This window comes from Phyllobates terribilis, unplaced genomic scaffold, assembly GCF_046119375.1.
Source record: "Phyllobates terribilis strain yellow unplaced genomic scaffold, ASM4611937v1 Scaffold_5__5_contigs__length_657084704, whole genome shotgun sequence".
NCBI classification, from domain to species: domain Eukaryota; kingdom Metazoa; phylum Chordata; class Amphibia; order Anura; family Dendrobatidae; genus Phyllobates; species Phyllobates terribilis.
Window position 1 is genome coordinate 609,383,068 of NW_027362765.1, and position 144,179 is coordinate 609,527,246.

Here is a 144,179-nt window from a genome sequence, read left to right on the forward strand (position 1 = left end):
CAGGCCTCTCTCATCTTCTTAAGTGGAAGAACTTTCACAATTGGCGGCTGACTAAATACTTTTTTCCCCCAATGTATATACTGTATATGTTGTGGAATACCTATACTAACTATAAAGAAGCAAATCTCTTCCTGACGCAGCAGCACCTCTCCCTACTCTACCTGATTCCGGGGTAGACTGTGACGAGCATAGCGACGCCAGGTCTTATATAGACCTGATGACGCTGTGTGGCCAGCCAATCACTGTAATGCCACAACCAACATGGCTACCGAATTACAGTGCGTGGCAGGCAATCCCTGCATGTTCACTGGCTCTCTAAAGAGCGCCAAACATGCAGGGAGGGGACCAGAGTTCCCGCACGAGCAACTCAGAAATACTCGCCGAGCTTAGTGATGCTCGGGCGAGTACCGAGCAGTGGCGAGCACGTTCGCTCATCACTTTTAATAACCTGCCGAATTTTGAAAATTCGATCGAAATTGAGGTCATTCCAGGGTGGACACTGTGCATTATCGTTGTAATGCAAAAATTTGTGAATGGGTAAAAAGTGTGTCAAGGACATAGCCATGCGGACAACTGGAGTCATATATAAATATCAGCATTCCAGTATTGCCGAACTTCTAGCTTCTTCACTATCCACACATGAAGCAAAAGGCCCCAAAACTTCATAATTTTTAATGTGTCTATGGGGGTCCAATTAGTAAATGACTAAGTGAGGTTTTGGGCAAGGAATTGTTGGGCGTATACATTTGTCTGGCCACCATGAGATTTACAAAATCCTCAGAGAAAAAGGACTTTGAAAAAGTTGATTTCTGTGAGGCCAGCATTGTCAAGTTTAATTCCTCATTGAGTTACAAATTCATGAATCTGAGGCTCATAATCTTCGAGATGTGAGGTCCATAGGGGAGTCACTAATGGTGGGCGTTTGTTCATTTGTAGTCCTCGGGCGTCTACTTGGGGGTTCATTATCACTGGAAAAGGAAGGGGAGGAAAAAATAAAAGGTGGCATCCTCTCCCTCACTATCAGTGACAGAGGCAAGGAAGGCGTATGCCTCCTCAGCTGAGTAGTCTTTTTGGGAAGAGCGGGACATTTATTCTTCAAAGGGGTGGTGTGGGTGTAGGATAACCATATTTAATTCAGATGTGTGTGTTGGTGTAAAATTTCTTATTTAGTAATTTATTAGAGCAGAAGAAAGAGGGTAGAAAAAAATAATCTAGAAATAAAAGATACAAATAAAATGAAAATGACAATATAAAAAAATTGGTAAAAAACAACCCACGACCACCCCAATAAAGGGAAAACCAACTTACTAAATGGATGACAGTAAAAACAATAACTCAGCGACTGCAACTATATTACGCTAACAGTAATTCTAAGTAGTAGAAAAAACTGTAGTATCAGTAAAAAAAAATACTGAGTCCCCGAAACTATCTGATGCGAATTGTGATTATAATTTAGTAAAAAAAAAACACTGTAGTATAAGCTAATTACTACTTAAAAAAAAGAAACAACTGAATGCCGATCAATAGAAAAGGGGAAAAAAAAAAAAAGCCAAAAATATATCAAATACTGATCTGCAATTGGTGGCAGAATGGAGGAAAGGAGTGGGGGAGAGGGGTTGGGGTGGATTAGAAAAAAGCAGGCTACAGGAACAGGTCAGGAACGTCTTCAATCTTCTGTTCTTCAATCGGCAGCAGCATAAGTCTCAGCAGCAGAACAATCACAATGAACTCTCATTGAGAGGACGAACTGCCCTCTCGATTACTGATCAGTGCGATCGGACAATGACATCAGATTGTCCAATCAGCACTGAGGCTGTTACCGCTGTCGTATCCTAGCACCACTCTTTGATCGGTGCGATCATAGCTGGACAACAATGTTTCAGGCAATTTCATTCGCCGAAATACTGAAATTGCTGTGATTAGCTGTTCAGAATTGAATCCCACCATTTGCAAGTGGATGTCAGCTATTTATTAAATGTTTAATACATGCAGTAACTGATATGCATGGAGCAGACTCCAAAGCTTCATGCAACTTCTTCCAGCTTCTCCTGTACATGCAGTAGTGTTCAAAATAATAGCAGTGTGTTCAAAAACATGAGTTAAGCACTATTTCCACGCGTTGGGAACATTGCACAATGTTTTCTAATTCAAAACATGGAGAAATGTATTATTTTTAACTACTTTACAGAAAATAATAAATGAACATTGGGCTGTTAAAAAAAAATTAACTCGAAGCAAAGCCACAATAAGACTTAAAAATTTCCCCAAAATTCACGAAAAAAACACAGCAAAAAAGGCAAGAGTGTTTTCCTGCCAGATCTCAGAATTAATGCACTCAGGATGTGGCAAACCTATATAATAAGATGGCGGCAACACAGGTGCAAAATACTGATGAGACAAGCACTTGCACCTGTGTTGCCGCCATCTTATTATATAGGTTTGCCGCATCCTGAGTGCATTAATTCTGAGATCTGGCAGGAAAACACTCTTGCCTTTTTTGCTGTGTTTTTTTCTTGAATCTTGGGGGAATTTTTAATTCTTGTTATTGTGGCTTTGCTTTGAGTTTAGCATAGGTACTTGCAAGCAATGAGGACCCTTGACGCGGGTTGCGAGCTTGCGTATTTTTGCCAAAATATCAATTAATACCTCATATATTATATATATATATATATATATATATATGTATTTTTGCACTTTTATATTCCAGGGTGCAGCCAGGCCTATTAGTGCTGGCATTGTAAACTAGGGTCCCTATTGTCATGGGGTGCACTTAGATAGTACCAGGCAGCCCGCCTAATCTAATAGTATGGGCTTAACTAATAGGCTGTAAGCCGGATACTGTGCACTACCCAGGTGTGAACAGCGCCATATACAAGTCTTTTTGTGTGCAATTTTAATACTGAGCAATCACCCCCTCCATGAAATGGTAGGTTGTGAGTGATTGTCTCATCAGTATTTTGCACCTGTGTTGCCACCATCTTTATTATATGGATTTGCTGCATCCTGAGTGCATTAGTTCTCAGATCTCGCAGGTAAACACAGTTGCCTTTTTTGCCGTGTTTTGTTCTAAAAAATAGCAGTGTCTGCATTTGTCTTTACAAACTCACAATATGTACTTTTTTTTGAGGATTTAGCATTTCACATCTATGTTGCATAGAGTCAACCAACTTCTAGCACCTGTCAACTGTTATTCCAGCCCAGGATGCTTTGACTACAGCCCACAATTTTTTGGTATTTGTTTGCCTCAGAAATAGCATTTTTGATGTCACCCCACAAGTGTTCTATAGGATTGAGGTCTGGGGATTGGGCTGGCCACTCCATAACCTTCATTGTATTGGACTGGAACCAATATTTTGCTGGTTTACTGGTGTGTTTAGGGTCGTTGTCTTGTTGAAACACCCATTTCAAGGGCATCTCCTCTTCAGCGTAAGGAAACATGACCTCTTCAAGTATTTTAATGCAAACCGGTCCATGATCCCTGGTATGCGGTAAATAGGTCTGGCACCACAGTAAGAGAAACATGCCTGTATCATGATGCTAGCACCACCATGCTTCACTGTCTTCACAGTGTACTGTGGCAGAGTTTGGGGGTCGTCTGACGATCTGTCTGCAGCCTTTGGACCCAAAAAGAGCAATTTTTGCTTTCATCAGTCCACAAAATGTTTCTCTATTTCTCTTTAGGCCAGTTGATGAGTTCTTTTGCAAATTGTATCCGCTTCAGTACATGTCTTTTTTTTTTTTTTTCGTCTTCCAACTGTCACAGTATTCACAGGTAACTTGAGACTGTCTTTGATCATCCTGGAGCTGATCATTGGCTGAGTCTTTGCCATTCTGGCTATTCTTCGGTCCATTTGAATGGTAGTCTTCCATTTTCTTCCACGTCTCTCTGGTTTTGTTTTCCATTTTAAAGCACTGGAGATCATTTTAGCTGAACAGCCTATTATTGTCTGCACTTCTTTATAAGTTTTACCCTCTCCAATCAACTTTTTAATCAAAGTGTGCTGTTCTTCTGAACAATGTCTCGAACGACTCATATTTCTCAGGCTTTCAAGGAGAAATGCATGTACAACATGTGCTGGCTTCACCCTTAAATAAGGGCCACCTGGTTCATACCTGTTTCTTCACAGAATGATTGACCTCACTAATTGAACTCCACACTGCTGTTATTTTGAACACACCCCATTTCAATTAATTATTCAAATACACAGACTCAAAAACATGCAGATCATGAATGTTGACTGTTGGTTTTCTTAGAATGTACTGCATCAACTGGTAAATTGTTTGAAATGTGGTAACATAATTTATACCAAAAACAGTGATTAATCTGGTTAGTCATATTGGACTGCTATTATTTTGAACACTACTATATACAGTGCATGTCAGGAAGGAGAAAGTACTGAACCAATAGTGAAGCAGCATAATTTTTTCAGGATGCCTCTGGCTTTACTTTTTGTATATTAATTGCATAAAACAATTAATATACATAATAGTAATCAGGCTCAAAGGGAATCTGTCACCAGGTCTTTGCTACCTCATCTGAGAGCATAAGAACAAAAAGAAAAAATGAAGTCTTAAAGGTTTATACAAAGGTATACCAACTTTATTAGTACAAAATATACATATAAAATCTACAAATATAGAAATAGTGAATGGTATGTGTAAGAGGGTAGAGATAAAAATAGCAGCAAGGGCACAAAGAGACCAAGACCCAAATGGCAATAATTAGAGTAAATGGATATTGTAATGAGACAATAGGGAAAAAGAAGGGGAAATTATTACCAAACAGTGCTGTGAAGCTCTGTAATGCCCCATAACCTAGTGGTACAGCGCAAACATTAGGGCTACAAAACCACTCTTAATAGCATTATGCACAGTGTCTGTTCTGTGACCCAGAGACACATCCCAATAAGTCCCTAAAGAAAATTTTAATTGCCAAATGGTTTACTTCTAAAATGGAATTGCACCCGGACAGGTGGTGAGGAAGGCGAGTGCCACTTCCCTCCCGACGCGTGTTTCGTGGAGAACAAGTCCAGCTTTCTCAAGGGAAGGTCATCTGAGAGCAGCATCATGTAGGTAAAGAGACCTCGATTAAAATAATGTATAACTTAGTTTATTTGGTGCAGCAGTTGTGACAGAGGTTTTAGATGTAAAAGAAAGATAGAGGAAAGGGTGCTCTGGGTGAAACCTGGGGATCAAGGACAGGGATGGGGCGGGAAAACTGCTCACCTGACCGGGTTGTTTGCCCCTGTACAATCCCGGGAATAGCCTGGAGAGCGGAGGTCCACAGTGCCATGTTGCTGCTGCAGCTTGGGCGGTAACGTGACCGGCAGTAATGTCACGGCAGGTCCTCCTGAGGCGCAGGTCCTCAAGCAAACTTGACTCCCAAGGGAAAGGCAGCTCCTGCCGCGGACCCTCAGAGAGGGACAAATACAGAGCAGATGAAGGACAAAGCTGTGGTCTATGGAGCGCCAAGGAATGGATGGTGAAGAGGAAATAATAAATACCACCTTTATTAGGTCAATAAAACAACATATGTTTCTGCAGTGGAATACTGCCTTCTACAGGTCATGGGGTGAAATTACAAGGATGGTATTATATAGCCAACCCACATCTGTTGGTGGTTAACAATCAGGCACTGATAATTTTAACCCTATATGGTACAAAACAGATTAAGATCAGATAAAACAACAAAACAATTCATAACAGGTGAATGGCACACTCATAAATGGCAAAAACTAGTGTACCAAAAATTAATTTTAATCACTCAGGAGAAAGAGTCCCCAATTTATATATCCAGTAACTCTCCCTATTGATCAAACAATTCAATCCATCATTGACCGTGTCCCCAATCTGATCAATAATGATCAGTTTTAAAAATTTGGGATCTTTTTGAGGTTCAAATGAAAAATGTTTAGAAACGCTGTGGAAAACAAAACCATTATGAATATTTTGCCTATGCTTGTTCATCCTGGCATGCATGGTCTGTATAGTTCGGCCTACATATTGCAAGCCGCACGTACATTGAAGCAAATAGACAACATAAGAAGACTGACAGTTTACACTACACCTAATAGGGAAGCTCTTCCCTAGTACGGGAAACAAAGGACTTAATACCATTCACCAGAGTCTAACAACAGAGGCATTTAGATGCATTGCAACGATAACAACCAACCCTGGAGAGGGTCAATCCGTTATGCTGTTTGGATAAAATAGAGGCGTTACTGGGAGCAATGTAACTACGTAAATTACGACTACGTCTGTAAATAAATCTGGGTTGTTTGGATAGCTGATCAGAAAGGATGGGTTCATTGAGCAAAATGAACCAGTATTTTTTTTACAAATTTTTGTAAGGCCACACAGGACTGACCAAAAGTGGTTAAAAAATTACAGTTAGCCGGATTAGATGTACTAGAGTTGCGGACAAAGATGGAGGTGGATTCCATTTGGTTTAGACAAACATCCTGAGTCAGGGATCTAGTTCTAGGTTTTAAATGTAGCAGAGCGCAGCTCAAAAAGCTAATCCAGCAAACACCACAGTTTTTTGTGCACATTGTCTATTGCCAGTAAGCTGCTTATCAGAGGAGGGGGCGTGGTTGGATCAGTGCTCACACAAGCTGTAGTCCAGGCAGTGATAATCGCCTGGTGATAAAACATTCATTGTATTGAAACAACAGCACACAGCCTAATAAGCGACATTCCTGAAATCAGAGTCTCAGGCTCTACTTCATACTGCCCTCAGATTACATAATAAAAATCTGCTGATAGAGTCCCTTTAAGGCTACACTCCCACGGTGAGCTTTTGATGTTGCGGATTTTCTGCACAATTTCTTCACCTAGTAAGTAAAGTAGGTCACTTAGTTTTTTTTTACATGCGTTTTTGTCACTGTGTATGTGTCTTGTTGGTATGTCATGTATTAAACAAACCTTTGTTTTTGATATTTCGTGGTATTTGGCTTTGACAAAACTTTATTGAAATAGTCATGTGTGGATTACATACGTTTTTGATGTGTTTCTGCACTAAAAATGCATATGCGTCTTATACTTGTGGATTTTCCATATGTAATGCAAGTCTATGGGAAAAATCTGCACAGAAAACTCAGGGTACCCGCAAGAGAAAATGACATGTTGCAGACTGGAAACACGCACCACAGGTCAGTATAAGCGGAGGTAAAAAAGAAAAAAGTGCAGCATGAGATCTCTTTAAACCCCATCTACTTTGCTAGAACTGTTAGACACTGCGTTTTTGAGACACCGAAAATATGCAGTGTCAAAAGCTCCCCCAAAAAATGAATCGTGGGCATGCAGCCTAAATGGATGTCTTAGAAATAGGTATACGGATTAGGTCTGTCTATTGCTTATGGGCATCATAGAGTGGTCCCTTCTCTAAGACAAAACAGAGAGAAGTTCAGTAAGAATGGTTCCTACTTTGGTAGGACTGGCATGTTCATGAATGACATGGACAGTCATTTGCATAGTTGCCATTTAGGCTATGTGCCCACGATGCTGAAATGCTCAGGATTTTTTCCTGAGCGTTTCTGCATCTCCCTGGCAGAAGAAACACATGCGGATTGTACATGCGGATTGTACATGCGTTTTCCTGCCAGGGACATGCGGAAATGGAGCGTTATCACTGACATTTCCGCATGCGGATTGACAAGCGCTTTCCAAGCGATTAGCATCACTTGGAAAGTGCTTGTGACAACTAGGTCACACTATATAAATCCATGCAGCCGGCATGGATTTATATAGTGTGACCCGAGAGAGTGGTAAAAATAAAAAAATAAATGTATACTTACCCTCTGATGGCCCCCGGTGTCCTGCTTTACACTCTGTTCTCCCTTGCCGACAGCGGTGGATTGAAAGACCTGCGGCCAGCGTCGCGTGACCCGTCACATGACTCTAACGTCAGCGCAGGTCCTTCAATCCACTGCAAAGTGCCGGGAAGCAAGTAGGAGCGCAGCGCGGGCCGACAGAAGGTAAATATACATTTATTTTTTATTTTATTCTTTTTTTACAGATTTTTTAATGGTACCTGGGTGTGGAGGAGACCCTGTCCTCTCATCTACAACCGGGTACCATCCGCACATTAGAACGCTTGGATTACGCATCTACATATACAGTGATGGGTAATCCATGCGGTCTAATGCAAGTCGATGGCGGCGAAGACGCAGCACTTCCGCAAAATAATTGGTAGTGCTGCGTTTTTTTCCGCAATAATAATCCGCAGCGGAAATTTCCGCAGCATGTGCACAGCACATGCGGATTATCATTGGGGAACATTGCTGCCCTTCTACCATGCGTTTTTAATTCGTTTCCGCAGCTGCAAAATGCTGCAGAAACGCATTAAAAACGCATCGTGGGCACACAGCCTTAATGCTACTTAGGAGACCAAGTTAGGATCTTCAACGGTTCATAAATTCCTGGACCATGCATACAAATAAAAACCCTGAGAAAAAGTTGCTTTTTTTAATAAGCTGTAGGAACTTGAGCAGTTTGTGATCAGCATTTTAAAGTTCAGTGAGAAGCTAATTTCATTACAAAGACATTCTGAACTCTAGACATATACGATACACAGCTAAATTATTAACTCCTTTACTCCCCAAGTCTGTTTGCAACTTCATAACCAGACCAATTTTTACAATTCTGACCAGTGTCACTTCATGAGGTAATAACTCTGGAACGCTTCAACGGATCCCACTGATTCTGAGACAGTTTTTTCATGACATATTGTACTCCACGATAGTGGTAAAATTTGTTCAAAAGTGACACCATTCTAAAAAAAACTGCACCCTCAAGCTAATTTCCGCTTCATTTCTGCATGTCCTTGCCTGGAAAAACGCATGCGGAATTTCACACGCGTTTTTCGCGTGTTTTTGAAGCGTTTTGTAGATGAGGAATTGCCTTGCGTTTTTCTAATGCATTGAAGAAGGCAATTCCGTATGCGTAAACGCACAAATAATGGACATGCTGCGGATTTTTCCGCACATCAAAAACGCTGCGGAAAATTCCGCAGCATGGGAACTGAACTTGCGAAATGTCATTGGGGACCATGGGGGAAGGTTTACCAAGCGTTCTACAAGCGTTCACGATGTGCAAATTCCGCAGCAAAAACGCTTGAAAAACGCATCGTGGGCACGCATCCTAAAGGTGCTCGAAACTACACAAGAAGTTTATTAACCCTTCAGGTGCTTCACAGGAATTAATGGAATGTGGAAAGAAAAAATTAACATGTAACATTTTTTTTGAAAAAAAAGTTAATTTAGACCCAATTTTTTTTATTTTCACTAGGGTAACAAGAGAAAACAGACCCCAAAATTTGTTGTGCAATTTCTCCTGAGCACACAGATACCCACATATGTGGGGGAAAACCATTGTAGGGTGCACGGTAAGGCTTGGAAGGGAAAGAATTCCATTTGACTTTTTGAATGTAAAATTTGCTGAATTAGCGGACACGATGTCGCGTTTGAAGAGCCCCTAATGTGCCTACAGTGGAAACCCCCCACAATTGACACCATTCTGGAAACTAGATCCTTCAGGGAACTTACCTTGATTTGTTGACACCACCTTGAACCTCCAAGGTGCTTCACAGAAGTTTATAATGTTGAGCCGTGAAAAACAAAAACAAAAAAAAAAACAACACATTTTTCCCAAAAAATGTTTTTTAGCCCCAAGTTTTGCAATTTCACAAGGGTAACAAAAGAAATTTCACCATACAATTTGTTGTGCAATTTCTCCTGAGTATGTCAATACCGAATATTTGAAGAAAAACTACTGTTTGGGCACACGGCAGGGCTTGGAAGAGAAGGAGCGTGATTTGACTTTTTGAATGCAAAATTTGCTGGAATAATTAGACGCCATGTCGCATTTGGAGAGCTCATTATGTGCCTAAACAGTGGAAACTTCAGGGAACTTGTCTAGATGTGTGGTGAGCACCTTGAACCCTTTCACAGAAGTTTATAACGTAGAGCTGTGAAAAAAAAATAATCATTTTTCCCACAAATTTTTCATTTTCACAAGGGTAACAGGAGAAAATGGACCCCAAAATTTGTTGTGCAATTTTGCCTGAGTACGCAGATACCCCATATGTAGGACAAAACTACTGTTTTGGGCACATAGCAGGGCTTAGAAAGGAAGGAGTGACGTTTTGGAACGCAGACTTTGATGGAATGGTCTGCGGGTGTCATGTCGTGTTAGGAGAGCCCCTGTTGTGCCTATACAGTGGAAAACTCCCACAAGTGACCCCATTTTGGAAACTACACCCCTCAAGGAATTTATCTAGATGTGTGGTGAGCACCTTGAACCCACAAGTGCTTCACAGAATTTTATGTTGATCTGTGAAAATGAAAAAAATATATATATATATTTTTCCCACAAAAATGTTGTTTTAGTCTCAAATTTTTTCATTTTTCATAAGGATAGCAGGAGAAAAGGGACCCCAAAATTTGTTGTGCAATTTTTCCTGCGTGCGCCGATATCCCCATATGTGGTTGAAAACTACTTTTGAGGCACAGTGCAAACCTCAGAAGGGAAGAAGCGCCATATTCGAGTTCAGATTTTGCTGGACTGGTTTGATGGTGCCATGTCCCATTTGCAGAGCCTCTGTGGTGCCAGAACAGCAAAACACCCCATAATTACAAACTACACTGCTCAATGAATTCATCTAGGGGTGCAGCGATCATATTGACACCATAGGTGGGTCACAGAATTTTATACCACTGGGCAGTGAAGAAAAATATAATTACATTTTTACCACCAAAATTTTGTTTTAGTCCCAGATTTTACATTTTCACAATGGGAAATGGGTAAAAATGGCACCAAAATTTGTCCCACAATTTCTGCTGAATGTAGAAATACCCCATATGTGACTGTACTGTTTTTCCACATGGCGAGACTCAGGAGGGACAAAGCGCTATTTACCTCCCGGAGCGCAGATTTTTCTACAATAGTTTGCAGTATCCATATACAGAGCCCCTAAGTGCTAGAAGAGCAGAATTCCCCCCCCCTCATGTGACCCCATTTTGGAAACTATCCACCTTTGGGAATTTATCTACAGGTGTAGTGACTATTTTGACTCCATGGTGTTTTCCAGAAACAAGCAGCTGAGTGTAAATTGCAAACTGCTGTTGTAATGACCAGTACTTTGTAGTGCACAGCTCATGCTTCTGGAGACACGCACTTGTAAATTAGGTGGGCTTTCATTGCTAAAGAAATGCCAAACATGAAGACGCTAACTCCGGTCTAGGCACACTGGAGCTCAAAAGGGAGGGGGAATTTGGGAGCGCAAAATTTGTTGAATTTCTTTGGGGGGGGCGAGGAGCCATTTTGGTTTTCCAGAGCCTTTGTGCTACCATTAATGTGGATGCACTCTATATTTCCGGTAACAGATGCTGGATCTGAGTGGGGACTTTATTTTTTTTTATGGATTGAGTTGAAGCTTTTGTTAACAACATTTTACATAACATTTTGGATCACATCCTGTGCTCTACGTTGAGCACTTACATCAGGGTTTCCATCTAAATCTCCAAGTGACGTGATTCAGATGAAACCCCAAAGGATTCATTCACTATAATGAGCAGAATTTCTATGAACGCCGTATGGCCTCTGTTCAGCGGTGTACTTTTTTCCCCCCAGAAGTGCACAAAACTGTGGTCAACGGCACTTTTATGCACGCCTAAAGAGACGGACACACACCAGACAGCGTCCACAGTGCCTCCATCTGCCTCATTATAGAGAATCTTCTGCTGGGGGATCTGTCTGAATCACGTATTTCAGAGATTTACATGGAAACTATGGTGTAAGTGCTCAGCACAGGATAAATGTGTGCCGAGCCATACTGCGATCTTTGGGAGGCAGAATGAACAAAATCAACAGCAGGTGAAGAATTGGTTTTAATTTATTTTTTTTACACCATTCCTCGTGCAGTATAAATTATTAGACTACTTTATTCTTTGGGTCGCTGTGATTACAGCGATACGAATTTATATAGTTTTATGTTTCACACACTAAATGATGCTTTTTTTTGCAAAAACTAGTTTTTACATCGCCATATTTTACAGAGCCATGTGAGGGCTTGTTTTTTTGTGGGATAAGTTGACGTTTTTATTGGTATCGTTATCGGATACATGACATTCTCTTTATCATTTTTTTATTTTTGGGAGGCAGAATGAACAAAAACCAGCAATTCATCAAGAGAATGCCAAGAGTGTGCAAAGCAGTCATCAAAGCAAAAGGTGGCTACTTGAAGAACCTAGAATATAAGACTTATTTTCAGTTGTTTCACACTTTTTTGTTAAGTATATAATTCCACATGTGTTAATTCATAGTTTTGATGCCTTCAGTGTGAATGTACAATTTTCATATTCATGAAAATACAGAAAAATCTTTAAATGAGGTGTGTCCAAACTTTTGGTCTGTACTGTACATACACACAATTAAAAGTGTATATATACATTGCTCAAAAAAATAAAGGGAACACTCAAATAACACATCCTAGATCTGAATGAATGAAATATTCTCATTGAATACTTTGTTCTGTACAAAGTTGAATGTGCTGACAACGAAATCACACAAAAATCATCAATGGAAATCAAATTAATTAACCAATGGAGGCCTGGGTTTGGAGTCACCCCCAAAATTAAAGTGGAAAAACACACTACAGGCTGATCCAACTTTGATGTAATGTCCTTAAAACAAGTCAAAATGAGTCTCAGTATTGTGTGTGGCCTCCATGTGCCTGTATGACCTCCCTACAACGCCTGGGCATGCTCCTGATGAGGTTGCGGATAGTCTCCTGTGGTATCTCCTCCCAGACATGGACTAAAGCATCCGCCAACTCCTGGACAGTCTGTGGTGCAACGGGACATTGGTGGATGGAGCGAGACATGATGTCCCAGATGTACTCAAATCGGATTCAGGTCTGGGGAACGGGCGGGCCAATCCATAGCTTCAATGCCTTCATCTTGCAGGAATTACTGACACACTCCAGCCACATGAAGTCTGGCATTGTCCTGCATTAGGAGGAACCCAGGGCCAACCGCACCAGCATATGGTCTCACAAGGGGTCTGAGGATCTCATCTCAGTACCTAATGGCAGTCAGGCTACCTCTGGCGAGCACATGGAGGGCTGTGCGGCCCTCCAAAGAAATGCCACCCCACACCATTACTGACCCACTGCCAAACCGGTCATGCTGAAGGATGTTGCAGGCAGCAGATCGCTCTCCACGGCGTCTCCAGACTCTGTCACGTCTGTCACATGTGCTCAGTGTGAACCTGCTTTCATCTGTGAAGAGCACAGGGCGCCAGTGGCGACTTTGACAATCCTGGTGTTCTGTGGCAAATGCCATGATTCCTGCACGGTGTGGGGCTGTGAGCACAACCCCCATCTGTGGACATTGGGCCCTCATACCACCCTCATGAAGTCGGTTTCTAACCGTTTGTGCAGACACATGCACATTTGTGGCCTGCTGGAGGTCATTTTGCAGGGCTCTAGCAGTGCTCCTCCTGTTCCTCCTTGCACAAAGGCGGAGGTAGCGGTCCTGCTGCTGGGTTGTTGCCCTCGTACGGCCCTCTCCGCATCTCCTGGTGTACTGTCCTGTCTCTTGGTAGTGCCTCTGGACACTACGATGACAGACACAGCAAACCTTCTTGCCACAGCTCGCATTGATGTGCCATCCTGGATGAACTGCACTACCTGAGCAACTTCTGTGGGTTGTAGAGTCCGTCTCATGCTACCTCGAGTGTGAAAGCACAATCAACATTCTCTTTAAACAGTTCAAGCTGTACAGTATTGTATGATAAGTAAAATACGAAGACAAAATGATGTAGTCGGTCTCAGGTTTAATACTTTTCCACAGAAATGTAAACAATACACACATCCCATGTTGATTGCTAGGAAATGAATACAGTCCTGTGTTGTAGTCAGCAGTGACATTGTGAAATGAACAGGAACCTAAATCAAATACTGTCAGTAACAGGTTAATGCTATGCACGCGTAAACAATTCAAATCATTGTCATTAATCAGCAAATTGGCAGGCATGTTAATGGAATACACATCTGTTTACCCAAATTAAGGGGTTATCATCTGCCATGATAATGTGCACTCTGTTATATTCATGTCAGATCAAGTTTCATAACAAAAATAATCCATGCTCTTCTTCATATAGGTCGCTTCATGCACATCAGCATATTAGTATGATGCATTGTATGAAATCAAAATTCACAGTAATTAGAACTACTGTACTGAACAGAAGCCAAATAAAAATCCCTTATGATGACACGAGGTAGTACTTAGAGTAAATGTTATGATGAACCGCAATACAAAACAGTCTCCAAAATGTTTAGATCTTACTAAATACATAGGAGCTTTAAGTTTAGCTTTACAACAGTTACATGGTGATAGAGGGTACAATTATGCTTTTGTAATATTTCATAGAAAGTAATTGAAAAAAAAAATGGAATTTTAAGGACACTATTTCATGTAGCTTAAACACAGTTTTTCTTCTTTTTTTTGCAGGTGTCTTCACCAATATTCGCATTAGCAATTTATCCTAATTGTTGCGTTTTTGGTGCAGATTTGAAGCATTGTAGTATTTGTAAATGCATTTTTTTTAGTATACAAACACTGGGATTCTGAAATTAAAAACAACTGTGTTTTTACATGTGTTTTTTCAGCTGCTCGCAGAATTCTATGGAGAAAAAAGGCACAATTCAATAGCGTCCTTAAACGAACAGTGGGAATGAGTTTTCATAAAATCACATCCACTTTGTTTGAACTGTTGAACGACGAAGGTTTTCTGCACAAAAAAAACACAGTTGAAATAACGCAGCACTTATACTATGTAGGAACATGGCCTTTATCATATGTATATACTGTAGATATTTTCAGATGAGTGCTCCAAACATACGTTTAAAAACCCGCTGAATGCCCTCAAATCCGTGTAGATTTAGTTTGTGTGTGAGGATTTGTGAAACGACATTCACTTCCATTGTACCATACTTTTCTTACTGGTTTTCAGTACGGATTCTATACACACACAAAATCTGCACGCATTTGGCAGTATGTGCACATGCACTTCTGAAAACTGCTGGAAAAAAACTGTGATAAAAAGACAAATGACAGAGGCCACTTGTCACATCACTATTGTACACAAGTATTTTTAAGTCATAAATGGGAGTGTGTCTATACGGCGGAGAAGCTCATTTTTTCGTGGCAATTTCTCTGTGCATTTTTTACTCCTTGCTTTGGCTTAAAAATACTGATGCAAAATACTGACATGTCAAAAGAATATAGTAGAGATGGAAAAGGACAGCCTAGATAACAGAAAACAAATTGGAAAGCCATTGAATAAATATAACAAAATGTGTAATTGCAGTTAATATAGCAGCTACATAAATAAAAAAAAAACATTAAAACTAAATGTTAACCCACTGGTAATGTCCAATATTAAAACCTTATTTTGCATTAATGTAAAGAAATGATTTTAATATCAATCACTGCTCTAGAATAGATTAATTACCCCAACACCATCAACCACACAAAAGTAATTGGACTTTTCACTTTATTTATCTAATCTACAATGTTGGGGGGAAAAAAGTGAAAAATTAAGGCCAAGTGCAAGGGTTGTGTATATGGGGAGCATTTTACCTCAGTATTTGTAAGCCAAAACCAGGAGAGGAACAATCAGAGAAAAGGTAGAATAGAAACAAGTCACCACTTCAGAATTTATCACCCACTCCTGGTTTGGACTTGTACATACGGAGGTAAAATACTGACCAAATACTCAACGTGTGCACGTGTATCATTCTACAGATTTAGAGCATTTATTTTATAACTTATGGTTCTTTTTAAATCTATGAAATATATATAGTTTATGGGTAAGTCTTACAGGTAAGGTATTTTTTAACCAAAGCCAAGTTTACTTATATGGCTGTTCTGCTCCATGTGCACTGGTAAGTTTGCTGTTAAGAGACAGATGCTTTTACGAGAATGTGCAATCCTTCTACGAATAGTTAATGAAAAACATTCCCCTTCCTTAATGGTTATGCAGACAAAATGGGCGCTCCAGACTTTCGAGTATACACACACAAATAAATAAATTAACTGAATAAGTTCTTTAGAAATACAGGCCTAGAGAAAGGCCAGCAGTATTCATTAGGAACAGGTCCTTTCACATTGCATTCAAAGAAGGAGAACATGGGGAACCAGATTCGTGCCCGTCGGCTTTGTTGGTATGCACGTGTATTTGCCAAAGTGTGGTAATAGAGGAAAAGTCTTGTGGTAATATAAAATGCAATGAAGACGTCAATGGAATAATGTTCATGGGCAGCCAAGATGAAGAAAATGCCAAACAGGTTGAGGACCCAGGAAAGTGTATGTAAGAAGTTCCAGCTCCGAGGACTGTCTAAAATAAAGAAGATTGCTAATTATATAATGAAGAACATTCTCTCAACTCCACCATACATTTTGAGTCTGAGCTCATTAGTATATGCAACACTGCAGAATAAAAGCTCAACAATACAGCATTTAAACACGAGCAGATTAAAAAGGGGTTTTCTAAGCTGCAGTTTGTTAAAAAAAAAACACAAAACCTGTGTTTTACTTATTCCCTGGGTTCAGCACAGAGTCTCCGCTGCCGCTCCGGATGATGGTTATTATCTGCTTCACCGACACCAATTCAGTGAGCAGCTCATGCCATCCACTGGGGCAGAGCCACGGAGCTCACTAATTGTAGGCAGCACAGTTTTCATGACTTCAGCACTGCAGAGCGAGGCATAGACTCCATGCTAGACAAGGGGAGAGTGAGTAAAGCTATTTGATTATTTTTTGTAAAACAAACTGCAGCTGGTAGAGAGGGGTTTTCAAAACCCAAAAAAATCCTTTAAAAAGGAATCTGAACCCATACTGTTATAGTAGTGGTTGGGGACAGTCAGGGGACCATTTAAAGGGACTATCAGCACAGAATGACTATTCAAATTCAGTTCTTTTAAACAGAATGTCAGCAGGTTTTTGCTACCTCACCTGAGAGCAGCCTGATGTAGGCAGAGAGAAGCTGAATCCAAAGATGTGTCACTTAGTTTACTGGGTGCAGCCATTCTGACACAATCAGAGCTTTTAGATTTAGTATGAAGCAAAGCTAAGAAAGCGAGGCCCGCCCACACCAGTCTCACTGTGTATAAAGTCCATAGACAGTGAGCTGCCTATCACAGGAAGAGGTGTGTCGGATCAGGGCTCACGCAACCAGCTAGTCACAGCAATGATAAGCTACTGGTGCTAAAACAATCAATGTAAGCAAACAAAACCTCAGAGCTTGATAAGAGCAGCATAGCTCAAATCTGTGTTTTAACCCCTACCTCAAGTTGTCTTGAGATTACATAGCAAAAACCTGCTGACAGACTCCCTTTAAGCGCTGATAGTTGCCTAAATGAGGGTAGAAACAATGAAAACTTATCCCCTACACCATCCTGCAAAAAGCTCAGGCAAAAGGCACTGTATGTAACCAAAATGGACCAATGAAAACTGCAGCTGGCCCCGCAGATAAAACAAACCCGCACACAGATCTGTCTACAGAAACATGTGTCAGCGTGTTTGGAGAATTTTTTACGTTGCCATCTTATATGACTTGCTTATATTGTTTGCTTTCATACTTTTTAAATCTTTTCCGACAAGTAGTCACAGTTTTGGTACAAAAAGGAATGACTTTGTGGAAGGGGTGTAGCCAACATATGCCAAAAAATACACCTACATTTTTGTGTAAATTTCTGTCTTTAAAATAAGCCAACTAATAGGTGGGATAAACCAAGATTAGACCGTCATTAGGTGCCCCAAATGTATGAAACAGCTTGAACCACTGTGAAAAACTGATCAATTTCAAGACTCTAGTCTACAATTTAGCTAAGACAGCATTTCACAACTTTTTCGGCTTTGGGGCACTCAGAATGGGGAAGTGGGGGGTTGAGGAGTATCATTGGAAGAACACATTGAGGGCCCTTTGCAATCCAATAGCTAATCATAATGCACTCCATGTGCATTTGACAAAAGTTAAATGCTGTTTTTGTGGAAGCAGTGGGCCCCTGTATGGATGCACCAATGCTATAGTATGTTCCCCCCCCCCCTTTAGATATACCTCTACAGTGGCTTGTGAAAGTATTCACACCCCTTCGAATTTTCCATGTTTTGCCACCTCACAACCTGGAATTTCACAGTTTTTTTTGAGGGTTTGCATCAATTCATCTAAAAAACATGCCTACTACTGAGAGCATTAGTTTTCTTTTTATGGTAAAGCAAACAATAAACAGGACAAAATAACTAAAAACTTCAGTGAGCATAAATTATTCACCCCCTTAAAGTCAGTACTTTGTAAAGCCTCTTTTTGCGGCAATTACAGCTGCAAGTCCCTTTGGATAAGTCTCTATGAGCTTTCCATAACTTGCCACTGGGATTCTTGTCCATTCCTCTGGTCAAAACTGCTCCAGCTCCTTCAAGTTAAGATGGTTTTCTCTGGTGAACAGCAATCTTCAAGTCTGAACACAGATTTTCAATTGGATTAAGGTCTGGGCTTTGACTGGGCCACTCCAAAACATTTACATGTTTCCCCTTAAGCCCTTAGTGACCGAGCCAAGTTTTTGAAATCTGACCAGTGTCACTTTATGTAGTAATAGCTCAAACGCTTCAATGGATCCCAGTGATTGTGAGACTGTTTTTTCAGGACATATTCCACTTCATATGCCCTTAAACCATAGAGTTATGTCACACAAATTAGTTAATAAATAACATTTCCCATACGTCTACTTTACAGCTGCATCATTTTTGAAACATAATAATTTTTTTTATTAGGAAGTTAGAAGGGTTAAAAGATAATCAAACATTTCTCTTTTTTTTTTTTTAGGGACCATATAACATTTGAAGTGGCTTTGAGGGAACTATATGACTGAAAATACCCAAAAATGACAATTCTAAAAACTGCATCCCTGAAAGTCCTCAAAACCACATTTAGGCTATGTGCCCACAATGCAGAAATGAAGCAGAAAATTTCTGCAGCATTTCTACATCTCCCTGGCAGAAAAAACGCATGCAGATTGTACATGCGTTTTTCCTGCAGAATACATTCGGATTCACATGCGTACCCACACGCGTTAACGCATGTGTTTCCGCATGCTTACTGAAAAGCACTTTCCAGGCGATAGCATGAGGCATGGATTTATATAGTGTGACCGTAAAAATAAAAAAATAAAGCTATACTTACCCCCGATCCCCCGCCGCGTGTGCTGTCGCGCTCGTCCTGGCTTCTTCCGGGTTGCCGGCATCTCGCGAGACAGCCTGCGGTCACATGACCGCGACGTCATCTCAGGTCCTGGAAGGAGAAGCTCTGCAGGGGCCGCCGGACAGGTGAATATAAACTTTTTTATTATTTTATTCTTTTTTTTTTTTACAGGTACAATGGTACCCAGGTCTGGATGAGAGTCTTCTCTCCTCCAGAACTGGGTACCATCCGCACATAGAGACGCATAGAAGCCGCTTGTACAAATGTACAGACACGGATTCTATGCGTCTTAGTGCAAGTCAATGGCGGCGCTTCCGCAAAATTAATGAACATGCTGCGGATTTATTTGCGCTGCAGAAACGCTGAGGAAAAATCCGCAGCATGTGCATTGACATTGCGGAATGCCATTGGGGACCATAGGGTGCGGATTACCATGCGTTTTTGATGCGTTTCCGCTGCGGAAATTCCGCAGCATAAATACATGAAAAACGCATCGTGTGCACGCAGCCTTAAGAAGTTTATTAACCCTTCAAGAGCTTCACAAAAACTAAAGCAATGTGGAAGGAGAAAATAATATTTGACTTTTTTTTTTTTTCCACAAAAATTTTACTTTAGCCCCAAATTTTAAATTTTTACAAGGGTAACAGGAGAAATTGCACAACAAATTTTGGGGTCTATTTTCTCCTGAGTACGCAAAAAACCCATTTGTGGGGGAAAACTACTGCTTGGGCACATGGCAGGGCTCGGAAGGGAAGGAGCACAGTTTGACTTTTTGAATGCAAAAAATGGAATCGAGAGCGGATGCCATGTCGCGTTTGGAAAGCCCCTGATGTGTTTAAACAGTGGAAACCTCCCACAAGTAACCCCCATTTGGGAAACTAGAACCCTCAAGGAATGTATCTAGATGTGTGGTGAGCATCTTGAAACACCAGGTGCTTCACAGAAGTTTATAACGTAGAGCTGTGGAGAAAACTACTGTTTGGGTGCACGGCAGGGCTCGGAAAAAAACGAGTGATGTTTTGAGACGCAAACATTGATTGAATTATCTGAGGGTGTCATGTCGTGTTTGGAGAGCCCCTGATGTGCCTAAACAGTGGAAACCCCCCACAAGTTATCCCATTTTGGAAACTACACCTCTCAAGGATTTTATCTAAGGGTATAGTGAGCATTTTGAACTCACAAGTACTACACAGAATTTGATAACAATAGGTCGTCATATTGAAAATATTCATTTTTTTGACAGAAAAGTTTTAGACCCAAATTTGTAATTTTTATAATGCATAATGGAAGAAAACGGACCCCATAATTTGTTATGCAATTTCTCCTGGACATGATGTTACTCCATATGTGGTCAAAAACTTCTGTTTGGGCACATGGCAGGGCTAGGAAAGAAATGAGCGCTATTTGTCTGGAATAGATTGTGAATGCCATGTCGAATTCGGAGGGCCCCTAACATGCAAGAACAGCAGAACCCCCCCACCCCGCCCCCCAAGTTACCCCATGTTAAAAGCTAGACCCCACAAGAAATTCATTTGGGGGGGTGTGGAGCATTTTTAACCTACAGGTGATTGACAAAACTTTATAACTTTTAGATGTGAAACCAAAAATTTTATTTTTTCCACTAAAATACTGTTTTAGCCCCAAATTTATAATTTAGCACTACAGAATGCAGATTTTGTTTGAATAGATTGTGGGCTCCATTAGCTGAGCCTTTGAAGTGTCAGAACAGCAGAAACCCCCCAGGTGACCCAATGACTAAGGACTTCATCTAGAGGTGTAGTGAGCATTTTGAACCCATAAGTGCCTCACAGAAATTTATACCGTTGAGGCTTGGAAATACGACATTTTAGTGGTAAAAAATGTAATTTTTGTATTTGCTGAAAATTTCTCAGGTACACAAGGCTTAATAGGAGAAATTGGACCCTATAGTTTATTGCACAATTTTTCCCGAACGTGGTGATGCCCAAATGTCGTCAGAAATTACTGTTAGGCCACACATCAGGGCTGAGAAGGAAGGAGTGCTATTTGGATTTTGGAGCACAGATTTTGCTAGAATAGTTTACAGGCGTCATTTGCGGAGCCCCAAAGGTGCCAGGACACAAGAAAAACCACAAAAGTGACATTGAAGAAATTGCATCTCTCAATGAATTAATCTACGACTGCAGTGACTATTTTGTTACATCTACGCCATGCTTTTTTTCAGGAGAATTGCAAATATGCTAGTTTAGTGCCCATATATTGTGCCCCTATACAGTGAAGAACCCCCATACATTGTATCCAGCTTGTGCTTATGGCGATACACACCCCGGAAATTAAGTACTCTCTCTCCACTACAATAACGCCAAACATGTGGCTGCTTACTGCGGTTTAGGCATAGTGGGGCTCAGAAAGGGCATTTTTATTTGGGAGCGCAGATTTAACTGTATTTTATTTGAGGGTGCGGGAGCCATGTCTCTTTTCCAGAGTCTTTGTTCTACTAGTAACGTGGGAACCCCCTATAGTTCCAATGACAGATGACGGACCTGAGTGGGGGTTGGTTTTGTACAGGATAAATTAGGGATTTATTGGTAACATTTTTGGGTACATAATATTTTTTGATGCTTCCAGAATAAGGCTGGATCGCCTTCTTGTGTTATATGCTGAGCACTTAAGAGTAAATCCCACAAAAAACATGAATCAGACGAAACCCCCAACGGAACCAACCACCATGAGGCAGATGGAGACACTTTTGAATCCGTTTGATATCTGCTCAGGTGGTATTCATCTTTTTAGGCGTGCACAGATCTGTGGTTTTCCACTCGAGTGCTAAAAAGACGCCTAAAATGATAGCACACTGCCGGAACACAGGCCAGTCCAAAGTGACTCCATCTGCCTCACAAGTGAGTGGTTCTGTCGGGGGTTTTGTCTGAATCGCGGTTTTGGGGAATTTACACGAAAACCTAGACGTAAGTGCCCAGCAGGATAATTGTGAGCCGAGCCTTATTCAAATTTTTGGGAGGTAGAATGAACAAATCGACAGCAGTACAAGAATATTTCTTATTTTTGCGCAGTTCACCGTAAGATATAAGTGATAACGTGGATTTATTCTTCGCATTGGTACGATTACAGTGATTTATATAATTTTTTTTTTAGGTTTTGCTGCCATCATACAGTAAAAATACTTTTTTATAAAAAGTTTTTTTTTTTCATTGCCATATTCTGAGAGCTGTAATTTTTTTATTCTTTGGCGAACAGAGCTGTATGAGGGCTTATTTTTTTGTGGGATGAGTTTCAGAATTTTTTTTTTTATTCAGATTTTTCAAACAAAGAATGAACAAAAACTAGCAATTCAGTTATTGTTTTTATTTGTTTTTTTTTGCGCCATTCACTGTGCAGTAAAAGTGAAGACAGATTTGTTTGTCTGGTCGGTACGATTACAGCGATACCAGATTTATATAGGTGTTTTTTTTAATGCATTGCTATTTTTACACATTAAAAATATTTTACAAAAAAATGCTTTTGTTGTTGCAGGGTCATTTTCTAAGAGCTGTAACTTTTTTTTGCCTAATTAGGGCTTGTTTTTTGCGGAACGCTAGGCTTTTTCATTTACCATATTTTTCGGACTATAAGACGCACTTTTTTCCTCCAAAATTTTGGAGGAAAGTGGGGGGGTGCGTCTTCTAGTCCGAACTATACATGTCCATACTATATACTGTGGCTAAGGGTGGTGTGGGTGAGGAGCAGCAGCGGTGGATGAGCGGGGCACAGGAGGCAGCAGCCGCCTGCTGCAGCCTACACTGTGCCCGCTGCTAAAGAAAATGAATATTCACTGCTCCCCACGCCCATGGGCGTGGGGAGCAATGAATATTCGTTTTCCTAAATAGTGCGCACACTGTAGCCGCAGCCGGCGGTCTGTGTGCCCGCTAATAAAGACCATGAATATTCACTACAATCCACTCCCATGGGTTGTAGTGAATATTCATGGTCTTTAATAGCGGGTACACAGACCGCCTGCCGCAGCAGGAGCCACGCTGCAGCTACAGTATGCGCGCTATTGAAGAGAGTGAATGGTCACTGCTCCCCACGCACACAGTCCCGGCGTGGGGACAGCGAGTATTCCGGCACAGCATCTCACACTGTGTGAGGGTGCATGGCAGTGACGCCATGCACGGCTCACACAGTGAGAGTGTCGGCAGCAGAGTGGGACGAAGTGATGGAGGAGAGAGGAGGTGGGTATAATTGTTTATTTTTTTGTGGGCAGAGTGATGGAGATCAATGGGTGCCAAACATACCAGGATCAAGGGATCAGAGGGAGCCATGCATACCATAATGGAGGATCAAGGGGTGCCATGCATGCCAGGATGGGGGATCAAGGGGTACCATGCATACCAGGATGGGGATGAGAGCTACACATACCAGGATGGGGATGAGGGCCACATATACCAGGAAGTAGGGGCCAGTGTCAGCAGCAGACCCCCTCCCCTATAACAGGGCATCATGACCACATTTTTTGCTTACATTTTTTTTTCTATTTTCCTCCTCTAAAACCTAGGTGCGTCTTATAGTCTGAAGAATACGGTATACAATTTTTTTACATACGACTTTTTGATCGCTTTTTATTCACTTTTTTTGTGAGTATGATGAAAAAGTGACATTTTCGGCGTGTTTTTTATTATTATTTTTACGGAATTCGCCGTACGGAACAAATAACTTTTATAGATCAGGTCGTTCCAGACACAGCGATACCAATTGTATACTTTTTTTTGTTTAATTTTGTTATATCACAAAGGCTGTGTTTTGTGTGCGCTTTTTTAAAATTTTTACATATTTTATTTTACTTTGTTTCACTTTTTTACTTAGTCCCAGTGTGGGACATGTATAATTTTTATTTTGATCACTGGTCTCATACACTGCAGTATTCTTATACAGTGCATGAGACTGTCAGTGTCTCACAGACTTTGCCTGTGAGACCCAGCTGATAGCTTGGTCTCACAGGCCACCGTACCCTGAGGTCATAGCATGACCTCAGCGTACCATGGTAACCATTGGCACCCACGATTCTCATTGCGGCAGTCCGATGGTTACAAAGGGGGTCTTGAGACCCCCCTTGCAACCACTTAAATACCACTGTTGAGATTGACAGCGGTATTTAAGGGGTTAATCGGTCCCGATCAGCTTTAAATCGAGCCAGGGCCGTACTGCAGGGTGTCAGATATCATGTACAGCTGACACCCACGGGAATTTCAGCACTATGCGCTTATTCCTCAGCGCTGTTAAAAGGCAGCGCTAAGGAATAAGGCCTCTTAACGACCGCCGTTAAAAGGCATATTGATGGTCGTTAAGGGGTTAAATCACTCAAGTGTTGCCTTAGCAGTATGCTTTGGGTCATTATCTTGTTGGAAGGTGAACCTCTGTCACAGTTTCAAATCACTGACTGACTGAAACAGGTTTTGCTCAAGAATATCCCTGTATTTAGCACAATCCATCTTTTCCTCGACTCGGACCATTTTCCCTGTCCCTGGTGCCGAAAACATTCCCACATCATGATGCTGCCACCATCATGTTTCACTGTGGGAATGGTGTTTTTGGGGTGATGCGCTGTGTTAGATTGGCATCAGACATAACATTTACCTTTGTGGCTAAAAAGTTCAATTTTGGCTTCATCTGACCACAGCACCTTCCTCCATACATTTGGGAAGTCTCCCACATGTCTTTTTGCAAACTCAAAACGAGCCTTACAATTTTTGTGTGCAAGTAGAGGCTTTTTTCTGCCCACTCTTCCATAAAGACCACCTCTATGGAGTGTACGGCAAAATATGGTTGTATCGCCAGATATTCCAGTTTCTGCTTGGGAACTCTGCAGCTCCTCCAGAGTTACCTTTGGTCTCTGTGCTGTCTCTCTGATTAATGCCCTCCTTGCCCGGGCTGAGAGTTTTGGTCGGTGGACCTCACTTGCCAGGTGTGTTGTGGTAGCATGTTATTTTTATTTGATGATAATGGATTTAATGGTGCTCCGGGGAATCATCAGAGATTGGAATATTTTTTATTTTTAAACTCAACCCTAACTTGTACTTCTTAACAACTTTGTCCCTGACTTGTTTGGAGAGCTTCTTGGTCTTCATGGTGTTAGGTTAGTGTTGCCTCTTGCTTAATGGTGTTGCAGCCTCTATGGATTTTCAGAAACGGTGTGTTTATACTGACAGACCATGTGACACCTAGATTGCACACAGGTGGACTTTCTTTCACTAAGCATGACACTTATGAAGGTAATTGCTTACATCAGACATTTTTAAGGGCTTAATAGCAAAAGGGATGAATACACATGCACAAGCCAATTTTTAGTGATTTGATCCCATAAATTTAATTCATGCCTATATTTTTCTCACTTCACTAACAAACTATTTAGTGCTGGTGCATCACACACAAATCAGATTACAAAAATATTTAAACACGCTGTACTGTAACAAAATACGTAAAGAGCCAAGGGGGCGAAAACTTTCACAAGCCACTGTATATCTATACACACAGTTAGGTCCAGAAATATTTGAACAGTGACACACGTTTTAGCATTTTAGCTGCTTACCAAAACGTACTCAAGATACAGTTAAATAATCAATATGAGATTAAAGTGCAGACTCGCAGGTTTAATTTTACGAGCATTCACATCCTAATTGAAATAAGGGTTTAGGAATTACAGCTCTTTAACCACTTTGCACCAGAGCCTGTTTTTGCCTTCGTGACCGGGCCAATTTTTTCAATTCTGACCACTGTCACTTTATGAAGTAATTACTCTGGAACGCTTCAATGTATTCCCCTGATTCTGAGATTGTTTTTTCGTGACACATTGTACTTCATGACACTGGTAAAATTTCTTCGATATAACTTACGTTTATTTGTGAAAAAATCGGAAATTTGGCGAAAATTTTGAAAATTTTGCAATTTTCTAACTTTGAATTTTCATGCCCTTAAATCAGAGAGATGTGTCACACAAAAGAGTTAATAAATAACATTTCCCACATGTCTACTTTACATCAGCACAATTTTGGAACCAAAATTTTTTTTTGTTAGGGAGCTATAAGGGTTAAAAGTTGACAAGCGATTTCTCATTTTTCCAACAAAATTTACAAAAACATTTTTTTAGGGACCACATCATATTTGAAGTCACTTTGAGGGGTCTTTATGACAGAAAATACCAAAAAGTGACACCATTCTAAAAACTGCACCCCTCAAGGTGCTCAAAACCACATTCAAGAACTTTATTAACCCTTCAGGTGCTTCACAGGAATTTTTGGAATGTGGAAGAAAAAAATTAACATTTAACTTTTTTCACAAAAATGTTACTTTAGACCCAATTTTTTCTATTTTCACAGGGGTAACAGGAAAAAATGGACCCCAAATTTTTTTGTGCAATTTCTCTTGAGCGTGCTGATACCCCATATGTGAGGGAAAACCACTGTTTGGGCGCACTGCAGGGTTCGGAAGGGAAGGAGCGCCATTAGACTTTTTGAATATAAAATTTGTCTGAATAATTAGCAGACGCCATGTTGCGTTTGGAGAGCTCCTGATGTGCCTAAACAGTGGAAACCCCCCCACAAGTGACACCATTTTGGAAACTAGACCCCTTAGGGAACTTATCTAGATGTGTGGTGAGCACCTTGAACCCCAAGGTGCTTCACAGAAGTTTATAATATTGAGCTGTAAAAATAAAATTTTCACATTTTTCCCACAAAAACGTTTTTCATCCCTTAATTTTGCATTATCATAAGGGTAATAGGAAAAATTGCACCATGAAATTTGTTGTGCAATTTCTCCTGAACACGCTGATACCCCATATGTGGAGGCAAACCACTGTTTGGGCGCACGGCAGGGTTTGAAAGGGAAGGAGCGCCATTTGACTTTTTGAATGTAAAATTTGTCTGAATAATTAGCGGACGCCATGTTGCGTTTGGAGAGCTCCTGATGTGCCTAAACAGTGGAAACCCCCACAAGTGACACCATTTTGGAAACTAGACCCCTTAGGGAACTTATCTAGATGTGTGGTGAGCACCTTGAACCCCAAGGTGCTTCACAGAAGATTATAATATTGAGCTGTAAAAATAAAATTTTCTAATTTTTCCCACAAAACCATTTTTCATCCCTTAATTTTGCATTATCATAAGGGTAATAGGATAAATTGCACCATGAAATTTGTTGTGCAATTTCTCCTGAGTACGCTGATACCCCATATGTGGGGGAAAACCACTGCTTTGGTGGACGGCAGGGTTCGGAAGAGAAAGGAGCGCTATGTTGGCTGGGATAGGTGGCAGACACCATGTCACATTTGAAGAGTCGCTGAAATGCCGAAACAGCAGAAACCCCCACAAGTGACCCCATTTTGTAAACTACACCTCTCAAGGAATTCATCTAGGGAAGTAGTGAGTATTTTTCAATTTTTAAATTTATACCATTGGTCAGTGAAAAAAGCATAATTATATTTTTACCACAAAAAAATGTTTTACCCTCAGATTTTACATTTTCACACAGGGCAATGGGTAAAAATGGTGCCGAAATGTGTCACACAATTTCTTCTAAAAGTGGCAATACCCCATATGTGGCTGTATCGTACCGCTTAGCCATACGGCGAGATCTGGGAGGGACGGAGCGCTATTTGACAATTGGAGAACAAATTATTGTAGAATAGGCATTTGGATTTGGGAGCACAAAATTTTATGAATTTCTTTTGGGGGACAAGGGCCATTTCGCTTTTCCAGAGCCTTTCTGCTACCAGTAACTTGGAAGTCCCTTATATTTTTAACAGATGACAGACCTGAATGGGGACTAGCTTTTTTTGAGGACTGAGTTGAAGCTTTTATTGGGAACATTTTATGTAACATTTATCCGGCGCTCTAGGCTGAGCACTTACATCGGGGTTTCCATCTAAATTTCCAAGTGATGTAATTCAGATGAAACCCCTGCAGGATCCATTCATTGTAATGAGGCTGCAGAGTTACTTTGGACTCCGTCTGGCCTCTGTTTAGTGGTGTCCTTTTTTTCAGAAGTGCACAAAACTGGCCAACCGCACTTTTATGCACGCCTAAAACAAATGACACCGTGGGATCCCAGGCTAGACGGCGTCCACAGTGGCCTATATCTGCCTCATTACAGGGAATCTTCCATCATGGGTTCTGGCTGAATCACGTATTTCAGAGATTTACACGGATACTCTGGTGTAAGTGCTCAGCGCAGAGCGCAGGATAAATGTGAGCAGAGCCTTACTGCGATCTTTCGGAGACATAATAAACAAATCAGTAGCAGGTGAAGAATTGGTTTTATTTATTTTTTACGCCGTTCCTCGTGTGGTATAAGTGATGAGATTACTTTATTCTTCGGGTCGGTGCGATTACAGAGATACAAGATTTATATCGGGTTTTTATGACTGACAGCTCTCACACACTAAAAGACGCTTTTTTTTTGCAAAATCTAGTTTTTGCATCACCATATTTTGAGAGCTATAATTTTTCCATATTTCGGCCGGCTGACAGTCATATGATGGCTTGTTTTTTGCGGGACGAGTTGACATTTTTATTGGTACCATTTTCGGGTACGTGACATTTTTTGATCGCTTTCCATTCTGTTTTTTGGGAGGTAAAATTAACAAAAACCAATTCAGGAATTGTTCTTTGAGGTTTTTTTTTATGCCGTTCTGCGTGTGGTAAAAGTGATCAGGCAGCGTTATTCTTCGGGTCAGTACATTTACAGCGATACTACACTTACTGTATATTTTTTTATGTTTTGGCACTTTTACACAATAAAACAAATTTATAGAAAAAAATATTTATTTTGCATTGCTTTATTCTGAGCCCTATAACTTTTTTCTATTTTTCGACTGATGGAGCTGTATGGCGGCTTGTTTTTTGGGGAACAACATGACGTTTTCAGCGGTACCATTTTTATTTCTATTTTGCTTTTTGATCGCATTTTTTTCCACTTTTTGTTTGGCGATATGATGAGAAAGCATATTTTTTTGCTCCGTTTTTTATTTATTTTTTATTACGGTGAGAAGGAGTTAATTAGTGTGACAGTTTTATAGCTCGGGTTGTTTTGGACGCGGCGATACCAAATATGTGTTCTTTTTTTGGTTTTGTAAAAATATACGGATTTATTGGTTTAATATTTTATTTATTTATTTTTATTTATTTTGTGTTTTTTTTTTTTTTTAACAGTTTAAAAACTTTTTTTTTACTTTTTTTTTACATTTTTACTTAGTCCCTGTATTGGACATTAATTTTTATTTTTCTGATCACTGATCTCATGTAATGTAATAGACATATATTACATTACATTACATGAGATCTTCCCTGTTTCAGTCAGAGTCTCCTGTCTGGCTCAGCTTGCAGGCTGAGCCAGACAGGACACCATATATGGCAGAGCTGGAGGCAGTCATGTGACCTCCAGCTGCCATAGCAACCCCAGGTCCTGGAAGGAATCTGAGGTCTTCGGAGGCAAGTAAGACGACCCCCTCTCCTCCTGCTGTCTCCTATATGCCGCGATCACTATAGATCGCAGCATATAGAAGACAGCAAAGGGTTAACATCACTGGGACCTGATCCTGGTCCCGATGATGTTCCCTGTCAGAGCTAACGCTCTGCACCGGAATCGCAGCGCTTGCAGGACCCTGGGGGTCCTGAGCGCTGCGAGACCACCCACCGTTTTTAAACGTCCGCGCTGCACAGAGCCCAGGCAGCGCGGACGTTTATGTACAGTGGGCGGTCGGGAACCGGTTAATATGTACCTGCCTCTTGTTAAAGGGACCAAAAGTATTTGGATAATTATCTAAAAAGCACTTTAATGGGCTATTCCTTCATTAATCCATCATCAAGTAAACAGGTAAAAGGTCTGGAGCCGATTCAAGGTATAACATTTGCATTTGAAAGCAGTTGCTGTGAACCTACAACACGCGGTCAAAAAAAACTCTCAATGGAAGAGAAACAGACCATCATAAGGCTGAAAAAAAGAAGAATGCCATCAGAGGTATAGCAGAAATGTTAGGAGTGGCTAAATCAACAGTTTCGTATATTGCAAAAAAAACAAAAACGCATTGGTAAGCTTGGGAACTAAAAGAGGAATGGACGTCCATAGAAGACAACAGTGGTGGGTGATCGCAGAATCCTTTACATGGTGAAAAAAAATTACCTAACAACAGCCACCCAGGTGAACAACACTCTCCAGGCAGTATGTATTTCAGTAGCTAAGTCTACCATAAATTGAAGACTTCATGAGGTGCAAATCATTAATCACCCTTCTAAATAGAAAGACCAGATTAGACTTTGACAAAAAAAAATATCTGAAGAAGCCAGCCCAGTTCTGGAAAAGCATTCTTTGGAAAGATGAAACTAAGATCAACCTGTACCAGAATGATGGAAAGAAGAATGCATGGAGAAGGCTACAGGGCTATACCTTCTTCTCAGATTCAACCAAATGCAGGAAGGTTGATTGGAAGGTGCTTCACGGTACAGATGGACAATGACTCAAAACATACTGCGAGAGCAACCCTGGAGTTTTTTTTAACGGAAAGAAGGAATAGTCAATCACCAGATCTTAACCCCATGGAGCATGCATAGCCATGCTTACGACAAGACTTAAGGCAGAAAGACCCACAAATAAGCAACAACTGCAAACCCAGCGTTTGGCGACGGCCATGGCTTCCAGACTTCAGGTAGTCATTGCCTGCAAAGGATTCTCTATAAAAAGTATCAAAAATGAACATTTTAATTAATAGTAAAGTTAAAATTGTTCAATTTGCCCAATTACTTTTGAACCCCTGAAATGAGGAGGCTTAGTAGACAAATGGTTGTAACTCCTAAATATGTCACAGGATAGTTTGTTCAACCCATTTAATTAAACCTGAAAGCCTACCACTTCAATTTCATCATAGTTGTTTCATTTAAAATAAAAAAAATAGTGGCATGCAGTACCCAAATCACGAAGACCTGGTCACTGTCCAAATATTTCTGGCCCTAACTGTGTGATAATATATATTTACATTATGCCCCTGAATAAAAAATACACTGTGCCTGATGATTATATTAAAAAATATGCACAATGTCCTCTTAATATATAAACCTGTACTAAGAGGTACAGAGCCCGAGAATAAAACTAAGACTCACACACCTCACATCGATTTATCCAACTGAATCTATATTTTAGCAAGATAAAATTACAACCAAGTGCTGTAAAATTTCGCCGCTTGGTCCTAGAGTTTAACCTTGCAAAAATGTAAATTTACCACATAGGGGTAAAGCTCCTGCATTCTAGCAGGTTCAGTTCCCATCTGTCAAACATAACTGCACAGACTGCTCATTCAACGCTATTCAACAAACAGAATAGATTAACTAGCGCCCCTATGGATGCTGGATACCCCAGATATGTTGGAAAAATGAGTAAATAAATATATGTTCCCCATAACATTTGTGGGAAAAGCAAAAGGAATCAAAAAATAAAACAAAAACAAATACCATATTTTGGAGTATGACATACTTTTTTCCACCAAATTTTTGGAGGAAAGTAGGGGGTGCATCTTATAGTCCAATATATACAAATAAAAAAATTATATATATATCTATATATATATATAGATATATCTATCTATATCTATATCTATATCTATATATATATATACACAAAAAGTGAAACTCATTATATAGAGTGATTACAAACAGAGTGATCTATTTCTAGTGTTTACTTCAGTTAATATGGATGATTATGGCTTACAGCCAATGAAAACACAAAAGTCATTATCTCAGTAAATTAGAATACTATAACAGCAGCTTAAAAAATGTTTTTTTAAATCCGAAATGTTGGCCTACTGAAATGTAAGTTTAGTAAATGGACTCAATACTTGGTCGGGCTCCTTTTGCATCAATTACAGCATCAATGCGGCGTGGCATGGAGGCGATCAGCCTGTGGCACTGCTGAGGTGTTATGGAAGCCCAGGTTGCTTTGATAGCAGCCTTCAGCTCGTCTGCATTGTTGGGTCTGGTGTCTCTCATCTTCCTCTTGACAATACTCTATAGATTCTCTATGGGGTTAAGGTCAGGCGAGTTTGCTGGCCAATCAAGCACAGTGATACTGTTGTTTTTAAACCAGGTATTGGTACATTTGGCAGTGTGGACAGGTGCCAAGTCCTGTCATGAAGTTTCCATCTCCAAAAAGCTTGTCAGCAGAGGGAAGCATGAAGAGCTCTAAAATTTCCTGGTAGACGGCGGCACTGAGCGAGTATGTTCTGTTAACCCTTTCAGCTCGAGTGCTCGCCGAGTATCTTCAGCGCTGCCAAGAAACAGGCATTCCTCACATGTATTAAAGCTGTCAAACAGTCGCAAATCATGAGCACTGAGTGATGAAAACATAACACCGAGCACCGCTGAAGATACTCGGCGAGCACTCGAGCATGCTCGCCGAAAGGGTTAATAGAACATACTCGCTCATCACTAATCTTGATAAAACACAGTGGACCTACACCAGCAGATGACATGATTGTGGAAACTTCATACTAGACCTCCAGCAGCTTGGATTGAGGCCTCTCCACTCTTCCTCCAGACTCTGGGACCTTGATTTCCAAATGAAATGCAAAATTTACTTTGCTTTTACTTAGTGTAAATGACTGCCTTCTGGACATCTGTCAAGTCAGCAGTCTTCCCCATGATTGTGGAGCCTATTGAAACAGACTAAGGGACCTTTTTAAATGCTTAGGAAGCCTTTGCAGGTGTTTTTTGTTAATTATTATAATTTACTGAGATAATGACTTTTGTGTTTTCACTGGCTGTAAGCCACAATTATCAACATTTGCAGAAATAAACACTTGAAATAGATCACTGTAATAACTCTATACAATATAGGAGTTTCACTTTTTGCATTGAAGAATGAAATAAATTAACTTTTTGATGATATTCTAATTTAGTGAGATGCACCTGTACCATACGCCGAACATTAAACCAAGCAGAGCTTTATGGGCGAAGGCCAAGGAAGGAACCATTGCTGAAGAAAAGACATAACAAGGAACGACTGATCTTTGCCAAAGAGTACCTTGACAAATCACAATCTTTCTGGGAAAAATGTTCTATGGATGGATGAAACAAAAATAGAGCTTTTTGGAAATGCAAAGCAACAGTTTACAGACGGCGTAATGAAGCTTATAAGGAGAAGAACTCCTTACCAACAGTTAAGCATGGTGGAGAATCCATAATGCTGTGGGGGCTGCTTTGCCTGGTACTGGAGGCCTTGACCTTATCATGGGAATCATAAAATCAAATAATTATTAAGAGATTTTAGAGCGAAACGTCCTTCCTAGTGTAAGAAAACTTTGAGTCGAAGATCATGGGTCCTCCAGCAAGACAATGACCCAAAGCACACATCCAAAAGTACACAGGAATGGTTGAAAAAGAAAAAATGGACTGTTTTAAAATGACCAGCAATGAGTCTTGACCTCAATCCCATTGAAAATCTTTGGGATGAGCTGAAATCTCCCATTGGGAAAAAGGACCCTGCAAACATTCAAAAGCTTGAACAAACTGAAAAGGAAGAGTGGGAGAAAATTCCAGCTGAGAAGTGCAAGAAGCTTATGGATGACTACAAGAAAGGCTTGGAGGCTGGCAGCAATGCCAAAGGGTATGCAACCAAGTATTAATTAGGGGTGCCTTCTTTGTATTACTTTGGACCACTAATTAAAAAATCCTGAGGATATAATTTTGGTAAATTTCCATTTATTTCTGAAGATATTGTACAGTCTATGAAAAAATAAAGTGGTGCCAATAATGGTGAGCAGCACTGTAAGCCTCTTGAGCCTCAGAACAAACCGCTATAGACTTGCATTCTGAAAAAAAAGGTGCAGTGTGAAAAGCACGATAAAAAAAGAACTCAAAAGTGCAATGAAAAAAAAAAACGCAAGTAGCCAAAAACTAAACAGAAGCTCATTGTGGGAACTTAGCCTTTATATACACAGATGCTTGCAGAAGAAAGGGGGTTAGCATACGGTTTCATATGTTACAATGTGAATGTGTGCTACTACTTACATTCTGTGACAAAAAAGTTCAGCATGGTCAGGACCACAGTGTGACCACTGAACATGTAGTCTCCACAAGTATGTACTCCAGTAAGCGTCATACCAAACCCACTCCAGATTGCAAAGGCACGCTGAAGCTTGGCCCACATATTATCATACAGCTGAAATGACAAATCACAGTGTTAATTAAAAAACAGAGGACATTTATCAAGTGTTGCAGGTTTCATGCCTTAAGTGGATGACAGAGCAAATCTTTACTTAATTTGGTACAATTTATGATTGATTGGCCATTCCGGTTTTAGACACTTCACGCAAAATGGTTAATAAGGGCATGAAAAGTGTGTAAAACACATTAAACACGTTGTGCACTACATGAAACACTAAAATCACCCCCAAATCTATATATACACACATACATTATATATATATATATTGTATATATACATACATACATACACACAGTTGAAACCAGAAGTTTACATACACTATATAAAAAGACACATATGCATGTTTTTATCAAATCTGAATAAACCTTTCCCGTTTTTAGGTCAATTAGGATTACCATAATGTTTAATATTTGTCAAATGCCAGAATAATGAGAGAGAGAGAATGTTTTAAGGCATTTTTATTACTTACCGCAAAGTCAAAAGTTTACATGCACTAAGATTACTATGCCTCTAAACAATTCTGCACTGCCCATATGATGATGTCATGTGTTTGGAAGCTTCTGATAGGTTTTTTGGCAACATCTGAGTTAATTATACACACACCTGTGGATGTATTTGAATGCACACCTGAAACACACTGTTTCTTTGTGTAGCATCATGGGAAAGTCTAAAGAAATCAGCCAAGATATAAGGAAGAGACTTGTGGTCTTGCATAAGTCTGGCTCATCCTGTTTCAAGATACCTAAAGGGGCCTCGTTCTACTGTACAAACAATTATATGTAAGTACAAACAAGATGGGAAAGTCCAGCCATCATACCACTCAGGAAGGAGACAGGTTCTGTGTCCCGGAGATAAACGTGCTTTGGTCCAACACGTGCATATCAACCAAATGACAAAAGCAAAAGACCTTGTGAAGATAATGGCGAAAGCTGGTAAGATTGTGTTAATAACCACAGTGAAACAAGTACTGTATCAACATGGGCTGAAAGGCCACTCTGCCAGGAAGAAGCCATTACTCCAAAAGAAACATAAAAAAGCCTGATTAATGTTTGCAAAAATGCACACAGGAACAAAGGCTTTCATTTTTGGAGACAAATCATGTGGTCTGATGAAACTAAAATTGAACTTTTTGGGCATAATAACCATCGTTACGTTTGGAGGAAAAAGGGAGAAGCTTGGAAGCCCAAGAACACCATCCCAACAGTGAAACATGGGGGTGGCAGCATCATTTTGTGGGGTAGTTTTGCTGCAGGAGGGACTGGTGCACCTCATAAAATAGATGGCATCATGAGAAAAGAAGATTATGTGGCAATACTGAAGCAACATCTCAAGACATCAGCCAGGAAGTCAAAGCTTGGGCGCAAATGGGTCTTCCAAATGGACAATGACGCAAAGCATACTGCCAAAATGGTAACAAAGTGGCTTAAGGATAACAAAGTCAATGTTTTGGAGTGGTCATCACAAAGCAATATTGAAAATTTATGGGCAAAGCTGAAAACGCAGGTGCGCGCATAGCGACCTACAAACCTGGATCAGTTACACCAGTTTTGTCAGGAGGAATGGGCCCAAATTCCGACCAACTATTGTGAGAAGCTTGTGGAAGGATTTCCCAAATGTTTGACCCAAGTCATTCAGTTTAAGGGCAATGGAACCAAATACTAATAAAATGTATGTAAACTTTTGACTTTGCAGTAAGTAATAAAAATGCTATAAAACATTTTTCCTCTCATTATTCTGGCATTTGGCAAATATTAAAAATGATGGTAATCCTAATTGACCTAAAACAGGAAAGGTTTATTCTGATTTCATGTCAGATATTGAGAAAAACATGCATATGTGTTTTTTTATATAGTGTATGTAAACTTCTGGTTTCAACTGTACATGTACACATACATACATACATACACAATTCTATATAAATAGTAACTAATTAAATTGTTCAAACACTACCTCAATAACTTTCAGATATAAAGTTATGAAGCTAATTGAAGGGGTTGACCTAGGAACAAAGCACACTTTAATCGATAGTACACAGCAGGGGCACATTTGATCTATGTAATGGCCATGTCTGACCATGCTGGAACATGGTCTGATCATATCATATCTCCTGGGCAGGTGAAGAGTATACAGACAGGACAGCATGGGATCACAGCTGCTACTTTCTGTGAGGAAAAACATTTCCCTGCCCGTTTAAAATCATGTTTTACCTCACAGAAAGAATCAGCTATGATTACCTGCTGTAATATCTCTATACTCTCTTTTGCATCCGTCCCTGCCCAGGATCTGTGGTATGATCAGACCATGTTCATGCATGGCCATACACATCAATTAAAAGGGCACATTTATAAGATTGAAAAACATTTTTTATCACATCCAATTGTGGAACTTATTTTTATTCTAAGATCTATTAATTAAAATGTACTTTGTTCGTGGGACAACCTTTTAAGTAACCTTTCCTTTTTATTGTTGTTCACAACATAGACATTGGTGGGCAACAGATGGCGTGTATGCGTCCTCCCTGTGGGTTCTTCTGACAATTACTTCACACCACAAGCTTTAATAACTGTTTAGTAGGGACATAATTAATACAGCCAGATGGTGGCTGGATAAAACAGTGAAGCTTGCTGCTGCTTATATCACCAGTACATCCAGAGTGGAGGGCTGTGGCAGTGCCGTCCTAGAGTTAAAATGATCAAATAATTTATCAGAAAGTTGGTAAAAAGTAGTGGCAGGGAACGGACATTAAAAACATGATGCCAGCCCTCTACGTTGTTGGTAAAGTTATATTTATTAATGAAAATAAATAAATAATAGAAGATCATACAACACAGGTTAGAGAGGAGAAATATTCCAATATCTATCTAAATAGTCACTATTAAATTGCCAAATATTTCTAGAATAAAACACACAAATTGAACATGAATTCATTAAGGGGTAGATTCTAAAACTGAAGAAGTAGTTGCACATTAAATGTTTGAGCAGCTAATTGATAAATGAAGAATCAGTCCAAGTGGATAATCTACTTAGCCAGTGCGGGGCCCTCACGAGGCTATATTAACGGTGGGGTCCAATTGAATGTACCCCTTAGCACAACCTTCAGACTGACAAATATTAGCATTGGTGATAGAGCAGTGACATTGGGAGTTACTTTCAATCTGATCTCAGCACACACATGCGGAGTAGCACGGCCACTTGGTTAGTTCGATAGAAATTCAAATTAGGATCTGGGTATGGGTAGATGCCAGTAGTCTGTCTCCTTTAATGCACTAGCACACAGAGCACATATGTGGCTGTTCTGGATAATGTTATTGCTTCAATCTTGTTTGTAAAACAGTGTTTGTTGGCAGCACATAACGAATCCCCAAACACTTTTCGGAATGTTACTCAATGGCATATGGGAATTAACATTACAGAAATACAAGCAAAAGGCGACAGTGGTCCATGCAGAGGTTTCACTATGTATTTTACAGCAGGGTGAAAATTCCCCCAGTAGCATTTTTGAGGAGTATTTTTAGGTAGCAAGGTGTACAGTATGTCATTTGCAACAACTCACTTTTGCAACGCTCATGAATTGTATAGATTATACATTAAAATTATATATACACATAAACAGAGAACTGAGGCGATTCTAAGGCCATGTTCTCACAACATTTTTGCCTTACGTTTAGTGTGTACACAAGGAAAGCTCCAGATTTATACACAAAGTGTAATCAACAAATAAAGTAGCATTCTGTAGCGCTATAGTATGCAAACATGAAATATATGAAATTTGAATTGCATTACTGCTCTAGAAAATAGAAATAAATGAGAATTCTTAGCGCATATATTAGGCAATTTAGCAACGAGAGTCGCCTTACTGTGGCTGCCGGGTACACATGAATCGGCCAATTTATGCACTAACAATTCTCATTTACTTCTATTATTTTCTAGAGCAGTAATGCAATTCAAATTTCATATATTTCATGTTTGCATACTATAGCTCTACAGAGTGCCACTTTATTTGTTGGTTTTATATGGAGATGGCTACTCTTAGCAAGCACTTGTACACACCAGTTTTCTGTTTTGGAAGTGACGGTCAGTCTTGATATTTGTAAACTAAGGCCAGGGTCCCACTATCAGTATTTAGTCTGTATTCAGTCAGTATTTTTTCTCAGGAGTGGGAGCAAAAACCAGGTGAGGAACAATCAGAGAAAAGGTATAATAGAAACAAGTCACCAATTCTGCATTTATCACCCACTCCTGGTTTTGGCTCCCACTGCTGAGAAAAAATACTGACCAAATACTGATAGTGGGGCCGTGGCCTCAAAGTGTATATAGGTCTATTGCCAGAAGGAAGGCTGAAAAAATGCCTCTTTAGCTTCTGGCTGGCTAATAAACCTTACAACACATACACTAAAAACACACCAATTCATCACCCTTTCTACAACCAGGGTCTCATACACACAGATTCATTATCCACTGTACAAACGAGGTAATACTGCTAGTACTCTGGGGAGTATGGACACTTTTTTGGGTGGGACACATTGCTGACACCGCTTAAGATTTGTTAAATGAGCCGAGAGGCTGGTGTTATTCTGGTTAGATTTCAGAGTTTCTGGAGCACAGTGGCTATTGTAGTTTCATATGTGCACTGATAATTATAATTACAACTGAGAGGTAGTGATCGTGGGCAGCTACTTCACAGATCTGCAGCACAGACCAGGGCTCCTGATTATTAAAGAGAATCTGTCAGCAGGTTTTTGCTACTTCTTCTAAGAGCAGCCTGATGTAGGCAAAGAGACCCTGAATCCAACGATGCATCACTTAGATCAAGGAAGCCAAACTCAAAACACACACAGAGGCCAACATGAAAAACTTGGACAAAGTCACAGACCAACCAGTATACAGAATAATGGGCCCCACATAGTCCTGCATAGAGAGTATTGGGCCCCACAAAGTCCTTCATACAGGATAATGGGTCCCCCTAGTCCAGCATAGAGAGTAATGGGCCCCACAAAGTCCATCATATAGAATAATGGGCCCCACATGGTACTCCATACAGAATAATAGGCCCCACATAGGGGTGGTGGTTCTGGTGTCGCAGACCAAATAAAACCACCCTGTGGGCCAGATTTTGACATGTAGGACTTAGATTAAAGGATGCAGCCTGTAACATCCCTGGCGGCGTGCTGGCATGGCTTACCATCTCCCACCATGCAAGACCGCCAACTTACCTACCAGTCCAGGCTGTGCACTATGCTCTTCTACTTGCTGTGTGCATGTCTCTTGTCTGCTGGCTTAGGGCGGAGGTGCTGGAATTTCCTGATTCTTAAAGTTACAGTGTGCGCAGTTCTAATGCGTCCCCAGCCTATTGCTGTCACTGGATACTTAAACCTCCTCCACCCAGTGGGAGGTGCCTGAGCAACACTTTCTTACAGTGTGTTCTGTGCAACTGTGAGTTGCCAGGTCCTGTCCTGAAAATTGTCTGTTTCCGCCACCTTAGGGGCTGAGTACCTGTTTGTCTCTATGTCCGATCCTTCCCTTTTCCTGCAGTGTCTGAACCAGTACCTAACTCCTACTCGTTGTCTCTGTACTTCTGTTTGTGAGTTTTGTGCCACTCGCTACTTCATAGCAAGTACCTTGTGTGTATCTGGTTCTGCTTGTCCCGTTTCCCTGCCTCCTGTGTTCTAGCTATCTTCCGGTGTTTCCCTGTCTGTTCCATGTGAACAGAGCCGTGTCCTGTCTGCCCGCACCTGCGGCTCTGCTCTGCCCTGCTCCGCTAGTCCTCCGCACCTGCGGCTTTGCTCTGCCCTGCTCCGCTTGCCCTCCGCACCTGCAGCTCTGCTTGCCCTCCACACCTGCGGCTCGGCTCTGCTCTGCTCCGCTTGCCCTCCGCACCTGTGGCTCTGCTGTGCTCCGCCTGCCCTCCGCACATGCGGCTCTGCCCTGCTCCGCTTGTCTTTCGCACCTGCGGCTCTGCTCTGCCCCGCTCCGCTTGCCCTCCGCACCTGCAGCTCAGCTCCTGTATCCCAGTCTGTACTGGTCCCATTCCAGCCTGTTTACCTACCTGCCAGTATCCGCCTGTCTGTATACCAGCCGTGCCTGCCAGTACCCGCCCGTCTGCATACCAGCCGTGCCTGCCAGTACCCGCCCGTCTGCATACCAGCCGTGCCTGCCAGTACCCGCCAGTCTGCATACCAGCCAAACCTGCCCGTTCCTGCATTCCCCGGAGCGGGTCAACAGCTGTGTGACCGGGGTCTCACCTGGAGTAGCACCTGGGCCACCTCCCTCGTCCCTCCTCAGACCACGGAGTCGATTAAGCTGCCATGCGTCCATGGTCGGATCTGGCGAGGCCCCTAGTCACGCCCCTCCAGTCCCAGTGGGACCACTAACCACACTCACGCCAAACAGTCCGGCCGTGAGCTTAACACAGCCGTTCTCACACAATCAGAGCTTTTAGATTTAGCAATGCAGCAGAGCTGAGGAAGTGAACCCCGCCCACACCAGACTCTTCATGTACATGGTCTTTAGACCCTGAGCTACTTATCAAAGCAGGGGGCAAAATCGGACCACGACGCATGCGCTGCTGTGTCCCAGCAATAAGCTCCTGCTACTAAAACAATAACTGTAAACAAAACCTTGGAGCTTGATAAGAGAGGCATCTCAGAAATCTGTGCTTTAACCCCTATCTCATGCGGTCTTCAGATTACATAGCAAAAACCTGCTGACAGATTCTCTTTAATGCTGGGGGCCAGCATCCAGGGAGGCCCACTTGCATACGGTATATCTGCGCGTTAATATTTTACTCTCCTGTCATGGGTGTGTGGCTTAAATAGATTTTACAATCCTATATATAACGGTAGATGTGTCCTTCTGTCCGAAGCCGGGGTGGGAGGCAACTGCACAGTGTGGTGCCGGAGTCAGCGTGTGCGCATATCGCACTACGGCGCCATTTTATTGAAGACACTGTTTGCGAGGGACAGATAGCAGAATGAGGAACATATACAAGGATTGATGGGCCATATGGCAGGACGGAGGGACAGATACCAGGGTGAAAGGAACATATACCAGGATGAGGGGGAACATATAACCGGTGTTATAAAAAACTAGCTATTGAACCCGTTCTACGCCGGGGTGGCGAGCATTTTTATTGGTACATTTTTAAATTTTACACCATTTTTTTTAAGACACTGTGTCTGCAAATTCACATATACAGTGTGTCCAATAAGATGGCGCCGGAGATCGTGGTATACACCATTTTATTTAAGTAATGTACTGAAACAGTGATGGAGAACCTTTTAGAGACCAAGTGCCCAAACTGCAAACCAAAACCCAATTATTTATCGCGAAGTGCCAACACAGCAATTTAACCTGAATACTGAGGTTTTAGTTTAGAAAAAACAACTCATATAGCGAGCAGGTGGGGGCAGCAGAGAGCAGACGGGGGCAATGAAGTGCAGCCACAGACAGGAGCAGGAGTACCAGACTGCAGATCTAAAGGAATATGCTCCCCCCATCCTGATATATGCTGCCCCCATCCTGGTATATGTTCCCCCATCCAGTCATATGCACCCCATCCTTGTATATGTCCCTCACCCTGACTGCACTGCTGTATGTTCTTAAATAGAAAAAAAATAATTAAAAGCTCCTACTCATCTTTGCCCCCGCTCACCTCCAGCGACTCATCTTCTGAAGCCAGCAACTGACTTCAGCGTCCAAGCAATGGGATACATTATGTCACTACCATGCACCCAGTCACATACACGCCAACGTCAGCTGCTCGCCTCTGATAGGCTGGCTGCGTGTATTGCGGTGCACGGACCCGGCAAGTTTGTGCGCGGCAAGACACTATGGCGCCATTTTGTTGACACTGTCTGCGAATACGCGCACGCAGCATCTTCAATAAAATGCTGCCGTAGTGCGGTATGTGCACGTGCTGACTCTGGCGCCACACTGCGCAGGCGCCGCCCATCCCGTCTTCAGACAGAATGACACATCCACTGTTATATAAATAAGATTATCCCTATGCTGACTGTGGAACAGTTCATAGTTTGTCCAGACGGACACAGAAACCTAGCAGACTGAACAAATGGATGAATTCTATGGCCCCCTCAGTGGCTTGTCTAAATTCAGTTTTTTAGGGAGAATTCAGACAGAACAACAGAGAAGCACTGAAATGAACGGTGAACAGGGCTTAAGAGTTTGGAGGCACTTATCTATGTATAATTAATTCTATACCATTTTAAAAGAGTCTTACCTTTCCTGAGCACTGCAAATGTTCACCAGGAACAGACAAAGAGGTAACAAACATGGTTACGCATCTCAAAAGAAAAACCGTTCCCATCAAGCTGCAAAGTCGACGCAAAAGGATAGACCTGGAGAGGAAGAGGAAAACAAGACATACAGTCGGTTGCATTATATTTATCGTGTATTTTCTTCTTTTTATCCATAATTCCATGTGCAAAAATAAATATAGAGTAAGAGTGATTATTAAGAATCATTACTTGCACTTTAATGAGTAACTAAACATTAACAGCGGATTCTTTTTTTCATATTTGGCAGACACTTTAATTGCCTAATACAGGAGGTTTCCAGCTCTTCAAATAAAAAAAAACAAAACTTTTATTATATCTTATTTTAAAATATCCCAATAACAGCGTTTCAAGCGCAATGAAGGGTTGATCAAAAATGCTTCCCATCAACTCTATTACCATAGAGAACTAATCTGAGATAATGTTATAATCACATGTTGTACATGGGAAGGGTTAAAAATGAGTCAGTATAAACCAGTGTGGCATAAAGTGCCCTCAATCCAAGCGTCTGCCATACAAAAGGTTAATAGGTCTAAACATGGAGGGGCTCTGAAAAACCTCTACAGAAATTAGTTTCTCTGAGGGTCTGAGCATACATAGAGAAACCACGTGGCATTAATAAGAATATTTTTATAATTAGTATTAGTGTACTTTGTATACATACAAGAACCTATGCTACGCATTTTATCGATTCTCGTTGTTTTTAACCCTTCCCATTTACAACATGCGATTCTGACAATCTGGATTTGGTTCTCTATTGTATGTAGAGTTTATGGGAAGATTTTATAATCAAGCTTAGATAAAGCATTGAATTGCGCTTGAAATGTGTTCTTTTTTTCTCCATAAAATACTCTGTGATTGGAATATTTTAAAATAGGATACAAAAAATGTTGGAATTTTTTATCCGTAGAGCTGGGAACTTTCTTCACTTTTCTATAATGTATAATCTGCCAGATGGGCAGGATGGAATTCTGTGCACACTAGAAGATTCATTTTAATTTTGCGAGCTAGCGTTTTTTTGCTGAACTTTAATTTGTTGCAGATAGGTGAGGAATTGGGTCTTAAGACCCCACCAATCACTCAATAGACCCCCAAACAGGGCCAGCTCAGGAGACAGGCACGCATAGCTCCTAGCTGAGAGCACACACAGTGCAGGATACAGATTCAAAATAAAACCTAGTCTTCATAGACTGCAATTAAAGTGCCTACAGAATATGGAAAAGCGTTGTGAAAGTTTAGTTACTCTTTAACCCTTTCACCCTGAAGCCTGTTTTCACCTTCCTGACCAGGCTAATTTTTACAATTCTGACCAGTGTCACTTTAGGAGGTAATAACTGGAACGCTTCAACAGATCTCACGGATTTTGAGACCATTTTTCGTGACATATTTTACTTCATGGTAGTGGTAAAATTTGTTCAATACGACTTGCATTTATTCATGTAAATATCGGAAATTTGGCGAAAATTTTGCAATTTTCAAACTTTTCATTTTTATGCCCACACAAAATAGTTAATAAATAACATTTCCCACATGTCTACTTTATATCAGAACAATTTTTGAAACAATTTTTTTTTTGTTAGGAAGTTAGAAGGGTTAAAAGTTGACCGGCGATTTTTCATTTGTCCAGCGAAATTTACAAAACCATTTTTTTAGGGACCACATCACATTTGAAGTGTCTTTGAGGAATCTATATGACAGAAAATACCCAAAAGTGACAATTCCTAAAACTGCACCCCCTCAAGGTACTCAAAATTACAGCCAAGAAGTTTAATAACCCTTCAGGTTCTTCACAGGAATTAATGGACTGTGGAAGGAAAAAATGAACATTTAACTTTTTTTTCACCAAAATTTTACTTTAACCCCTTAAGCCCCGCGGGTGGTTTGCACGTTAATGACCGGGCCAATTTTTACAATTCTGACCACTGTCACTTTATGAGGTAATTACTCTGGAACGCTTCAACGGATCCCCCTGATTCTGAGATTGTTTTTTCGTGACATATTGTACTTCATGATTGTGGAAAAATTTCTTCGATATCACTTGCGTTTATTTGTGAAAAAAACGGAAATTTGGCGAAAATTTTGAAAATTTTGCAATTTTCAAAATTTGAATTTTTAAGCCCTGAAATCAGAGCGATATGTCACACAAAAGAGTTAATAAATAACATTTCCCACATGTCTACTTTACATCAGCACAATTTTGGAACCAAAATTTTTTTTTGTTAGGGAGCTATAAGGGTTAAAAGTTGACAAGCGATTTCTCATTTTTCCAACAAAATTTACAAAACCATTTTTTTAGGGACCACATCATATTTGAAGTCACTTTGAGAGGTCTTTATGACAGAAAATACCCAAAAGTGACACCACTCTAAAAACTGCACCCCTCAAGGTGCTCAAAACCACATTCAAGAACTTTATTAACCCTTCAGGTGCTTCATAGGAATTTTTTGAATGTGGAAGAAAAAATGAACATTTAACTTTTTTCACAAAAATGTTACTTTAGACCCAATTTTTTTTATTTTCACAGGGGTAACAAGAAAAAATGGACCCCAAAATTTGTTGTGCAATTTCCCCTGGGCACGCAGATACCCAATATTTGGGGAAAAAACACTGTTTGGGCGCACTGTAGGGCTCGGAAGGGAAGGAGCGCCATTTGACTTTTTGATTGTAAAATTTGCTTGAATAATTAGCGGACACCATGTTGCGTTTAGAGAGCCCCTGTGTGCCCAAACATTGGAGCTCCCCCACAAGTGACCCCATTTTGGAAACTAGACCCCCCAAGGCACCTATCTAGATGCATAGTGAGCAGTTGCAACCCCCAGGTGCTTCACAAATTGATTCGTAAAAATGAAAAAGTGAAAAAAAAAAACACTTTTTCATTTTTACGAATCAATTTGTGAAGCACCTAGGGGTTCCAACAGCTCACTATGCATTTAGATAGGTGCCTTGGGGGGTCTAGTTTCCAAAATGGGGTCACTTGTGGGGGAGCTCCAATGTTTGGGCACACAGGGACTCTCTAAATGCAACATGGTATCCGCTAACAAATTGAATGGAAAATCGGCTGAAATTGTTAGCGGACACCACATTGCGTTTGGAGAGCCCCTCTGTGCCCAAACTTTGGAGCTCCCCCACAAGTGACCCCATTTTGGAAACTAGACCCCCCAAGGCACCTTTCTAGATGCATAGTGATCACTTGGAACCCCCAGGTGCTTCACAAATTGATTCGTAATAATGAAAAAGTGAAAAAAAAAAACACTTTTTCATTTTTACGAATCAATTTGTGAAGCACCTAGGGGTTCCAAGTGCTCACTATGCATCTAGATAGGTGCCTTGGGGGGTCTAGTTTCCAAAATGGGGTCACTTGTGGGGGAGCTCCAATGTTTGGGCACACGGGGACTCTCTAAATGCAACATGGTATCCGCTAACAAATTGAGCCGATTTTCCATTCAATTTGTTAGCGGACACCATGTCGCGTTTGGAGAGCCCGTGATGTGCCTAAACAGTGGAGCTCCCCCACAAGTGACCCCATTTTGGAAAATATACCCCTCAAGGATTTTATTAAGGTGTATAGTGAACATTTTGAACCCAGAGGTACGGCACAGAATTTGTTTACATTAGGTCATCATATTGAATAAGTTGTCATTATTCTTGAGCGCAAGTGCTCGCTACTTGAGTTTGCATCGGGTACTCAGGTATGCACCATGTACAGCGTGTGCTCGAGTGACATGCTCGAGTCCCTGCTCCGCATGTTTCACGGTTATTAGACACCCAAAAAAAAACATGCGGGGATCGCTCGTGCATGGCAGGCAATCCCCGTAAAGTTTTCTGGCCGCGAAGCTTTTGGGGTAGAGACTCGAGCATGTCACTCAAACACCCACGATACTCAATGCATACCAGAGCACCCGATGCAAACTCAAGTAGCGAGCACTTGCTCTCAACACTAGTCGCCATATCGTCATCTTTTTTTCTTACTTTTGAAAAAAATCCCAACCCCAGCCCTAACCCTAGCACAACCCTAGCCCCAGCACAACCCTAGCCCCAAACCCAGCCCTAACCCTAGCCCAATCCTAACCCAAGAGTTTATTTTTGACGCCGTTCCTTGTGCGGTATAAGTGATTAGACGACTTTATTCTTCGGGTCGGTGTGATTACAGCAATGCCAGAATCATATGGGGTTTTTATGACTGACAGCTGTCACACACTAAAAGACGCATTTTTTGTAAAATCTAGTTTTTGCATCGCCATATTTTGAGAGCTATAATTTTTCCAGATTTTGGCAGACACTCATGTGACGGCTCGTTTTTTGCGGGATGACTTGACGTTGTTATTGGTGCCATTTTCAGGCACGTGACATTTTTTGATCGCTTTCTATTCCGATTTTTGGGAGGCAGAATAAACAAAAACCAACAATTCAGGAATTGTTTTTTTTTTTTTTTTTATTCTGTTCCACGTGTGGTAAAATTGATGAGGTAGCTTTATTCTTCGGGTCAGTACGTTTACAGCGGTACCACATTTGTATCATTTTTCTATGTTTTGGCGCTTATACACAATAAAAGCTATTTTATAGAAAAAAATATTTTTTAGTATCGCTTTATTCTGAGAGCTATAACTTTTTTATTTTTCGGCTGATGGAGCTGTATGGCGGCTTGTTTTTTGCGGGACGAGATGACGTTTTCAGCGGTACCATTTTTATTTATATGCGTCTTTTTGATCGCGTGTTATTCCACTTTTTGTTTGGCGGTAAGGTGATAAAGCATTGTTTTTTGCTTCGTTTTTTTTTTTTTTTTTTTTTTACCGTGTTCACTGAAGGGGTTAACTAGTGGGACAGTTTTATAGGTCAGGTTTTTCCGGACGCGGCGATACCAAATATGTGTACTTTTATTGTTTTTTTTTAATTTTTTTTATAATAATATTTATTGATGGGTACATTATATTTTTATTTTTGGTGTATTATTTTTTTTATTTTTTTATAATATTTTTGCACATTTTTTTTTTTTTTTTTTTCCACTTTCACACAGTTTATACACTTTATTACTTTGTCCCACTCTGGGACTTTCACTTTTTTTTTTCTGATCGCCTGCATGGCACAGGAATGGAGCACCATCCCTATGCCATGAAGGCTGTCAGAAATGCACAGTGTGAAGATTGCTTGGGGATGCACTGCGCATGTCCAAGCAATCTTCCTGCTCTCTGGTGACCCGGATGTTGTCATGACGACATCGGGTCGTCATGGCAACACCCGGGAAGCCTTTGCAGACTGCGCTGGAAGCCGGAAGAGGAGGTGAGTATCGCCGATCACCTCCCCTTGCCCCCGCAATGCCGCGATCGACTTCGATCGACTTCGATCGCAGCATCGCGGGGGTTAATGTGCTGGGAGCGGTGCAGGACCGCTCCCTGCACATAGTACCGGGTGTCAGCTGTAACAATCAGCTGACACCCGGCGGCGATCGCGCCCGCACAGCCTGTGTGCGCGCGCGATCGCGATGACGTACTAATACGGGTCTGGCTCTTAAGTCCCAGGGCACAGACGCGTATTAGTACGTCAGATGTTATTAAGGGGTTAAACAGCAATTTTTTTTAATTTTCACAAGGGTAAGAGGAGAAAAATGGACCTTAAAATTTGTTGATTTGTTGTTCAATTTCTCTTCAGTATGCAGATAGCCCATATGTGGGGGAAAACCACTGTTTGGGCGCACGGCAGGGCTTTCACTTTTTGAACGCAAAATTGGCTGTAATTGAGAACGGACATAATGTCGCGTTTGGAGAGCACCTAATGTGCCTAAACAGTGGAAACCTCCACAAGTGACCCAATTTTGGAAACTAGACCTCTCAAGGAACTTATCTAGATGTGTGGTGAGCACCTTGAACCCCCAGGTGCTTCACAGAAAATTATAAAGTTGAGCCGTAAAAAAACAAACAAACAAAAAAAACATTTTTTACACAAAAATGTTTTTTTTAGCCCAAAATTTTTATTTTCACAACGGTAAGATGGACCACATAAACTGTTATGCAATTTACCCTGAGTACGCCGATACCCCATATGTAGTGGAAAACTACTGTTTAGGCACATGGCAGGGAAGGAGTGGCTGTTTGGAGCGCAGATTTTGATGGACTGGTCTGCGAGCGCCATGTCACGTTTGGAGAACCCCTGATGAGCCTAAACAGTAGAAAACAGCCACAAGTGACCCTCTTTTGGAAACTACACCCCTCAAGGAATTATCTAGAGGCATAGTTTTATAGCAATGATTATAATGCTTTTGGTTTTCCTGGTGTATGAATTTATAATGTGGTGTTATGTGTAAGTTGTGTGGAGTACATCAGATTATAAAAGTGTGTTGTGTCAACAGGGTAAAAACAAATTTTATTGATTTATGGACGTGTGGTACACATTGAAGCAATTCTTAATGCAAAGGCCAGGTTTCTTAGGGCAGGTTTCACAATGGTAAATTGTGTCCTTTCGGATTCCCCTCTTGGAGCATACTCTGCACCGTTTTTCTGATCTTCCCTTCCTCGCAGTTTGGGGAACCTCTCCAAGAAAATGTTGACCTGGTATGATACGGGCACTATCAGTTTCAGAAGTACTCGGACCCTCACCTTCCTGATTTCCAAACATTAGGGCCTTGATGACTACCCCCTGAAACTGAAGGAAGGTCCCCGTATTGCCTGCAGATCGAAACAGCACAAAAGCATTGTACAGTGCCATCTGTACAATGTGCATGGCCAACTTTTTATACCATACTGTAGCTTTTCGCATGGCACTGTATGGTTAGAGCACCCGATCTGAGAGATCTACACCCCCCCATGTACTTATTATAATCCAAGATACAATCTGGCTTTGGGACTTGTGTTGTGGTACCTCAGACAGTGACATGGGAGCTGTTGTCACAGTGTATGGTGGTCAAGATAAGGACATCCCTCTTGTCCTTATACTTGACCATCATCATATTGTCGCTGCATTGGGCTTTGCTTTCGCCTTTTCTCAGCAATTGCCCAATTAGCGACTTAAGGAGGCCACTCTGATTTTTTCGCACGGTGCCGCATGGAACTGTACCTCTGACAGAGAGGGACTTGAAGAGCGGGATGCTGGTGTAAAAGTTATCAATGTAGAGGTGATAACCCTTATACAGCAGTGGATGCACCAATTCCCACACAATTTTCCCACTCACCCCCAGAACAGGGGGGCATTCAGGGGGTTGAATCTTGGTGTCCTTCCCTTCGTAGACCCTAAATCTGTGGGTGTACCCTGAGGTACTATGACACAGCTTGTACAGTTTTATTCCATACCTTGCCCTCTTACTGGCAGGTATTGTCAGAATTTTAGTCTCCCTTTAAAATGAATCAGAGATTCATCTATAGCGATGTCGTTCTGGGGGTTGTTCAACTATTGGCCGAATTTTGTATAGACGATCAAAGTTGGGATCGTCTCAGGGAGGACACTGCGCATTATCACTATAATGCAAAACAATTTGGATCGCTTTAAGTCGTGTCCTTGTCATGGTCATAGAGAATACCAGTGTGCTGTAGAGTATATCATACTCCAGTATTGCCAAAGCCCTGGTTTTCTGACTATGCCCATATGCAGCACAATGCCCCAAAATGTCATCTCTGCTGCATTTACAGGGGTCCATCTGGCGAATGAGGACGTTGGATTTTGGGTGAAAAATTGATGGGCAAACAAGTCTGTCTGGGCCACCATAAGATTTCTTATTTCCTCACTGAAAAAGAATTTGAAGAAGTCAATTTCAGTGAGGCCTGTAGTGTCAAATTGGATTCCTGAGCTGTCGATGAAATCTGGAATTACAGGCTGATAATTTTCGGGGGGTGCAGTCCATAAGGGATCGATTGCTGTAGGGGTTGCCTGGGTCCTTCGTCACTACATGAGGAGGAGGAAGAGGACTAGAGGATCATGGGATCTTTCTCACTGGCTGAATCCGTGTCGGAGGCAAGGAAACATATGCCTCCTGTGGTGAACAACGTCTTCTTGACAAATGGGACATTTTTATTTTATCTTTCAAAACACTGGGGATGTGTGTAAGTAATCCTTTTACACGTGTATTGTGTAAATGGTCCTATTTATTATAAAAAGTAGAGAAAAAAAAAGTAAAGAGGAAAAATTTAGAAGAGACACGTAGAAGAAATAATGAAAAGAAAAATCAGATGTAAAGAAAAAAAAAAAATTTTTATTTAACCCCTTAACAACTGCCGTAACACATTTTTATGCTGGCAGTTAAGGGTACGTATTCCTCAGCACCGTGAAAATGCGTTGCTGAGGAATAAGGCCCCCCAGACTCGGAAATTCTCCGGGGTCTCAGCTACCGGGGGTAGCTGAGACCCTGGAGAATATGATCAGGGCCGGTTTTACCGAGCCCCGATCACGTGAGAGCCACTACTCTGAGGTAAAGATGGCGTGCAGAGCGGTGATCGCTATTTTTGATTCACCCCTTTGGTGCTGATTGGTCAGAAACGTGTTCAGCCAAACAGCGCCAAATGGGTTAATCAGGAGAGGTGATGTCGCGATCACCCCACCCATTGTGACAGCTGTGATCGGTGCTGTCTGACACCGCACCTATCACAGCATGTCACTTTTTTTTTAAAAAAAAAACTTTGTCACATTGCTGTGATTGGCTGGTCAAAACTGATCAGCCAATCACAGTGATCGCCAAAGCGGGTGGAGGGGAGGGGGCACAGTGCAGACCCCTGGGGCGACATACAGGGATGGCCTGTTGTCAGATACAGCAGCCATCTTAACCCGGTCACCGGGCGATGACCGGAAATAGCGGTGCCGTATATATACTTCTCTTTGCAGTAAGGCAGCTCCTGACAGTGCTGGTCATCTCATGCTAGTGTCATTCTTAACTTTCTAATTTACCATGTTGCCTGCCTGTTAGATTATAAGGGAAAATTATATCCCTGGATATTATATTTATGCGGATAAGTGATACTATTGAACTATTATTTGGACATGTGAGTGTTTCCACCATGTGTATAAGTGTTTAACGTACCTGCTCTGAGGACAGCAGCCTCTGTCTTACCTTGTATATTGACTCTTAATTTTATCAATAAGAAGTATTTTAGTGGGCTAAATATACTCTTTTGTTCCTTTATTTGTATTTGGAACTGTAAGAGGTTGCGTTTTGATGGAGCGAAAATATATAGTGTCAAAAACTCATCATGGGCACGAAACCTTAAGTGCCATCAGTCAGGTATCAGTAATACATATTCCGTGTCAGTAGTTAAATATTTTAAAGGTGTATTCCCATCTCCAAGATCCTATCCCAATAAGTAGTAGGTGAAATAATAACAATATTAGCAAATACCTCCAAATAGAAATGTAGTATAGTTTTTCTGATTTGCTCTGTCTCTTTTCTCATGTGCAGGCATTGCAGGACCTTGGGTATCCATGGTTACGACCACTGATATAGTGATAGTAGCTAGTGGTTGTAACAATGGATACCTAAGGTCCTGCAATGGGAATACCCCTTTAAAACACAAACACAATATTACTGATCCCTAACCGATGGCAAAATTAACAAAAAAAATAAATAAAAACAGACCAGAGTGGTAAATTAAAAGTATCATCACATAAAGGACATATCACTCCCAAGATAAGTGATAAATGTATGAGAGCTGGGACACCCCATCGATTTTAGAAAGAAAATCCCAAACTCACTTCTGTTAATAAAGCAGTAGTGAGTATGTGCAGCCAATGCTTCACTCATCATCTGTGGTCACAGATGATCACCATCAGTCTGTTCACATGAGATCCATCATTTCCGCTCCAATGACGGAGCATAACAATGGACATGAGGAGTGGATGTGAACAGGTCAAGGAGCCCACAGTCTATCAGCCATGTGCCTGTCCCACTACTGCCTGGTATTCTTCCTGTCAAATTTAAAGGAACTGCCAAAAGGAGCTTCAAATGAAGCCTCTGACTTCAGTGAGAATGTAGCCATAATTTTAATTAGCATAATTTATTGCTATTGTAAACTAAAATATTATAATGTGCTTGGTAGGAACTTCTTATTGTTAAGGGATACTTGGACTGACAAAATTGAGAAACACTGCTTGAGAGCACTTGAATCCCTTCAGACTGAATCACTGAAATTCTGCAGTACCATTTAAGTCTAAGGCTATGTGCCCACAACGCAGAAATGCTGTAGATTTTTCTTGAGCGTTTCTGCATCTCCCTGGCAGAAAAAAAGCATGCGGATTGTACATGCGGATTGTACACGTGGATTGTACATGCGTTTTTCCTGCCAGGGACATGCGGATGTGAAGCGTTCTTCACTGGCATTTTCGCATGCGGGTTGTCAAGCGCTTTCCAAGCGATTTTAGCATCACTTGGAAAGTGCTTGACAACTTGGTCACACTATATAAATCCATGCAACCGGCATGGATTTATGTTGTGTGACCAAGTTACGATGCTGCAAATGCTGCATCAATAGTAAAAAAAAAAGAATAAAAAATGGTGAAAAAAAACCCAAAAAAAAACATTATACTCACCTTCCAATGGCCCCGGTCTCCTTCTCCGATGCGTCCGGTGTCTTCGGCAGCTCGCGGTGGTGTAAAAGGACCTTCCATGGAGTCATTTAGTCATGTGACAGGTCACGCGACCACCCATGTCAGCGGTCGTGTGACCTGTCACATGACTAAATGATGTCATGGAATGTCCTTTTACCACCAGGAGCAGCCAAAGAGCCAGCAGTGCCGCCGGGAGCAGACAGGGGGCCATTAGAAGGTAAGTATATGTTTATTTTTTATTTTAATTCTTTTTTAACTACAGGTACTATGGTACCCGGGTCGGGAGGAGAATCTCTTCTTCTCCAGACCCGGGTACCATCCGCGCATTGAATCGCATAATATCCGCATGTGTACGTGTAGTCATGCAGATGTTATGCATTCCAATGCAAGTCAATGGCGGCTAAAACGCCGCGATTCCGCAAAATTAATGGGTGTGCTGCGGATTTTTCTACCATTGTAGACCTATTACCAAGCGTTTTTTAAGCATTTCAGCGGCATAAATTACGCTGCGGAAATGCTTAAAAAAACGCATAGTGGGCACGCAGCCTAACAGAAATATAAACTTCTAACAACCTAGAAGGTTCTGCAACCCGTTTAGAAGCTCTAATCAACTCTTATCTGGACGTACCAAAGCTTAAATATAAGGAAAAACACATCAAAATCCTAATTTATTACCTGTGTCTGTGGAGAAGCAATACGAGCAGCCAAATATAACAAAGGACCACTCCACACATCTCCGTCATTGCAAAGGCCCATGGGATTCGAGGGACACTGCATGGAAAGGGTAAACATTAGCCACATTAATGTAAGGAATGTCACTACATGTGTTTGAGGTCTGATCAAAAAAAAATCAATTACTACATACAGTATATGGTAGCTCTATACACTGGACACTATACGGTTCTGTGCAATGTCATGTTCCTGTGCAACAAATATTATGTACTGACTGCTCAACAACGTTAAGGGCATGTGCACATGTTGAGTATTTGCAGCAGATTTTTCTACACCAAAAAACAGTGTTGACAGGAAAAAAGCTCTGTATAATATGCACTTTTTCGTGAATTTTTTTATGCGTTTTTTTTCCCATTCATTAAAATAGGTGACAAACAATGCAATAACACTGAAAATTTACATGCTGCAGATTTAAAAAAACAAAACGTTCTGATGGATTAAAGCTGCAAGGAAAAAATTAGCGGCATGTGTATGAGATTTCAGATGTTTCGTTCACATTGCTGGGACAGTGAAATTTTGCACAGAGAAAAAAAAAAAACTCAAAAACACAGCCTGCGAGTAAGCCTTTGCTTTCTATACAAAGTTGTATTTAAACCTAAGGCTGTAAAATAACTGTAGCTTTCATGAAGCAAAAGTGTATAGTGAACACCACAGATTATTATTTTTTTTTTTACTGGAATGAATAAGGAGTGGTCCAAAGAACTATGCAAGAATGCAAACTGAGCAAAAAGGAAGAAAAGCTGCACTGCACAGTAAATGGGAGCACACTCACATATACAATAGATGGATAAACGGGATTCTAGTGAGTCACAAAAGGAAGGATATAATAATCCTATAATAGAAATATTTTTACATATACATGCATATTATAGTGTCTCTCTCTGTCTGTGTATATATATATTATATACACACACACACACACACACACACACACACACAAACACACAACGGACCAAAAGTTTGGACACACCTTCTCATGTAAAGATTTTTCTGTATTCTCATGACTTTGAAAATTGTACATTCACACTGAAGGCATCAAAACTATGAATTAACACATGTGGAATTATATACTTAACAAAAAAGTGTGAAACAACTGAAAATATGTCTTATATTCTAGGTTCTTCAAAGTAGCCACCTTTTGCTTTGATGATTGCTTTGCACACTCTTGGCATTCTCTTGATGAGCTTCAAGAGGTAGTCACCGGAAATGGTTTACACTTCACAGGTGTGCCCTGTCAGGTTTAATAAGTGGGATTTCTTGCCTTATAAATGGGGTTGGGACCATCAGTTGTGTTGTGCAGAAGGTGGATACACAGCTGATAGTCCTACAGAATAGACTGTTAGAATTTGTATTATGGTAAGAAAAAAAACATTCCACATGTCAACGAGCGGAAAAATCGGGATTTTGTGCTTTGCATGTTTTTTTGCAAAGTAGAGCATGCCATTTATTTCAGCGTTTTTCACTCCCTGGAAGTAATGGGTAATAGAAAAACACTGAAAAAACGCCTAGTGTGGACATAGCTATCAGGTTTTGCTGCGTTTTTAGTGAAATTAAGCCAGTACAGCAGTATGTGAAACATTTATTTTTGGGATTTTACCATCTTGTCTTGGTCACCGAGATGGTTGTTTGTATTGGGAGAGTTTAATTAAATTAGTGATATGTACTGTGTAAACATTGGCTGAACTACCTGTGAGATTGAACAATATCTGTGGCCCAGGGAGGTGTGAAATTAAACAATGCCCTGAGCAACTGAATGGCAGACCATATTGTAAAAAGTAAAATAGTGTCATACAAATAATGCACTGCCAGAGTCTTTGGTAAACTATTTCTGAACAATTCACCTCACCCACTGTTGTGCCAAAACCAGAATGAGATTTTTTTTTTTTTTCACTGAACTTTATGCATAAAAGAGACAAAAGAACTGTGAAAAAAAACGCTGACCAAATAAGCAAGAAAAATCCTGAACAACCTCCTGGCAAGAGATCAGGTTTTGCTGCAGATAAAAACGCTGAAATAAACATGTGTGAACATAGCCTTAGAGTCACTGTCATTCAGGAATTGTAAGGGCCCAATCAAGAGGAAAGAATTAGTTATTGCTGGATTTTTTCTTTTGGGGCCATATTAAGTGTCGAGTATACTATAACAAAAGATCACAAATTCTTGATTCCATATATAAAGGGAATATCTTTTACCAACTAACACAAAAAGCCCTTTTATCTATTTATTATGAAAGATAATCTTTAATAGTCATATTTGACAAATATAACATACAAAAAGTGCCCATAAAGTGCCCATAAAAAGTGACCTAGTGCAGGCAGAAATATACATTCATCATGATTAATTTTTCCTATTTTCACACCACATCTGATTAAGGACTCCATATATAGGGTTGAGCCCTTGACATGTATGTGGTATATTGATGCAGTTTGGGAAATAATAGATATGTATTCATAAGTCCCACCTACAATAACCTTCTCCTGCTGTTTTTAAGATTAGTGACCTATTATGTATAGGCTGTTTTTTGTTCAAGTTCACACCTATATATTATATATCAAGTAGTGAAAGATTATCGTCTTCAGTAAGAAGGTGTGAAAATAGGAAAAATTAATCATGATGAATGTATATTTCTGCCTGCACTAGGTCACTTTTTATGGGCACTTTACGGGCACTTTTTGTATGTTATATTTGTCAAATATGACTATTAAAGATTATCTTTCATAATAAATAGATAAAAGGGCTTTTTATACTATAACAAGCCAAGTACATTACAGGCAGAGACCACATACAGCGAGAAATTCAGGCTAAGAGCTCAGACGTCATGCAGAATACATTCAACAATACGGAACAGCGCGTGCAGGTGTGCTTGGATGTGAACAGTGGACATTTTCAACATGTGCTTTAACCCCTTCACAATATTGCGATTTTACATTTTTGCGTTTTCGTTTTTTGCTCCCCTTCTTCCCAGAGCCATAACTTTTTATTTTTTCCATCAATATAGCAATATGAGAGCTTGTTTTTTTGTAGGACGAGTTGTACTTTTGAACGACACCATTAGATTTACCATATAGCGTACTGGAAAAACGAGAAAAAAATTCCAAGTGCAGTATAATTGCAAAAAAGTGCAATTCCACAATAGTTTTATTGGTGTTTTATTTACAATGTTCACTAAATGCTAAAACTGACCTTGCTATATTATTCCCCAGGTCAGTACAAGTATGCAGATAGCAAACATGTATAAGTTCTTTTTTATTGAAGTGGTGAAAAAAAAAAATCCAAAATTTGAAAGAAAGAAAAAAATTGCTTATGTCGCCATTTTCCGAGAACCTAGGCATCTCCCATTTTTCATGATCTGGGGCTAGGTAAGGGCTTGTTTTTTTGCAGCTTGATCTGATGTTTTTATTGATAGCATTTTGGGGTAGATGCGATGTTTTGATCGCCCGTTATTGCAATGTTCGGTTTTTTTTTTTTCTCGTTTCGCCGTTTACGGATTGGACATTTTTGAACGCAAAAATACCAAATGTGTATTTTTTATTTTTCTTTAATTGTTTTACTTTCAATGGGGAAAAAGAGGAGTGATATGAACTTTTTTAAAGTTTACATTTTTTTTTTTAACTGGCTTCAATAGTCCCTCTAGGAGATTTGCTATGTGTAGCAAAAAGCACAATCTCCTATGAATGCTGGTAACAGGCCAGCGTTCATAGAAGTTTCACAATGACAGGCACAGCTGTTATGACAACCCATCGGCGCCCCGCGATCATGTGACAGGGGCGCCTTTGGGCCGGACTCGTGACATGCTTCCGGCCGGGACATGTTAAATGCCGCTCTAAGTTATGGACAGCAGCATTTAATTGGTTCTCGAATCCATCCACGGCTGTTCGAGGCACATGACAGCTGATCAGATCAGCTGTCATGTGCGGGAAAAGATGCGGGCTCAGAGCCGGAGCCTGCATCAATGGCAGGGACACTACCTTTGACGAAACTATATATTAAAGGTTGTGAAGGGGTAAAACATAAATTTCTCATGAACCAAAGGAACCAGAAGTTAATGCAATTTTTGCCAGGTAAAGTAGAGAGTAAATCACCCTGTATAACTGTAGCTTTCATCATATCTTTAAAAAAAGAAAAAAAAAAAAAACAGGATTGTCACTACGAGGCCATGGGGTTGGAGGTGAAATGCTCAATAAATATACAGCAATATTTGCAACACTGCATGGAACTTTTACACAGTCTGGTGCAACCCGGAAACCTTTGTAGTCACAAATTTAGTAAAACGCTCAGCAACCTAATTTATTCCTATGGATAACAAATGTGATATGCAAAAAAGAGTTGAAGAATTTACCCTAGTTAGTCGTTTTCCAAGAAACAGGTTTAACCACTTCTGAGACAGAGGTACAGACATAATACATGACAGTGAATACAATTGAATTCAGACTGAGCAGTTCATTCTTCATGGTCAGTATTCTATACATAATTGGACACGTTTTCTGGTGATCACTTGACTTATGAGCCATGTGATAGGAATGTCAGAAGTCACTATAGTTCAATATTTCATTGCTGCATTGACAGTAGCTCTGGGACAAATGTTGCAATGTGTTACTTAATTTCACCTCCTGCAATTAAGCAACAGAAGGATGCAAAAACATTTTGGCTTAATAATAAAGAGTAAAATAAAAGAGAGGCTATGTGCCCACGATGCAGAAATGCTCTGGATTTTTTCCTGAGCGTTTCTGCATCTCCCTGGCAGAAAAAATGCATGCGGATTGTACATGTGGATTGTACATGCGGATTGTACATGCGTTTTTCCTGCCAGGGACATGCGGAAATGGAGCGTTATTCACTTGCATTTCCGCATGCGGGTTGTCAAGCGCTTTCCAGGCGATTTTAGCATCACTTGGAAAGTGCTTGTGACAACTAGGTCACACTATATAAATCCATGCAAACGGCATGGATTTATATAGTGTGACCCGAGAGAGTGGTAAAAATAAAAAAATAAATATATACTTAGCCTCCGATGGCCCGCGCTGTCTTGCTTCGCTCGGTGCCCGCAGCGGTGGATTGAAAGACCTGCCGACGTCAGCGTCGCGTGACCCGTCACATGACTCTGACGTCAGCGCAGGTCCTTCAATCCACTGCAAAGTGCCGGGAAGCAAGCAGGAGCGCAGCGCGGGCCGTCAGAAGGTAAATATACATTTATTTTTTATTTTATTCTTTTTTTACAGATTTTTTAATGGTACCTGGGTGTGGATGAGACTCTCCTCTCATCTACACTCGGGTACCATCCGCACATTAGAACGCGCCAATTACGCAAGTACAGATGCAGTCTTGCGGAATTGGTGCGTTCCAAGGCAAGTCAATGGCGGCGAAAACGCAGCGCTTCCGCAAAATAATTGGTAGTGCTGCGTTTTTTTCCGCAATGATAATCCGCAGCGGAAATTTCCGCAGCATGTGCACAGCACATGCGGATTATCATTGGGGAACATTGCTGCCCTTCTACCATGCGTTTTTAATGCGTTTCTGCAGCGTTTCCGCAGCTGCAAAAACGCATTAAAAACGCATCATGGGCACACAGCCTTATTAGTGGAGTAGGGGAGGAAAAAAAAAAGCTCAAAAATGAAAACTCTCCTGGTTCTTAAAGGAGTTATCTGATACTTAAATGTCCTTTCTAACTATTTATCTTTATATCATAACCACTTTTGTTATTCGCTTTATTATAAAATAACCGACTCTTCTCCCCATCTAATCTCTAAATGTTTTTTTTTTTACTTCACTTCCTGTGACGTTTCGTTAGAGAGGAGTCGCAAACAGGATGTCACAGAAGGCTGGGGCTTCACTCACTCCCCTGCAACGTCTATCGCCCCACCTGGAACAGGACGTCATCAGGGAGCTGCGCTGCAGTTACTTACCATAGTTTCTGTCACCACCACCCGGTGAAGATGTCTTGGATCCATGGTGATAAATGCTGTGGAAGTAGTGAGTGCAGCCCCAGCACTCTGCTTCTTTCTCTGCGGCCGCATCTTCTAACTGCGAAATAAGACTTCAACATGGGCAGCAATTGAAGCAACAAGTGACACCAGCGCCAACCCACAGCTTCTATCACTGCCCTTAAAAGAGTCGTTATCAGGGGGTGGTTCTGGTGTCACTCACCCTGTGTTATCACTGCACCTTGACGACAATTCGTTTGAGGGTGGTAACAGAAGCTATGGAGCAGCGCTGTTGTCATTCACTTAACAGAAGCAGAGAGCCAATGCTGCACTCACTTCTCCCACAGCTTCCATCACCATGGATCCAGGACATCTACAGAGGGTGGGCGATGACAGAAGCAGTGGAAGTGAAGTCTAGTTTCAGGAGGGGCGATAGACGCTGCAGGGAAGTGAGAGCAGCCCTAGTCTTCTGTGACATCCTGTGTGAGACTTTTCCAGCGAAACCTCACCAGAAGTTTAAAAAAAAAAAAACAAAAAAAACACACATTTAGGGGTTAGATAGATAGGGATAAGTGTAGAGTATTTTCTAACAAGGGCTAATAATAGGAGATTTTAAGTATCAGATCACCTCTATAGGACCAGGAGATTTTTCATTTTTGCGCTTTTGTTTTTTTCCTCCCATTCTTCCAATAGCTTTAACATTATTTTTCCATTCACATAGCTTTATAAGTACTTGCTTTTTGCAGTACAAGTTGTAGTTTTGAAGGACACCATCCATTTTACCATACAATATACTGAAGAATAAGGGGGCGAAAGAGAAAAAAAAAAACTAAAGTTTCCAAGCTTGGTTAAGAAAAAAAAAAATTCCAACTTTGCTTTTTTGGTTTTATTTATACGGTGCTCATTGTGTGCTAAAATGATCTAGTATCATGATTCAACACTCAAGTACAATTATGGCAATACCAAACTTGTTCAGTTTTATTATTACTTTTAGTGGTGAAAAAAAAAAAAAATGTAAAAACAATGTAGAAAAAAAAACTGTAAAGTAAACTTTTGTTAATGCCGCCATTTTAGGATACCTGTAACTTTTTATTTTTGGCGATAGAGCGGTGTAAGGGCTTGTTTTTTGCATGGCAATCCAATGTTTTTAATCAAAGTAATTTTGGGATAGATGCAACTTTTTCATGGCATGCAACTTTCATGGAGTTGCAGCAACTGAAAAACGAAATTCTAGAGATTCAATTTTTTTTTTCTGTCTACAGTTTTTCCAGACCGGATTAAAACATTTTATATTTTGATTCATCACAATGCTATAGACACAGCAAAACCAAATAGTCTTTTTTTTTCCTTTTTATTTCAAATGGGGGTGTGGATGATTTTTTTAGTCCCCTTATGGGACTTGAACCCCTACGATCATCTGGTCCCATATACTATTTATTGAAATACAATTGTATTGCACCAGAGAGTAAAATTCACAATCTCCTAGCAAGCGCAGCCACAGGCTGGACAATGGACAAGTTGAGTGGTGCGCCCTTGGTTGGTGCGCTTTTAATGCCTTTAACGAGGTTGACAACAGCGGGGTAGCTTGGATCCACCCACTGATGTTAAAGCTGTTAAAGACAGATGATGGCAGAATAACACATCATCTGCCGGCAATGGGGCAGACCAGGCCTCTGAGCCCGCTTTATACACGAACTCTCGACTTCCACCACTGTACATTTATGGCAGATGTTGGAAAGGGGTTAAAAGCAGTGTTCCCATCTCAGCTATTAAAGGGATTGTCCCTTTTCATAAAATTTCCCCTCACAGGCTCCCAGTCTGTGTTTGGCTGCAGCAATGACAGGTTACAGCACCGCTGACGTGATAATCAATGAACTCAGATTTTACATCACTGCTGCAGTCAAAAACACTGCAGCAGAAGAGACTGAGCACACTTTTTCTTTTTTTTTTTTTTTAAGTTAACTGAGCCCGTGGTTAAACATTTTCTGAAAGGGAATAACCTTTTTAATAGTGGAGATGAGAATACTTGTCTATGTGCAGCCACAAGTAGACCACGTTACAGAAACAATTTCTAATCAAATCTATGCTAGTCATGAAAACAGTGTAGGACAGCTGGTAAGTTATTCTGCCCACCTCTGGCTTCCAGACAAAGCAAGTATTCCCATCTTACCCATTAATGGCTGAGATGGGAATACACCTTTAAGGACCCACATCTATTACCCTTGCATATGTTAAAGGTCATTGAGAGTTTTGAAGCAGATAAGGAGGGGTTGCCCACTACTTTGTCTATTTAAAAAATAAACTATTCAGAACTGTGTGAAAACAATAAAATGTTTATGCTCACCTACGATCCCCCAGACGCTCCTCTGGTAGGGTGGCCCGGGTCTCCATCTGGGCCAATTGTGTCCACTACAAGCATGTGACTGCTGCGACTGGCGATTAAGTGCAGCGGATCCTCTTCTGTTTTTACAAGCATGTCACCACTGCAGCCAATTGCTGCCACTAGCAGCTATAACATTGCCATCTTCCGCCATAAGAGGAAGCAATGGCAACTGGGCAGCAATACCAGACAAGCGGAGGGGAAAATTAATCAACAAAGCAACACATTTCATGTCCCATGCCTTAAAGGTTTACTCACCTGTCTAGGAATATGTCTGGCAGAGGTGGGTATGTTTGCATGTCAGGAACTCGTTCATGCACAATAACCATGACGAAGGAGGTAAAGCCAAAAACTATAAAAACATAAATACAGCTAATGGCTGTCTTCCAGTATTCAGGGTCCAGTCTCTTTGGTGGATGTTTGTGTTTTCCATTGGAGTACTGGTGTGGTTCCACACTAGAATCTGTGCCATGTCCATCAAAGTCTCTTTTAAGCTCTCCATTACATAACCAGTCAGGACTTGGTGGTGAACTGACACTGAGAGTTCCTGAGGCTGGCTCGTTACCCAACCCCAATTCTTCTAAGACACTGGCATGCTGTTTTTGGAGTTTACGAATAGAAAGCATAAGGCGTTTGATATCCCCTAACACTTTTATTTCCAGAGGTGGAGAGCGCAAGTCATATTCTGTTAATGCTAACAATGCTGTGCCGTCTAGACGATGTTTGTTGCATAAAATATCCACATAGTCGCAAAATCCCTCTTCCCTCAGCCATTTGGCCACATGTTTCGTAGTCCAACGTCGAATGCATAACTGACTGTTGTTTGCCATTGTTTTAACAGATACCTGTAGAAAAAAAACAACAGGTTGTTAAACTTGGATTCTATAGATAACCAATTACTCCAATATTAAAAGGAACCGGTCACAAGAAAAAACGCTATTAACCTGCAGAGATGGGGTTAATCTGCAGGTTAATAGCATTCCTAGCCTGTCCAGTGCCTGAACGCAGCAGTGCACTGCGGGGAGAAAATTAACTTTATTCCTCCTCCAGGGCGGGAGGAGGAGTGTGGCGCCTGAGACAGCAGTATGCGAGTAAAATTAAAGCTCTGACCTCCGGGTCAGAGCGACGCCAGCAGCGTGATCAGGTCATGTGATGACACTGCTGACGTCACTCGCCAGAGCCCAGCTCGAAGAACAGGTGGAAAGTGCTCCAGACTGGAGCTGAAGACACCGAAGAATAAATGTAAATGTTAGGGGGGGTTTACTGTGTGTATAGGATATTTATGCTCGGTGGGGGTAAATACACTGTGCGGGGGGGTATTTTACTGCGTGTGTGTGTGTGGGGGGGTATTTCACTGCGCGTGTGTGTGTGTGGGGTATTTTACTGCGTGTGTGGGGGGGTATTTTACTGCGTGTGTGCGTGTGTGGGGGGGGTATTTTACTGCGTGTGTGTGGCGGGGGGTATTTTACTGCGTGTGTGTGGCGGGGTATTTTACTGCGCGTGTGTGTGGGGGGTATTTTACTGTGTGTGTGGGGGGGGTATTTTACTGCGTATGTGTGTGGGGGGGGTATTTTACTGCGTATGTGTGTGTGGGGGGGGTATTTTACTGCGTATGTGTGTGTGGGGGGGGGTATTTTACTGCGTATGTGTGTGTGGGGGGGGTATTTTACTGCGTGTGTGTGTGTGGGGGGGGGTATTTTACTGCGTGTGTGTGTGTGGGGGGGGGTATTTTACTGCGTGTGTGTGGGGGGGTATTTTACTGCGTGTGTGTGTGTGGGGGGGTATTTTACTGCGTGTGTGTGTGTGGGGGGGTATTTTACTGCGTGTGTGTGTGTGGGGGGGTATTTTACTGCGTGTGTGTGTGTGGGGGGGTATTTTACTGCGTGTGTGTGTGTGGGGGGGTATTTTACTGCGTGTGTGTGTGGGGGGGTATTTTACTGCGTGTGTGTGTGGGGGGGTATTTTACTGCGTGTGTGTGGGGGGGGTATTTTACTGCGCGTGTGTGGGGGGGGTATTTTACTGTGTGTGTGGGGGGGGTATTTTACTGCGTATGTGTGTGGGGGGGGTATTTTACTGCGTATGTGTGTGGGGGGGGTATTTTACTGCGTATGTGTGTGTGGGGGGGGTATTTTACTGCGTATGTGTGTGTGGGGGGGTATTTTACTGCGTATGTGTGTGTGGGGGGGGTATTTTACTGCGTATGTGTGTGTGGGGGGGGTATTTTACTGCGTGTGTGTGTGGGGGGGGTATTTTACTGCGTATGTGTGTGTGGGGGGGGTATTTTACTGCGTATGTGTGTGTGGGGGGGGTATTTTACTGCGTATGTGTGTGTGGGGGGGGTATTTTACTGCGTATGTGTGTGTGTGGGGGGTATTTTACTGCGTATGTGTGTGTGGGGGGGGTATTTTACTGCGTGTGTGTGTGTGTGTGGGGGGGGTATTTTACTGCGTGTGTGTGTGGGGGGGTATTTTACTGCGTGTGTGTGTGGCGGGGTATTTTACTGCGTGTGTGTGTGGCGGGGTATTTTACTGCGTGTGTGTGTGGCGGGGTATTTTACTGCGTATGTGTGGGGGGGTATTTTACTGCGTGTGTGTGTGGGTGGGGGGGGTATTTTACTGCGTATGTGTGGGGGGGTATTTTACTGCGTGTGTGTGTGGCGGGGTATTTTACTGCGTGTGTGTGTGGGGGGTATTTTACTGCGTGTGTGTGGGGGGTAGTTTACTGCGTGTGTGTGTGTGGGGGGGGTATTTTACTGCGTGTGTGTGTGTGGGGGGGTATTTTACTGCGTGTGTGTGTGGGGGGGGGTATTTTACTGCGTGTGTGTGTGTGTGGGGGGGGGTATTTTACTGCGTGTGTGTGTGTGGGGGGGGTGTTTTACTGCGTGTGTGTGGGGGGGTATTTTACTGCGTGTGTGTGTGGGGGGGTATTTTACTGCGTGTGTGGGGGGGTATTTTACTGCGTGTGTGGGGGGGTATTTTACTGCGTATGTGTGGGGGGGGTATTTTACTGCGTGTGTGTGTGTGGGGGGGTATTTTACTGCGTATGTGTGGGGGGGGTATTTTACTGCGTGTGTGTGTGTGGGGGGGTATTTTACTGCGTGTGTGTGTGTGGGGGGGGTATTTTACTGCGTGTGTGTGTGTGGGGGGGGTATTTTACTGCGTGTGTGTGTGTGGGGGGGGGTATTTTACTGCGTATGTGTGGGGGGGTATTTTACTGCGTGTGTGTGTGGGGGGTATTTTACTGCGTGTGTGTGGGGGGTAGTTTACTGCGTGTGTGTGTGTGGGGGGGTATTTTACTGCGTGTGTGTGTGTGGGGGGGGTATTTTACTGCGTGTGTGTGTGGGGGGGGGGTATTTTACTGCGTGTGTGTGTGTGTGGGGGGGTATTTTACTGCGTGTGTGTGGGGGGGGTATTTTACTGCGTGTGTGTGTGTGTGGGGGGGGTGTTTTACTGCGTGTGTGTGTGTGGGGGGGGTATTTTACTGCGTGTGTGTGTGGGGGGGGTATTTTACTGCGTGTGTGTGTGTGGGGGGGTGTTTTACTGCGTGTGTGTGTGTGGGGGGGGTATTTTACTGCGTGTGTGTGTGTGGGGGGTATTTTACTGCGTGTATGGGGGGGTATTTTACTGCGTATGTGTGGGGGGGGTATTTTACTGCGTGTGTGTGTGTGGGGGGGTATTTTACTGCGTATGTGTGGGGGGGGTATTTTACTGCGTGTGTGTGTGGGGGGGGGTATTTTACTGCGTGTGTGTGTGTGGGGGGGGTATTTTACTGCGTGTGTGTGTGTGGGGGGGTATTTTACTGCGTGTGTGTGTGGGGGGGGTATTTTACTGTGTGTGTGCGTGTGGGGGGGGTATTTTACTGCGTGTGTGCGTGTGGGGGGGTATTTTACTGCGTGTGTGCGTGTGTGGGAGGGTATTTTACTGCGTGTGTGTGTGGGGGGTATTTTACTGCGTGTGTGTGTGGGGGGTATTTTACTGCGTGTGTGGGGGGGTATTTTACTGCGTGTGTGTGTGGCGGGGTATTTTACTGCGTGTGTGTGTGGGGGGGTATTTTACTGCGTGTGTGTGGGGGGGTATTTTACTGCGCGTGTGTGTGTGTGGGGAGGGGGGTATTTTACTGCGTGTGGGAAGGGGGGTATTTTACTGCGTGTGTGTGGGGGAGGGGGGTATTTTACTGCGTGTGTGTGGGGGAGGGGGGTATTTTACTGTGTGTGTGGGGGGGAGGGGGTATTTTACTGTGTGTGTGGGGGGTATTTTACTGTGTGTATGGGAGGGGGGTATTTTACTGTGTGGGGGGGAGGGGGGTATTTTACTGTGTGGGGGGGAGGGGGGTATTTTACTGTGTGTGGGGGGAGGGGGGTATTTTACTGTGTGTGGGGGGAGGGGGGTATTTTACTGTGTGTGGGGGGAGGGGGGTATTTTACTGTGTGTGGGGGGAGGGGGGTATTTTACTGTGTGTGGGGGGAGGGGGGTATTTTACTGTGTGTGGGGGGAGGGGGGTATTTTACTGTGTGTGGGGGGAGGGGGGTATTTTACTGTGTGTGGGGGGAGGGGGGTATTTTACTGTGTGTGGGGGGAGGGGGGTATTTTACTGTGTGTGGGGGGAGGGGGGTATTTTACTGTGTGTGGGGGGAGGGGGGTATTTTACTGTGTGTGTGGGAGGGGGGTATTTTACTGTGTGTGTGGGAGGGGGGTATTTTACTGTGTGTGTGGGAGGGGGGTATTTTACTGTGTGTGTGGGAGGGGGGTATTTTACTGTGTGTGGGAAATTTAGTGCAACAGGGCTGGGGGAGATTTATGGTGTGGGGGAGATTTAGTCTAACGGCGTGGGGATGATTTGACACAAGAAAGCATGGAAGGGATCGGTGCAGACAATATGGGGAGCAGGAGAAATTTGAAGACACAATATGAGAAGCAAGGGGTGAGATGGGGGGCATGTATGGGGAGTTGGGGGGGGGGATGTGCGAGGAGGCAGTACGGAAAGTGGGAGAGGGAAAAGTGTGAGGAGACTATTGAGGGGAATAGTATGAGGAGACAGCATGGAGAGAGAAAAGTGTGAGTGGGCACAGAATAAAGACTGAATAGTGTTTGTGTGTGTGAGTAGCATGGTGGGGGGGGGTATAAGGGCACAGCCAGGAGAGGACAGTATGCAGAGGGGGGGGGGGGGGAGTGTAATGTGGGGGCACAGTACAGAGACTGGGCCCTATAGGGGGACACAGTGTGAGAGGACAGTGTGAAAAGGATGCCCAGTATGGAAAGGAGAGGGAAGTATTGAAGGCATGTACCATAAGAGGGACAGTGTGGGGGGTCATATTTTGTGCAGGGAATATAGTTAGTTATTCAGGGGTGTAGGGCAGATATTTTTATTTAGGAGCATTATAATGACACAGCTATCTTTAAGGGCATCGTGTGGGGATGTGCTGCAGAAGACCGGAGAAGATGGAATTATGCAGAGACTAGCTGTAGATGAGAAAAGTCATCATGGAGTCTGGACAAGATGAAGAAAAGAAAGAGAAGGACTCCAGAGACCACGTCAACTATCAGGTACCTGAATGTAAACATTTTTTGTGATACTGACTAATGCTCATATTTTTATTTATGTTATGAGTATGAAAGGGGTTGTCCAAATTTGTGATGAGCCTGCAGTCAAACTATGTGACTGCAGACTTCTGAATTCTCACAGTACGCACTGCACGCTGTCAGGATTGTCTTGTGCCGGCGATTTGCATACATGCAGTCACGTGCCATCTAGACATGCGTAGCCTCACTCAATAAAAATGAATTGAGCGAGGACGGACACGTCTATTTGGAATGTGGCCAGAAGTATACAAATCGCATACTTGTGCCAGGGAGAATCCTAAAAGTGTGCAGTGCATGCGCTGTGAGAATTCAGAAGCCTGCAGTCACATAGAATGACTGCAGACTTTCATCTCAAACCTGGACAAGCCCTTTAATTACAAAATGAAGCCCTGTAGCCAATTCTAACAGCATGTAATATACTCACTGTCAGGATTCAGCTCTGCTTGCTGGTTCCAGCAGTCATCACATGGCCACTACATTCATACTTACGGTCACGTGACAATAAGCTTCTCTTCCTGCTTCTCTCAGTTTTTCACTGAACATTGAGAGAATTAGGGAGAGCAGCTCATCGGCACATGACTAAGTGTGCAAATCTCATAGGTGCTGGGGAAGGGAGGGGCGAAGTTGATCTCTTTCCCTGGGTGCCAGAAAACCTCTCTAGGGAGATCTCAAGTGCGCAGTTCATGCTAGAGCCCAGGAATTTACAGGAACTGGAGGATTTTTGCCAAGAATGGGCAGCTTTACCTTCTGAGAAATTAAAAAACCTCATCCACAACTACCACAAAAGACTTCAAGCTGTCATTGATGTTAGAGGGGGTAATACACGGTATTAAGAACTGGGGTATGTGAACTTTTGATCAGGGTCATTTAAATGTTTTTGGTTGTCATTAAGACTTAAAAAGAGAAAACACAGTAGTTTGACAATAAATGGCTCCACCCAACCAATAACCATGAGTGGGGAAAAAGTTTTTTTGTGATCATTCATATTCTCTGAAACAAGGCCAAGATAGGAAAAATTCTGCCCGGGTATGTAAACTTTTTGAAATTAAAACCCGCCGTGAAAACTCATCAAAAACGCTTTGTGTCCACATAGCCTAAGACATAACGAGGATTCTTATGGCACATAAACATGTGCTTAAGAAAAATAAAAATGAATACGATATCAAAATGCATTGAATTTTTTTCTACACGAATAACAGGCCAGGGACAGGCTGCAAAACTGTGATAAATAGTTATTGTGTCGCATGGCAAAAGGTTGTTGTGAGAGATAGATATATATATATATATCTATCACATCAGCAGAGCCGGGAACCACTGGCAGTGGCAAAATAAAAAAAAAAAAAAAAGTAAAAACTAAATTAAAAATCCATATTCTTACCTGTCCGGCGCCCCCCGATGTCCTCCTGGTCGCTGTCCTCTTCTCGACGGCCAGCGGTATACTGCTGGGAGCGCGCTCATTCCCAGCAATGTACTGTGCTGCCAGGACCTGCATTCACGTGAGCGATCAGATGATGAGGGGCAATCGGTGGTAATCGTGGACTGCGTCATTGACGGCGGACAGGTGAGGAATATGGTTGTTTGTTATTTTACGTTTTTTTTCAGACAATCGATGGCTTCGCGGACCCAGTACAATAAAAACATACTTTATTATGGCTGTGTCTTTTATTGAAAAAGTGGTGACCATTTTACTACGCAGTTAGTAATGGGGGAGTCTTATGGACACCCTCCATTACTAACCTGGGCTTCACGTCAGCCGCCAATACAAGGCTGACGTGAACCCCAACCCCATTACCCCACTCGCCACCGCTACAGGGCAATGGGAAGAGCGGAGGCCAAGCACCAGATTATGGATCTTATGGATGCGCCATTTCTGGAACTGCTGAGGGGTGATATTATTAGCCGCAGAGGGGGCTAGTATGCATGGCCCCTTCCCTGGCTATTAATATCAGCCCGCAGCTGTCTGTTTAGCCTTTTCTGGTTAGATTTTATAGGGGGACCCCACGTAAATCTTTTTCCGGGGTCCCCCTGTAATCTAGCCAGTAAAGGCTAAACAGACAGCTGCGGGCTGATATTAATAGCTAGGGAACATTGTTAGCTAGTGGCCCTTTCCCTGACTACTAATATCAGCCCCCAGCGGTCGGCTTTCCCTCTATGGGTTATAAAAATGACACGGGAGTTAACGCCATTTTTAAGAAAAAAATTAGGCTCTGCGCCCATGATCTGGACGTAGCAGCGCTTTGGACGCATATTTTTTTCTGCGTTCAAAACGTTGCATTCTATTGAAAGCAGGTAAATCCATGTGTTCATTGAACCATGCGGATTTATCGCATTCAATATATTGTAGTGGTCAAATTTCTGTTGCGGAGACTAGCAACTCCGCAAGAGAATTTGACATGCTGCGGTCCTGAAAGACGAGCGGCATGTCAGTGTCCACGGGTGATCCGCAGCCTCTGATGCACGCATAGTGGACATGGGATTTCTAGAGATCCCATCCACTATGCTGTAACATTTGTACACTGCAGGTTTCACGCTGTATAAACATGCAGAGTCAAACCTGCAGCTGCTACTGATCGTAGGCATGTACCCAAATTCACCCGCAGCATGTCAATTTCTGTAGCGGACACGCTAGTCTCCGCTGCAGATTTTGACTGATTGAAGTGTCATTATATGCAGTGGAATTCACATGTACCGACAACAAAAGTGTGGCATTAGAACACTGCGTTTTAGACGCAGCAAAACACGTATATTACTTACCGGTAATGTGTTTTTTCGGAACCCATGACGGCACAACGAGAGAGGGGATCCGCCCTTCAAGGACAGGAAACCTTCAAGATAAAAAGGGCGGCGCCTCTCCCCGCTTCAGTGGATTACAGAGCATGAGAGGACTCTCCGGTTAGAGCACATAATTTTAATAACTATAACAAATTTCACCAATGTGAACACTCAACACCCACCCACCGGAAGATGTACACCACAGTGACAGGGAGGGAATATAAAAGGTGCCGTCATGGGTTCCGAAAAAACACATTACCGGTAAGTAATATACGTGTTTTTCTGTCACCCATGACGGCACAACGAGAGAATTACAGAGAACTAAGTATGTGAGGGAGGGACCACAGCCTGCAGAACCCTTCTCCCAAACGTGAGATCAGAGGAGGCAGAAAGGTCAAGTCTATAGTGGTTATAGAAAGTGGACGGAGATGACCATATGGCCGCCTTACACATTTGCTCAATGGGCACGCCCGCCCTTTCTACCCAGGAAGCAGCCATGCCCCGAGTAGAGTGGGCTTTCAAATTGTCAGGGGGATCTCTGCCTGACCCCGTGTAGGCCTTCGCAATGGCTTCCCGGATCCACCTTGACAGAGTGCCTTTTGAGGCCCTCAATCCCTTCCGGGAGCCCTGGAAGGAGATAAAGAGAGACATATCCTTCCTCCATGAGCTTGTGGATGCTAAATAATGTATAAGGCATCTCCTGACATCCAAGGTATGAAACCTTTCCTCCTTGCTATTTTTGGGTTCAGGACAGAAGGATGGTAGGGCCATCTCCTGACACACATGAAACCTAGAAACCACTTTAGGTAGGAAAGCAGGGTCTGGTCTCAAAACTACCCTATAGTCTAGCACTAGGGTAAAAGGTGGATCTGCCGACAAAGCCTGTAACTCACTAACCCTCCGTGCTGATGTTAAGGCCACCAGAATTACTGTTTTTAGGGTGAGTAGTTTTATGGACCCTGAGCTAAGGGGCTCAAAGGGAGAACCTGTTAATGCGTTTAGCACCAAGTTTAAATCCCAAGAAGGGACCCTAACTGTAGGGACTGGATTGGCTCTACTACATCCCCTCACGAACCTGGAAATCCACTTGTTACCGGCCAGATTATAACTGTATAAGGCTCCCAAAGGCAGAGATTTGGACCTTTAAGGTGCTCACTGCTAGACACTTTTCTAGCCCCTTTTGAAGAAATTCTAAAATGGCTGTAATGGGAACCCCCCCCCCCAGGGAAACTCCCTGAGATGACGACAAAAACTTCTTCCAGACTCTACTGTAAATCTTGGTAGTGACTGGCTTCCTACTCTTTAGAAGAGTAGTGACTAGATTTGATGAGAAACCCCGACCTTCTAGCAACGACCTCTCAAGTTCCAGGCCGCTAAGTGCAATCCTTTCACCTGAGGATGGAATATAGGCCCTTGAACAAGAAGGTCGGGAATCTCTGGAAGAATCCAGGGGTTCGTGATGGACATGTTTCTTAGCCAGAAAAACCACGGCCTCTTGGGCCAGAAGGGGGCTATGAGGACCACTCGAGCCTGATCCTCCCGAATTTTCCTCAACACCGCTGGAATTAGGCACGTTGGGGGAAAGGCATAGGCCAGACTGAAATCCCACCTGCACTGGAAGGCGTCTACTACTAGCGGGTTCTCTAAGGGATTCAGTGAGCAGAACTTCTTTGCCTTGCTGTTCTGACGGGTTGCAAACAGGTCGACCTCTGGAGACCCCACATGGTCACTAGCTGGCGGAAGATCAAGAGATTTAAAGCCCATTCTCCCTGAAATAATGGCCTGCGACTTAGAAAGTCTGCCTTCATGTTGTCCTCTCCTCTGATATGAAGGGCCCTTAACGAGAGAACTTTTCCCTCCACCAGCGAAAATATTCTCCCCGCAACCTGCATTAGTGACCTTGAACGGGTTCCCCCCTGGTGGTTCACATAAGCCACCGCAACCTGGTTGTCGGACAGAATCTTCACGTGATGACCTCCTAGTAGGGGCAAGAAGCAGATCAGTGCTTTCTCTACCGCCCGTAACTCCCACAAATTGGAGGACTCCAGACTCTCCTCCTGTGACCAAGTCCCCTGTATCGGGTGGTTGCCCAAGTGCGCCCCCCACCCCCTGGGGCTGGCGTCTGTAGTAATCACCCTGGTGAATTGGGGAACCCAAGAAAAGCCTGTCTGGATCGTGCTTGTCTCCAACCACCAATACAGAGACTGAATCACATTCTGGGGGAGAATTAGCCTACTTTCTAGATGTCCCCTCAGGATCACTTCGTTTCTTAGTACATCCCATTGGAACTCTCTTGAATGATATTGGGCCCAGGGTACTGCGGGGATGCAGGAGGTAAGGGATCCCAACAGAGAGTCATGACTGGGTCCGCTATTGCTGCTGAAACTAGATTATTTTCTCCCTCTTTTGGTCGGGGAGGCGGCATTCTTGCCGAATCGAATCCAGCGTAAGGCCCAAAAAGATCCGAGTAGTGAGAGGGATCAATTTGGATTTTTCTAGGTTTAAACACCATCCTAAGTCTTCTAAGATGGTGCATACCTGATCGACCTGGCCCAGACAGTGATCGTATGTTTTGCCCAATATCAGGAAGTCGTCCAGATACGGAATGACCAGTCTGTCTTCCTCCCTGAGATGGGCTGTAACCTCCGCTATCAGTTTTGTGAATATACGGGGCGCCACTGCCAGTCCGAAGGGAAGCGCTCTGTATTGGAAGTGCTTGATAATTCCCTGCATATTTACGGCTACCCTGAGGTATTTCTGAAAATTGCGATGAATAGGCACATGATAGTATGCGTCCTTTAGGTCCAATACTGCCATGTAGCAGCCGGGAAATAGAAGGGTTATAGATGATTTTATTGTCTCCATCTTGAATGACAGAATGTTCAGGAACGCATTTAGCCTTCTCAGATTGAGGATGACTCTGTATGAATTGTCTGGCTTTTTTATAAGGAATAAGGGGGAATAAAACCCCCTCTCTCTTCTTGTGGAGACACCTCTAGCAGGACATTCTTTTGTAGGAGAACGGATATTTCTTCCTCTAGTGCCCGTTGTTCTGGTAGAGAGGATCTTAGGGCAGTCAGAATAAACTTGTCTGGTGGATTCCTCCGAAACTCTAGCTTTTGCCCTGATTTCACTAAATTGAGGATCCACCTGCTGGAAGAGATCTTTTCCCAGGCTGGAAGGAAGAGAGAGAGCCTCCCCCCCACCTGGGATAGAGTGTCACTTCGGCGGCTTGCGACTATCCTGGGAGGGCCAGCCGAACAAAAGTCCTTTCCCTTTCTGGGAACGATCCTCCCATCTAGATTGTTCCCCGGACGCCCTCCTGCGGCCAAATTTCTTCCTCCGAAAGGACTGCTTGAAGGATGGGATGGAAGGCTTAGGGAACCCTTTCTTACTGTCCCCCGCTTTCTCTAGAATTGAGTCCAGAGAGGTACCAAACAGAAAATCCCCCTCACATGGAAGAGAGCATAGTTTTCCTTTTGCCTGTATGTCCCCTGGGCAACTCTTCAGCCAGACCGCTCTACGGCCGGCGTTAAGACAGGGCCGCAGATCTTGCCGCTAGTCTGGCGGAATCTGCCGAGGCGTCTGATAAGAAGGCCGCCGCTCCCTTCAATACCGGCAGAGAGGCCAGAATGGAGTCCTGTGACTCATTGCTTTTAATCTGGTCCTCTAACCTGTCCAACCATACCATAATGGACCTCGCTGTACAAGTTGCCTCTATGGCTGGCTTCAATGCCCCTGCGGACGACTCCCAAGTACCCTTAAGGAAGGTATCTACCTTCCGGTCCAGCGGGTCGCTCATCATCTCCGAGTCCTCAAAAGGGAGGGAAGATCTCCTAGAAGCTTTGGATACTGCCACATCCAGCTTCGGGGCCTTACTCCAGGAAGCGGTATCCTCCTCACTAAACGGATATTTCCTTTTGAAGGAGGATGGAAGGGGGCCCTTTTTATCCGGCCTATCCCACTCTTTCCTGATAAGACCCTGCACCTTATCATTAACAGGAAAAACTTGTTGTTTCTTGCGATCCAAGGTGCCAAACATAATATCCTGCACTGACTTCTTTGTTTTCTGGTCAACCAACCCCATTGTGGACCTGACGGCTTTTACTAAGCCATCCACACTTTCCAGGGGAAAGCAATGACCTGGCCCTGCTTCGCTATCCGAGGAGGAAGAGTCAGTGGAGTCATCCAACATTCCCTCGTCGGACTCAGAGCCTGAAAGTAGGGGTGGAGTTTTTGCTCTATGGGCCTGGGATGGTTGGGAAAGGGATTTTAACGATCTCTCTACCTCAGACCTAACCAGAGTCTTTAAATTTGAAGAAACAGTTGGGGCTTCCTCCGCAATGGTCTCTTCAATACAGGACTGGCATAATCTTTTGGGCCAATCATTCGTTAGGCCCCGTTCACACAGGGCACATACTCTATGCTTGGACTTCTCTTTACACTTCTTAGGGACATCCTGCCCATTACCGGAGGAAGGAGAGGGAGAGAGAGAGACAAAACAGAAAAAGTCTACATTAATATGTCGACTTTCACGTAGCTCACTCACCACCCAGTAAAACAAAGACAGGGTACCGGAACGGGAGGCAGGATGGTATCCGATACTTCTCCTCTGGAGACCGCGGAATCATCAACCCTGCTGGAGCTATGCCGGCTGGATCTGGAATCCTTGGCGCTGCGTGTCCCAGAACGTCCACTGCTCCTACTCTGCGCTGGACGCTGCTCCTGGGTACGCTTCTGGCGCCGAGGCTGCTGTGGCTGCTCCATCTCCCTGGGCTGCTGCAGCTGCAGCATGGACTGCTGCTCTTGCTGCTGATGCGGTGGGGAGGGCTGCTGTGAGGTCATTACTTCACTGCGCCGCTGCCTGGCCGGTGATCTACCCTTAAGTACCTCCATTGTGCTAGGGAGATCACCGCCGGCGTCCCCGCAGCTTCCGGTACCGTCAGGAGGCCCCGGCGCGCGTCATTGGGGCGCAACTTCCGGTTTCGTCATCTCCCGTCGCGCCCAGTGACGTCACATCCGGGACGCGGGGTTGCCGGCCACCATGCTGTGCAGGTGCCGCAAGACCACCGCCTGCACGCGGGGAGACCACATGTTGGCGCCCCCCGCGGCGCTTCCAGGATTCACGGGACCGGCCGCAGCAGAGACTGTGCCCTGCCAAACCCGACCGGCCCCGGCCCAGGTAAAACTACTGTCATTCTTGCGCCCGACGAGAAGGAAGGTCCCCCATCAAGGACAGGAAACCACTGAAGCGGGGAGAGGCGCCGCCCTTTTTATCTTGGAGGTTTCCTGTCCTTGAAGGGCGGATCCCCTCTCTGCCGTCATGGGTGACAAAAAAAATATGCTGCGTCCAAAGCGCTGCCGAGTGCTGATCGGAGGGACGTAGCAGCTAACGATACAGTTGTGAGCTGTTAATAATGGCCAGGGACCATGTTTGCAAATGGCACCTTCCCAGGCTAAAAATAGCAGCTCACAGCTGGCGCATAAATTACATGAATAGAAATGCTAATGAAGATTGGGTGAATGGGACTAGCTGACACCTAGCTCTCTTGTTTAGTGATGACAAATTGTCAATCAGACCTTTTCGTGACCAAACCTAATTAAAGCAAAGTAAAGAGTTAAATAAACACACAGACACAGAGCAAACACTTTATTTGAAATACAACAGACACATTCTTTAATAATTTAAATTAACCAATATACTCACCCCAGTTCTGACGGTAATCCAAGGGTTTAAGCAATGTCCCACCAAATAACTTTATTTAGCTCCAAAAGCATTCACTGATGTACAAAAACGCGGCAAAACCGCAAGGTTTTTCAGCAGCGTTTTTCCCGCCAAGGAGATGCAGAAACGCTCAGGAAATTTCTGCTTGAAATCTTGATCATGCGCACATAGCCTAAAGGCCCTTTTACACAGGCTGTTTGTGTGTAATCAATGGCTTGTGCAAACATCGATGTTACAATCCCACAAAATATGCAAAACGCTCATTCATCAGCAAATAACATTGATTATGCTCCCTAAAAGATCAACATTTTCCAGCAGCTCATCTCAGTGTAAATGTCAATAAATGTCAGTGTTGATGTCAATATGAAAACTGTATGAGGCGCTATTATGCATCATCCTATGTGAAAAGGCCTGAAATGCTGCAGATCATTTTATGTCGTCATCAATTGGCAGATAGGTTGTAGCATCAGATATAGATGACACTAGAATTTTTAAAATTGCATTTAATGGCATCACTATTTTTTGTGTAATCATACAAATAGAAGGTTAAAAGGGAATCGGTCAGCAGGTTTTTGACATGTATTCTGCGGATAGCATAAGGTAAGGGTTAAAACACAGATTTCAACCATGTGTCATGTCACGCTGTGTAGTGTTGTTTACTTACCCTAAAGCTTTTATTACCAGTTGATTATTATTGTCCAGACTACAGAAGTGCATGCATGATAGTCCGACTCCCCACGTCTCTATTCAATGTAAATACAGAGCCTGGTGTGGGCATGGTTAGCTTTCTCAGCTCTTCTTCATGCTAAATCTAAGAAATCTGATTGTGTCAGAACCGCTGCAGCCAGTAATCTAAGTGCTACAGTGGCTTGCAAAAGTATTCACCCCCCCTCCCCGGCTTTTTACATATTTTGTTACATTACAACCTATGTTTAAATATTTTTGTAATCCGATTTGTGTGTCATTACTAGTCTAAGTTGGTGAAGTGAGAAAAATATAGGCATAAATTAAATTTATGGGACCAAATAACGAAAAATTGGCATGTGCATATGTATTCACCCTTTTGCTATGAAGCCCCTAAAAATTTCTGGTGCTAGCAATTACCTTCATAAGTCACATGCTTAGTGAAAGGAAGTCCACCTGTGTGCAATCTAAGTGTCACATGGTTGTCAGTATATACACACCTTTTCTGAAAGGCCACAGAGGTTGCAACACCATTAAGCAAGAGGCACTACTAACCAAACAAGTCAGGGACAAAGTTGTTGAAAAGTACAAGTCAGGGTTGGCTTAAAAAAAAATATCCCAATCTCTGATGATTCCCCGAAGCACCATCACATCCATTAGCATCAAATGGAAAGAACATGGTACCACAGCAAACTTGCCAAAGGTAACCCTGAAGGAGATACAGAGTTCCCAAGCAGATATCTGTCCATACGATGACAATAAGCCATACACTACATATAGGTGGACTTTATGGAAGAGTGGGCAGAAAAAAGGCTTTACTTGGACACAAAAATTGTAAGGCTCGTTTGAGTTTGCCAAAAGACATGTGGGAAAATCCGCAAATGTATGGAGAAAGGTGCTGTGGTCAGATGAAGCCAAAATTATGTGCCATACCAACACAGCTCATCACCCCAAGAACACCATCCCCACAGTGAAATATGGTGGTAGTAGCATTATACTGTGGGAATGTTTTTCATCAGCAGGGATAGGGAAAATGGTCCGAGTCGAAGGGAAGATGGATGATGCAAAATAGAGGGATATTCTTGAAGGAAACCTGTTTCCGTCTGTCAGTGATTTAAGACTGGGACAGAGGTTCACCTTCCAACAAAACAATGACCGAAAGCATACTGCCAAAGCTACACTCAAATGGTTTAATGGGAAACATGTAAAGCCCAGACCTTAATCAAATTCAGAATCTGAGGTCAGACTTGAAGATTGGAGTTCACCAGAGGAAACCATCTAACTTGAAGGAACTGGAGCAGTTTTGCCTTGAGAAATGGGCAAATATCCCAGTGGCAAGATGTGGAAAGCTAATAGAGACTTATTCAAAATGATTTGCAGCTGTAATTGCTGCAAAAGGAGGCTCTGCAAAGTACTGACTTTAGGGGGTGAACAGTTATGCACACTGAAGTTTTCAGTTGTTTTGTCCTATTTGTTGTTTGCTTCCCAATAAAAAGAAAACCAAATATTCACAGTTGTAGGCATGTTCTTTACATGAACTGATGCAAACCCTCAAAAAAAAAAAAAAAGTCAGTGAAATTCCAGTTTGTGAGGTAGCAAAACACAGAAAACATGAAAAATGCCAAGGAAGGGGGTGGTGGAGGATGGAGGGGGGCGGGGAGAGGACACAATACTTTTGCAAGCCACTACATCGTTGGATTCAGGGTCTCTTTACTTACATGATGCTGCTCTCCGATGAGGCAGCAAAAACCTGCTGACAGATTCCATTTAAATAGGGCATATAAAAACATATCTAAACAAAAGTAATAAAAAAGAAATAACAATCTTCATAAGGCTGTGTGCCCACGATGCGTTTTTTAAGCGTTTCCACAGCGGCAAAAACGCTGCAGAAACGCTTAAAAAACGCATGGTAGAAGGCCTGCCATGTTCCCCAATGCTGTGCACATGCTGCGGAAATTTCCGCTGCGGGTTATCATTGTGGAAAAAAACGCAGCACTACCAATTATTTTGCGGAAGCGCTGCGTTTTCGTCGCCATTGACTTGCATTGAATCGCTTGGATTCCGCATCACTGGATCTGTAGATGCGGATTCCATGCGATTCAATGTGCGGATGGTACCCGGGTGTGGAGGAGAGGAGACTCTCCTCCGGACCCGGGTACCATAGAACCTGTAAAAAAAAAAGAATAAAATAAAAAATAAATATTATATTTACCTTCTGATGGCCCCCGGTCTCCTTGTCTTCGCTTGCTGGCAGCTCGCGGTGGACTGAAGGACTTGCGCTGACATCATAGTCATGTGACGGCAGGTCCGTCAGTGTACAGCGAGCTGCCGGCAAGGGAGAACGGAGCGGAGCAAGACTCCGGGGGCCATCGGAAGATAAGTATATATTTACTTTTTTTTTTTTTTTTTTTTTTTACCATTCTTTCGGTCACACTATATAATTCCATGCCGTTTGCATGGATTTATATAGTGTAACCAAGTTGTCAAGCACTTTCCAAGTGATGCTAAAATCGCTTGGAAAGCGCTTGTCAACCCGCATACGGAAATGCATGTGAAAACGCTTCACATCCGCATGTCCCTGGCAGGAAAAAAGCATGTACAATCCGCATGTACAATCCACATGCGTTTTTTCTGCCAGGGAGATGCAGAAATGCTCAGGAAAAAATCCAGAGCATTTCTGCATTGTGGGCACATAGTCTAAATTAGGTTTAAATATAAGGCTGCATTCCAATGATGATCTTTCGATGTTGCAGATTTTCTGCATCCATTAAGTAAAATAGGTTACTTGCATTTCTTCGAAAATAAGCAGAGTAAAAAACTCACCAACAACTCATTGAGGGTACACAGACTAACACAAATCAATGTGTTGCTGAAGTAGGTGCGATAAAAGACTAATTGATTTAATATACAGATATACATCTTCCAAACCAGCTGGACAACGAGTACTTACTTGCGGAGTCATCATTGCAGAGTTGATGCAGCATTAAGGATCTGGAACCAAAATTTTTCTCTAAAGCTTTTAAAAAAATATTAGCGGATTTGTGGAAGAATAGCTCTTATTTACACAACTTAACGGAGTTAATATTTAAAAAAAAAAAATTGGTGATGAGGAAATGAGTCAGGGTGTCCCTCTCTTTAGGATTTTCAGCTATATTTGAATACGGTCAGTACCGATACAGGCAAAAGTCCCCATGGATAAAAATCACTGGTGAAAACAGGGAAGCAAAAGCCCTGAAACCTGCATCTAACTCTGTGTTCGCTTCTACTTGGAAGGCAGTGCTGCAGAAGGCAGAATCTTGTAGGGCGTAACAGTGGGTGAATCACAGAGACTTTCTCCTGTGAGCTGGAACTTCACATCTTGAGCAACTGTGTCCACAGCACAGGGTGAAATGTGAGTACTGGAAATAGGAAGGGTGCAAATGTCACTCACACAAGATAGGGGAACTAACAAATCAAACTGCTTAAGTGCTAATGTAATGGAATTACTGCACTATCAGCACTTAATATGGTAAAGTTCAAGAAATAAGGAGACAGTAAGAAAACACCTGTTGTGCAGTTTACTTCCAACAGTTTACAGAAAGTTCAGGTATATGATAGCTAAAAGGCTAACGTTTTGGAGGAGGGATGGGCCGTCTTATATCATTTTTAGTTACATAGGGTCCATACTTATAAAAACAGATTGTGACCAGAAACAGTACGAAAGCACTGAGCAAGCAGTAAAAGGGGTTCTCCAGTCATTCGATATTGATGGTTTCAAAAAAGTCTATACATTCACGGTCTACATCACCAAATAAAAAAGGTTAAACCATAACTTGAAATAGCATGAAATATAAATCATGAAAAATCAGACTATGTGCCAGTGATTCTGGCTGAAAAATCCTTACTCAGCTATGCTATTAAGGGGAGTCTGTCAGCACAGAATGCCTGTTCAAAGTAGAGCCGCTCAGAGCACCATTAAATGGCCAATCACTTAAGGAGAACCTATCAGCACAATTTTGCATGTTAAAGTAAAGGCATGGCCATAATGATGCTGTTATACAGAATAAATCTGCATGGTGGCTGTTAGCAATTGAAGTCTGGTTCACTGGTTATAAAGATTTGGTGCATAGGGGCAGAACTGTGGGTAGGGTCTACGGCACCTGCCCCTTCGCTGACTCTGATATCTGTATCTGCCTCCTGTTTGAAAGTTTATGCCGGCGCCTTCTTTTTTGCAGCGCACAGACCCAGAAAGTTTGTGCGCTGCAATGCACATCCAGCTGAAGTAGGGGCTGGCATCAGCGGGCTCCTCACAGGCCAGGTCCATTGGTGCAGAACTGCGCTAGTGCTGAGGTGATGGAGTGTGTGCCTGCAGGGAGGGCTCTGCGTACCCCCTCTGGCATGCATACCATAGGTTCACCACCACTGTTCTATACTGTGGCTGCCTCAGCTGTGAACTGGGCATGTCCCTGGGCTGTCCAGGTCACAGCTGCTGGGGGAGCTAAGTGCCATTTTGTTGTAGTCCAGATATCTGTGTTCTGTGGTGAGCGGAGACAGGAAAGTGACATGAGCGGCGAGCAGTAATGGGCTGGAGGTAGCGAGTACAGGTCTGCAACAGCAGTCACAGACCTCCGGGGCAGCGGAGGAGAGTACGCATCAGTCAATTGTGAACAGGTGCAAGCTGCAAATGACTATTCACACAAAGCAAAGACTACAGCCACTGTAAGCACTAAGATGTATGCAAACACCGAATATGTGAAATTTAAAACTGCAATACTAAAAAATAGTACGTTTTGCAGCATGCACTACGGTGAGACTTAACCATTCAAGTCTACGGGTGTGAGTCTTGTAAATGATTAATAGTTGACGCTATAAAAACATGTACATGGACAGCACAGAGATGACGAGTGAGGAAAAAAAAAGTCCCATTTTTCTGGATGAAACTTTCAGGCTGTGTGCCCACGTAGCATTTTTCAAGCGTATATGCTGCGGAATTTCCGCAGCGTAAACGCTTGAAAAACGCATGTATATCCGCACCCCAAGGTCCCCAATGGGATTCCGCAAGTTCTATGCACATGCTGCGGATTTTTCCGCAGCGTTTATGCCGCGTTCAAAAATCCGCAGCATGTCATTTAATTTTGCGTTTCCGCAAGCGGAATTGCCTTTGTCCAATGCATAAAAAACGCAAGGCAATTTCGCATGTGGAAAACGCGTGATAAACGCGCGAAAAATGCGCGATAAACGTGTGCGGAATTCCGCATGCGTTTTTCCGGGAGAGGACTTGCATTTATGCAGCAGAAATTTTCTGCTTCATAAATGCAACGTGGGCACATAGCCTGAGGGTATGTGCACACGATCCGGACAAGCAGCGCTTTGGAAGCAGTATACAATATGTTGCATCCAAAGCGTTTATTGAACGCAGGTGAATCCGCATGGTTCAATGCATTGTCCTGATCAGATTTCTCTTGCTGAGACTAGCGACTCCGCAAGAGAAATTGACATGTGGCGGCACAGATGAACGCATAGTGGACATGGGATTTCTACAAATCCCATCCACTATGCTGTAACATCTGGACCCTGCGGGTTTGATGTGGCATAAGCACACAGTGTCAAAACCGCAGCAGCTCCTGATCGTGTGCACAACATACCCTGAATGATTTTTTTTTTTTTTTTTTTTTAAATAAAAATATAACATGATAGTAAAAACAACTGAATAAAAGGGCAATCATAGAAACACAATAGAAATGAAATAAGCTTAAAAAAAGAAACAAAATTACTGAAGGGTATAGTTCAAAGGTGGAGTAACACTTTACCACTGTTTACACACCTCTGCAGATGACTAAGAAGGTAGCTTGTAAAGCAGGGCATACCAAGAAGTGATATCTTAAAGATATGTTAATAATTAAGTAATAATTATTTAACCCTGTAGTAAACAGGCAGCTAATCCTTTTATAAAGGCTTTAGGCATATGCAATGCTAATAAACTGGCTGTATGATGTAATGTACAGCAGCCTGTCACTCACTGGACTTTCCCCTTGGAAAATATGCTGCTCTTACATAGGAAGCATGTTCAGACAACATCACGAAGCATGATACATAGCTGTTGATCATCATCATTACTGTGATCATACGCTTATATTACGCCAAGTATTATCTCCAAAATTAATCTGCAGTAATGCAACACCTGGAAGACATACAAAGTAATCTGTCACACAAGGTCGAAACATTTGCTGCTGGAAATGTTCTGCTGTTTTATGACCACTAAATGAAATGTTCAGAAAGTTGGATAGATGGCTACCAGAGGGTTATCTGGATGGGAGCCCAGGGTGGAGACTGGCTTTTGGACATAAATGAAATTGTATTACATCTGCAGTAATCTAAGCAGAGGTTCATTCTTGGTTCCTCTACACATAATTGCTAGGTGTACAAACTCCCAATAATGTTTGGAGTTCCATTTTATTGCTTCTTTATGGTATCAGAAGACAGAACTCCTGAAGAAAAAAAAAAAAAGATTTGTCCCACAACTGACACAAAATGCCAGACGGAGGTCACTGACTGTATGGGGTCTGTTTAGACTATTACGTTGCCAGTCATTTTAATGGGAAAAAAGAAAAATAGTGCTGCTAATGGAGCCATAGAACGGTTGCAAGCGTATAAAAAAAGAAATAAAACAATCGGACAATCTTCATCTGATTTTCATCCGTGTGCTCGTTATTTACATCCATGTGTCTGTATTTTTACGCCCATGTGCCATCCATATGTGATCCCTTTTCTAACATCTATATTAAAAAATGTACAAGATCAAATACAGTTTCCTATGTCTACAATAGAAATGTATCCGTAAAAATCACATGCCACTCTGAGGTTCTGTGTTGTATCATATTTTTTCATTTTCCTCTTTATGCACCCATAAACTTGAACGGGTGAGCCTCATCGGAGACTGGGAAGAGAAAAGTGTATAACTGCGATTTATCTCTCACGGATCGCTGGACCGAGAGAAAAAACATTCATCTTAACAGCCCTATTGAATAACATGGATCAGTGTGCTGCCATCTATTCAAACACCGGTCCGCACACGTCCGACTTACACACTCATCTGAATGAGCCCTAAAGGAGATAGAAGTTGCTAGAGGGTCAAATCATAAGCATACAAATGATTTTTCAAGCATTCCCAGAAGTATAGGGCCATATTCAGTACAAATTCCACACCAATCACATGTGGGAGAGATTTTGTGCCCCAGGTACCAAAAACAAATTAGCTATTACAATGCTCAAAATATCAGAAGAAGCCCCTGTTGGAAAGCAGAGGGAAGCTTAAAGGGAACCTGTCACCTCAAGAAATTCTATTTCATGCAGATAAAGTGGTCATCAGCAGGTAAAGTTTTATTCTCCCTGCAGCCGCTTTCAGTCAATGGGGTGGTACAAGGAGTGGTTATAGTACAGTGAGCATGGCTGTATTCGCTCCCCAACACAGCAACCTCTGAAGAGTCCATCTTTTTTGGCTAGTGTACGGCCTCAAACTGCAGTTGTGTTCTGGGCTTTTTGTCATACTGTACATGCTTATTCACACAGCAACGTGTTAAAGGAAAATTCAGAATATCAGCCTACATATTAGGTCTATAATTACTCCTGATAAAACACATGTACAGCATAGAGAAAGGCAGTCCAGAAGTTCCCACAATTCAAAACCAACTTGTCAGGACACAATGAAAGGTTCCCTGCGCACGTCTGCTGCTGTGTACATACTGTTAGGCCATGTTCTAACGTTCAAAATATGCAGCATTTAACTGTCCAAGATAAGATTTTTATGAAATTTCCGCCTACTGTGCGTCTGAAGACCCTACTGAACCGTGTTTTTTTCTCTGTAGGCTTCTATGTGAAAGTTGGGGGGAAAAAGCAGGTGCGTTTAGTTTAGTACAAAAAGGTTTCTTTAACCTCTTCATGACATCCGCCATACACGTACGGCGTCGTGTGAGGTGTGTTACCGCAAACCGCCATACATATACAGCGCAAAATCGCATTAGCACACTTGCAGAGCCGGCGCGATCTTCAGTGGTATATCATAGCTGACACCCTGCAGAAACGCCCAAAATCAGCCTAGTGCTGATCGCGGGCATTTAATCTCTCTGATACCGCTGTCAACAGTGACAGTTTCCTCTCTGCTCCGATCGGCACAATACAACTTAATATCGGCTCGATGACGAGCTGAGATCTAAATTCTCTGGCGGCCATTTTCATGAAGCCGAATGCCGGGAAATCAATCTACAGAGCGGGGGCTCTGCCTCACCGCAAACATTTTCTTGAAGCCCAGGGCCGACAGCCTCACACCGCTGGGACACCCCCTCCTCCCACCCACCGGCCTGCAACATCACCCCACTCCTGCCGGCGCCGGCTACCTGCAGCAGCGACTCCACTGCACCGCGGCCTGTTAAGCTACATTTGAACTAAGTCAAACCCCCATTTTCCTCCCAAATTTAGGGTTAAAAAAGTGCATCTTTTTAGGCTATGTGCGCACGTTCAGGAATTGTTTGCAGAAATTTCTGAAGAGTTTCTGCACCTCTTGGCAGCAAAAATGGAAAATCCGCAGCGTCTTCATGCGTTTTTTGTGCGTTTTTGCCTGCGGATTTGCCATGCGTTTTTTTCCAATGCATTGTATAGGCAAAAATGCACAAAGAATGGACATGCTGCGTTTATTTCCGCACATGAAATCCTGTCAGGAAAATTCCTGATCATGTGCACAGAACTTGCAAAATGTCATAGGAAGTTATGGGGTAAGGTATGCAATGCATTTTTGGTGCAATTTTGCGCAGAAAAAAAAAAACACACAAAAAACGCACTGTGTGCACATAACCTAAGTCCCCACTCAGGTCCGTCAACTGTCAATGGAAATATACGGGGCTTCCATATTACTGGTAACACAAAGGCTCTGGGAAAACTAAAAAGGTCCCACCCAAAAGAAATCCACATGTCCCCATCCTTCTAAGCAACATAATCTGCTTAAACCTCATTTAGGGTCCACATGTTTGTCAGTACTATAGCGATGAGAGTCCGATTAATTTTCGGGCTGTGCGTCTCCAGAAGCTCGGGGCTGGGCGCAATGTGGATGACGGATAGATGTCTTTTCTTTTTATTCTCCACATTCAAGAAAAACGGATCCGCACACAGATCAACCTGTGATCTGAGTAGTATAATCGGACTGTTTTTCTGGGATGGAGAACATAGGGTTGTGTGACCCTAGCCTTGGTCATCAATATGCGAGACTCCTCCATCACCAGAACATCACTTCGGCCTATACAGCTGTGTACGATGGCTTGTACATTGTCGGTGAACAGGGGGGCCATGGCGCTAAAGGAAGCCCGACAACAAAAGATTACAGTCTATACTAAAGAGAAAATATATGGCAGAAATACCTACCAATTTTGGACATTGAGATCTAATGTACAGACATAGCACTCTCCCCGCCGGCTGATGATGGTAAAGCCTATATTCACATGCTGCATAGACATCAGGATTTTTGTAATGATTATACAAAACAGTAAATCCAGTGTGACTGGTGCAGGGAAATGTGGACCTCGCTCCATAGCATTCATAGCATCCACTGGCCATTAATAGGAATAGTGTCCTGTTAGTCAAAAAATAGATTCAATTCTACTTATCTTTTTCATGTCACTATCTACATGGACAAAGCTTTCTCTATGCCGGATGTACATCATTCACACGAACTAAGTGACAGCCGCAGGAGGAGGGAGCAAACATCAGGCTTGTGGCCCAAACGCCAGCCCTCGGGACAATGCTAACAGCGTCTCACCTGTATGGAGCTGCGCTGTCCAGGGACCCTGCCTCCCTGACAGCCACCTGCAGGGTCCCCTCTCTGTGTCACCCTGGGGATTACTCGGAATCAGGCCTAGTAAGCGAGAGTAGGCCGCCCGCGTGTCCATAGAAACGGCAGGATGAGTCACCCGGCATGCTGCTCCCCTGCCCCGTCAGTGAGAGCTGGGGAGGAGCTGCATACCAGCAGTGCCGAGCAGGGCTGCTAATGACGGCCAGGCTGCTCCTCTCAGCGGAGTACTGATGACGGAACACGGGGCCACACAAGCCAGAGAGTACCTGCTCACTGGTCAGGAGGCTGCGGAGTCCCGCCTCATCCCCACAAGCACAGACAGCGTGCCTTTTCCATTGCTGGAGCTCCCCCTACTGGGGATAATGGCTCAGATGCTGATGTTATCCTGAGTGTGGGACAGTGGTGCTCGGGGCCTAGTAGAATGGACTATAGGGTCACGTTCACACGATCAGTATTTGTAAGTCAAAATCAGCAATGGGTGAAAAATGCAGAAGTGGGTCACCTTTGTCTAATATACTTTTTCTTTCATCATTCTAGTTCTAATTTTCGCTTATAAATACTGAACGTGTGAACATGGCCTTAGGTTAAGTGCACACGTAGAGTTTTTGATGCGTTTTCGCAGCGGTTTTTCTGCATGGAAATGCTTGGTAATTGGTCTGCCAGCTATTGCAATGGCAATCCTGATGTGCTGTGCACATGATGCGGAAAATTCTGCTTAGGATTGGCAATGCGTTTTAAAACGCAGAATGTCCTTTCTATGCAGCATTTCAGGCCCATTGACTTTTTTTGAACAGCAGCTAATCCGCAGGTATAATTTTACACCTGCGGATTTGCTGCAGTTCAATTAAAGTCAATGGGCCGCGGAAACGCTGCAAGTTGTACCCGTGTTGACTGGGGAGGACTACTACTCCCCTCATCCGACCGCCGCTCCCGCTGATAACAGCGAGAGCGGCACGGCTGAGGGGAGTAGTAGTTTCCTTAGCCAAGCCGGGACTGCGTGCTGTGGTAAATAAAAAAAAAACACTATGCTCACCTGTCTGGTGCCCTCAGGTGTCCTGGTCCTCGTGATGTGTTCAGGCCAGCGGTACACTGACGGGAGCGCGCTCGCTCCCAGTGTGACGCCCAGCTGCGCTTGGTATCACAGATCCTGGAAGAGTGCATTGATGGATTCCTCCACAAGAGGTCCCCATAACCATTCACACATCTCCACCTTCCACCTCAGACCAGCAGAGGGAGCCCGTTAGGGATATATAAATAGGGAAGGTGGAGCCAGGCAGCGGTCAATCTAGTCTAGTCTGGAGTCTAGTTCAGTCTAGTTTAGCAGTGAGTCCAGTGCAGTCTGAGAAGAGTTACCTCAGAGGACAAAAGCCTGTTCCAGCTCCTGCAATTGCTATCCTGCAGTGGAGCTTATCCTTATCAAGACTCAGTGTAGCTCAGAGAAGTGAGCTTAGGTGTGCCGGCGCCATAAGATCGGTGAAGCGCGGCAAGCTGCCGTTAGTGTGAGTAGCCTAGTGAGGGCCCGAGTAGGCCGAAGGCGAGTGGAGAGTTAGTACATAGGGGGCAGAGGAGCTTAACTTGCTCACCCCGAAGCAGTTACCGGACACCGGGTCCGAAGTTTACCGGGATCTCTATGACCCAGTAAGACATAACCGGAATCCCTGGAGAACTACAAGTCCCAGGATCGCTAAAGTGCTGATACGTAACAGAGCCGGAAGACACATAGGCCCCGCGAGCTGAGGTGCGTGTTCTCCAAGAAAAGGCCCTACCACAAGGTCAGCCAGCGCAGGACAGAGACAAAGTTAGGCCTAGCTCCAGGCAGGTCAGAAACTTACTACGCAGAGGCAAGAAACAGGAGGCCCTAAACCCGCTCATTGGGGAGGATCCTGACATGCACCCTTCACCCTACAGTGCTCCGGGATGTGCCTGAATTTCCATCAGTAAAAGGTACTGAAGTGACTATCGTGTCTGTCCCTGTTCTTGCTCTGACCCGGCTGGGTCTCGCCTGCCCTGCATCCCCTTTCCGTACGCTGCCCTGAGGCCTAGCTCCACCTGTGGGGAGCTATACTATCGAGCTGCCTTATAATCGGCCTCAGTGGACTGCGCAGCGCTGGTGATTCTCACCAGAAGCCACAGGTGGCGTCACAAACTTTTATAAACGTAACAAATTTTCCACCCTTTTTAAAGAGGGACCCCAGGGTACGGGCCCGGGAGTCGACCACCGCGACATCTTTAAAGGCCAGGCTAAAGGCCTGGGTACCGAGTCATCCCCATCCCCCTGGGCGAGTCATCTCTCTTCTGGCGTCACGAACAGGATTGCGTGTCCGCTGCAACACCGCAGTGTTATGCCCGTTGCCACCGGGTACTGTACTGTGCGCCTTTATTCTGAACTGTGTACGTACAGTTGTGGTGAAGACTGCCGCCATTGTTGGGCCGCAGTGAGAAGAAGGGCGTAACTGCGGGAAACTGAGGGGCGTACCTGCAAAAGAGCGTGAAGCCCCGGAAACGCCCCACGCCTCAACGTCAAGCCAGGAAGCGCCAGGTCCTGAAGGAAGCGTCGCTGAACGCTCTGACGTAGGACGCAAGCGACGCAAGGTCCTGAGGATGACCGTCACCTGCGGAGCTGCGGCCTACCGGAAGAAAAACTAGGAGGTAGGCCACGGTTAACTAGGGGGGCGCCAGAATGTCCGACGAGCAGCAGAATGCCGACATGCCGGCCAACGTCCCTGAGGTTCAACCCGCGCCCGATGATGAGCAGGCCGAAGCCGCCGCTCCACCAGCAGCGCCTGTAACACCTGTCATTCCTATGACTTTACCGTACATTCCTGGAGCAAAGTGGCTCCCCCAGTACAACGGCAAACCAGATACCCTGTCTGGATTCAAACGGAAGATATGTGGTATCTTAGACATGTACTCTATGACAGGCAAGTAAAGAGCCGCTGTCGTATTAGGACAACTGACCGGTGCTGCGGAACGGGAAGTGGAAACATGGTCGGCCGCAGACCAGGAGTCAGTGTCCACAATATTCCAAAAATTACAGACTGTCTTTGAGGACCTTACTGAGGTGGACCTCCGGATGAGGTTCTACAGCTGTTCCCAACAACAGGAGGACAACTTTCGGGACAATGCCTGGCGTCTACAGGGGGCCCTGCGGGCTCTTAAACAGGTCAGTCCAACCAGCATTGAAAATGAGAACAAAATGCTGAAAGACCAGTTTGTCCGGGGACTGAGGTCTCCAGAGGAGAGCAAGACTGTGCGTTGGTGGTCCCTGGATCATCCAGATGCCACCTTTGACAATCTTAAGGACATGGCTATAAAAAGGACTGCAGCCCCTGGAAACAAATGCCATCCAATGTTACTAGGGTGGGGCTACCCCAGTACCTGCTACACCCACCTTTTCCCCAGTGGCTGCTGAAGCCAAGGTTCCAGCGACGTCCCCTAGAGAGCTGGACAGTCTGTGCTCTGAAGTGCGTCAGTTGAGTAAAACCCTGACCACTGTCCTGAGTGCCCTGCAGCTGCGGACGGAGTCCGAGGAAGGAGGGAAGATCCTGCTAGCCGATAGCCCTGAGGATGTCCCCTGGATGCGAAGGAGGAGGAGGCCAACACCACCCTCTACGAGGACCAGTGACCAGCGCCGTCCACAGAAGAACCCTACCTGCTACCGCTGCCGCAAGACCGGACATATTGCCCAGAATTGTCCTTTAAACGAGAAAACCCTGGGTCCGAGGGCCGACACCCAGGAGTAAACTCACCAGGCCTATCAGACTGGTACAACAGGTTCGTCGGAGAAAGACCTTTCCTGTCCATTGTACTGGACGGGATCCCGACGCACGCCCTGCTGGACACAGGATCTCAGGTAACCATCATGCCTGACGTCCTCTACAAGAGGTTCTGGTCCATGGACAACCTACGTCCGCCAGCTCCAAATTTGACTGTATATGCCTCAAATGGACTCCCCCTTAACCTACTCGGGGTTAAGAATGTGACTGTAAAGGTGGGAAGAGTGGAGCTGAAGGACCAGGGACTAATTGTAGTAGAGACTAATCCTGATGACACCAATCCGTATATGGTACTTGGCACTAACATTGTTGGTAACTGTTTGGGAGAGGTTGTGTTCTTGCTCCAACAGATAGCTGACACTGCCAGACCAGGACAAAGAAGGGCGTTGCAGAAGGAGATCCGAGTCCTGATGTACCAACAGCAAGTAAGGTTAACAGACGGTGAAATTGGTAATGTGCGGGTAACAGACCCCATACCCATTGTCATCCCCCCAATGAGTGAAATGCTCATCTGGTGTAGAGCTGCTATAGGTCTTAGAGGACAGAGCTACCAGGCGGTAGTAGAACCCCTTTACTCCGAGCATAGACCCACGCTCTTAACTGCCAGGGGAGTGGTAGATGTACGTAATGGGAGGGTGCCCGTCCGTCTTCTCAATTTAGGGGAAAATGAGGTCAAACTGCCACGTTATGCCACTGTTCCCAAATTACATGCTGTCAATAACAGCTGCATTCACGAGGCGGAGTCCTTAACTTCACCAGACAAAGTGGAGGATAATGACCCTGCAACCCAGGTGGAGGATTGGTGTCAACAGCTCCATGTTGGGACAGACACCACTCCTACCCATCAAAAACAGGGTGTACACCGGGTGGTTCAAGAATACTCACAGGTGTTCAGTAAACATCCACTTGACTTCGGGAGGATTAAGGGGGCTCAACATCATATCCCCACAGGCGACAATCCCCCAATCAAAGAACGTTACAGGCCTATACCACCAGAACACTACCAGAAGGCTAAGGAAATGCTGCAGGACATGAGGAAGGCGGGAGTAATAAGGGATAGTTGTTGTCCCTGGGCAGCTCCCCTAGAGCTAGTTAGGAAAAAGGACGGGAGCATGAGAATGTGTGTAGGTTACCGTCAAGTAAATCGCATTACACATAAAGATGCATACCCTTTACCACGCATAGAGGAGTCCCTAGCTGCCTTAAAGTCTGCAAATTACTTTTCCACCCTTGACCTCACTAGTGGGTACTGGCAAGTAGCTGTGGCTGAGGAGGATCGGGAGAAGACGGCCTTCACCACCCTGATGGGACTCTGCGAGTTCAATAGTATGCCGTTTGGACTCTGCAATGCCCCCGGAACGTTCCAGAGATTGATGGAGTGCTGCCTGGGACACCGCAACTTCGAGACTGTGTTACTTTACCTGGATGACGTGATAGTGTACTCCAGAACGTACGAGGACCACTTGAAACACCTGGCAGAGGTATTTGAGTCACTGTCCCGGTATGGGATGAAGTTGAAGCCCTCAAAGTGCCACCTGCTCAAGAAAAAGGTACAGTACCTGGGGCACATTGTCAGTCCAGAAGGGGTAGCACCAGACCCGGAGAAAGTCACAGCCATCCAGAAGTGGCCGGAGCCGAAAAACCTCAAGGAGGTGCGTCAGTTCCTGGGACTAGTAGGATACTACCGGAGGTTTGTAAAGGACTACACTAAGAAAGCAGCTCCTCTGCAAGACATCCTGGTAGGGCAGTCCCCCAAAGGCAGAAATCCCCCATTCCACTGGGGCAAGGAGCAAGCCGAGTCGTTTCAGGAGATGAAGGAGATCCTGACAGGCGATGAGATCCTAGCCTACCCTGACTACAGCCAGCCGTTCCTGCTGTATACAGATGCCAGCAACGAAGGACTGGGAGCTGTCCTAAGTCAGAAGCAGAATGGCCAAGAGAAAGTGATCGCATACGCAAGCAGGAAGCTCCGCCCGACCGAGAGAAACCCAGAGTACTATAGCAGCTTCAAGTTGGAGTTCCTGGCCTTGGTCTGGGCCATCACTGAAAGGTTCAAGCACTACCTGGCCTCCAGTAAGTTCACTGCCTTTACTGATAACAACCCCTTGACCCATCTTGAAACAGCTAAGTTGGGAGCTCTGGAACAACGATGGATGACTCAGCTGTCAAACTACCAATTTACAATAAAATACCGGGGGGGCCGCAAGAACGCCAACGCCGATGCCCTGTCTAGGATGCCTCACCAGTCAGACACAGAAGAAGAAGTGGATGATCTGGAAGAGATAGAGCTACCTGCCTTTCACCGTAATGGGATAATAAACGAGCACCGAGTCTCTAGGAAGTAGAGATGAGCGTTGTTCGACTCGAACTGTTCGCCAATCTCAAATTCAAGCTGTTTTGGGCGGTGTTCGAGCCGTTCGGCGAACACGAACGATTTGAGAAAAATTCGGCTGTTCGAGGTTATGTTCGATAACTGTTCGTGCACCAAAATCATAACTGGATTTTTTCTCAGTAATGATGAAAATTAATGTTAATACGCAGTTTGAGTGTACAGCGGGGTGGGGGGAGAGGCAGGGGATGGATCTCTGCAGGAATAATGAAGATCTCCATTTTTTTTTCTCTTTCCCGCATTTACAGTGGGGAGGTGCAATCTGTCAGCCTATCAGCAGCGCACACACGGAGCGAAGTGCTTTTTTTCACACAAGCAAGGGCATGTGTCATTGGCAGTGTATGTCACATGTCCTTGCCCTATAAGACCAAGCCATTTTCCCCGTCGCCACCATTTTCTCACTGCTGCAGCTGTGTGTTAGACGGCACCGCTGTTGCTGTGTGCGCTATACCTTGTTAATTTCAAGCCAATTTTCGCACAAATCTACAGATAGCTTGGGAGTAGGGAATAGTTGTGATTGCAGTCCTTTTAAGGACTAGGTTACAGCATTTCCTACGACTTTTATCAGGCAGGTCTGTGCTCTTAAATAGATAGATTGTGGGAGTAAAGACTAATTGTAATTGCAGTCCTTTTCAGGACTAGGTTACATCAGTTCCTATCAGTTTTTGCCAGGCAGGTCTGTGCCAGTGCTGTGCAAGTTTTTTTCACAGCATTTGGCTGAATCTAGCAAAGCTAATCCTTTTTGGCCTATTGCAGAGTGTGTTAGTCAGTGGAGTAGCCTATCTGTGTTGCAAGATATACCACCTGTGTATAGAATACCAATTTTTTTACTGCACCTAGTGAAGTAAAATCTTTTGGGCATAGCATCATTCTATTAGTCCATCTATACTGACCTCCATCAGGTTGCAAATTGAATATAATTTTTTTCTGCATCTAGCTCTGAAAAAATATTTGGGCTTCTAGCAGTGTGTGGGACTTGTTCTATTAGTCCATCTATACTGACCTCCATCAGGTTGCAAACTGAATATAATTTTTTTCTGCATCTAGCTCTGAAAAAATATTTGGCCTTCTAGCTGTGTGTGGGACTTTCTCTATTAGTCCATCTATACTGACCTCCATCACGCTGCAAATTCAAAATAATTTTTTGTCTGCATCTAGCTCTGAAAAAATATTTGGCCTTCTATCAGTGTGTGGGACTTTCTCTATTAGTCCATCTATACTGACCTCCATCAGGTTGCAAATTAAAAATATTTTTTATCTGCATCTACCTCTGAAAAAATATTTGGGCTTCTAGCTGTGTGTGGGACTTGTTCTATTAGTCCATCTATACTGACCTCCATCAGGTTGCAAACTGAATATAATTTTTTTCTGCATCTAGCTCTGAAAAAATATTTGGCCTTCTAGCAGTGTGTGGGACTTTCTCTATTAGTCCATCTATACTGACCTCCATCAGGTTGCAAATTAAAAATAATTTTTTTGTCTGCATCTAGCTCTGAAAAAATATTTGGCCTTCTAGCAGTGTGTGGGACTTTCTCTATTAGTCCATCTATACTGACCTCCATCAGGTTGCAAATTCAAAATAATTTTTTGTCTGCATCTAGCTCTGAAAAAATATTTGGCCTTCTAGCAGTGTGTGGGACTTTCTCTATTAGTCCATCTATACTGAGCTCCATCAGGCTGCAAATTAAAAATAATTTTTATCTGCATCTACCTCTGAAAAAATATTTGGCCTTCTAGCTGTGTGTGGGACTTGTTCTATTAGTCCATCTATACTGACCTCCATCAGGTTGCAAACTGAATATAATTTTTTTCTGCATCTAGCTCTGAAAAAATATTTGGCCTTCTAGCAGTGTGTGGGACTTTCTCTATTAGTCCATCTATACTGACCTCCATCAGGTTGCAAATTAAAAATAATTTATATCTGCATCTAGCTCTGAAAAAATATTTGGCCTTCTAGCAGTGTGTGGGACTTTCTCTATTAGTCCATCTATACTGACCTCCATCAGGTTGCAAATTAAAAATAATTTTTTGTCTGCATCTAGCTCTGAAAAAATATTTGGCCTTCTAGCAGTGTGTGGGACTTTCTCTATTAGTCCATCTATACTGACCTCCATCAGGTTGCAAACTGAATATATTTTTTTTCTGCATCTACCTCTGAAAAAATATTGGGCTTCTAGCTGTGTGTGGGACTTGTTCTATTAATCCATCTATACAGACCTCCATCAGGTTGCAAACTGAATAAAAATTTTTTCTGCATCTACCTCTGAAAAAATATTTGGGCTTCTAGCTGTGTGTGGGACTTGTTCTATTAGTCCATCTATACTGACCTCCATCAGGTTGCAAATTGAATATAATTTTTTTCTGCATCTAACCCAGCCAATAGTTTTGGCCTAATACCACAGTTTGGCCACTCAGCTCTGCTCGGTTCCCATCCATTGTTTTTTTGTGCAAACAACTCCAGAGTTGTGAATTAGTTAACCACCAAAATGAGTGGAAAAAGGCCTGCTGCTGGTGGAAAGGGGAATAGGCGTGTTGGGAAGGGGAAAAAAGGTTGTGTCCATGGGGTAGGTGTTAAAGCAACGGTAACATCTGCAGAAGAAAGACCATCTTCCAGCCAAACTAAAATGTCTGCTTCTTTTAGCGGACAATGTGATAAGATCCCTTTCTTACGGCCACGCCAATCGCTACAAATTCCAGATGAGGCACAAAAACAGCAGGTGCTTCAACGGATATCAAGTGCTCCTTTAAGTGGGCTCTCCTCCACATCAACTTCAACATCACAAATACTCCAGTCCTCAAAGGTGTCACCCCAATCGCACTTGCTTCTTCACAGCTCCCAAATCTCCAGCTGCCCGTCTGAGTATGAGGTAGAACAGATGGTTGAGTCTGCAGAGCTGTTTACTCATACTATAGCCTGGGAATCAGAGGTCGACTCCAGCGCTTCTGTGAATCCAGACGAGGAAATGATCTGCACTGATGCCCAGAATCTTTATGAGTCGGATCCAGGACCAGACGCAGAAGGTTCTGACCATAATGTAAACCCTCATTCCCAAACTGTAACTCCTGTTGGTGGAGACAATAAGGAAGACGATGATGAGACTCAAATACCTGATTGGAGTGACAACTTTAGTTTTTTGTCAGGGCAGGAACAGGTTGGCTCTGAGGACGACGGGTGTGATAACGCACAGGGTGATGATGATGAGGTTGGAGATCCCACTTACTGTCAACCCACAGTCAGCCAAGAGATGAGGTCAGCAGAGGAGGTGGAGGAAGATGCTAGTGACGACGAGGTCAGGTTGCGCCTTCCTGGACAGAGACGTAGTACTGGAAGCACGTCAACAACTGCATCCTCAAACACAACTCTGCCTCTCACCACAAGTCGTGGTGGCTCTTCAGGTCGCATGGGTGCTAAGCCTTGCATAGCCTGGGCATTTTTTCAGATCGATAAAGATGACCCAACTCGTGTTATCTGTAACATTTGTCAGCAAAAGCTAAGTAGAGGCCAAATAATACATAGTTTGAGTACTTCATGCATGAACCGGCACATGGACATGAAGCATAAGTTGCAGTGGGAAGCTCAGTGTGCTACAATGCGGCCTAGCCGGCCGGGCCAACCACCGTCTGCCATATCTTGTGCATCCGCGGCCTCTTCATCCTCTGTGACTGGGGGGACAGCAGTCACACCTGTTTTGGGGCGCAGACCTGCCACCTCTTTACCCGCAACAGCCAGCGTGATTGGCAGGTCATCATTTTCTTTGGAGGTGGTAACACCAGCTGGTGTTGAGCGCTGTCCGACATCGATAGCACCACCTTTGGATCAAGGCAACCTAACATGTCCGCCTGCATCTTCCTCACAGACCGGCAGTTTGCCGGGGACACCCTTATCAACCCCGTCTAAGCACAATAGCCAGCCCTCGGTCCCTCAGATGTGGACAAGAAAAAGACCATTTGCTCCTAGCCATGAGAAAGCTAAGAGGTTGAATTTCACCATCTGCAAGCTCTTGGCTACAGAAATGCTGCCTTTCCGCCTGGTGGACACAGAGGATTTTCGAGACCTTATGTCCGTCGCAGTGCCCCAGTACCAGATGCCCAGTCGGCACTACTTCTCAAAGAAAGGTGTGCCTGCGCTCCACCAGCATGTCGCACACAACATCACCGCTTCTTTGAGAAACTCTGTGTGTGACAGGGTGCATTTCACCACAGACACTTGGACGAGTAGGCATGGACAGGGGCGTTACATGTCGCTGACTGGGCACTGGGTAACTATGGTGACAGCAGGACAAGGGGCTGCTGTCCAAGTCTTGCCGTCCCCACGAGTTGTGCGTCAATCCTCTTTATGTCAAAGTTCCTCCACTGCTTCTGCCTCCTCAACCTCCTCTCGGTCTTCCACCTGCACCCAAAGCCTGTCTGGTCATGCCACAAGCTTTCTAACTGCGCAGAAGGGATCCTGCACACCTCCTTACTATGCTGGCAGTAGGGCTCAACGTCATCAGGCGGTTTTTACTTTGAAATGTCTGGGAAATGTGAGTCACACAGCTGAGGAGTTGTGGTCAGCTCTGGAGAACCAATTTCATGAATGGTTGTCTCCACTGGACCTGAAACCAGGGAAGGCCGTGTGCGACAATGCTGCAAACCTGGGTGCGGCCCTTCGCCGGGACAATGTCACACACGTGCCTTGTATGGCTCACGTGTTGAACCTGGTTGTCCAGCAATTTTTAGCCCACTATCCCAGACTAGATGGCCTTCTGCAGAGGGCACGGTCGCTGTGTGCTCACTTCCGCCGTTCGCATCCCGCAGCTCAGCGACTTACATCTCTACAGAAGTCGTTGGGCCTGCCACTTCACCGGCTAAAATGCGATGTGCCTACCCGGTGGAATTCAACTCTGCACATGTTGCAGCGACTGTGGCAGCACCGACAAGCCCTGGTGCAATACGTTCTGACGTATAGCCTGGGCCAACGAGATCCAGAGGTGGGGCAAATCACGCTGGAGGAGTGGTCTCAGATCAGGGACCTATGCACCCTTCTGCACAGTTTTGAAATGGCGACGAAGATGTTTAGTGCTGACGATGCCATTATCAGCATGACTATTCCGGTGATTTACATGCTGGAGCACGTGTTAAACAGAATTCGGAGTCAGGTGGTGGCACAAGAGGAGGTGGAGGAAGTAGAGGAGGAGGAGTTGTATGCGGAAGGGCTAACATCTGCAAGGTCCAGACAGTCGGCAGCACCAAGGCGGCAGGCATGTGAGGGTGGGGGAGATGGTTTTACCAGGGCGCATGGTAGCAGCCAAACTAGTGAGGAAGGTGCAGGAGCCCAGGAAGAAGTGGAGGACGAACTGATGGAAGACTCATCAGATGAGGGAGACCTTGATCACATTTCTGTTGTGCGAGGTTGGGGGGAGAGGACAGAGGAAGGAAGCATGATTGTTACCTCGCCACCAACACAACAGGGACTTGGTGCTCCTGGATGCGCAACACACATGAGTGCCTTCTTGCTGCACTACCTGCAACATGACCCTCGAATTGTGAGAATTAGAAATAATCCTGACTACTGGGTTGCCACACTGTTAGATCCCCGGTACAAAAGTAAATTTGCAGAAATTATTCCTGCCATAGAAAGGGATGCACGCATGCAGGAGTATCAGCAGAGACTGTTGCAGAATCTTACATGTGCTTTTCCACAAAACACCAGTGGTGCACGTAGTGAATCTCACAGTTCCAACTTGCCAACCGTGGGACCGTCAAGTGTTCAGCACTCAAACCATAACAGAACCACAGTATCTGCTGGTAACATCAATTTTGCGCAATCATTTCACCACTTTTTTAGCCCATCCTTTGCAAGGCCACAGGAGACAAGAAGTCTGACACATAGTCAACGCCTAGAGACGATGGTGCAGGAGTATCTCCAAGTAAACATTGAAGCCATGACTGTGTCACTGGACCCTTGCTCTTTTTGGGCTTCCAATCTGGATAAATGGCCGGAGCTAGCCACTTACGCCTTGGAGATCTTGTCATGCCCCGCAGCCAGCGTTCTGTCTGAACGTGTGTTCAGCGCTGCTGGTGGTGTGCTGACAGATAAGCGCACGTGGCCCTCCACTGATAATGTAGACAGACTCACGTTCATAAAGATGAACAAATCATGCATCCGAAACGACTTTTCTACCCCTGTGTCATCCTGGGGAGAGTAAAAGCTTGATGATTGGTTAAAATCACCCTACCAACCGTTTTAAGCTTTCAAATTACTAATCATGTTTATCTGTATCTTGACTGGAAAATAATTTGGGCTTTGTAGCAGTGTGCAGCACTGATCCTATTAGGCCATCTATACTAAGCTCCACCAGATTTAAAATTAATAATAATTTTTAGCTGCATCTAGCCCGGAAAATAATTTTGGGGCTCCGAGATGCGCAAGACACATAAGTGCCTTCTTGCTGCACTACCTGCAACATGACCCTCATATTGTCAGAATTCGAAGTAATCATGACTACTGGGTTGCCACACTCTTAGATCCCCCAAACTTTTCGATCAACCTTTTAATTTTAATAAAGACCAAAAAAACGGTCATTTTTGAAATTATAAGCATTAGCAGGTTATTAGAAACTGAAATCAAACAGTTTTCAACTCAAAACTTTATTCTAGGTGATGTTACATTTTCACATAGGACCCCTTGTTCGAAAGGAGCTTCTGAACTCTCTCGTCCATTGAATTTGTCAGGTTTTGGATGGTTTCTGCTTCAATTGTTTTGCATGAGGACAGAATACCCTCCCAGAGCTGTTGCTTAGATGTGAACTGCCTCCCGCCATCATAGACACTCCTTTTGATGATGCTCCAGAGGTACTGAATGGGGTAGAGGTCAGGGGAGCATGGGGGTCACACCATAAGTTTGTCTCCTTTTATGCCCATATCAGCCAGAGATGCAGATGTTTTATGTGCAGCATGAGATGGTGCATTATCATGCAAAAAAATGATCTTGCTGTGAAATACACGGTTCTTCTTCTTGAACCATGGCAGGAAGTGCTGTTTGAGAAAATCCACATACATTATGGAGTTCATCTTTAGCGCCTTCAGGGATCCTAAAGGGGCCGACAATCTCTCTCCCCATGATTCCAGCCCAAAACATTACTCCACCTCCTCCTTGTTGGCGCTGTAGTCGTGTTTGCGTGGGGTGTCCATCAACCAGCCATCCTCCACTCCATCCATCTGGACCATCGAGCGCTGCACGGCACTCATCCGTGAACAAAACAGTTTTGAAATCAGTCTTCATGTAATGTTTGGCCCACTGGAGCCGTTTCTGCTTGTGTGAAGTGGATAGAGGAGGTCAACAGGATGGCGTATGCACAGCTGCAAACCTCTGAAGGACCCTGCATCTTGTTGTTCGGGGGACGTTGGAGGCACCAGCAGCTTCAAAAACTTGTCTGCTGCTATGACAAGGCTTTTTTGCCGCTGCTCTTTTAACCTGACGTAATTGCCTGTAGGAAAGAGTCCTCAATTTGCCCTTATCAGCACGCACACGTGTGTACTGTGAATCAGCTACATACTTCTTGATTGCTAAGACACTTCATCCTGATCATCGCACAATGTTGATTGTAGTCATGCCTTGACCTAAACACTCCACAATTTGTTGCTTCTCAGCAGCCGACACATCCTTTTTCTTTCCCATTTTGGCAGAAAATGTAGACTGCTTAATAATGTGAGACAGCCTTCTTAAGTAGTCTTGCCTTTCATTGGACACACCTGCCAAACTAATTAGCACAGGTGTCTGCAATTGCTTACAGTGATATAAAGAGCCCTGACACACATCACCATCAATGAGTTTAACTGACAAACAAACAAATTCTTCCCTTATCACTCCTAAACACTTTTTGCATAATAATTTGGAACACAGTGTACATGTGCTTTTCCACAAAACACCAGTGGTTCACGTAGTGAATCTTACAGTTCTAACTTGCCAACTGTGGTCTGTAAGGAGTTGTTCAATAAAGGGCCCAAAATTAAGATAACATAGATGGGAGAGGTCTCTATGAATAGGAATTCCTAAGTATTTGATACCCTGTGAGGGCCAGGCAAAGGGAAAGTTGGACTGGATGGAATCCTATATGGATTTGGGGAGGGAGACATCGAGGGCCTCAGACTTCGCTGCATTGATTTTAAAATTTGACCATGTAACAAAGTGATCTATTTCAGCCATAACAGCATGGATGGATATATGTGATTGAGTGATATATACTAGGACATCATCAGCAAATAGAGAGCACTTGTACTCGGTGCCTCCCACCTCAATCCACCTAATATTGGGGTTATGGCGAATTGATGAGAGCAGGTGCTCCGTCACTAGGATGTATAAGAGAGGGGACAGAGGACATCCCTGCCTTGTCCCATTGGTGATTGTGAAAGGTGATGAAAATGTTCTGATGCACCCCCTGGGCCTTGGGACACCCGGAGCCGGACCCTTTTTGGTGGATGCTGGTGGTTGTAGTCTTCGTGGCGGCGACCCGGTTCCGTGGCTCAGGGTGGTCAAACCAGTGGCGGAACTATTTATGTGGTTTTGATGTTTAAATGTCCGACTACGCCACCCGTGGATTGCGGTCAGAGTGAACCGCCGCTGCAGGGCAGACCGCTGAGGCTGGTGTTGTGGGTGCAGCAGAGCGTAGCATAACTCCCCACGGGAGGAGTATAGCCTCAGGGCAGTGTATGCGGAGGATGGGGGTGATGGTGCAGGGCAGCAGCAGTAACGACACGGAGTCAGTGATGCAGTCCAGGGCCTTTACTCACAGTTCTTATTATCCAGACCACGTCTGCAGATAACGGCTGCCCACGTCGTACTGTGCTCACCAGGTGAGGGGCTCAGACAACTCCCAGATAACTTTGGAGCGCTTCACAGGACCCCCTTTGTGTGTCCTTTGTCTGGCCTTTCTTACCAACCCTTCTGTCCGGCTGCCTCGGGCCTCCTCTTGGTAAACTTGGCGCCAGTTTCCCTGACCCTATGTGGTGCCTTCCTAGCGGGTGTAGCGAGGGGCTGCGCCACATAAAATGTCACAGCCTCCGGTTTCTAGTTGAGGGTCTTTTCCTGCCTCCACTAGTTTCGGGGACCGGTCTCCCCCTTTGGCCTGACCCCTCCACGCAGGTGGATTCGGGCGTGCGGTGGCGACTCGCCCGTCCGCACCCCTGGGATCCCTTCATTCCTCGTTCCTGGAGCCTTCTCCGCTCCTCTTCCTTCCTTCTCCCTCTTCCAGGCCTGGGCCTCTGTTACTAGGCCCGCCTCCGGAGCAGAGCTCATGCAGAGCCCCTGCTCCCTGTCACTTCTGCTCAGACTTCTCTGCACTGAACTAAGATGGTGCCCACCTTTTATACTCCCTTCTCAATGCACCCAGGAACTGCTTCCTCCCTGCTCCTGCACTACAGGGTTCCCCTTCCTCAGTGTTCCCTCCCCCCACTCCAGCCAGGGACAGGGACTGTCGTGCCCATCTCAGAGGCATATTGGTTGCCCTGCCCCACGGCAATGTGGTGTAATGCATGCAGGTGTCGGGTCCTGATCCACACTCCATCCTTACCTGAGAGTGAGATATCACACCTCTGGGTGAGGTGCAATACCTCTGTAGCAACCGAGCCCTCAGGGTGCTACAGTTCCATTTATCTTCAGCCTAGGTGACGTATTGTGATACAGGGCCGTGATTTTGGCTATAAAAGGGTCCCCTAGACCCCTACCCCAAGCTTTTTAAGAGAATCATATATGGCGTGCCAGGAGACTCTATGGAATGCTTTCTCAGCATCCAACGAGAGTATCTAATTACAAATTTTTAACTGCATCTAGCCCAGGAAATACTTTGTGCCTAGTAGCAGTGTCTGCTAGTCAGCGGATTATCCCGGCTGTTAAGCAAGCTACACCACCTGTAGTTTGGACACTTAATTTTTTCAAAGGAAATGCTTCGGGACCACGGGATACTCAGTGAAGAGCATCAGGAGGCACGCCAAGGCATAGGGGCTGGGACTGGCAGTAGGATGCCTTGCGGTGGACAGCCGAGCTCGATCCTTATAAAAGCTTTTTAACTGCAGCAGCTTTAGTGGACGCTACTGGAGCTGGAATTACGCGGCTGCTGGCATGAGACTTGCCCTCCAATAGATCCTTGTAAATGGATTTAAAGTGTATTCATTCAAATTAGAGAGACAATTTAAATTAAAAAGCTTAGAGCTGCCTCCACCACAGGGGGGCTCGCTTGACCCACCAGCGGACAGGCACCAGTATTGGGAGAGGGGGGCTGGCCATCAGGGTTCACCGCGGCTCTGGCACAAACCCAGCGACACGGAGGTCGCACGGGCAGGAGCGGACTGAACGTGTCGGCTTCTCACTTTTTGGATTTTAGAAGGGCATGACATGCCTATATCTGTGTCTCCCCCTCCTTTTACTCCTCCACCTCTTTTCTTTTCGCATGACTATATGTACTTGTTGTTATGCACACGCCCGGGCTAAGCGGCGTGTGCGGGTGATTGGTAGTGATTCCACTGGACCGTGCCGGAGAGTGAATGCCTGGAGGGGCGTGACTAAGTATTCACCCGATCCGACCAGGGTCGCACGACGGCATACGACGCCAGTGCACCAAGGAGGAACCGAGCAGAGGGACCAGGTGCTACTCCAGGACAGACCCCGGACACGGCTGTTGACCCACACAGGGAAATACAGGAACAGGCTGGTAGGCTGGCACACAGACTGGAGGGTATAGGCAGGCACGACTGGTATGCAGGCAGGCGGGTATGCAGGCAGGGGGGTAAAGACAAGCACAGCTAGAGTGCAGACAGGGAGGCACTAGCAGGTAGGAACACAGGCGGGATAGGACCCAGTACACACCGGGACTCAGGAACAATACAGGCAGAGGGTTACAGGCAAGCACAGCTAGAGTGCAGACAAGGCTGAGCAGGGAGGACAGGGCTCTGTTCACACGGAACAGACAGGAAGGGAAAGACAGAGCCAGATACTCACACAGTACTTGCAGAGACAACAAGCAGGAGTTAGGTACGAGTTCAGACTCTGCAGAAAAAGGAAGGGAACGGACATAGAGGCAAAACAGGTAAAGGACAGGAGAGAGTTCAGACTGGAACTGAGTGTACGGAGGAGACCGACACTGCAGAGGGATACAGGAGCGGGTCTGGGAATACGGCCCCCAGAGAGGCGGAACGAACAGGCAAGGAGCGTGTTCAGACAGGACAGACCAGACACAGGAGCGGGTCTAGGAAATCGGCCACTAGAAGGCGAGAGGAACAGGCTAGGAGCGTGTTCAGACAGGACAGACAAGAGAACACAGAAAGGAGTCAGTTCAGACACGGGAGCTGATACCGCAAAGCAGGAGACATACAGGACTCAGTTCAGACACGGGAGCTGATACCGCAAAGCAGGAGACATACAGGACTCAGTTCAGACACGGGAACTGATACAAAAAGCAGGAGACAAGAGACGGGACCTGGCACCTTCAGAGTGCAAGCACACACTGAAGGAAACACTATGCTCAGGCAGGGATAGAAGGGAGCTGCTGAGCTATATACCAAGTGTCAGACAGCAATAGGCTGAGGACGCACAAGGGGCGTGACCCACAGCAGGTACAAAAAGCAGGAAGTGATCGGGCGCCGCCCTTAAGCAGCAGAAACAGACACAAACAGACAGCATGGAGGGAAGCCAGAGAGACATTCTGGACAGGAGATCAAGTGCGCCCTCTTGCACAGTGGGAGATGGGCCACCATGCAAGGACGCCGCCAGGTATGTTACAGTACCTCCCCCCTTACGCCCCCTCTTCTTCAGGCCTGCCAGAATCTTCCGCAGGGAATTCGAGGACCAGTCGTTCACTGGGTTGGAGGGGGACAGAGACTTGAGGGTAATCTCTGCTTCGAGGTACATCTTGTCAAGCTCACAGGAAAAAATAGACGGGTTATCAGGTACATAATGAGGAAAAGTCACTGTCTCTTTGTTATCTGGTGGTACCCCGGAGGATTCAGGAAACAACTGGAGGTCCTCCGCCGGGTCAGAAGAGTGCAGAGGCTCAGAGAAAACAACTGCTTCAGAGTACACTAGGTCGGACTCACTGGAGGAAGCAGGCGAGGTATCGGGTACCGAGTATAGGAAAGTCTCTGTCCATTCACCACCAGGTGGCACCCCGAAGGGTTCTGAACACAACTGGAGGTCCTCCGCCTGGTCGGAGGGGTGTAGAGACTCGGGAGTAACCTCTGCTTCGGAGTACACTAGGTTGGACTCACTGGACGAAGCGAGCGAGGTATCAGGTACAGAGTATAGGAGAGTCTCTGTCCTTTCACCACCAGGTGGCACCCCAAAGGGTTCTGAACACAACTGGAGGTCCTCCGCCTGGTCGGAGGGGTGTAGAGACTCGGGAGTAACCTCTGCTTCGGAGTACACTAGGTTGGACTCACTGGACGAAGCGAGCGAGGTATCAGGTACAGAGTATAGGAGAGTCTCTGTCCTTTCGCTACCAGGTAGCACCCCGAAGGGTTCAGGAGACAACTGGAGATCCTCCGCCTGGTCGGAGGGGTGTAGAGACTCGGGGGTAACTACCACTTTGGGGTACCCATTGTCAGGCTCACAGGACGAAGCGGACAAAGTATTGAGTACCGGGTGTAGAGAAGTCTCTCTCCATTTGTCATCGAGTGGTATCCCGGAGGATTCTGGAGGCAACAGGGGATCCTCCGCCAGGTAGTAGAGGTGCACAGACTCTGAGGTAACCACAGCTTTGGAGCATCCTTGGACATGCACACCGGTTAAAGAGAGAGAAGCAACTGATGCCGGGTGCAGGAAGTTCTCCTGTGTGGAGTCTGGATGGGCAGAAGTCTCTTCGGGCAGGAGAACTGGTGCACTACCCACGCACATTACCCATTGGGGTTTCTCCGGGATACAGGGAGATGAAGCTTCAGTAGGGACTTCAAGGTTGGGGTCAGGAGGTCTCAGGGAGGACAGACCCTGGCGTGACGGCTTGCCTCTAAGTCTAGCACGTCTGGACTGCCTCTTGAGGTTGAGAGAAGTATTCCGGAAAGCGTAGTCACCCTGTGAGGATTCTGGGTGGGCAGTAGTCTCATTGGGCTGGAGGACTATTGCGCTACCCACACACATTACCCATCGGGGCTGCTCCGGGATATTGGGAGGTGAAGCTTCAGCAGGAGCCTCCGGGTTAGGATCATCGAAGACCATTAGAAAGGCCACCAGGAAGGCCATTAGGTCCAGGAGGATCGGATCCTGTGTTTCATATAGGGGGTTGATCCATTCCAAGGCATCACCCGCCAGGTAAGACATCATAAAGGCCACTTTAGCCCAATCGGAAGGAAAATAGAGAGGGTAGGCCTTAAAGTGTAGCATGCATTGCTCCACAAATGCACGACACTGTCTTGGATCCCCATAGTAACGTGGCGGATCCGCAGGAACGAGAGCTGATAGATCCATCTGGACGGTGCGTAATTTCGCCTGGAACTCAGCTAAGAGAAAAAAAATTTATTTATTTATTTTAATGCATATATTCGCTGGAAAACTTCTCAGAGAGCGAAGGCCGTGGGGCTCAATGGGAACCATGGCCTGAGCATGCTGTTATGCACACGCCCGGGCTAAGCGGCGTGTGCGGGTGATTGGTAGTGATTCCACTGGACCGTGCCGGAGAGTGAATGCCTGGAGGGGCGTGACTAAGTATTCACCCGATCCGACCAGGGTCGCACGACGGCATACGACGCCAGTGCACCAAGGAGGAACCGAGCAGAGGGACCAGGTGCTACTCCAGGACAGACCCCGGACACGGCTGTTGACCCACACAGGGAAATACAGGAACAGGCTGGTAGGCTGGCACACAGACTGGAGGGTATAGGCAGGCACGACTGGTATGCAGGCAGGCGGGTATGCAGGCAGGGGGGTAAAGACAAGCACAGCTAGAGTGCAGACAGGGAGGCACTAGCAGGTAGGAACACAGGCGGGATAGGACCCAGTACACACCGGGACTCAGGAACAATACAGGCAGAGGGTTACAGGCAAGCACAGCTAGAGTGCAGACAAGGCTGAGCAGGGAGGACAGGGCTCTGTTCACACGGAACAGACAGGAAGGGAAAGACAGAGCCAGATACTCACACAGTACTTGCAGAGACAACAAGCAGGAGTTAGGTACGAGTTCAGACTCTGCAGAAAAAGGAAGGGAACGGACATAGAGGCAAAACAGGTAAAGGACAGGAGAGAGTTCAGACTGGAACTGAGTGTACGGAGGAGACCGACACTGCAGAGGGATACAGGAGCGGGTCTGGGAATACGGCCCCCAGAGAGGCGGAACGAACAGGCAAGGAGCGTGTTCAGACAGGACAGACCAGACACAGGAGCGGGTCTAGGAAATCGGCCACTAGAAGGCGAGAGGAACAGGCTAGGAGCGTGTTCAGACAGGACAGACAAGAGAACACAGAAAGGAGTCAGTTCAGACACGGGAGCTGATACCGCAAAGCAGGAGACATACAGGACTCAGTTCAGACACGGGAGCTGATACCGCAAAGCAGGAGACATACAGGACTCAGTTCAGACACGGGAACTGATACAAAAAGCAGGAGACAAGAGACGGGACCTGGCACCTTCAGAGTGCAAGCACACACTGAAGGAAACACTATGCTCAGGCAGGGATAGAAGGGAGCTGCTGAGCTATATACCAAGTGTCAGACAGCAATAGGCTGAGGACGCACAAGGGGCGTGACCCACAGCAGGTACAAAAAGCAGGAAGTGATCGGGCGCCGCCCTTAAGCAGCAGAAACAGACACAAACAGACAGCATGGAGGGAAGCCAGAGAGACATTCTGGACAGGAGATCAAGTGCGCCCTCTTGCACAGTGGGAGATGGGCCACCATGCAAGGACGCCGCCAGGTATGTTACACTTGTCACTTTTCCATGTGTTAGTTGTGTCTTCTGAGCAGTTTGTCAGCTTTTGGACACCTTTGAAGGTGTTTTCTATGTGTTTCTATGTGTTTTTGTTTGCCTGCCATTGGTTTTAACGGTGTTCGAAGGTGTTCGACCAACAGTTCGGCGAACACACGGGTGTTCGACGAACCGAACCGAACTCGAACACTACGGGGGTGGCTCAACACTACTAGGAAGCAGCGTGGAAAGACGTTAAACCCCCTGCCTCACCACAGCTGGAAAGAGACCCAGGACAGTGACCCGGTTGTCAGCCGCATCAAATAGCTGATAACCCAAGAAGGTGCCTCCCTGGAGAAGGAAGCGTCTCTGCAAGCAAAGCAGCTGTGGAACGAAAGAAGCCTGCTGTTTATCTACCGTGAGAAGCTGTGCTGGAGGTACGTCAATCCAAAAACCCATGAGATGGTATGGCAGATAGTGGTCCCGAAGACAAACATCCAGATGGTATTAGAAAAAACCAAGCAATGTGAACTGAGGTCTAAGATGGTACACATGCAAGAAATAGGAGCATGTTCACACTAGCAAAAAGAAGCAAAACCTACAAAAGACAAAAAATATATCTCATACCCTACCATCATTATATATAAATGTAAAGCAAAGTTGCATATTAAATATAGGGTACTTAGTGAACTATTTTTGATCAAAAAAAGTATACAAGCCGTCCCACCAGCGGCAAGGTGACCCTAAATTGGGACGGTACCTACACTGTCTATATTAAAAACCTTACAGTATATCAAAGTTGAAGTGATGCATATAAAAGGGTAGACAAATAGGACCGGGTCCCAACTCCAGACCACCTAGGCCCGTGGTAAGCTACATATATACTAATCAGCTCAACAAAGGGGATGCCACACCCTTAATTTGCACAGAATGAAAACCAGACAAAAAACCAAGCAATGTGAACTGAGGTCTAAGATGTCTACCCTTGTATATGCATTACTTCAACTTTGATATACAGTAAGGTTTTTAATATAGACAGTGTAGGTACCGTCCCAATTTAGGGTCACCTTGCCGCTGGTGGGACGGCTTGTATACTTTTTTTGATCAAAAATAGTTCACTAAGTACCCTATATTTAATATGCAACTTTGCTTTACATTTATATATAATGATGGTAGGGTATGAGATATATTTTTTGTCTTTTGTAGGTTTTGCTTCTTTTTGCTAGTGTGAACATGCTCCTATTTCTTGCATGTGTACCATCTTAGACCTCAGTTCACATTGCTTGGTTTTTTGTCTTGTTTGCATTCTGTGCAAATTAAGGGTGTGGCATCCCCTTTGTTGAGCTGATTAGTATATATGTAGCTTACCACGGGCCTAGGAGGTCTGAAGTTGGGACCCGGTCCTATTTGTCTACCCTTTTATATGCATTACTTCAACTTTGATATACAGTAAGGTTTTTAATATAGACAGTGTAGGTACCGTCCCAATTTAGGGTCACCTTGTCGCTGGTGGGACGGCTTGTATACTTTTTTTGATCAAAAATAGTTCACTAAGTACCCTATATTTAATATGCAACTTTGCTTTACATTTATATATAATGATGGTAGGGTATGAGATATATTTTTTGTCTTTTGTAGGTTTTGATCCAGATGGTATTAGAAGCTTACCACGATCAGGCGGGACACTTTGGCTGGAAAAAGCTAGAGACCCTTCTGAAGTGTCGATTCTACTGGGTAGGAATGCGCAGCTCCATTGAGAGGTGGTGCCGAGACTGTGGACCCTGTGGCCTAAGAAGAAAAGACTTCAGCATCCAGAAGGCACCCCTGCAACCCATCAAGACGACTCGGCCCCTGGAGATCGTGGCCCTGGACCATGTCAAGTTGTCCCCCAGCTGGTCAGGGTACTCTTATGCTCTGACCATGGTGGATCACTACTCACGTTTCCTGGTGGTCGCCCCCGTCAAAGACCTGACGGCAGAGACAGCAGCAAACACGTTGCAAGCGTATTTCTGTAGACCCCATGGTTATCCTGAGCAGGTGCTGACGGACCAAGGCCCGGCCTTTGAGGCTGAGTTGTTCAAGGAGTTCTGCCATTTGTACAGTTGTAAAAAGATAAGAACTACACTGTATCACCCACAAACAAACGGTCTCTGCGAAAAGATGAACAACATCATCATCGACCTGCTAAAGACCATACCACCTGAGGAGAGAAACTAGTGGCCAGACCTACTACCTGACCTAGTGGATCTGTATAATCATATACCAGTAAGTTCCACCAATTGCACTCCGGCATATCTCATGCGGGCGAGGACAGGAAAGCTGCCCATGGATCTGGAGCTTGGTGTTGTTGAGCCTGAAGCTGATATGACCACTGAGGACTGGGACACGACCAGAAAAGAGCAGTACAGAAGGGTACAAGCCTGTGTCGAGGACAGTCTCACTCGGGTGAGAGAAAAGCAGGAGACTCAATACAACAAAAACGCACCTGCAGAACCTTTCACACCTGGTGAAACAGTATTGAAAAGGAAAAGACGCAACCACAAACTTGATGACCAGTGGGAAAAAGAACCCAACACTGTGTTACCGTCAAGGTCTGACAATAAGAAGACATGCTTAATCAGTCGAGATGGAGGAAGAACATCTGCTACAGTGTCCAGGGACCACCTAAAGTTGTGTCCAGATTTACTGAAACCCCAAGAAAATGAAGTGCCTCTCACAATCCCGGAAGAACCTGAAGAAGCAGTGATACACACTGACTTAGTGTAGCGTCGGCGTCCCTGCCTCCTGCTAGGCAGGGACGCCGTTCCCCTCACCTCACCTCTCCGCTCCGTGCCCGGCGTCTTCCTCCCGCTCTGCTGGCAGCGCGCGCTGCTTCCCGGTTACTGTGCTTAGGGCACGCGCGCTCCCTCTCTCTTAAAGGGGCCGCGCGCGCCGTCCTAAGGAGTCCCCGGCCAATGGCCAGAGGACCTCACCATATATAAGGCACCTCCTCCAAAATGGAGGTGCCCGAGCAATGTTGTTGCAAAGCCTATCAACTCTGCTTCAGCCCTCAGGTTCCGTCTCCAGATACCTGCCTGTTACCTGCCAGATTCCTGCTTGATACCTGCCTGATACCTGTCTATCTGCTTGCATTCCTGTGGTCCGACAGTCTGCCTACCAGCACCTGCCAGTCTGTCTATGGATCAGTCTGCCCGCTCACCTGGGAGCGCCCACCTGCTACCTGCCTGCTAGCCTACCTGGAGGCTCTGCCATCACTGGCTGTGACCACCTGCCTGTCCAGAGCCTCTTGCCCGCTCACCTGGGAGCGCCCACCTGCTACCTGCCTGCTAGCCTACCTGGAGGCTGTGCCGTCACTTGCTGTGACCACCTGCCTGTCCAGAGACTCTTGCCTGCTCACCTGGGAGCCTCACCTGCTACCCGCCTGCCAGCTTACCTGGAGGCTCTGCCGTCACTTGCTGTGACCACCTGCCTGTCCAGAGACTCTTGCCCGCTCACCTGGGAGCACTCACCTGCTACCCGCCTGCTAGCCTACCTGGAGGCTTAGCCATCACTTGCTGTGACCACCTGCCTGTCCAGAGACTCTTGCCCGTTCACCTGGGAGCGCCCACCTGCTACCTGCCTGCTAGCCTACCTGGAGGCTCTGCTGTCACTTGCCGTGACCTCCCGCCTGTCAAGAGACTGTTCCCGTCACTTGCCGTGTCCGTTCTGTCCTTCTACCCTGAGACTGTTCTTGCACCTGCCGTGTCTACCTTCCCGCCTTCCCTGGGAGCCACCTGCCTCCTTACAAAGACTGCGCCTTTGTATAATAGCTCAGAGGTTCCACCTCCCAGACCCGTTACAGTTTGCTCGGGCCATGGAACCCGGTGGCACCCAAACTCCCTCGCTCTCGGACCTATGCCATGAACTGTCCCGTCAGAGGTCCCAACAGGAGTCCATCCTGAGCCACCTGCGTAGTGTTAACTCCCGCCTGGACACACTGACTACCTCTTCGGGACCTGCTTCCAGTCGCACGACTCCTACCCCGGCAGCGTCGCTGCCCATCAATACCATGGCATCTCTTCCCGGTCCCCGCCTCTCCGCCCCCCTCGTTTTGGCGGAGATCCCGGTCAGGCACGGGGCTTCATTAACCAGTGCACTCTGCACTTCGAACTGTTGGCACACCAGTTTTCCACTGACCGAGCCAAAGTAGCCTTCATCATGTCTCATCTCACGGGGGAGGCGCTGGCTTGGCTAAATCCTCTATGGGAGAGAGGAGACCCCCTGGTGTCCAACCTGCCAGCCTTTCTCATGGCTTTCCGGAAAGTCTTCGACGAACCAGGACGGAAGACCTCATCCGCCTCATCTCTGCTACGCCTCGGCCAAGGAAGTCTCACCGTGGGCCAATATGCCATACGGTTCCGTACCCTTGCTTCGGAGCTTGCCTGGGATAACGACGCCCTGGTGTCCGTCTTCTGGGAGGGTCTGTCCGGCCGTATTAAAGATGAACTCGCCGGTCGGGACATTCCTACCACTCTCGACGACTTAATTACACTTGCCACCCGGATTGACATCCGGTTCCAGGAGCGCACCAAAGAGGCCACCCGTGAGGGGAGGTTTCCACGCCTTGCCCCTACCTTCCAGAGACCCCTCACTTCCTCCGTTACTCCCCAGGTGCACTCACCCGAGCCTATGCAGGTCGACCAGACCAAGATGGTCAAGACCCGTCAAGAATTACGCCGTGCCGAGGGGAGCTGCTTCTACTGTGGCAGTAAGGAGCACCAGATCCGTTCCTGCCCGGAGAGGTCGGGAAACGCCTGTGTCTAGGATCGCTCAGAGAGGTCGCCCTAGACAGAAGTAAACCCTCTCCATCTCTGATGCTGTCGGTCTCTATCATCTGCGGGGAGAACCGTTATTTTGAACTGGCTCAACTTGACTCTGGAGCTGCCGGAAATCTCATTTCTCAGTCCCTGGTAGAGAAATACCGCATTCCCACCAAACCTCTGGCTGTACCCTTATCTGTCGCCGCCGTGGATGGGGGCCTCTTACCACATCCCATCCAACTCATCACCGAATCCATAACTCTGCAGGTGGGAATGTTGCACTCTGAGAGCATCTTCTTCCATGTTCTGCCTGGACTCTCTCACGCCCTCTTGCTAGGCCTACCTTGGCTCCAGAGACATGCACCCGTGCTTGATTGGCAGACCGGAGAAGTTCTTCGCTGGGGACAGGACTGCCATAAGACTTGTTTAGTTCCCGTTCATCCTGCTCGTCCTTCTCCTACCCCAGCCAATCTACCCGGCCTACCGGTTCCCTATTGGTCTTTTGCGGACGTCTTTAATAAAAGAGAAGCAGAGACATTAGCTCCTCATAGACCATACGACTGCCCAATCAACCTGATGCCCGGCGCTACTCCTCCCCGTGGGCGTATTTACCCTTTGTCCGCTGCTGAGACCCGGTCCATGTCTGAATATATTGAGGAGAATCTGGCCCGGGGATTTATCCGGAAATCTACCTCCCCGGCGGGAGCAGGCTTCTTCTTCGTCAAAAAGAAGGACGGCTCACTCCGTCCCTGTATAGACTATAGAGGCCTTAACCAGATCACAGTGAAAAATAAATACCCCCTTCCGCTCATTCCTGAATTATTTGACCGTCTGAGGGGGGCTAGAATCTTCACCAAGCTGGACCTCCGGGGGGCATATAATCTGGTCCGTATCCGTCAGGGGGATGAATGGCAGACGGCATTCAACACCCGGGACGGCCACTATGAATACCTTGTAATGCCTTTCAGTCTCTGTAACGCTCCCGCCATCTTTCAAGAGTTGGTCAATGACATCTTCCGTGACCTTCTCTACTCCTGCGTGGTGGTGTACCTGGACGACATCTTGGTCTTCTCTCCGGATCTTCTCACTCACCGGAGGGACGTTCTTCAGGTCCTGCTCAGGCTCAGGCAGAACCACCTCTACGCTAAACATGAGAAGTGCCTCTTTGAGCAGACCTCGCTTCCATTTCTGGGCTACATAATCTCTCAGACCGGCCTACGAATGGATCCTGAGAAACTGTCTGCCATCCAGAAGTGGCCCCGACCAGAGGGGTTGAAGGCTATTCAGCGGTTCCTGGGCTTCGCCAACTACTACCGCCTCTTCATTCCGCACTTCTCTTCCCGGACTGCCCCTATCTCTGCGCTCACCCGTAAGGGTGCTAATCCCAGAGAATGGCCGCCCGAAGCAGAGGAGGCCTTCCTTTCCTTAAAACAAGCTTTCTCCTCCGCTTCTGTGCTGCATCGTCCGGACGACAACAAACAATTCTTCCTAGAGGTTGACGCTTCCTCCTCCGGAGCCGGAGCGGTACTTACCCAAAAGTCGTCTTCCGGAAGAATGGTAACCTGCGGCTTCTTCTCCAAACTCTTCTCCTCTTCTGAGCGCAATTATTCTATAGGAGACCGAGAATTATTGGCCATTAAGCTGGCACTGGAGGAGTGCCGTTACCTGCTCGAGGGGGCTCTTCACCCGGTAATAATTTACACGGACCACAAGAACTTGGCTTACCTCCAGAGCGCCCAGAGACTTAACCAGCGCCAAGCCCGGTGGTCCTTGTTCTTCGCCCGCTTTGATTTGATTCTTCATTTTCGCCCGGCAGACAAAAACATCAAAGCTGATGCCTTGTCCCGATCCATTTTGGTCTCTGATCTTGAGGAGGAGCCTAAGCACATCATCGACCCCTGCCAGAGTAATGCAGGTGGCCCCCGTGAATCTAAATCGTCTTCCACCCGGAAAGACGTTCGTAACAGTACCTGATCATGAGAAGGTCCTACACTGGGGACACTCGTCTAATCTAGCTGGCCACGCTGGTCAGAAGAAGACCTCCAGCTTATTACCCGGCATTACTGGTGGCCTACCCTGCACAAGGACGTAATAGACTTTGTTTCTGCCTGTGTGTCCTGCGCCCGCAACAAAGTCCGAGACACCTGCCAGCCGGCCGCCTCCTCCCTCTTCCTGTACCTGCTGCCCCGTGGCAGCATATAGCTATGGACTTTATAACGGACCTCCCTGTCTTTGCCGGTTGTACTGTCATTTGGGTGGTCGCTGACTGCTTTTCTAAGATGGCTCACTTCGTTCCCCTGCCGGGCCTCCCGTCTGCATCCGAGTTGGCTAAAGACTTTATACATCATATTTTACGTCTTCATGGTCTTCCTCTCCACATTGTATCCGACCGAGGGGTTCAGTTCACCTCTCGCTTTTGGCGAGCCATGTGTAAATTGCTGGGAGGCACCTTGGACTATTCTTCTGCTTATCACCCACAGTCCAACGGTCAAGTAGAACGGATCGACCAAAATTTAACCAGTTACCTCCGGCACTTTATTAATGCTCACCATTCCGACTGGGTGGATCTTTTACCGTGGGCCGAATTTTCCTACAATAATCACGAGAGCGAATCTTCCTCCAAATCCCCGTTTTTTGTAGTCTACGGTCAGCATCCTCGGATCCCGTTTCCCGTCTCCACCTCGGTGGACAACCCGGCTGCGGAATCTTTTGTTAGCGAATTTTCCTCCATTTGGGAGAGTACCAGATCCGCACTTCTTCAGTCTTCCGAGCGGATGAAAAGACAGGCTGACAAAAGACGTCTGGATCCACCGCAATTCCGTCCTGGAGATAAAGTCTGGCTCTCGTCCAAATATGTCCGGCTCAAGATTGCTTCTTACAAGTTAGGGCCTCGGTTCATCGGCCCACTGGAAGTTATCAAGTAAATCAACCCGGTGGCCTATAAATTGAAACTCCCGGCCAACTTGCGGATCCCTAACTCCTTCCATGTATCTCTACTCAAACCCGTGGTACTTAACTCTTTTTCCAGGTCTACAGGTACGCCTCCTGCTCTGGTTTCCGCTGAAGACGAGTTTGAGGTAGAGAACATTCTAGCCACCAAAAGGGTAAGAGGAAAGACCTTTTTTCTAGTGGATTGGAAAGGGTTTGGTCCTGAGGAGAGAACATGGGAGCCCCGGGAGAACATCCATGCCCCTCTCATCCTTGATAAATTTCTCTCTGGCCTAAAAAAGGGGGGCCTAAAGGGGGGGGTACTGTAGCGTCGGCGTCCCTGCCTCCTGCTAGGCAGGGACGCCGTTCCCTTCACCTCTCCGCTCCGTGCCCGGCGTCTTCCTCCCGCTCTGCTGGCAGCGCGCGCTGCTTCCCGGTCACTGTGCTCAGGGCGCGCGCGCGCTCCCTCTCTCTTAAAGGGGCCACGCACGCCGTCCTAAGGAGTCCCCGGCCAATGGCCGGAGGACCTCACCATATATAAGGCACCTCCTCCAAAATGGAGGTGCCCGAGTAATGTTGTTGCAAAGCCTATCAACTCTGCTTCAGCCCTCAGGTTCCGTCTCCAGATACCTGCCAGTTACCTGCCAGATTCCTGCTTGATACCTGCCTGATACCTGTCTATCTGCTTGCATTCCTGTGGTCCGACAGTCTGCCTACCAGCACCTGCCAGTCTGTCTATGGATCAGTCTGCCCGCTCACCTGGGAGCTCCCACCTGCTACCTGCCTGCTAGCCTACCTGGAGGCTCTGCCGTCACTGGCTGTGACCACCTGCCTGTCCAGAGACTCTTGCCCGCTCACCTGGGAGCGCCCACCTGCTACCTGCCTGCTAGCCTACCTGGAGGCTCTGCCGTCACTTGCTGTGACCACCTGCCTGTCCAGAGACTCTTGCCCGCCCACCTGGGAGCGCTCACCTGCTACCCGCCTGCCAGCCTACCTGGAGGCTCTGTCGTCACTTGCTGTGACCACCTGCCTGTCCAGAGACTCTTGCCCGCCCACCTGGGAGCGCTCACCTGCTACCCGCCTGCTAGCCTACCTGGAGGCTTAGCCATCACTTGCTGTGACCACCTGCCTGTCCAGAGACTCTTGCCCGTTCACCTGGGAGCGCCCACCTGCTACCTGCCTGCTAGCCTACCTGGAGGCTCTGCTGTCACTTGCCGTGACCTCCCGCCTGTCAAGAGACTGTTCCCGTCACTTGCCGTGTCCGTTCTGTCCTTCTACCCTGAGACTGTTCTTGTCACCTGCCGTGTCTACCTTCCCGCCTTCCCTGGGAGCCACCTGCCTCCTTACAAAGACTGCGCCTTTGTATAATAGCTCAGAGGTTCCACCTCCCAGACCCGTTACACTTAGGAGACTTCCCAGCAGATTGGCCTCAAATAGGAGGTGCAATAATCATCCCAGTACTCCCATTCTATGAACAGCCAGAAAACCCTCCACAGCAAGTTGAACCTGTAAGCGCTGCAGAAAAGCCAGCTCAAGAAGAATCCCCGGATGAAGGATCCCCGGTAGGAGCAGAGCAAGAGGGCCCAGCCAATGGTAGACTTGCCAGCCCAAGAGAGAGGTTAAGGCAGTTTTACAACTTGGTCACACGTAGAACTGGTAGGGTAACTGACAATACGGACTCTGATACCCCACAGACCACTGCACTACGCAGATCAACACGTAGCATGAGAGGTAAACCCCCTGTTAGGTACACTCAGTAAATAGTCAAATTTCTGAGAATGTAGATAGTTACCCCTGGGGTATTGTGTATTAAAATTGTATTGTACTGTATAATTGTGTATTTTCATGCATATGTCTTTATTAATTTGTGCTTAAACTCATTAATTCCTTTATTGCATACCTAAGAACTGCGTGGCTGAGGACTATGTGCAGCCCAAAAACTGCTTGTTGTATATAATTGCGCTCCCTGGAGTGCCCTTTTAGGTGACCTCAGAAGGAAAACCTGTCGGGAGTGGCTCTATTGGAGGTCCAATTCGGGATCTTCATGCCCTGCAGCCACCCCAGGGCCTACGTTGAGGGTTTAGGACAGGTTCCTCAAAACCGCCAAGTACTCTACCCTGTGAGATGGACATCCTTCTTGGGAAACTCACCATAGGAGACTTGAATTCTGAGGACACTCTGTATTTGCTATTGTTATGCAACGTTTAAGATTGGTGCCTCCCATAAAGGGAAGATTGTTCATGTTTCATATTGTTATTGTTTTATAAAAATGTACTTCAGCCCGGGAGTGCTGAGCTTAACTAGGGGGGAATGTGACGCACAGCTGCGCTTGGTATCACAGATCCTGGAAAAGTGCATTGATGGATTCCTCCACAAGAGGCCCCCATAACCATTTACACATCTCCACCTTCCACCTCAGACCAGCAGAGGGAGCCCGTTAGGGATAGATAAATAGGGAAGGTGGAGCCGGGCAGCGGTCAGTCTAGTCTAGTCTGGAGTCTAGTTCAGTCTGGTTTAGCAGTGAGTCCAGTGCAGTCTGAGAAGAGTTACCTCAGAGGACAAAAGCCTGTTCCAGCTCCTGCAATTGCTATCCTGCAGTGGAGCTTATCCTTATCAAGACTCAGTGTAGCTCAGAGAAGTGAGCTTAGGAGTGCCGGCGCCATAAGATCAGTGAAACGCGGCAAGCTGCCGTTAGTGTGAGTAGCCTAGTGAGGGCCCGAGTAGGCCGAAGGCAAGTGGAGAGTCAGTACATAGGGGCAGAGGAGCTTAACTTGCTCACCCCGAAGCAGTTACCGAACACCGGGTCCGAAGTTTACCGGGATCTCTATGACCCAGTAAGACATAACCGGAATCCCTGGAGAACTACAAGTCCCAGGATCGCTAAAGTGCTGATACGTAACAGAGCCGGGAGACACATAGGCCCCCGCGAGCTGAGGTGCGTGTACTCCAAGAAAAGGCCCTACCACAAGGTCAGCCAGCGCAGGACAGAGACAAAGTTAGGCCTAGCTCCAGGCAGGTCAGAAACTTACTACGCAGAGGCAAGAAAAAGGAGGCCCTAAACCCGCTCATTGGGGAGGATCCTGACATGCACCCTTCACCCTACAGTGCTCCGGGATGTGCCTGAATTTCCATCAGTAAAAGGTACTGAAGTGACTATCGTGTCTGTCCCTGTTCTTGCTCTGACCCGGCTGGGTCTCGCCTACCCTGCATCCCCTTTCCGTACGCTGCCTTGAGGCCTAGCTCCACCTGTGGGGAGCTATACCATCGAGCTGCCTTATCATCGGCCTCAGTGGACTGCGCAGCGCTGGTGATTCTCACCAGAAGCCACAGGTGGCGTCACAAACTTTTATAAACGCAACAAATTTTCCACTCTTTTTAAAGAGGGACCCCAGGGTACGGGCCCGGGAGTCAACCACCGCGACATCCTTAAAGGCCAGGCTAAAGGCCCGGGTACCGAGTCATCCCCATCCCCCTGGACGAGTCACCAGCAGTGTACATCGCCGCACTGCCAGGACCGGATGTCACGTGAGCTCTCAGCTGAAGATCAGCTGAGAGCTCACGTGACCTCACTTTACGGCATTCCTGAGAATGTTCCCACGTATCACTGATACAGTACGAGGTCAAGATGGCTGATCAGCTGATGAACCCAAGTGACCTCACTCCTCCAGCAGCAATGTACACTGACAGGACTGATTTTACACTCCTGTCAGTGTACATTGCTGTCTTCTACAGCAGTGACATCAGTGATTGCTGAGGGACAATCTAATGGACTATGTCGTGACAGCGGACAGGTGAGGGATATGGTTGTTGTTTTTTTTTTCAGGACACGAGGGATTCGGGGACTGAGCATATAATAAAACAATTATTAAAACCGTGTGTATTTTTATTTCATTAAAATACTTTATTCTGGCCGTGTCTTTTATTGAAAAAGCGTCATAAACTTTACTACGCGGTTAGTAATGGGGGCGTCTTACTGACGCCCCCATTACTAACCTGGGCTTCACGTCAGCCGCCAATACAAGGCTGACATGAACACCATTACCCCACGCGCCACCGCTACAGGGCAGTGAGAAGAGCCGAGGCCAAGCGCCAGATTTGGTGCATCTTATGGATGCACCATTTCTGGGACTGCTGAGGGGTGATATTATTAGCTACAGAGGGGGCTAGTATCCATGGCCCCTTCCCTGGCTATTAATATCAGCTTGCAGCTGTCTGTTTAGCCTTTTCTGATTATATTTTATAGGGGGACCCTACGTTAATTTTTTTCTGGAGTCCCCCTGTAATATAGCCAGTAAAGGCTAAGCAAACAGCTGTGGGCTGATGTTAACAGCCAGGGAACACTTTTGGCTAATGGCCCCTTCCCTGGTTACTAATATCAGCTCCCAGAGTTCGGCTTTCCCTCTGCTGGTTATAAAAATGGCGCAGGAGACGACACCATTTTTTCTTTTAAATTTTAGGCTCTGTGCCCACGATCTGGGCGTAGTAGCGCTTTGGACGCATATTTTTGCGACCAAAACGTTGCATTCTATGGAACGCAGGTAAATCCACACGTGTTCACTGAACCATGCGGATTTATCGCATTCAATACTTTCTAGTGTTCAAATTTCTGTTGTGGAGACTAGCAACTCCGCAAGAGAATTTGACATGCTGCTGTCCTGAAAGACGCACCGCATGTCAATGTCCGCGGGTGATTCGCAGCCTCTGATGCACGCATAGTGGACATGGGATTTCTAGAGATCCCATCCACTATGCTGTAACATCTGGATGCTGCGGGTTTGATGCTGTATAAACACAGAGTGTAAAACCTGCAGCGGCTCCTGATCATGGCCACGTACCCAAACTCAGCATGTCAATTTCTTTAGCGGACATGTTAGTCTCCACTGCAGATTTTGACAGATTGAAGTGTCATTATATGCGGTGGATTCACATGTACCGACAACAAAAGTGCAGCATTAGAACACCGTGTTTTGGACGCAGCAAAAATACGCTGCGTCCAAAGCTCTGCTTATTGCTGTTTGTGGGGACGTAGCAGCTAACGAAACAGCCGTGAGCTGTTAATAATAACCAGGGACCATGTTTTCCTAATGGCACCTTCCTAGGCTAAAAATAGCAGCTCACTGCTGCCCCAGAAATTGCATGAATGGGAATGCTAATGAAGATTGGGTATATGGGATTTGTTGACACCTAGCTCTTTTGTTTGGTGATGACAAGGTGTCAATCAGACCCTTTCATTTCCAAACCTAATTAAAGTAAAGAGTTAAATAAACACACAGACACAGAGCAAACTCTTTATTTGAAATACTACAGACACATTTTTAAATTAACCAATATACTCACCCCAGTTCTGACGGTAATACAAGGGTTAAAGCAATGTTCCTTTTGAAATAACTTTATTTAGCTCCAAAATGCATTCAGTGATGTACAAAAAGAAAAAAACGCGTCAAGAACACATCAAAAAACACGTCAAATATGCGGCAAATCGCGCAATTTTTCCGTAGCGTTTTTCCTGCCAAGGAGATGCATAAACGCTGCAGAAATTTATTCTTCAAATCCTGAACGTGGGCACATACCCTTGGGCTGCATGCCCACAATCAGGATTACTAGCGTTCTGGACGCAGAGTTTTTTCGCGCATCTAAAACTCTGATTTGTACAGTACAAGCACAGTGGATGAGATTAATAGAAATCTCATGTTCACTGTGCTTTTTTACGCTGCATAAACTCACCAACGTTGTGTGTTTCCGAGCTACAGCATGTCAATTTCTCTTGCAGGAACGCTCAGTCTTCTGTGTGGAATTTCCCCATAGACTTGCATTAGATGCAGTAAATCCGCAGTTAAAAACAAAAAGCACATGCGTTGTAAGTGTGATTACACAGGTGTTTTTAGCCTGGTTTAACCTAATAAATCATTTTAAAAAATGACGTGGGGTCAACACTATTTTTGATAACCAGCCAAAGTAAAGCAGGCAGTTGTGGGCTTATATTATCAGGCTAGGAAAGACCATGGTTATTGAGCTCTTCCCAGCCCAAAAACACCGGCCCGTAGCTGCCCCAGAAATGTCGCATCACATGAGACGCGCCAATCCTGGTGCTTTGTCTCACTCTTCCCGATTGCCCTGGTGCGGTGGTAATCGGGGTAATGGTAGTTGGGGTTGATGAGAGCTGTGATTTGTCGATAATCACAGGTGCCATCAAGCCCTGTGGTTAGTAATGGAGAGTTATCTATCAGACAACCCCACTACTAACCTGGTAATAAAATGTAAAAATACACACACAGAAAAAAATACTTGGTTAAATGTGTCCTGGGGTTTTTGCCTTCTTCTGGATCAACAGATTTAGGCATAGGGATTTTAGTAATACCATTATTAGAATCACAAGAGTAATACAAAATATAAAACTAATTAAAAAAATTATAAACGAGTTCATTTGTAATTGTGGTAGTGCAGCAATAATAAAAATAGTAATAATAATACATTTGTGAGGCCTAGTTTTAGTAACTTAGAGTAGAGTTAGTGTAGGGAGTACAATTGGGGGAGAAAGGTTGAACTTGATGGACCTAGGTCTTTATTCAACCTATATTACTATGTTATGTTACTTTATTTGAATAAAGACTCCCCCCACACTATCCCTCATTCACCAATTTGTTGCAAAAAATCCCATGCAGGTCCGATGTAATTCAACAGCCAGCGACGATGAAGAGCGTTGTCATCACTACCCAGCGTCTGTGAATAGTGGTCACTTTACTGCTATTTACAGATGCCACAGACAGATTCGGGGAACATGGACTACGGCGGAGCTTCGTGGGAACATTATGGGCAATAAATTAGTGAACGAGGGACAGTCTCTTGATTTTATTTCTGTCTTTTTATGTTTTTCAGGTATCCATTTCTGGATTACGTTGGATTCGATGGACTACTTTAGACCTGCATGGGATTTTTTTTATTTTTTACAATAAATTGGTGAATGAGGGATAGTGTGTGGGAGTGGTTATTCAAATAAAGTATTTTTTTCTGTGGGTTTGTTTTTATGTTTTACCCTGATTGCCAGCACTAGGGCATTCGGGAAAATCCGGGCAAAGCGCCAGATTTGGCACATCTAATTTGATGCGCCAATTCTGAGGTGGCTGCGGGCTTGTATTTTTCGGCTGGGAATGGCCCAATAACCATGGACTTTTCCAGACTTAATATCAGCCCCCAGCTCTCTGCTTTACCTTGGCTGGTTATCAAAAATAGGGGGGACTTCACATAATTTTTTTCATTTATTTATTAGGTTAATACATGTACAGTAAACTACACATGCACTGCACTAATTATATATCTCAGATATCTATCCATCTATCTCTCACAATAGCTCACACTAGTGTTAGAAAAAAAAATAAATCGATACAGGAGAGTGGGATGATTTTTTTCTCACATATTATCCATGTGTTGTCAACATACAATCCAATTTTTTACTCAGCAGATATTAATCTTTTACAGGACCATTTATCGTTTCCTATGCTACAGAATTGTAATGTATCAGATGAGATACTGATGGTCCGTACGGAATGCGATTTTTTTTTTCTCACTGCACCAATTTCAGAGTGAAATCGCAGCATGCTGCGATTTTTTTCTCATCCCGAATACAGCTGAGAAAAAATACACAGATCTGTATTTCCTCATTGAATAAAATTGGTCGTAATGGTCCCTTTATCGGATTGCATTCATCTGATTTATATGCTCCTGTGAGCGAACCGTTAGGCCACGGCCCCACTATCAGTATTTGGTCAGTATTCGGTCAGTATTTTTTCTCAAGAGTGGGAGCCAAAACCAGGAGTGGATGATAAATGTAGAATACTGCATACTTGGCGTCACGAACAGGATATATAAAAACTTTATTACCCTTCTACCTTTCCCTTTAATTGACCGCCCTGGGTCACGGACCATGTCACTGCCACTGTGACATCCCCAGCACTGACCGGCCCGGCTGCCGAGTACCCCACGGCCCAGGGGGCGCGTCATTTTTGGCGTCACGAACAGGATATGAACCAATCTGTTATAGCCGGGTACTGTGCGCCTAGAGACTGTGTTTGATAGTGAATGTGGCGCCATTATGTGCGTGATAAAAGACAGCAAGGAACCTCCCATCGTGGGCCGGGTCCCAGAATGGTTGCAAAAGCGCAGCCCACCCCATGCGCCTGTGGCCATATACCTAGACTTGTCCATCAGTCTGGGGAAGCCGCCCTCAGGTATGGCCGACAGCAAGCAGCCATGGGACCACCCCAGAAAGGGGAGAAGAGAAGAGAAACCTTGGAGACAGGGCGGGGTCTCCAGCAATGCAGACAGACCGCACCTGGCAGGCATGATGGAGGGAGACCAGCCTGAAACTCCAGCTCGTGGCCTGCAGCCTGAAGCAGCATCCCTCAACCTGGAGGGAGTTCTTTCAAAACTCTCCCTGCAGGATACAGGCTTCCTCCCTGATGAGGTACAGGAGCTGGGCCGGCGGATGGAGGAGGCCCAGAAGGCTGCCGTCGCCGTCTGGAAAGATGAGCTGCCAAGGAAGCTGATGACCCGGCAGCAGTCCGCGCTGCGCCCCACCAGCAGCGCCCCAGCCCCGGCGGAGCCCTTCCTGGACGAGGTGGTAACAAGCGGTGTTCAAGCGGCCGCAGGAGCAGGTAATGACGACGCCCCTGCCCCGGGCTCTGGCAGCGCTGACCTGCTCTTGGGCCCATTACCGGAACCTCCTTCCCCGGGCGCTTACCACGCCAACTGGCTCCTGGGCCCTTTTCCGGAACCTCCTTCCCCGGGCGCCTACCACACCAACTTGCTCCTGTTCCCTGCACAGGAACCCCCTGCCCTGGGCGCCCGCAGCGACAGCCTGCTCCTGGGCCCTCTACACGAACATCCTTTCCCTGCACCCGCATGGGTGTATGGGCGCCCTGCGTGGGACTGGTCAGCCAAGTACGAGGACCAGCAGAGAGCCCCTCTAGTACTCACACCCGCGCCCCCGGTTGCCTGCCAGGGAGGAGAAGCGTACCTGTGGGACAACCCAGAGGGTAACCTCATGGGGTTCCCGAGGGAAATGGAGACAGAGGCCCTCAGGAGGGAAGAGCAGTGTGAACGGAAGCTCCGGAAGCTGATGGCAGAGCGCCGGGAGCGGCAAGAAAGGTGGGAGAGGATGGAGGCCCGCAACATGGCAGCCAAAACCCAGGCCCGCCGGACCAAGACGGCCACACCCAGTCTCCGTGCAGAAGGGACTGTCGTGAAGTTCGACCTGGAAGCTGGGTGGGGCTTCATCAAAGAACCACAATTGGCAAAGGATCTCTTTGTTAACAGGAGGGACGTGGAGTCCCACCTCCAGCAAGGACATCCCGGCCGAGACCTGTACCCTGGTGACGGCCGTGTCACCTATACCCGGCATAAGGGAGAACGCGGGTGGTATGCCCTCCATGTGCACAGGCTAGTGGAGGAGGAAGAGGACATGCCCCTGCAGTCCGAGGATGACGACCCGCCTGGGCCAGCCTATGCAGGACAGGTGTCTCCCAGGAGGGAGCACCACTATTGAACTCTCAGTTTACAAACTGAACTGTATATAGTTACCCGGAAGGGTACATCATTGTTAAGTAGGTTTGAAAAGTTTGTGTGCTTACATAGTTACCCAGTAAGGGTATAAAAACTGTTAGGCTGAGGACAGTGAGCAGCCAAAAACTTTTAACGGTAAATAGTTTGCACTTCTTGAAGTGTTTCTTATTGGTTTTATACAGACCGCAGAACAAAAACTCGTTTGGCGTGGCCAAAGATGTGGTCCAACAGCTGGATCACCTATACCCTGCAGCCACGCCCAGGGCCTACGTTGAGAATTTTCGGACGGGTCCCTCAAATTGCACCTTCTTCAGTGAGATGGACACCCGGTTATGGATCTCACTGTATCGAGCTGAAAATTGTTTTATATGAAAAATATTTTATTGATGTGAAGAAAATTTTATTGGAGAAAGTATTTTAATGTTTTGATAAAGAAACCTGTAACGTTTAAGAAAAGAGCCTCCCATAAAGGGAAGAAAAGTTGTGACTATTTTTCTAAGTGAATGCATTCTAAAAATGTTGTACAGTATGTCTAAAATACCTTCTTTTACTCTGTTCCAGCCCGCGGACATGCTGTGTTTTACCAGGGGGGTATGTGACGCCCCTGCGGATTCAATCGCCACAGAGGTACTGCATCTCACCCAGAGGTATGGTACCCCACTCTCAGGTAAGGAGGGAGTACTGCCCGGCATCCACCCACCTGCATCCAACACTACACCATTCCAGACCAGCAGGCGGGGCAAGATGCACTGGCTTATGCTGAGCCCTGTCCCTGGTTGGAAGTGGGGGGGAACCAAGAGAGGGGGAACCATGTAGCGGGTGTGGGTGGCGGAAGCAGACAGGGGAGCACTTTGAGTACGAGTATAAAAAGGGGAACCATCTTGGGAGGGAGAGTTCAGTCAGTGAGTTCAGTCAGACAGAGGAGTCCAGTCTGAGAGGAGAAGGAGTGGGAGCAGAAGCTCTGTAGGAGCTCTGCTCAGAAAGAGAGGAGAGAGGAGTGGGCCTAGACTGAGAGGCCCAGGAGGGCAGGCTGGAAGAGGACGAGAGCAGAGGGAAGGCTCCAGGAACAATGGGATCCCAGGGGCAAGGTGAGTGTGGAAGCCACCCATGCGTCCGAATCTACCAGGACGTGGAGGGATCAGGCCGCAAAGGGGACCGGCCCTAACTAGTGGAGAACTACAAGGCTCAGCTAGGAACTGGAGGCCACAGTACTTTCAGGCTGCAGCTGCTCACTACAGCAACTATATAGTCAAAATGGTGGCTGCACAGGATTCAGGGGACTGCAGGTTGCCCGCCAAAATCCGAGCCTACCGGCTTGGGACACTGGTTGCGAGGAGCGGGGCAGGAGGGTGATAGCCAGCGCAGTAAGACGACCGAGGAAGGCTCACAGAATGGGGTCCCGTTAAGTACTCCTGAAATACCTGGAAGATTGCTGAACCCCTCCCTTGGTGAACGCAGGACGACGTGGGAGGTTACACACTGGCGCTGGTAACCTGGAGTCTGACAACTGTGAGTAAATCTGAAAGACTGCACCCCACTGTGTCTTAGAATTATTATCTGCGCCATCACCAGCTCTGCACTACACAGCACCAACCACATCTACCTTATAACACCACTATATCCTGCCCCTGGAGCTTAGCTCTGCCTGTGGAGAGCTGAACCAACTCTGCTGCGTCACCATCAGCTCCAGAGGATCTGCACCGCAGCGGCGGCCCCATATAGCCGCATACCACAGGTGGCGTCATGAACATTGTATATAAAAACTTTATTCCTTTTATTGACCGCCCTGGGTCACGGACCGGGTCACTGCCACAGTGACATCCCCCAGCACTGACCGGCCCGGCTACCGAGTATTCCATGGCCCAGGGGGCGCGTCATACTTGGCATCATGAACAGGATATATAAAAACTTTATTCCCCTTCTACCTTTCCCTTTAATTGACCGCCCTGGGTCACGGACCGGGTCACTGCCACTATGACATCCCCAGCACCGACCGGCCCGGCTGCCGAGTACCCCATGGCCCAGGGGGTGCGTCACATAGAGTTGGCAAAAAATGGGGGTGTTCACCGTGTGGTGGATGCATGGCTTGCCCTTATATTGAGCGAGCGAGCATTTCCACTCGTCTGATGGTTCTAGAGAGTATAGAATTACCCAGTCGATCACCTGCTTAACACAGGCAGTGGTGTACTGTGCTACCTGCCCCTGCCCCAAGATGTACGTGGGTTTAACCACACAGGCCCTCAAAGTGAGGGTCCGAGAGCACATACGGGATATCTTGGGAGCAAGAGAGGCAGAAGATATAGAAAAATTGCGGACTATACCACGACACTTTATTAAGTGTCATAATTGTGATCCGAGAGGCCTTAAAATTAAAATCGTGAACCATTGACCCGGATGCTTACTCAGTTGGAGACCAAGTGGATATGGACGCTTCAGTCCATGTGTCCTGAGTGTGACTGGAGCATAAGTGCGAACGGAAGTAAGTGTGTGACTTGTGATTCAATGACTTTGATGTGATTCAGGGAGTTTGGAAGGGAGGAATTTGGACTGAATTGCTGTCTGTATTTTATTAATTCTTTACATTTCTTTTTACTTAGCATTTCTGTCTAGTGCAATCCCCATTAGGAAATGAGCTCCATAATTGACAATGCTATCCAGTGTACATCTTGCCACATGCATACAATCCTTGAACAGCCGGTCGTGGGTGCATACGGCTGTGCGAGATGTGAGCACGTTGTGCGTTTGGAAGCCCAGGTACTGGATCTAAATGAGCAGCTGGCAACACTGAGATCCATAGACAATATGGAAAGGAGTCTGCTGCTCACTGAGCAGCTGCTCACTGGGGTAGATGTGGGGGAGGATGGTAGTTTGGAGCTGCAGGACAGTGAGGTAGCTAGCTGGGTGACAGTTAGAAGGGGGGTAGAGGGAAGAGTGCCAGGCAGGCTAGTCCCGATCTGGCACTCCCCAATAAGTTTGCAAAGTTGGCAGATGAGGGAGGTGTCAGTACAGGGGTAGCACTGCTGCAGCAAGACATGTCCTCTGAAAGCCAGAGGAATGTCAGCTCCAGTAAGGGGGGAAATAGGAGAGCAGCTGCCAGTCAGGTGCTGGTAGTGGGGGACTCAATTATTAGGGGAACAGATAGGGCAATCTGTCACAAAGACAGGGATTGTCAAACAGTGTGCTGCCTACCTGGTGCTTGAGTCCGGCACATCGCTGATTGGTTTGACAGATTACTGGGAGGGGATGGTGAGGACCCAGCGGTCATGGTGCATATTGGCACAAATGACAAAGTTAGAGGTAGTTGAAAGGTACTTAAAGATGATTTCAGGGAATTAGGCTGCAAGCTTAAAGCAAGGACCTCAAAGGTGGTATTCAGTTGGCTACAGGTTCTACGCTAGGGACGGGCTGCACCTCAATGGGGAGGGTGCTGCTGTGCTGGGGGAGAAAATGGCTAGAAGGTTGGAGGAGTGTTTAAACTAGGGATTGGGGGGAGGGTATTCATTTTATAGGTGGGAAATATAGTGCAGATAGTGACCTGGGCACAAATAAAGAAATTGGGGATGAGGTTAGAACAGTCAATATAGTAAGAAGGAATAGAGGTACAGAGAGATACATAAAATGTATGTACACTAATGCCAGAAGCCTCACCAACAAAAGGGAGGAATTAGAATTAGTTTTGTTGGAAAATAATTATGACATGGTGGGGATATCTGAGACATGGCTGGACAAGAGCCATGACTGGGAAGTTAATTTACAGGGCTATAGTCTGTTCAGAAATGACCGCACAAACAAGCGAGGGGGGGGTTGTGTTTATATGTAAAATCATCCTTAAAACCCATCTTGTGGGAGAATATATGTGAATCTAATGAAAATGTAGAGTCCCTGTGGGTGGAGATAAGGGGAGGGGGAAAAATAATAAATTACTGATAGAGGTTTGTTATAAGTCTCCAAAAATAATGGAAGCAACGGAGAATATCCTCAAAAAGCAAACAGATGAAGCAGCGATTCAAGGAGAAGTCATTATTATGGGGGACTTCAACTACCCTGAAATACATTGGGGAACAGAAACCTGTAGTTCCAGCAAAGGTAATAGGTTTTTGACTACTATGAGAGACAATTACCTTTCACAACTGATTCAGGACCCAACAAGAAGGGGGGCACTGCTAGACCTAATATTAACCAACAGCCAGATAGCAAATCAAATATACCAGTTGGGGATCACTTGGGTAATAGTGATCACAAAATAATACGTTTTCATGTATCCTTTAATAAGATGTGTAGTAGAGGGGTTACAAGGACACTAAACTTCAGGAAGGCAAATTTCCAACGGTTGAGAGATGATCTTAGTGCAATAAACTGGGACGATATCCTGAGACATAAAACTACACAAAGCAAATGGGAGACATTTATTAGCATCCTGAATAGGACCGGTGCACCATTATGGCTAAATAGAGCTGTAAGGGATGCAATAAGTGACAAAAAGAAAGCATTTAGAGAACTAAAGCAAGTAGGTAGTGATGAGGCATTAAATTAATACAGAAAATTAAATAAATTCTGTAAAAACCCAATCAAGGCAGCAAAGATTGAGACAGAGAGATTCATTGCCAGAGAAAGTAAAAATAATCCCAAAATATTCTTTAGCTACAATAATAGTCTGGGTGAAATGGTGGATGAGGATGAGAAAAAAGCCAATATGCAAAATGATTTTTTTTCAACAGTATCTACACAAGAAAATCACATGACAGAAAACATGATCAGTGATAACAAAAATTCTTCATTAAATGTCACTTGCTTAACCCAGCAGGAAGTACGGCGGCGTCTAAAAATCACTAAAGTTGACAAATCCCCGGGCCCGGATGGGATACACCCACGAGAACTGCAGGAATTAAGTAAAGTCATAGATAGACCATTATTTTTAATCTTTAAAGATTCCATAATAACAGGGTCTGTACCACAGGACTGGCGTATAGCAAATGTGGTGCCAATATTCAAAAAGGGGACAAAAACTGAACTTGGAAATTATAGGCCAGTAAGATTAACCTCTACTATGGGTAAAATCCTGGAGGGTTTCCTAAGAGATGCTATACTAGAGTATCTGAAGAGGAATAACCTCATGACCCAATATCAACATGGGTTTACGAGGGACCGTTCCTGTCAAACTAATCTGATCAGCTTTTATGAAGAGGTAAGTTCCGGACTAAGTTCCGGACTGGACCAAGGAAATGCAGTGGATGTTGTGTATATGGACTTTTCAAAAGATTTTGATACGGTTCCACACAAAAGGTTGATCCATAAAATGAGAACAATGGGGATAGGGGAAAATATATCTAAGTGGGTTAAGAACTGGCTCAGTGATAGGAAATAAAGAGTGGTTATTAATGGAAGACACTCAGAATGGGTTACAGTTAACAGTGGGGTACCACAGGGGTCAGTATTGGGCCCGCTTCTTTTCAACATATTTATTAATGACCTTGTAGGGGGCATACAGAGTAGTATTTCAAAATTTGCAGATGACACTAAAATCTGCAGGGTAATCAATACAGAGGAGGACAATTTTATATTTCAGGAGGATCTATGTAAACTAGAATCTTGGGCTGATAAATGGCAAATGAGCTTTAATGGGGATAAATGTAAGGTAATGCACTTGGGCAGAGGAAATAAAATGTGTAATTATATGCTTAATTGTAAAACACTGGGCAAAACTGTCACTGAAAAAGACCTGGGTGTATTGGCGGACGACAAGCTCACGTTTAGTGGCCAGTGTCAGGCAGCTGCTGCAAAGGCAAATAAAATAATGGGATGCATTAAAAGAGGCATAGATGCTCATGAGGAGAACATAATTTTACCTCTATATAAGTCACTAGTGCGACCACACTTAGAATACTGTGCACAGTTCTGGTCTCCGGTGTATAAGAAAGACATAGCTGAACTAGAGCGGGTACAGAGAAGAGCGACCAAGGTTATTAGGGGACTGGGGGGTCTGCAATACCAAGACAGGTTATTACACTTGGGGTTATTTAGTTTGTAAAAACGAAGGCTTAGGGGTGATCTTATTACTATGTACAAATATATGAGGGGACAGTACAAAGACCTTTCTACTAGGGAGTTGATCCAGGGAACTAGTCTGATTGCCATATGTTGAGTGAAGAAGGAATTTTTTTCCCCAATGTGGAGCTTAGTGTTTGCCACATGGTTTTTTTTGCCTTCCTCTGGATCAACATGTTAGGCTATGGGCTGAACTAGATGGACTTAGTCTTCCTTCAACCTTAAAAACTATGTTACTATGTTAAAAGTTTGAACTTGGTCAAGCTATTTGGCTAAGGTGGATTTAAGAAAACCCGGCATGGGCTTTTATTTTGTGAGCGAACTACAGGATGGCAGTGGGGCGTTTCACTCCCTCCAGCCGGGTCTTACAAGTGGCTCATGGCCACAGATTCCATTTAGAAACCTGCAGCAAGGGTTTGGGTGTGTCAGTGGTTTGTCTGCAAGCTGCAGAGCAAGTGGCTCTGCAACACAGGCCTGTGTGAAGCAAACACAGAGCCAAGGAAAGCAAAACTCCTGGTGCACCTCAGCACGACACGGCGGTGCAGTCGCTCACGGTAACAGGTTTGGAGACGGACTGTCTTTCGACCCGGCTGCGATCCAGAGGATACCGTTTACCTTTACTTCGTGAGTTTTTTGGAAAATAAAGACATTTAAGTTGAACTTTACTGGTTCACTGCCTCATTACCGCACAGTGTGAACACCGGCGCACTACATATCATACACCTCAGCTGCTATAGAATTGGATAATACACACCTCAGCTGTTGTAGAATTTTATAATATATACCACAGCTGCAGCAGAGCCTCATAATACACACCTCAGCTGCTGGAGAACCTGATATACCTCAGCTGCTGCAGAACCTCATAATAAGCATCTCAGCTGCTGCAGAACCTCTAAATACACACCTCAGCACTGCAGAACCTCATAATACACCCATAAGCTGCTGCAGAACCTCATAATACCCATCTCCGCTGCTGCAGAACCTCCTAATACACACATCAGCTGCTGCAGAACCTCATATTACACACCTTAGGTGCTTCAGAACCTCATAATACACCTCAGCTACTGCAGAACCTCATATTAGACACCTCAGCTGTTACAGAACCATATAATCCACAACTCAGCTGCTGCAGAACCTCATAATATACACCTCAGCCTTTGCAGAACGTCATAGTACATACCTTACCGACCGCAGACCCTCATACTCATATTATACACCTCAGCTGCTGTAGAATGTCATAATACTGACCTCTGCTGCTGCAAAACTGCATAATACTCACCTCAGCTGCTGTAAAACCTGATAATACATACCTCTGACGCGTCCCCTGGGCCGTGGGGTACTCGGCAGCCGGGCCTCTGGTTGCTGGGGGATATCAAGGTAGCTGGCCCGGTCCGTGACCCAGGGCGGTCAGTAAAAAGGGGGGTTTTCTATTTATATGGGGTTTTTTGGAATAGTATTTGTGACGCCACCGGTGGATTACGGCTAAAGGGTGCCGCCGGTGCAGAGCAGTCCTCTGGAGCTGGTGTTACGTCAGCAGGGATGGTGTGGCTCTCCACAGGTAGAGCTAGCTCCAGGGCAGTGTAGGAAGTGTGGGTTGCGCTGGGCGTTGTGGTGCCGGGAGGGAGAGATGGCGCAGATGAAAGAAGGGACGGAGACAGTGCAGTGCAGTCATCCGAGTTTTTACTCACAGTTCATATGACAGTTCCACTGGTGCACTGTACAGGTGTCAGCCTCCCACGTCGCGCTGCGTTCACCAGGCAGGGGTTCAGCACTTCCTCAGGCAGATTAGGAGTACCTGACAGAACCCCACTTTCTTGTGTTCCTAGCTAGACCGTCTTCACGCTGGGTCTTTCTCCCTCCCGCTTCCCACTCTCAATCCCGCTCGGGTGCTCTGAAGTCCCTCCTGTCTCGTCGGAGTTTCCGGACCTGCTTGACCCTCACGGGGATTAGAATGAGGCTTCGGCAACTGACTATAGAAGCCAGAAGCCTCCGGTTTTCCCAGCCGAGACTTGGAGTAACACGGCTGGACCAGGGGCCGGTCCCCTTCTTGCGGCCTACGATCCCTCTGTCTTCTGACAGATTCTGGGCGTATGGGTGCCGTCCTGCACTCGCCGTACCCCCTGGGATCCCTTCTTGACTAGATCGGAGCCTACTCCTCTGTTCCCCTCCTGGGCCTCTAGCACTGGGCACTACTTGTGGAGCAGAGCTCCTAAGGAGACTCTGCTCCCAGACTGACTGTCCTCACTCACTGATCTTACTGTTCTGCCACCCTAAGATGGCCTCCCTTTATATACCTCACCCTATAGTGCTCCCCTAAACTGCTTCCTCCACCCACACCCACTACTGGTTCCCCCTACCTTTGGTTCCCCCCACTCCAGCCAGGGACAGGGCTCAGTAGGAAAACACATTGCATCTTGCCCTTCCAGCCAGCCTGGAGCAGTGTAGTGTTGGATGCAGGTGTTGGGGTTCTGGGCAGTACTCCCTCCTTACCTGAGAGAAGGAGACACCACACCTCTGGGTGAGGTGCAGTACCTCTGTGGCGACTGAACCCTCATGGGCGCCACACTCTCCCCTGGTAAAACACAGCACGTCCGCGGGCTGGAACTGAGCAAAACACGGTAAATTAGACATGCAATTTTTTTGAATGCATTCACATATAAGATTATAACAAAAACATTTCTTCCCTTTATGGGAGGCACTTCTCTTTAAACGTTACAGGTCATTATTACACTATAAACACTTTTAATAACATTCTGTAACAGGTTACAGCACATTCTGTGTCCATTTTCTTTTTCAAACAGGTGCAAAAAGTAGCAGCATGAGGGACCCGTCCACAAACCCTCAACGTAGGCCCTGGGCGTGGCTGCAGGGCATAAGTGATCCTGGTGCTGGACCACGTCTTTCGCCACGCCAAACGGGTTTTTCTTCTGAGGTCATGGTTACTAATATAAAACCAATAGGGTGCACTTTAAGAAGAGCAGAACTATTTACACAATCAGTTTTTGGCTGTTCACAGTCCCCAGCCTGGAGTCTATATACCCTGATGGGTAATTATGAAAACCTTACTAGAAAAAAACATTATTTCAAACTTCGACTGCTGCACCTTTACGGGTGACTATTTACATTTTCAGTCCCACTGGCTGGACTAATACTGGGGTCCCCGCCTGGGGTACTGCTGGTTCTTACCAGACCCAGCCGGGTCATAAGGTATGTCCTGCGGGGGTGTGTCCTCGATGACGCGGTACACTTGCAGGGTGTACCACCCACGCTCCCCGTGGTAGCGTGTATAGATGACTCAGTCACCGGGGTATAGATTCCGGTCGGGATGGCCCTGTTCCAGCTTGGGCTCAACATCCCGCATGTTCACGAAGATGTCCCTCACGAAGTCGGGATCCCGTATGAAGCTCCACCCAGCCTTCAGGTCGAACTTCACTACGAGTCCTTATTCGCGGGGGCTGGGGTGGGCTGACTCCGCCTGACGCACTTGAACCTTTGCGGCCTTGTTCCGGGCCTCCAGACGCTCGCAACATGCCCACTGAGCACGCCGCTCCTTCTCCAGCTGCTGGAGCTCCCGCCTGCAGAATTCCTTCCTCTGCAGGGCTTCGGCCTGGGTCTCCTGCGGGAACACCATCAGGTCCCCCTCCCGGTTGTCCCAGCAAAACTCCTCTCCGCTGGAGTAGGCAACCGGGGGCGCTGGTGTCGGGAGTAGCGGGCACGGCTGCTGGTCCTCGAACCGGGCGGACCAGTCGAAGGCCGGCACGCTGTACACCCACTCGGGTGCCGGAGGTGGAGGCTCCGCCGGGGCTGGGGTGCCGCTGCCGTCATCCGGTGCTGCTCTCCGCCGTGCTGCCAACTTCTCTAGCAGCTTGCTCCTCCTTTTGGTGACCGCTGCTTGCTGGGCCCATTTCACTTGTTGGCTCAGCTCCAGGACTTCACTCTGGAGGAACTCCGCGTCCTCTGGGGATAGTTTTCCTGCTTCTCCCTCCATGGTGAGGGGGGTCGCTTGCCACTCAGCAGGCCAGAGGCGGAGGCTTGGTCTTGGCGTCCGTCCATGCTGGCTGCCGGGTGCGGTCTGTCTAGACTGGTTAAGACCACACCCTGTCTCCACTCCTTCTCTCCTCCTCCTCTCCTCTTTCGGGGGTGGTCCCATGGCAATCTGCTGTCGGTCACTCCTTGCGACGTCCTCCCTGCCTTGACGGACACATCTATGCGGACAGTCACAGTTGCAAGGGGCAGGGTATGCTTTTGGCTCCATTCTGGGACCCGGCCCACGATGGGAGGTTTCATATTGTTGTCTTTGATCACGCACATAATTGCGCCCGTTCTTCTGGGGCGGGCGCCACATTCAGTACCATAACACAGTTCCTTAGGCACACAATACCCGTGGTTAAAGGGTTGGTCACGTATCCTGTTCGTGACCCCAGAGCTGACGCGCCCCCTGGGCCGTGGGGTACTCGGCAGCCGGGCCTCTGGTTGCTGGGGGATATCATGGTAGCTGGCCCAGGGCGGTCAGTAAAAAGGGTTTTTTTCTATTTATATGGGGTTTTTTGGAATAGTATTCGTGACGTCACCTGTGGATTACGGCTAAAGAGTGCCGCCGCTGCGGAGCAGTCCTGTGGAGCTGGTATGTGATGCTCACAGCCCTACCCTGAGCGATGGGGGGTTCTCGGAGCCGGGTCAGATGTTTGGTGGGTTGTAGCCGTGGCTTGGACCCGTTCCCTGCCCAGGGCCATCACATTCAAAAGGGTGTAATGGGCTTTCAGAGTTGGTGTTAATCGAGTGGTTGTATTAACTACGCCACCTGTGGTGTCTGGTGATTCACCCACCAGCGCTGCGTTCAGTCCTCTGAGGCAGGATGCAGTGGCAGCCGGAGATGATACTATTCCCCACAGGCGGAGCAGGGCCTCAGGGCAGAGAGAACGGGAGGATGGGAGTCGTACTGGGTGATGTGGTGCGATGTGGTGCTGTGCTGCGTTGCAATAAGAAACCGGAGGCCATAGGGGTAGTCTTCCAAGCTTTACTCACGGTAGAAGGCACAGCTGCAAGGCTTCTCCCTGCTCCTCACGGCACGCTGCGGCCACCAGGACCGGGGGTCGACCACCTCCGAGTAATTCAGATGCTTTGATCAGAGCCCCGCACCAGAGTGTCCTAGACTTTCCCAATAGGTCCTCTCCTGTCCGTATGTGGTACGTGTACTAAGGCCGGGTCTCCCTCTGGACTATGCACAGAACAAGGTAGATATCGGGGGCCGGTACCCCTTTGGCAGCAGGAATCCTTCTGACTAGGCCAGAATAGTGAGGACAGGTGGCATATACCGCTCCGTCTGCATCCCCCTGGGATCCTTTTGCATGCGGAGCTCTACTCCTAAGCTACCGTCCAGGCCTTCTTGGGTAGGCACCTTGACCGGGTAGAGACAGCCGTTAACTCTTGCCCGTTCCTCGACTCAAGGCCAGAGTACGAGGACCGTGTCCCCATCAACTGCAGGTTCACAGAGAAAGCCACGTTCAGTGATGAAGATCACAATGAAAAGACCATGAGCCCAAGATGGCTGTTTATTAAATATGAATTATTAAGTGTAACCTAAATGTGCATCCTCCACCCTCACCCACTACATGGTTCCCCCTATCTTTTGGTTCCCCCATCTCCACTTATCCCGGCTGGGGCAGCACCCTGGTGCATATAAGCCCCCTTCAGGTGGGAGAGGTGTAGTGTTGGATGCAGAGGTGCGGGCCAGTTAGCCGCATCATCCTTACCTCAAAGGGGAGATACCACACCTCATCAAAGAGGTGCAGTACCCCTGTGGCGGTCGAAACCTCAGGGGCGCCACATTCCCCCCTGGTGAAACACAGCACATCCGCGGGCTGCAAAGAGAGCAAAACCTGGTACAGACTTTTTATATTTTGTATAACATTATAACGATCTTCCCTTTATGGGAGGCACCTTTTCTTAAACGTTACAAATTTTAAATAGTGCAAAAGTATAAAAACATCTAAAAACATCACAGAGACATTATGCATGTAGACAGACTGATTAAAGTGCTATATGAAGGAGTCGGTTCAGAAGCAAGAGGGACCTGTCCCAAACCCTCAACGTAGGCCCCGCGGTGGCTGCAGGGCATGAAGATCCCGAGTTGGACCTCCAGGAGAGCCACGCCAGACAGGTTTTTCTTCCGAGGTCTGAGGTAGACGTATACGCGGTTTTACATAAAACCAATAGAAGGCACCTAAAGAGATGCAAACTATTTACAAGAAGTAGAAGAGTCTGTCTACTGCAAGTCCGCAGGGGCAAATGTCTCTATAATCCGGGAGGGAAACATGGGGTTAACTGGAAGCATAATAACTGCAAAAAGGTTACAGCCGCCGGGGCCGCTTAATCCATAGGTGCCCACCGGGGGAAAGGCTCATTTCTCCCAACGGAGGCTGACCGGTCCTCCACTGTCGAGCGCGAGGGGGCATCACTCCTGGACACCTTGTGAACATCCAGGGTGTACCACCCCCGCACCCTATGGTGGCGGGTGTACGATACAAAGTCACCCGGGAAGAGGTTCCAGCCAGGGTGTCCCTTCTTCAGCCGCGGCTCGACTTCTCGTCGGCTGACAAACACGTCTTGCTTGAACTGGGGACTCCTGATGAATCCCCATCCCGCCTCGTGGTGGAAGCGGACAACTTGCCCTTCCTCACGGGGGCTTGGACGGGCTGTCTCCTCCTGGCGGGCCCTGGATTTTGCGGCCTTGGCGCGCACTTCGAGGTGCTCGCAGCGGACCTCCCTCTGCCGTTGCTCCCGGTCGAGCTGGAGGATTTGCTGCCGACACAGCCCGCTCCTCCTCCGCGCTTCAGCCCGGGTCTCCAGGGGGAAGCCCATCAGGTCCCCCCCCTGGTTGTCCCAGACCAACTCTTCAGCTGCCGGCCAGGTAACTGGAGGTGCGGGCAGCGGTGATAGCAGGGGCTGCTGCAGGTCCTCAGGGAGTGCGGACCAGTCCGGGTTGGGGTCGGTGGCTTCCCCAGCAGACACAGGTTCCTCCGAGACGGGAGGCAGGAGGCAATGCAGGCCTCCGGCGATGGCAGAAGCTTCTAGCTTCGGGGCAAAGACCTGCTCCCAGGTTACCACGCCAGGTGGTAGGTACTCCGTCATCAGATCCAGGAGGGGCACGGTGGGCTCAGCAGCTGGGACGGGGGTATCACACTCACCCGATCCTGGGCTGCACGCGACCTCTGTTGCTTCTTCCTCCCGAGTTGCTGCTCCTTGGCGGCGGGCCCGGATCCGCTGCAGCATTTCTTCCCACCATGCGGCAGAACGCTGCATGCTGGGCCTCAGCTACCCTTAGAGCAAGGTCCGTGGTTTCCTTGTGGAGAAACTCAATATCTCCCGGGGTCAGGGACTTGCCACCCTCCTCGCCGACGGGAGAAGGACCTGGGCTGGATTCGGAAGGCTCCGGTAGACTTCCCTCAGCATCGTCCATGTCTGCTCCTGAGGATGGTAAGTCTCGGACTGTTATGGCCGCACCTAGTAGTTTTCCTCGTTCCCTCCTCTTTTCGGGGTGGCTCCAAGGCGGTGAGCTGACAGGCCCTCCCCGGACATCCCATCCGTCTTGACAGGCACTACCCCGCGGACAGTCTCTAATGGAAGGGGCAGTCTGCTCTTTTGGCGCCATGGGGGAGACAGGCCCATGATAGGAGGTGCTTGAACGCTGTCCTTTCTACACATTATGGCATCCGTTCTTCTCGGGCGGGCGCCATTTTAAGTGGAAAATGACAGTCTGAGGTAAAAGGCGCACAGTACCCGGTAGCAATGGGCAACCTTCTTCCGCTGCTGCGGGCACGCGATCCTGCCGACTACGCCAAGTATGTGACGCTCACAGCCCTACCCTGAGCGATGGGTGGTACTCCGAGCCGGGTCAGATGTTTGGTGGGTTGTAGGCGTGGCCTGGACCCGTTCCGTGCCCAGGGCCGTCACATTCAAAAGGGTGTAATAGGCTCTCAGAGTTGGGGTTAATCGAGTGGTTGTATTAACTACGCCACCTGTGGTGTCTGGTGATTCAACCACCAGCGCTGCGTTCAGTCCTCTGAGGTGGGATGTAGTGGCAGCCGGAGATGATACTACTCCCCACAGGAGGAGCAGGGCCTCAGGGCTGTGGTGTCTGGTGATTCACCCACCAGCGCTGCGTTCAGTCCTCTGAGGCGGGATGTAGTGGCAGCCGGAGATGATACTACTCCCCACAGGCGGAGCAGGGTCTCAGGGCAGAGAGAACGGAGGATGGGAGTCGTACTGGGTGATGTGGTGCGATGTGGTGCGGTGCCGCGTTGCAATAAGAAACCGGAGGCCATAGGGGTAGTCTTCCAAGCTTTACTCACGGTAGAAGGCACAGCTGCAAGGCTTCTCCCTGCTCCTCACGGCGCGCTGCGGCCACCAGGACCGGGGCTTGACCACCTCCGAGTAATTCAGATGTTTTGATCAGGGCCCCGCACCAGAGTGTTCCTAGACTTTCCCACTAGGTCCTCTCCTGTCCGTATGTGGTACGTGTACTAAGGCCGGGTCTCCCTCTGGACTATGCACAGAACAAGGTAGATATCGGGGGCTGGTACCCCTTTGGCAGCAGGAATCCCTCTGACTAGGCCAGAATAGTTAGGACAGGTGGCGTATACCGCTCCGTCTGCATCCCCCTGGGATCCTTTTGCGTGCGGAGCTCTACTCCTAAGCTCCCCTCCAGGCCTTCTTGGGTAGGGACCTTGACCGGGTAGTGACAGCCGTTAACTCTTGCCCACTCCTCGACTCAAGGCCAGAGTACGAGGACCGTGTCCCCATCAACTGCAGGTTCACAGAGAAAGCCACGTTCAGTGATGAAGATCACAATCAAAAGACCATGAGCCCAAGATGGCTGTTTATTAAATATGAATTATTAAGTGTAACCTAAATGTGCGTCCTCCACCCTCACCCACTACATGGTTCCCCCTATCTTTTGGTTCCCCCATCTCCACTTATCCTGGCTGTGGCAGCACCCTGGTGCATATAAGCCCCCTTCAGGTGGGAAAGGTGTAGTGTTGGATGCAGAGGTGGGGCCCAGTTAGCCGCACCATCCTTACCTCGAAGGGGAGATACCACACCTCATCAAAGAGGTGCAGTACCCCTGTGGCGGTCGAAACCTCAGGGGCGCCACATTCCCCCCTGGTGAAACACAGCACGTCCGCGGGCTGCAAAGAGAGCAAAACCTGGTACAGACTTTTTATATTTTGTATAACATTATAACGATCTTCCCTTTATGGGAGGCACCTTTTCTTAAACGTTACAAAATTTAAATAGTGCAAAAGTATAAAAACATATAAAAACATCACAGAGACATTATGCATGTAGACAGACTGATTAAAGTGCGGTATGAAGGAGTCCGATCAGAAGCAAGAGGGACCTGTCCCAAACCCTCAACGTAGGCCCCGGGGTGGCTGACCGGTCCTCCACTGTCGAGTGCGAGGGGGCATCACTCCTGGACACCTTGTGAACATCCGGGGCGTACCACCCCCGCACCCCATGGTGGCGGGTGTACGATACAAAGTCACCCGGGAAGAGGTTCCGGCCAGGGTGTCCCTTCTTCAGCCGCGGCTCGACGTCCCGCCGGCTGACAAACACGTCTTGCTCGAACTGGGGACTCCTGATGAATCCCCATCCCACCTCGTGGTGGAAGCGGACAACTTGCCCTTCCTCACGGGGGCTTGGACGGGCTGCCTCCTCCTGGCGAGCCCTGGAATTTGCAGCCTTGGCGCGCACTTCGAGGCGCTCGCAGTGGACCTCCCTGTGCCGTTGCTCCTGGTCGAGCTGGAGGATTTGCTGCCGACACAGCTCACTCCTCTTCCGCGCTTCAGCCCGGGTCTCCAGGGGGAAGCCCATCAGGTCCCCCCCCTGGTTGTCCCAGGCCAACTCTTCAGCTGCCGGCCAGGTAACTGGAGGTGCGGGCAGTGGTGACAGCAGGGGCTGCTGCAGGTCCTCAGGGAGTGCGGACCAGTCCGGGTTGGGGTCGGTCGATTCCCCAGCAGACACAGGTTCCTCCGAGACGGGAGGCAGGAGGCAATGCAGGCCTCCGGCGATGGCCGAAGCTTCTAGCTCCGGGGCAAAGACCTGCTCCCAGGTTACTGCGCCAGGTAGCAGGTACTCCGTCATCAGATCCAGGAGGGGCACGGTGGGCTCAGCAGCCGAGACAGGGGTATCACACTCACCCGATCCTGGGCTGCACGCGACCTCTGTTGCTTCTTCCTCCCGAGTTGCTGCTCCTTGGCGACAGGCCCGGATCCGCTGCAGCATTTCTTCCCGTCACGCGGCGGAACGCTGCATGCTGGGCCTCAGCTACCCTTCGGGCAAGGTCCGCGGTTTCCTTGTGGAGAAACTCAATATCTCCTGGGGTCAGGGACATACCACCCTCCTCGCCGACGGGAGAAGGACCTGGGCCGGGTTCGGAAGGCTCCGGTAGACTTTCCTCAGCAGCGTCCATGTCTGCTCCTGAGGATGGTAATGTCACGCTGTCTCTGTATACTGGAGGTAGGGGGCCTAAGCTGACCCTAAGCTGGGGCCCTGACTAATCCCTCAACCTGGAGGTACTGTTAAAGGTACAGAGGTCCAGGCCACCAGCGTAACCCCTACCTCCTGAGGATCCCTGCACCTAAGTAATCTAGTCCTGAGAAGGACCCCGATCACAACAAAAGGGGACAAGTAATAATATGCCCACACACAGTACTTAGACGAACGAGACAGTACAAGGGAAAAACCAAAACCACCTTGCATACAAAAACTACACAACTACAACAGAGGGAACACCAACGGGAAAGGAGATAAATGATAAAGCGAGGAAGGGAAAAAACTCTCCGAATACACTTATCTCTGAAACTCCAAATACCACGATCCGCTCTGTTAGTCTGCATGAAATGCTTTCACCGACACTTCCCTAACAGACCAGCAGGCATTTGAAGGAGTCTCACTACAGCAGCATTGATTGCAGCTGGGCGAGGCTGGACCTCGTCTAGCACAGAGAGAGAGAGAGAATTAACTCCCTCACTGCCGAAAAACACAAAGCACCAAAAAGTCAGCTGCGAGAAGTCAGGCTGTGTAATCGTGACGATCTTCGTGGCGACACACCCATGACAGTACCCCCCCTTCTACGAGGGGCCTCCGGACCCTCAGGGCCAGGTTTATCCGGGTGAGTCGTGTGGAAGGCCCGAACTAATCGGTCTGCGTTAATATCCGACGCAGGAACCCACATCCTCTCCTCAGGACCATACCCTTTCCAATGAACCAGGTACTGAAGGGACCGGCGATTAAAGCGTGAATCGATGACCCTCGATACCTGGAACTCCAAGTTACCCTTGACCACCACTGGAGGGGGAGGTAAAGGTGACGGTACCACCGGCGCCACATACCTCTTAAGCAACGATCTGTGGAACACGTTGTGAATTTTAAACGTAGGGGGGAGGTCAAGACGGAATGCCACCGGATTAATAATAGAACTGATTCTGTACGGCCCGATGAACCTGGGACCCAGTTTCCAGGAGGGAACCTTAAGTTTTATATTCCTGGTAGACAACCATACCCGATCGTTCACACTTAGGTCCGGACCAGACACTCTCCTCCTATCAGCCATACGTTTGTATCGGTTCCCCATAGTATTCAGATTCTTCAGCACCCCTCTCCATACTGAAGCGAGTGATGAGGAAAATCGTTCCTCCTCAGGAACCCCCGAAGAGCCCCCCCTACTGAAAGTACAAAACTGGGGGTGAAAACCATATGCCCCAAAAAACGGGGACTTACCAGTGGACTCGCTCCGCCTATTATTAAGAGCAAACTCTGCCAGAGGTAAGAAAGAAGCCCAGTCCTCCTGGTTCTCTGACACAAAACACCGGAGATATGTCTCCAAGCTCTGGTTCATACGTTCCGTCTGACCATTGGTCTGAGGATGAAAAGCCGATGAGAACGACAAATGCATACCCCGCCGTGCACAAAACGCCTTCCAGAACTTGGACACAAACTGAGACCCCCGATCAGACACCACCTCGGAGGGTACCCCGTGAAGCCTCACAATCTCCCCAATGAACACCTGCGCAAGAGTTTTAGCATTAGGGAGAGCCGGAAGAGCGATAAAATGTGCCATCTTGCTGAACCTGTCCACTACAACGAGTATGACCGTTTTACCCGAAGACGGAGGGAGGTCCGTAATAAAGTCCATAGACAGATGAGTCCAAGGACGCTCCGGGATCTTCAAAGGTAAGAGGGCCCCAGACGGACGGGTATGTGAGGTCTTAGAGCGCGCACAAACCCCACAGGACGCGACAAAAGTTACCACCTCCTTATGTAAGTTAGGCCACCAAAACCGACGCGAGAGGAGATCCACAGTTGCTCTACTCCCCGGGTGTCCTGCAAAAACTGAGTTATGGTGTGCCTCGATCACCTTTTGTCGCAACTGATCTGGAACAAACAGTCTCCCCGGAGGTCCAACAGGGGCGTCCCCCTGAGCCTCCAATACCTCCTCCTCCAGCTCAGAGCATACTGCCGAAACCACCACCCCCTCCTGAAGGATAGGAATCGGGTCGTCCGTATTCCCGGCCCCAGGGAAACTACGAGATAAGGCATCCGCCTTTACATTTTTTGACCCAGGACGATATGTAACGACAAAATTAAACCTGGTAAAAAACAATGACCACCTAGCTTGTCTGGGATTCAGACGTTTCACGGACTCCAGATATAGCAGGTTCTTGTGATCGGTGATGACGGTGACCGGATGGACTGCCCCCTCCAAAAAATGGCGCCACTCCTCAAAAGCTAACTTAATGGCCAAGAGTTCCCTATTGTCGACATCGTAATTCCTCTCAGCGGACGACAATTTTTTAGAGAAAAAGGCGCACGGATGCCACTTACCAGGGGACGAACCTTGTGACAATACTGCTCCCACCCCTACCTCGGAAGCGTCTACCTCTACAATGAATGGC

General features: G+C 45.8%; 1 protein-coding gene across 3 annotated transcripts; it reads right to left on the reverse strand.

Annotated features, from left to right (window-relative positions):
• Positions 1-13,819: 13,819 nt before the first annotated feature.
• SAMD8 (sterile alpha motif domain containing 8) lies at positions 13,820-87,197 on the reverse strand. Of its 3 annotated transcripts, XM_073686069.1 has the most exons (7): positions 79,996-80,461; positions 62,544-63,130; positions 53,928-54,023; positions 42,680-42,797; positions 34,287-34,437; positions 33,431-33,500; positions 16,274-16,401 (listed from the first exon to the last, which is right to left on the reverse strand). In XM_073686069.1, coding segments are annotated over exons 1-7 (1,038 nt in total). In that variant the 5' UTR covers positions 80,011-80,461; the 3' UTR covers positions 16,274-16,400. The 3 variants fall into 3 exon arrangements, with proteins under 3 accessions (XP_073542169.1, XP_073542167.1, XP_073542170.1); XM_073686068.1 differs by lacking the exons at positions 33,431-33,500; positions 79,996-80,461 and adding an exon at positions 86,830-87,197 and having other exon boundaries at positions 13,820-16,401; XM_073686066.1 differs by lacking the exon at positions 33,431-33,500 and having other exon boundaries at positions 13,820-16,401; positions 79,996-80,460.
• Positions 87,198-144,179: the final 56,982 nt, after the last annotated feature.

Excerpts from the sequence above, each read along its gene's own strand:
- SAMD8 (XM_073686066.1), bottom strand. Across the intron at positions 54,024-62,543 it reads CCAGACATATTCCTAGACAG|TGTCCCTCGAATCCCATGGG; the intron begins GTGAGTAAACCT and ends CTTTCCATGCAG. Across the intron at positions 34,438-42,679 it reads ATTTGCAGTGCTCAGGAAAG|CTGTATGATAATATGTGGGC; the intron begins GTAAGACTCTTT and ends TTGTCATTTCAG.